The sequence below is a fragment of the Elephas maximus genome, chromosome 3 (assembly GCF_024166365.1).
Source record: "Elephas maximus indicus isolate mEleMax1 chromosome 3, mEleMax1 primary haplotype, whole genome shotgun sequence".
Lineage (NCBI taxonomy): Eukaryota > Metazoa > Chordata > Mammalia > Proboscidea > Elephantidae > Elephas > Elephas maximus.
This window is the reverse complement of record NC_064821.1, coordinates 184492943-184614838: the sequence shown is the minus strand read 5'-3', so window position 1 is coordinate 184614838 and position 121896 is coordinate 184492943. Positions and strand designations below refer to the sequence as shown.

The 121896-nt window shown below is 38.5% G+C and overlaps 1 protein-coding gene across 4 annotated transcripts; it reads right to left on the bottom strand.

Moving 5' to 3' along the window:
- Positions 1-311: 311 nt before the first annotated feature.
- Positions 312-117454, bottom strand: RPRD2 (regulation of nuclear pre-mRNA domain containing 2). 4 transcript variants are annotated; one of them, XM_049880353.1, is made up of 12 exons: positions 116651-117452; positions 61594-61723; positions 27580-27680; positions 26649-26726; positions 25306-25358; positions 24553-24679; positions 23099-23274; positions 12452-12734; positions 10950-11210; positions 9215-9415; positions 4832-6016; positions 4500-4691 (listed from the first exon to the last, which is right to left on the bottom strand). In XM_049880353.1, exons 1-12 carry the CDS (start codon positions 116853-116855, stop codon positions 4603-4605), a joined length of 2889 nt encoding a protein of 962 aa, XP_049736310.1. In that variant the 5' UTR covers positions 116856-117452; the 3' UTR covers positions 4500-4602. The 4 variants fall into 4 exon arrangements, with proteins under 4 accessions (XP_049736308.1, XP_049736309.1, XP_049736310.1 ...); XM_049880351.1 differs by having other exon boundaries at positions 312-6016; positions 116651-117454; XM_049880354.1 differs by lacking the exon at positions 26649-26726.
- Between the last annotated feature and the right edge of the window lie 4442 nt (positions 117455-121896).

The window sequence follows — 121896 nt, the reverse complement described above, 5'->3', positions numbered from 1 at the left end:
ATTTCGCATATTCACATTATCTAGATAGGTTTGCTAAACCATGTATACCACAAACCCTCCATTCTTGGGATCAGAAAGATTAAAAGTCCTACTCTCTGTTCATTTTACCCTCCCTGGAAGCAAACCAAATTCTATTCACTCTCAACTTGTGGGAGGGAAGAAGACAGGAGGGAGAGAGCTGTCATCTACGGCTGACTGAAGGGTAAATCCTGCACAACGTTTAAGAACTCTGAGACTCTATCACCGAGCTTTAAGTGGTACCCATGTATCCACACTTTCCACCAATTCTCTGTCTGTGATTTTACAGTGAGCACCAAGGACCTCAGTAACAACTTCTCATCTCTGCTTCCGTATCAATCATGTCCTTGTTAAGACACACTGAGTTCTGCTTTCTTTAAAAAATATCTTGTTTATTATTATTATTTTTTAACTCAGGTTGAAATACAAAAGTCAGTACATGGTCACAGAGTTTTAAATCACAGACACAGAAAGAATAAACCCCCTTTGTTTCATGTTACGAACACCAGAATTGTCGTCTGTTTTTCACTATATCACATATATTACATTGTCTTCATTTACTGCTGTAGACAGATTTCCTTACAGTTAATAGCTGACAGTCACATACACATCCTTACTTCCATCCTGAAACCAACGCATCAAGGATTTTGTGGCTTTAAAAAATAAGAAAAAAGAAATCACACACAAAAACAAACCCTTAAAGGTCCATTTTTTAAACTATACAGCGAAGTCTTCTTTCATGTATTAGCCATCATGCTTTTGAGGACAATTACCCTACCCCGACATTCAGGAAGCCACTTTCTTGACACCCCCATATGTTCTGATAAAACAAATGGTCAGAGAGCTTTTTCAAGTAAACACTACTTTTAGCTTACACAAGAGCAGCAGAGAATTCACATTCTTTTATTCTAGAATGAAAAACATCCCATTTAATCTCTCCACACACAAAAAGTCTATTTCAGTTCTGGAAGCCAAATGGAACTTGCCCTTCCCAACACACACACACACACACACACACACACACACACTCACTCACTCACTCACTCAGTCTCTCTCTCATTCTCTCACACTTTTCCCTAAACGAATGTCTCAGGACTCGATATAACTACACTGTTGTTTGCTACACTACATCCCCATATCCCACACACAAGCTCATGGTCTCATGCATTTTTGTGGGGAGAGCTACAGGGCAGAGAGGCTTGCGAAGGTCAAAGAAAGAACGGTTGGCTTAAGACCAGGTATGCATTAGGAAGAGGAATGACTTACAGCATCATAGCCTAAGAACACATGACGAGCCCAAGTAAATTAACATGGAATAAACAAACTCCAAAACTGTGCTGCACATCTGGCTGGAGCTGCTCTTAGGTCTGAAAAGCAAGTTTATTCTGAGACAAAGAATCATCTTCTGTCACGGCCTTCTCTCCCCCTCCCTCCAACTTTATTATTCCCCTGGAGAAATCCAAAGCAACCCCCATAATTCCTATAGTTAGTTCGATACTAACTTGGGAGAAAATATATGAAACTTGCTAGGGCTCCCTGAAAAACTTGACACATACTGCTTTACTTGTTTAGCTGGAGATTTTCAGTGTGTACCTTGGGGTAAGACATTAAATTGAAAAAAAAAAAAAAAAAAACACAGTAGTAAAGCAATACTTGCTTTTCAGTGAACCTAGACAGACAGGTATAGACTAAGTGCAGTGACTGTCTTTTACCAGAGTAAAGAGCCGGCCGTTGCCGTCGAGTCAGAGTGGCAGGAATAAAATACAAGTGAGCAGGGGGCAGCCCAGCACTTGTCTCTGATGTAAAAGGGCTAAAAGCAGAAACATTATTTCCTGTTGGGACTGAGAGGTGGGAGCAAGGCTTGAACCCTGGAATGTGTGGGGCTGCCATCTGTAGAGTGGGGTAATCTGGATTATCAGGCCCTCCTGCTTCTCTGTAAAGGTAATACCCCTCTGTCTCTAAGACACTACTGAAGAGGAATTAATATAAAAATGCTATCGAACCTCTTCATTTGCAATACCAATAGGGGTGTATACAGAGCTGGCAGAAGAGGAAAAGATAAAGACAAATACTTTTCCTTTCTCTAACCTTTGCTGAAAACCACCAACTATCACTTACACTAGGGAGGCACCATGGGAAAAATCTATCTACTTATTTTAAAAAATGAAGGTTTTGTTTTCTTTGCAAAAAAAAAAAAACAAACGTAGGGATAGTATTTCAGTTGTATCAATTCTCAACTCTAGTGACTACTTCTGGCCAAAGTAGAAGTGAAAAAGAAAATCAAGAAAGAAAAACAGGAGGCAACAGCTTGGTGCAAGATGTGTGAAACTACTTCAAAAACATCTCCTGTTTTCTCTTGTTTATAAGGATAGGCAGGTCACATCACACCATTAATGGTTCCTTTCCCTAACTGTCTATATTGTGGTAGTCACTTATTTCAACGTTTGAAATTATATTCAGCCCCCTCTTTCATGCCAAGGACAAGGAAAAAAATTATTAGGCTAGAGAGAATGAGGCTTGTATCTCCTCAGTTATCTGCCTGATAGTGATTTAAAGAGGTTGATCTAAAAAATAAGCTTTTAGGAGAAGGGTAGTGAACTCAACTTCAACATGTTTTTAAAAACAAAACAGAACACAAATAAACCTGCAAGTCCAAGGTCTCCCACATTTCCTCCCTTGCAATATCTCTTGGCTGTCAGCAGGACACAGAGCACAGAGGGAAGGGAGCCAAGCTGGTTACAGCACTTACTTAGCTGGGGAGAAAAGGGGACAGAAATCCTTCCATTGACTACTTCATAAGCCAAGCCCAAAATAACACCCCAACATTGCACATGTGTTATTGTCTGTACTGATGGAAATTTTATTTCAAATATAAGAATAATCTCCAATAAATGGGATAAAGTAAGATTTGCTTTCTCCCTCTCTCCCAACCCTCCAACCAAATGAAGTGGCTTTGGTTGTGTTTCCTTGTCTTTTTTTGTTGTTCTTCAACATGAACAACTTGGGGGAAGGTATGAAGATAAGTGCAGAGGGAGGGAGGACTGGATGAACTAATAGTGAAATGTAAGCATATATGACTTTTTAATTTGGAAGGGAGGCCCTCTGTCATAATAAAAAAAATAAATCAAGGAGAGGGAAAACAAGTAAAACAACAACAATAAACCAAACTCCTACTTCCAATGCTCTCTAGACTGTTCAAAATGCCTTTCCCTTGGTTTCCATCAGTACCTGGGAGGGAAGAATGGGCGTTTTGGTGCAAAGAACGGAGGGCCCCTAGCAAAAGGTGGCCTGGGTCTCTTTAAACTGTGGAACGGGTCTCTGCTGAGAAAAGGTTCCCTGGGCCGAAAGTCTGGCCGGGGACTCCGCAAAATCATACCACTCCGGCTGATGGCGTCTCTGTGTGAGGGACCCAAAGGGGGGCCACTGCTGCTGTTGCTGCCTCCCCCACCTCCTCCTCCATGGGCCGGGCCCAGGTGCTCCAGAGAATGGGCGGGTAGGCTCAGGCTCTCCCGTACACGGCTAAGGCCAGGGCCGTTGAGGTCCCGTTGGGTGGGGCCCCCATGGTCCCTGGGTCCTGGGAGCACACCAAAATGCTCAGCCAAGGTCCCTTGAAGGAGGGAGCTATGGTCCTTGGGAAAGACTGCCACAGCCCCTGCCACTCCGTGCTCTGCCAGTGGTGGGGTTGGGAAGGGTACAACCCCAGAGTGGTCAACAGTGGGTGGAGGAGGGGGTGGAGTAGAAAAGGGGACACCACTCCCACCACTGCTGCTGTGTTCCCCAGGGGGTGGGGGAGGGGGTGGGGTGGGGAAAGGAACTCCACTGTGCTCTCCAGGAGGAGGGGGTGGGGCAGCATGGGCCAGGGCTGCCTCCTTTGTGAAGGGGTTTGAAAGATCCAGAGAGGGTAGATGAGTGGGTGCATCTCGAGAGAAGATACCCCCATGATCCTTAGGAGGGGCAGGTGGGGCAGATGTTGGCCCCACTGGCTCTCTCTGGAAGGGTGTCCCATGCTCCAAGGGGGCTGGGGGGAGATGATGCTCAAATGTTGAGTTGAAACTGCTGGAACGAAAGCTGCCGACACTCTCCTGAAATTGGGGTGCCCGTTCCTTGTACGGTGCTGCTTTAAAGCCAGTGAGGCCTCCGCTGCCCCCACCCCCAAGGGATGCCAACTCAGAGCCAGTCGAGGGGCCATTGTCAAAAGAGCTGCCTGAGGTGCTCAGCTCAAACCAGCCCACCCTTGAAGCCTCACGCCCATGTCCTCTATTTCCCTTCCCAGGAACTCGGATGGACTCTACTGTCTGTATTGGCTCTCCTGACATTCTCCTATTGGAAGCATTATGGTAACCCAAGGTTTCTATTGGGGCCCCTTTTTCTTCTGTACTATCAGGCAAGTCTAAGCAGGAGGAGGAGACGCGGGTTTCTATACGGTAGTGCTCTTCTTGTTGCTGTTGGTCAGTGGTGGTCAAGCTGGGCTGGGCGAGGTTTGAGAGACTGACACCATCACTTGAACTGCCCTTGCTGGGGGCCTGGACAAAATGCTTATCATCTGAGGGCTTGCGTGAGGCGTTTTTAAGCATATTCTTAAACTCAATCGTCGACGTGGTGGAAATGGTGGAGGCCAGGACTTTCTCCACGCCTGATGTGGGTGGGTGGCCCGTGGGAGCAGCAAGGGGATTCTGCGGAGAGAAAAGGGAACGATGTGGGACTGGGTGAGGAGAGTCTGGGTACTGCTTCTGTGGCAAACTGAGATGCCCAGTGGTAGATTGAGACAAGCTATTGTGGTTGGAGTCAGGGGTGAAAAATGAATCATTCTTACTCGGTGATGGTGACCGGTCAGACCCAGGTTCATTCCCTCTTATGCTGAAGGCACCAAATAGCCCAGGGGAAGATGAGAGCCGGTCACAGTTTTCACTAGAGTCCAGGAGGGCCCTTACAGATGGAGGGAAGGCAGACTTGACCCCAAATTCTTGGGCCCTGTGGCTATAACTGGAAAGAATTGGCTGGTACTCGGTGGTATCAGAAAGCTTGCTTGATTTAAGGATAGACTTGGCTGGTTTCTTCTCTAGGTTCATCATGGCAGAGGGTGGAGGCCCTGAATACTCAAAATCTCGGTAATCCTCATCTTCTTGGAAAGAAGTATCTGGATAGAACTTTTCCTGTGAAGAGTCCATCAGGGAAGATGGTCTCTCCATTCCATCAGAAGGCTGTTTATAGGGAGATTCGCTGCCCAGGCCAAAGGGTCGATATGTAGGTACAGAATTGGAGAGCTCCCGGGGGTAGCTTTCATCCCTCCCAGGGGGTGGTGATCTTGTACTGCTGGGTGTTGAAGAACCAGGGCTAATGATCTTAGAAAGCAAGGACACAGTATCTACACTGCTGGATGTGGGCTTGTCCATCATCTCATCCTGGGTGGGTGTCCCACTCCGTTCATCCCGTACAGGGGTTCCATCAATATTGTCCATTGAAGTGCTAGTAGGGCCACGCTGGAAGTCTGAGGGATGGTTCTCTGCTGGGGCACTGGACCCCAAACTGCTGAGGATTGGGATGTTTAAGTTTAAGCCACTGAAACCAGGATTACCTTTTAAGAAGTTGTGGATTTTCATTTCCAGGCTTGGGGAGGTGGACTCTGACTCCAGCTTTGGCTTGGAGATCTCTGAAGATTGGCACATGGCAACTTCAGTAGGTGGGACAGCAGGGCTAGTATTGTTGTGGGCACCTGTAAACCCTAGAGAGTTGGACGGTAGCTTAAAAGTAGTGCTTGGGAGTCCTGGGCTTTGCCCAATTGAGGGCTTGCTGGCTGAAGATGAAGAGACTTCAGAAGTTGATGAATTAGGAGAATAACTGAAGCCTTTGGAAATAAATGTTTGGGTATTGGAGGGCAAACTTCGTCCTTTTACGCTGGAGACTGTGGTGTTGGCAGGGGAAGCTGAAGTGCTCTGGGATGCAGCTTCGCTGGCTGGAACTGGGTTCCCAGTGACGCTCTGAAGTAAGGATGACAGGCCTGTGGAGACAAAGATTAGAGGGATTAAAGAAGAACAACTTTGTACCATACAATAAAAACAACGGAGGCTAATAGGATATTCTCATTCATTCTGGTGGGAACAAGATAAACATTAAAATCTAAGGCCTAAGGGAATCTAGACCAAACAAGCAAGGCCTAAATGTCACAGAAAACACAGGCTCTGTTTATCAATATAAAGAGAGAAAATCACTGAAATGTTTCCCAGTCCAGTCTAAAAATGAGGCCAACATGGCACAATCAAAGGCAACAGGAAGGGGGAGATTTTAGTGTCAGAATCACTCAGAGTTTAAGCTAGGCAAAGCAGAAAAAGAAAGGAGGCAAAAATATTCTTAAAACAACACTTTAAGCCAATACTTTTTAATGTTTGATCTGTAGAATTGTTTATCAAAGTGAAAACAGATATTCTGCTCTTCCTCCTTTTCCACCTCCAGAATTATCTCTAGTAAGTTAATGTATACTGTTATTCTCGAGAGAGAGAGAATATGTAAATCTCAGAAATTCACTAGAAGATGGAATTTTTTTTTTTCAAGAATCATTTTTTGCTAGATCGGTGTTACCTTTTGGGAAACAATGCTTATAACTATCATTTTTGGTTTTAAAATGCAGCTATAATAAATACTTAAGTGTACACCATACAGATGTACAGCTAGACCAACAGAGACACTAATCCTTTCACTGGAAGACACACAATTCCCATCTCACAGCTTGGAAAATTCAAGGATTACTGATCTGGTTAGACGGACACTGATGAGAGCCAACGCTACTCAATGATAGACAAAACCGTCTCAGAGGCACTGAGAAAGAAGTTTGGGGCAAAGGTTGAAGTCCAACAAAGTAAACTGGTCCTGTAGAAAATGTTCCAGAAAAATATCTGACAAAGAGATGGTAGACAGTCTTATAAATTTTGTTTTAGAACACTTACCCCATTTCTGGTCATAAACAAAACATTTTTACACGTATTTCACCCAAATCTATAGCATTTAGTCACTGAATGTACTGAAACTATTCCTTAGTAATGATATGTAAAAGAAAATAACACTTAATCTGATACTTGAATTAATGTTTGTTTCTTCAAAGTTTCAATTTTAATTCATAAATTGGCTAAGTGATTTACTTAAGGTCTGATAAATTCCAAGGCCACTCCACCCTTACAACATTTTTAATTGTTACCTACATCTAAATAATTTGTGGTTTTTATGAGGACATCATCCACCTATGAAAATTCATGTTTTATTTCCAAAAAGTCCCCTGGCTATTTTCTTCTTCCCACCCCCCACCACCAATAGTTTCAATTCTCAGTAGTCAATGTTCTTACCAAAACCAGAAGTCCTCAAGCACAAGAACCTGATACATGATATTACTAACTGATTTTTAAAAGATATTTTAGCATACCTTTCAGATACTGTGGAATAAGTTCTTCAAAAGACTATCTTATTAACTACTCAGATTTCAGGCAGTAGGTGAAATTGCCTCTCATCACTAAATATTATTTTTCTTCAATCTGAACAAGCTATATTCTATGCTCCTTTGCCCACAGAAGTCTTTCTTTTGTGATGAAAATGTCAATACGGGCTGTGGATGAACAAGATCATAGTTCTGACAGATTTCCTTTATAATCCTTGTAAAAATGCATCTTATTTACATTGCTGGGCACAGTTCTTTCAGAAATCAAGGAGAACTCTACTTTCCATAAGGAAATGAAAAATGACGAGTTACCCCAACTATTCCACCAAGATTGTTTCCTCGGGTTACCCCCTCTCATCTTGTCAGAACACACCTAACTCTGTTCAAAATTTTGCTGGAAGTCCACATGATATTTAGCAGCAATTTGCTGAAAAGCTTCTTCATTAAGATTTAAGTAGTGTATGTATATGAGAACCTAAAATACAAGTGAATTCAAGATTTTTACTGTAACTGTAGGATGGTGACCAAAGAGGGACTACAAGGGAGAGATCATCAATCTCTCCAACTAATTATTCCTGAAATTAGCAGTATAAAATATGTGGTAGTATTATTGCCATAATTCTTTATTGTTCGTGCCAATTTATGGGGGCTGTGGACAACAACAGTATTTACTTCTACGTAACAAAAGTCTCCTGTATCTTAAGATAAAATTTACTATAATAGTGCTTAGCTGGTCTACTTAAAGAATAGTTTAGGGAACATAAAAATAACAGATACCTGTACCGGTCCTATTATAGACCGCGGTGTCTCAACCTCAGCACTATCGATATTTTGGGCCGGATAATTCTTTGTTGTCAGGGGCTGTCCTGTGCACTGTAGGGTGTTTAGCAGCATGCTTGGCCTCTACCTACTAGATGTAGTAGCATACCACCCTCCTCCAGCTGTGACAACCAAAAATGACTCCAGACACTGCCAAATGTCCCCTGGAGGCAAAATCACCCCTGGTGGAGCAATGATACAGAGTCAATCATTATATCGAATATATTGTTCTGGGTGCTTGTAGTTTATTACATAGTTACAGTAAAGTGTTTAAAAAGGGTTGTGCTGGTATCTGGAGGGTATGAGAAGGGAGAGCAGATATGCTTTATGAAAAATTTAGGAGACAGTTTCAGTCACAAAGCAGATGATTAGCAAAGCTGAACAGAGAGCTTCAAACGAGGCAGAGATTATATGTAGGCAGAAACAAAAAAGATGTACTATATATAACATTAGGACACACACGAAAAGACATATTCATGTCTCAAAAGATTTTTGATAGCAGGCTGGCCTTTCTGTCTTTAGCTTCAGTTACCATTAAAATAGGTAAACCTCAACATATACTAACGTGTACTAAGAGCTGAGATAAACGCAGCCCCTACGGGTGTCATGGTATAGGTGAAAGAATACTGGATTCCAGTCAAGAAATCTGGCTTTAAATGTTGGCTTATCACTGAATAGATAGATGTACGACCATAAGCAGGTCACGTCACCTCACTGAGCCTTAATTTGCTCACCTGGTAAGGAGGGGGTTAGACTAGATGATACTTAAAGTCTCTTTCAGATTTGACATTTTATAATTCTATGAATGCCAGCTTGTCGATGACAAACAGGAAGAGAATAATGAGTTCACTGTATTATACATTTCATGGCTTTGGATTCCTCAGAAATGGAATCCAGGATTCAGCCGGAGACAAACATTCACAATTCAAGTCCCTCTGGCACATGTCAGGTTACCTTGCAGTGCAGGGGCTGACTGTGTCTGGGTTTTGGAAAGAGCAGACAGAATGCTCTCTGGGGTGATCTCCACCTTGGAGAGGATATTTGCTAGAGGGTTGTGAGATGTTGTCGTGGCAGGAGCAGGTGTTTTCAGGCCACTGGTGAGATTGCTGGGACTTGTAGGAGTTCCTGGAGATGGTCTTGATGCAGGACTGACCCCTGGTGGCAGAAAGAGGAACTCAAGAAAATGCAATTCAAAATGACTAAATTCATGAGACTTTCCACTCACTTAAACCAGTCTGACATGCTTAACAGGAACTCTTCTGTGACTGACCCAAATGGTCCACATCATGGCTTATACAAAGAAAAAACATCTGAAAATAAGATTAAAATTTGCTCCCTTCTACTTGGAATGACCTTAGCATAAACAAGTATTATGAAGTTATTTTCATATATGTTCATTAGTTTTGGGAGTTCTAACAGACAGAAACCAGGCAACCAATCTCTTTTTTTCTCTTCCAAATGGCACCTACACCTCAGAGTCCTGGAGGGGCTCAATAAATATTGCTGGCTGATTATAGCGATCAGAGACACTGTCACTGCGTAACTCTGCCACCACACAATTCTAAGTGACCTGCAAGTTATTTGCCTTTGAAATGGCCTTTTAAATGAGATTATATAGGGAATCTCCTTTATAGTTTTACATTTTAAAACACTCGGTTGATTTCTAACACAGGAAAAAAAGGTATATAAAGATAAGAGAAAAACGAATATTTGAATATATGATCAGGTATTTTGAAGAAAAAAGTGAAAAAAAATTTAAATCGCATCTTTAATCAAAGAAATGTAAATTAAAACAAGCCTTTTTAAAGTTTAATTTGACAAAGATTAAAACAAAACAGTACTGGAGAGAGGGAGGAATAAAGGCAACTTTCATATATTTGGTACATTTTGGGGATCAACTCAGTAACAGATGTTAAGATTAAAAATCCTACTTAAATATATATTTATGTACTTATGATGAAATGATGCTTACCAGTTTCTTTAAAATAATCTGAAGTTAGGTAGGGGCAACAGATGAAATAAGATTAGTCACATTTATACTACTGAAGCTGAGTGATGGGTATATGGGTGTTCTCTTCTTTTATGTATCTTCCATAAAATATTTTTTCATTAAAATTTTGTGTAAAAATAAAAGCCATATATACTTATCAACACTTTAAGGAAGGGTTGTGAATAAAATTTTAGCTTCAAGGTTGTTCATTACAGTATTCTTTATAGCAGTGAAACAATGGAAATACACTGTCTAATAATAAAGGATTAGACAAAATATAGAGTACTATGTACCTTTTACAAATGATACAGATGAAGTATTTTATGACAGAAAAATGATAATATATGTAGTTAAACTTTAAATACCTGGTTTCAAAACAGTATAGGCAAAATGCTTCAATTTTTTAAAGAAAAATTATTACAAATATTTACACCCCTAAAACATTCACATACACAGAACGCTAAACCTAAGCAGTTTCCCCTGGGGTAGTAGGATTATGGAAATTTAAATTTTTTTGCTTACCTGTATTTTCTAATTTGTATAAAATGACCCATGTATTGGTTTCATTTTATATGTTTTAACGTATTTTTCAATTAAAAAATGTTTAATTAAGAAAAATCAATTAAAAAAAACCAGACTGATGGTTCAAATAAAAAGATGGAAATCAGCTTTTTAATCCTCTTCACTGGGCTTACTTACCGGTGGTTTTCATGACAGATGTCAGGCTGCTGAGGATGGAGCTGATCTTTGCCAAATCCACGTTAGCCAGGTTTGGCAACGCCAACGCTGGGGAAGAGGACAGAAGAGATGTATTCACAGGCTTTGGAAGAGGTGGGGTTGCTGTCATGGTCACAGGCGCTGGGGTACTTGAAGAGGCCTTGCAGATGCTTTCTGTTGGCTTTGTAGGTACAGAAGTGGATACAGCTGACTTCTCCACAGGTTTTTCCTTCCTGTCCTCCACTGTTTCCACAGAGAAAAAAGGCAAGATTGCATTTTACTACTTCCCAGGCTTTGCTTCCAATATGAAACATGTCCTAATATCTCCTAATTTAGGGATAAAAAGTACCACACTCTAGAGAAAACAGTAACTTCAAGAATTTTTTAAAAGTCGTATTTTTCATAATTTATGATTCTTCCCACCTTTGCTACATGGTTAAAATAAATTTTTCCCAAGTTCCTCTTCTATATTACTTTTTAAGGATCCCTTTGCATTTTCTTACTATTTGCGTATTAAATTTGTACATTTCTGGAAGCACGTTACTGTTTGGTACACATTTGTGTTGTCTTCGGTGAGGATATTTATGTCATAAATTGTTCTGTCTTTTCTTTTACATTAACCTGAGAGCTTTCCGAGAGAGAGAAATCTGCACACACTTTATCACAGTTTTCTCTGGCTCCCCAAATTACCCTGCTAGGAGTGCAGTATACAAAGAGCGTTCATCTGAAACTGCTTCATGTTTTAACTCTCGGTGCCTTTGCAATACATGCTCCTTTTAATACTTTAAAGGCTTTATGGATAGTGCATTAAATATAACAGAATCAAACTGCCTAGTAAGAATAATTATAAAAGCTGGAGATGTCCGAGAAACAATTCGCCCACCCAGGTTAGTTTACAAAAGTGTGGTTAACAAACTGTGGCTCTAAAGGTCAAATGAAACAGCAAATAAGGAATTCCATTCTAAGTGCCCTTCCCTCTAGAGCAGTAATGTCTTGAAATATAATTCAAGACATATATGTAAGTTTAGTTTTTTTAGTCATTATATAATAACAAAAAGAAATGGGTAAAATTAATTTTAAGGATTTATTTCAATATATCCCAAATATTTTAATTGCAACATGTAATCAATACAAAAATTATTAATGAGCTATTTTACATTCCTTTTTTGTGGGTACTAAATCTTTGGAATCCAGTGTGTACTTTATCCTTACAGTACATCTCAGTTGGGTAAGCCACTTTGAAATGCTCGATTATCCACATAGGCCAGCACCTACTATGCTGGATGGCATGGGTCTCGGCAATGATTCTCAACCCATGTGGCACACCAAATCCTGAACTACTGCTCTACAGGCCATAATGCTATCGTGGTGTTCCTACCTTATAAACGTTGAACTATTTTTTACTACCTGCCTGTGGTTGATCCATTGGTGGGAAAGCAAAACAGATAAGGAATAAGTTGTATATTAATCATATAAGGGCATACCAATGATCTTTGACCCATCATCTTCCACATCTGAGAGTTCCATGTCTTCCACATCACGGTTGTCTGTTGCGGGCTCAGGTGTGGCAGATTTCTCGCTCTCCACAGCTGGTGACTGAGATTCCTCACCTCCCATCCCCTGAAAAGGGGATTCAGAACCAGTTGGGGAGGGAGCATCCATGCTTGGGGAAGGGACTGGTGATTCTTCAGGATCAGGAAGGGTTGACTTCAATTGATCCAGCTTCTTCTTTAAATTATTCACTCGATTAGCAAAGGTTTTATATGCCTGAAAGAGAAAGAGTTTACTCTTCTAGGGAAAGAAATAAGAAGCTTCCATTTTGACTCAGATCAGACTGAACTCATCATTATTATTAGCTATATTATATCACTGGTACAAACCAAGAAAATACCATTTCTGTCACACATGGAGTAGTTTCCAGTCGCTACTTTTTGTATTCCCGAAATATTACCAGCCATGCACTTAGCCTGAGTTAGAAATTTAGAGGTTATCTAAATACTGTAGGTCTTCCTACCTATGCAAATCTAACATAACCTCTACAGCAGCAGTCCTCAAAATGTGGTCTGAAGTCAGGGTTAAGAAAGATTCATTAATTAAGCACTTACTATGTTCTAGGCCCTCTTGAAGGAGCCCTGGTGGCGCAGTGGTTAAGTGCTCTGCTGCTAACCGAAAGGTCCGCTGTTTGAACCCACCAGCTGCTCCATGGGAGAAAGATGTGGCAGCCTGCTTCCATAAAGATTACAGCCTTGGAAACCCTGTGGGGCACTTCTACTCTGTCCTATAGGATTGCTATGAGTTGGAATCAACTCGATGGTAACTGGTTTGGTTTTAAGCAAATATTACCATCCACACATTTGCTAGAATTAGAAAGTAAGAGGTTATCTGTGATTTATCCTCTCATTCTTTTCTCTATATCCAACCAACAAATATCTATCAAAAGCCTAAATGTGCTGGCTCAATGTGTAAGGTCTGGGGATACAGCAGTTAAGAAGGCAAAAATACAATCTACAAATAAATGAGAATCCCAAATAGTAGTAAGTGCTAAAAAGAAAACAAAACAGGCCAATTACGATAGAGTGACATGAGGAAAAACAACAAATGACAGCCTGGGAGGTCATATCCTACTGATTTTTTAAAAAATAAATTTATTTTAGAAGAGTTTTAGATTTACAGAATTATTATGAAGATAGTACACAGAATTCTGATATATCTCACACCCAGTTTCCCCTATTAACATCTTACATTAGTATGGTACTTATGTTACAATTAATTAACCAATATTGATACTTTTTTTTTTTAATTAACTATAGTTCACACTTTTTTTTTATAGTTCACACTTTACATCGATTTCCTCAGTTTTCACCTAATATCCCTTTTCTGTTCCAGGATTCCATTCAGGATATAACATTACATTTAGTAGTCCTGTCTCTTTAGGCTCCTCTTACTTGTGGCAGTTTCTCAGGCTTCCCTTGTTTCTGATGACCTCAACAGTTCTGAAGAATAATGGTCATGTATTTTGTAGAATGTCCTTCAGTTGAGATTTGTCTGATGTCTTCCTTATCATTAGATTGGAGTAATGTGTTTTGGAAGGAAGACCACAAAGGGTGCTCCCATGGTGTCAAGGATACACACTGTCTATCAATATGACTTATAACTGCTGATGTTAACCTTGATCATCTGGCTTAAACCCCATTGACTTTTATCTCCTGATTATCTTAACTGCCAATGCCTTAAAGCTGTGTATGTGTTTTTAATGAGTATCTTGGACCATTAAATTTTGAAATCATTTTTGCTGGTTGTTCAAGAAGTATTATTTACAAAATGGAACGCAACAGAAAACAGAAGAACAGAACCTAGCTTTTGCTTCTGGATATGACTGAGTAGCTTGTAGTACCACGATGTGTCTGTCGATTTGCCATAGTGTGGTGGTTTGCATGTTGCTGTGACACTGGAAGCTATGTTACCAGTATTTCAAATATCAACCAGGTTGCCCATGGTGGACATGTTTTAGTGAAGCCTCCAGACTAACACAGACTAGGAAGAAGGACCTGGAGGTCTACTTCTGAAAAAATGGGCCAGTGAAAACCTCATGAATAGCAGCAAAACACTGTATGTTGGAAGATGAGTGCCTCAGGTTGGAAAGCACTCAAAATGCAACTGGGGAAGAGCTGCCTCCTCAAAGTAGACTTGACCTTAATGATGTGGATGGAGGAAAGCTTCTATGACCTTCATTTACAGATGTGGCACGGCTCGAAATAAGAAGAAACAGCTGCAAACATCCATTAATAATCAGAACATGGAATGTACTAAGTATTAATCTAAGAAAATTAGAAGTCATCAAAAATGAAATGAAGCACATAAAGATCAACATTCTAGGCACCGTGAGCTAAAATGGACTGAATTTTTGAATTGCACAATCATACAGTATACTATGCTGGGAATGACAGATTGAAAAAGAATGGCATTGCATTCATCTTCAAAAAAGAACATTTCGAGGTCTGTCCTAAAGTACAACTCTGTCAGTGATAGGATAATACCCAATCACCTACACGGAAAACCAATTAAAACTACCATTATTCAAATTTACGCACCAACCACTAAGACCAAAGATGAAGGAACTAAAGATTATTTACCGACTTCTGCAGTCTGAGACTGATCAAACATGCAACCAGATGTACTGATAACTAATGGTGACTGGAATGTGAAAGTTGGAAACAGGATTGGTAGTTGGAAAATATGGCCTTGGTGACAGAAAACGATGCTGGAGATCACATCATAGAATTTTGCAAGACCAACAACTTATTCATTGCAAATACCTTTTTTCAGTAAAATAAATGGTGACTTATACACGTGGACCTCGCTGGATGGAAAACACAGGAATCAAACTGACTACATCTGTGGAAAGAGATGATGGAGAAGCTCAATATCATCAGTCAGAACAAGGCCTGGGGCAGACTGAGGGACAGACCATCAATTGCTCATATCCAAGTTTGAGTTGAAGCTGAAGAAAATGAAAACAAGTCCATGAGAGCCAAAGTATGACTTTGGGTATATCCCACCTGAATTTAGAGACTATCTCAAGAACAGGTTTGACACATTGAACAGTAATGACCAAAGGCCAGATGAGTTGTGGGACAACATCAAGGACATCATAAATGAAGAAAGCAAAAGATCAATAAATAGATAAGAAAAAAAGACCAAAATGGATGTCAGAAGAGACTCCGGAACTTGCTCTTGAATGTCAAGCAGCTAAAGCAAACAGAAGAAATGATGAAATAAAAGAGATGAACAGAAGATTTCAAAGGGTGGCTCGAGAAGACAAAATAAACTATTATAATGAAACGTGCAAAATCCTGGAATTAGAAAACCAAAAGGAAAGAATACACTCACCACTTCATAAGCTGAAAGAACTGAGGAAAAAATTTAAGCCTTGAGTTCCAATACTAAAGGATTCTATGGGCAAAATATTGAACGACGCAGAAACATCAAAAGATGGGTAAAAAGAACTGGTCGATGTTCAACCATTTCAGGAGGTAGCCTATGGTCAAGAACAGATGGTACTGAAGAAGTCCAAGCTGCACTGAAGGCAATGATGAAAAACGAGGCTCCAGGAATTGACAGAATACCAACAGAGATGTTTCAAGAAACGGATGCAGCACTGGAGTGCTCGCATATCTATGCCAAGAAATTGGGAAGACAGCTACCTGGCCAACCGACTGGAAGAGATCCATCTTTATGCCTATTGCAAAGAAACGTGATTTAACAGAATGCGGAAATTATCAAACAATATTATTAATGCCACACACAAGTAAAATTTTGCTGATGGTAATTCAAAAGCGGTTGCAGTACCACATCAACATGGAAGTACCAGAAATTCATGGTAGATTCAGAATAGGATGTGGAACGAGGGATATCATTGCTGATGTTAGATGGATCTTGGCTGAAAGCAGAGAATACGAGAAAGATATTTACCTGTGTTTTATGGACTATACAAAGACATTTGACTGTGTAGGTCATAACAAATTATGGATAATATTGCAAAGCACGGGAATTCCATAACTCTTTAATTGTGCTCATGAGGAACCTGAACCTAGATCAAGAGGCAGTGGTTCAAACATGACAAGAGGATACCACATGGTTTAAAATCAGGGAAGGTGTGTATCAGGTTGTACCCTTTCACCATACTTATTCAATATGTATGCTAAGCAAATAATCTTAGAAGCTGGACTATGAAGAAGAACGAGGCATCGGGATTGGAGGAACTCATTAATAACCTGCAATACATGGATGACACAACCTTGTTTGCTGAAAGTGAGAACGGCCTGAAGCACTTACTGATGAAGATCAAAGACTACAACCTTCAATTCAGCATGGATTACACTTCAACATAAAGAAAACAAAAATCCTCATAACTGGACCAATAAGCAACCTCATCATAAATGGAGGAAGTATTGATGTTATCAAGGATTTCATTTTAATTGGATCCACAATCAACACCCATGGAAGCAGCAGTTCAGAAATCAAATGACAGGTTTCACTGGGAAAATCTACTGCAAAAAAAACTCTTTGAAATATTAAAAAGCGAAGATGTTACTTTGAGGACTAAGGTGAGCCTGACCCAAGCGATGGTATTTTCAATCGCCTCATATGCATGCAAAAGCTGTACAATGAATGAGAAAGACCAAAGAAGGATTGATGCCTTTGAACTAATGTGCTGGTGAAGAATACTGCATATACCATGGACTGTCAGAAGAACGAACAAATCTGTCTTTGGAGAAGTACAGCCAGAATGCTCCTTAAAAGGACAGTGAGACTTCGTCACATGTACTCTGGACATGTTACCAGGAGGGGCTAGTCCCTGGAAAAGGATATCATACTTGGTAAAGTAGAGGGTCAATGAAAGAGAGTAAGACCCTCAAGGAGATGGACTGACACAGTGGCTACAACAATGGGCTCAAACACAGCAACAACTGTAAGGATGACAGATGACCAGTCAGCATTTCGTTCTGTTGTACACAGGGTCACTATGAGTCAGAACAGACTTGACAGCACCTAACAGCAACAAAGCTTGTAGTAGACCCAATGCTTCCACCAAGAATAACTAGAAAAATCAGAGTTATATATATATATTTACACACAGACACACACACCACACACAGACACACACACCACACACCCTCTCTGTTTGGATGCATCAGAGAGCGACTGAGGCAACCAGACCTAAGTGGCAAAGTTCTATAGCGGGGGAAACCACATGGAGCATTAAGATGACATTTTTGTAGCCCCCTTTTCTCTCAGGTTTTCTGCTGATTTTTGGGAGTTGGGCAAGGAGATGGCAGGACAAGGACAAAAGGTCGAGGCAGAGGACCACTACTAAAGGCATAGAAGAAAAATCAGAGCTTTCAGCAGTTTTGCTGGACTGAATGGGGAAAACTAGAGACTTGAAAGGTTAGAATCCTGGTGAAAGAAGATGGACAAAGATCTGGCTCAACAACATGCTAGTTTTTCTCCAAGATATTTGCTGAATTCTGAAGCTGCTTAATGCCAGTCTCATAGTATAAAGAGAGAGTGATTTAGAGTTCAAGTAACTCCACGGAGGAGGGCTCCAGTGATCACCCCAGGCTGCCAGTGGGAAAATCTACATCCTAGAAGCTGGGGTCAACCAGACGTAGACAGAAGCTTGCCAAAACTGCAACTCCTCAAGTTAGCTCCGTCCTAGATTTGGTTAATATGACCAGCCCTCACTCTGTCTAGCGAGGGAAAGAGTGAACCCTCTCTGGAGGATGATAAACCATCCTGAGACTCTACATTCTTTCACATACAATGTCCAGCATTCAGTAAAAAATTGGCAGGAAACAGTTCAGAAAAAGGTTAAGAATGGTTGTACGATTTGAAAAATGTCATCAATGTCACTAAATTATCCATATAGAAACTGCTGAACTGGTGTATGCTTTGCTGTGGATATTCTCAACAACAACAAAAAATCAGCGGCATGCAAAAAGACAGAATCAAATTACTAAGTGCTGACAGGTGAGCCTTGCAGCCTAGAGCGAAATACCAGGGTGAGGAAAATGTCTGCACTGGAAGGAGGCATTGTACAGAATGTTAGAGCCTAAGCAGGATAAAGAAGTCCATAAACCCAGTAAAGAAGTCCACAGACGGGGTAAAAGTGCTGGGAGATTTGTTACACACAAGGGGACTGATCAAATAATTAAATATGTTGAAGACAAGAAGAACAAAGTTTTGCATTATTAATAAAAGCAATTACAAATGTGGAAAGGGAGAAAAGCAGAACCTGTGGTCTTGGATTGGAATTAGAGGTATCAGTGTGAATTCATGGTTTGCAATACAGACAGATATTAAAAATATATAAATATAAATGTGTGTGTGTGTGTGTGTGTGTGTACAGGTTAAGTATCTATATACATACATATATTCTCTAGCTCTGTACTCTAATAGGGTCTGGCTACAGTGACATCCCAATAGCAATGAATACACACTTACTACCTAGATTTTAGTTTCTAAATACTGTTTTCCACTAAAAGGAACCAGGGCTCCCTGGAGAAATGACTGATTTCAGGGCTGGGCAGGAAAAGTACATGATGAGCCTGGGACACCTTTGATCCAAAAGTAAGGAAGTGCTCAAAAAAAAGAAAAAAGTTGAGAACCTGTCAAAAGAGCAATGAAACTAGCTTCAAAAGGAGCTCCCACTAGCCAAATCTGAAGCAATTTGACCATCAAATGGTAGTAATGAATTGAAACACTGAATAAATAGGAGTCTATATAAGTCCAACTTATTTTCAAAAGATTCAGGAATATAAAGGTCTTCAATACTAAAAGTATTTCTTTAAGTCTGAGATTGTTTCAAAAAATTTGAAAAAAGAAAACAGAGGAAAAGATTAATATATGGACAGATTTTTAACAGAAAATTGAACTCTTTCGAAAGAATCAAATGGCAATTCTAGAACTGAAAAATAAACCAACTAAAATTAATAGATAGGTTTAACAACAGATACGAGTCAGCAAAAGAGCAAATTAATGAATTAGAAGACTGGATAATAGAAAATACCTAAAGGAAGCAGAGGGTAATGGGACAGAAAATACAGACAGCAACATAAAAAAACATTTTGGAACACAGTAATGAGATCTAACATACATATAAGTATAATTCTAGAAGGAGAGGAGAAAGAATGAAACAGAAACAATATTTGAAGAGGTAAGTGCTGGAAGTTTTCCAATATTTACGGGAAGTATCAAGCCAATGATTCCAAAAGTTTTGTAAATCTCAAGCCAGATGAATACAAAGAAAACTGCAACTAGGAATGAACATCATTGTATAACCACTGAAAATCAAAGACAAAGAGAAAATATTATTAATAGCTGCCAAAGAAAAAAGATACTATATTCAAAGAACAACAATAAGACTGATGGCTTACATCTCACTGAAATCACAGAAATGCACAAGACAATAGAATAACATATTTAAAGTACTGAAAGAAAGTAACTGCCCAATCTAGAATTCCATATTCAGTGGAAAAAAGACTTTTAAAAATAAACAAACTTAAAGAGTCTGCCAGCATCAGGTCTGTACTTAAAAAATTGTAAAGGGTATCATTCAGCAGAAGAAAAATTATCCCAGATGAAAGGGTAAAGATGCAGACATTAATGCAGAGCAACAAAAATGATAAATACAAATAACCTACTCCATAGAACAATTGTAGGATACATACACACACACATACATACATATGTAAAAATGATAAATATAAATAACCTCCATAGAACAATTGTAGGATATATATACACACACACATATACATACATATATAAAAAACCTACTCCATAGAACTGTAGGATACATACACACACGCACACATATATATAAAAAACCTACTTCATAGAACAATTGTAGGATACATATACACACATACATGTAAAAATGATAAATATAAATAACCCACTCCACAGAACAATTGTAGGATATATACACACACTCATACATAGATATGTAAAAATGATAAATATAAATAACCTACTCCATAGAACAATTACAGGATACACACACATACATGTAAAACAATATACAACAATCAAATAAAGACATCAAAGTTCGGACAGTGAATGCAGCTCCTTAGGTGATACCTTTAAGGAACTCAAAAGCAGCAGCAGTAAAAAAAAAAAAAAAAAAAGCAGTAGGAGGCTAAAAAGCCAAGCAGAGATTTCAACAGCTACCCAGTGCCAGGGAGGCAGAGCTTACATAGTTTAAATCCTACCAAGTTAGAGGGGCTTAGTGAATACCTAGATATACCACTGGAAAAATTTCAGAACAAGGATAAAGCCCCTTCCTAAAAGCTTCCAGACAGAAAAAAAAATTGTTACCTAAAAAGGATCCTACAAAGACTTCGTATCAACAATGCTGAAGACCACGGAGTAATGCCTTGTAAGCTGTGGGGGAAAATAATTTTCAACCAGCCAAATGATTACAGCAAATGTGAAATGGGAATAAAGACATTTTTAGGTACGAAGGGACTCAGAAGGAGCCCTGGTGGTGCAGTGAATAAGCAGGAAACCCTATGGGGCAGTTCTACTCTGTACTTTAGGGTCGCTGAGTCAGAATCGACTCGACGGCACTGGGTTAATAACCAAAAGGTCAACAGTTCAAACCCACCAGCCACTCCATGGGATAAAGATGCAGCAGTCTGCTTCCATAAAGATTAGTCTTGGATACGCTATAGGGCATTCTACTCTGTCCTATAGGGTCACTATGTGTTGGAATCAACTCGATGGGAATGGTTTTTTTTTTTAAGACTTGGAAAATTTATCTCTCAGAAACCCTTTTTGGGAAATTATTTGAGGATGTGTGCTCCAGCAAAACAGGGGAGAAACAAGAAAAGACATGGAATCTAAGAAAACAGAGAGCCCAACTCAGAATAGTAGTAAAGTATAATCCCAGGATGACAAACCTAGAGAGCCACCTAAAACTGGAGCAGAAGGGCTGGAGTTCAAATAGGGAGGTGATATGGATTAAATTGTGTGCCCCCAAAATACATGTTGGAATTCAAACCCCTATACCCATGGATGTGATCCTGTTTGGAAATACAGTTTTCTTTGTTAATTAGACGGGTTAGGATAGGTTCTAAATCTAATCACTTCTGAGTTATAAGAAGAGCAGATCAGACACAGAGATATGCACACACCAGGAAGCCAGATGCTGTGTGAGGATCTGCAAGGAACCAAGGAGTGCCCAGGGCTACCGACAAGGAAGGAACTAAGGGGGCCAATACCCTAATTTGGACTTTTAGCCTCCAGAACTGTGAGAAAACAAATTTCTGTTCTTTAAAGGCACCCACTTGTGGTATTTCTTTTACAGCAGCACTATGTAACGAAGACAAGAGTACTCTGGGAAAAATGGGGATTCAGAAGATTTGAAGTGATATATAGAAAATTTGAAAATAAAAAACTGAGGCTATGAGAAGACAAACAATACAAGAAAAAAAAGGACAATTAGAAATACTAGGAAAAAAACAAAAACCTGTTATAATCAGTAACAAGACCTTGTAGTGAATAATATTTACATAGTTATACGTAAATATAAAGTATAAACTTTATTTTCAATCTTTAGACCAAGGAAGTAAGAAGACTTAATTATGGTATAGGATAGAATGTAAATATTATCAACTCTGCCAATGTAAAAGTATAGCTGACTGAGGCTGGGAAATTGAAGGGATAAAGGAAAACTAATGGAGAAGGATACGGAGGTTCCTATCTTCATTCTACAAAGTGAGGAGTCTAGAGTTAATGGTCAAAAAACAGTACAGGTAGTACTTCAATACACAAAAGTAATCAATAGATTGTAAATAGTTACGTAACAGTATCAGGAGAACGCAGAAGGCAGGTAAGTGCAAATCTTCATTTGCCATACCACGAAGTTAATAGATATTTCTAAAATAGGATAAATCAAGAAAGAACAATAATGGGTGTATTATTTAGAAATATGGAGGCAAATGCCAGAAAAAAAACAGATAAATGAGTTAAAAAGGATTGCTTCCAGAAATGGGACAAGAAAGAGAAAGCTTACTTTTCATTATTAGAACTACAGTACCATGTGCTTTTATGACTATATACAGTAATTAAAAAAAAAAAAAAAAGATTTAAATAAGTATAAAACAGTTTCTTTCAGAGGCCATTAGGTATCTGCCAATTATCACCCCCTCTTCCTGAAGGGAGAAGGGAAATGAGAAGGTCATTAGTTCAGTCATTTTATCATGGAATTTAGTAATAGTAACATCTAGTTTTCTGGTTTAAAAAAAGTATATACACTTCTGCCCAATTTTATATCCTGTCACAGTAATCTGGCAAACTCTCTTTGACAGGCTTAAGACATTAGGCTTCAGCAAAGCAAAATGGTTAGGGCATGCATGAGCTTTCGTGTCAGAAAGACACAAGTCTTAATCTAGACTCCACCGCTTGCTACCTATATTACCTTGAACGAGGTTACTAACCTTCAAAAGTAACTTCTACACCTGTGAAGTGGAGATAATAATGCTTATTTTCAGAGTTAGATAACATATGTAAACTGTCTCTGCCACATAGTAGGCACTCAATATACGGTAACTTTAATTATTACTTACATTGGCCACCACTTTTACTTCTTTGTATTGTGCTTCATAGAAAATTCCAGCATTTTCCAGTGCTTCAGTTAGTGAGGGCCCATTTTTCACCTGCTTATCTAATCCGTTCACAAATTCCTCCAGTTTGGAGCTTGCCTCTTCAAATTCTTTGGAGAACTTCTTCCCACCTGTTTTATCTAAAAGTTTTCATATCAAGATAAAAAAAGAAAAAGTAAAAAAAAAAAAAATCAATCTCTTGCAGATAACCTCTCTCTGGATGATCTGTGAACCTGTTCCTGCTATCTCAGTGTGTAGTATTTTTAGTCTCATAATTTTACAGCTGATATCTCAAAGATGTTTCTCAAAATCACAAAACAGGTTATTAAAATGAATCATGTGAACCTACTGGAGTAAAGCAAGAGTGCCTCATGAAGGTAAAGAAAAGAAAGTTCAACTATGAGAAAGTTTGTTGGTTGCTTCCTTTCTTCACAAATTTGATGCCATTTGGGAATAAACAAGGCTCATTCTGTTCATTACTTTTGTACTATAAAATCTAATGGCACATCTCTTAGGTGAGAAAACTAAGATCCAAAAAAGTAAAGTCACCTCTCTGTGTGTATTACACTAAAAATTCTTTCAGATCTGAAGATCCTGATAATCCAGTAACCGAAGAGTATAAACTATGAATTATTTTTTTCAACAACATTAACGTATGCGAACTGTTACTTACTCTCCTAAATATACTTCTTTGGAATATGGCTTTAGATATGGGTACAAAATTTGGCTTTGTCTCTTATTGGCTGTGTAACTTGAGCAAACTACTGAACCCCTGAGGAAGCCTCAGACTCCTCATCTATAAAACTGAAGTTTTTAATATGCTTCTGGGTTGTTGAGAGGATAAAGTTAAATAACATTTGCTAAATTTAAAACACAGTAAAAGAACAAAACAGGTACCATAATGAATAGCTAGGAGTCATTCATCCATTATTTCAAAAATATTTATCAAAAGCCCATTATGTACCAGGCATTTTCTAGGCACTGAAGCTATAAAAAAAAAATTTTTTTTTTTTGAAGCTATAGCAATGAACAAATGAGGATAATTCTTGCCTCCATGAGGCTTACATTCTAACAAATTATTAGAACGATTATTATTTGCAATTTACAATGTAAAGAAAAGAGAGCAACTAGCTACAGAGCTTTTATGGGCCATTACAGTGAACTTAAGTAACACCCCAAGCCAACAAAAACTTCACAGTATACAACAACAATAAATAACTCAATACACCAAAAAAAGCATGATAAGTGAGAAAAAGGAAATTTATATGCATCAATCACTACTTGGGAAACCAGAGGTGCTACAACTACTTTCTACAATCTGAGGTTCTCTTTATGGGGGAAGCCAGTCTGATTACTTGAAAATGACAGGTCTGAAAAGAAAATCTTAATTATTCTATTTAAGACGATATAAATATTACCTTTTAAGCATTTGAGGGTTTCCGTGCTGCACACATCCACCCTCATAGTTGACAACTGTTTTTCCTTTAGCTCTATCTGGTCTTCTGAGCGCTTGTACAGCAACAGCTCTTCAATGAGGGCCTGAGACTGAATACAGACTACAGTCATATTTCATTTATGAAGTAATTTACTTATTCTCATTCTATCTCTCTTCATTAAAAAAAAAAAAAAAGACTTAAGCCTAAATAACAAAATTCCAAGAAAGAAAAAAAAATCTTTACGTTCCTCCTCACAGTTAGGGAAATCAGTATGAATTCTCACGTCAAAACAACTTTTTCCAGTTATATAGTTAGAAAAATCCTTTTCCTTAATTTTTTAAAACCAATTTATGGTTACAGGCTTAAGAACGAAATAGCCAAGTGTCTACTATATCTTACAAAAAATTAATTATATAAACATAGTCTTACTATGTTAATTTTAAGCAAATTATAATTTAGCAGATCTTCACAGAAAGACGAACCTCCTGGTTGGTATAAATTCAATACAGAACTCAGCTGGTAATAAATACTCTCAAAGAAGGCTACTTCTCCAATAACAGATAAAACTCCAAGCAATCTAATCTCAACCTGGATTCCTTTAGAACAGTTCAAATGTGTTTAAAACATAGTTGACGTATAACTGAATAAAAACAATTCTTAATGAAGCATACAGGAAACTGTAACACAAAAGAGGTAGATAATACTCTGGCCTGTTAAACTTATTTGGTAACTTACTCGAAATTCAGCAACTATCTTAGACTTGAGAGCGGCTTTTGGATTCGAGGATGCTGTTGGAGGTAAACAAAAGGTCATTAAGAATACAGACACATACTCAGAAAAATTTCAGCTCTATAGTTAAGGGTTTACTCTTTGAACGTAAGTCAAACATGCACATTTAAATCATAATATATTTCCTAGAATAAATAAGGGAGTATGAAATTTAAATACTTCAAAGTATGGTCAATATAAAAGCATACTCTACTATTTAGATAGGCCTAATTTTTTAACCTACTTACCTCAAACAGACCTTTGCAGTTATAAAGACCTAGAATTACTGATTTGGAGAAGTTGAGATACATGAAGTACCTTTTTTTCCCTAGTCTGGCTGGGTATAAGAGGATCTCAATACCTCAAATTAAAAGTGTTCAGGAACAGAAAATCCAATTAATCCTAAGCACTGGCTGAAGAACCTTAGTTACAAATGATCAACTCTATTCCTATGTATTTTAGCTTTAGATTTCTTTTTCTGCTGACTCGATTCATAGCAAAAAATAGGCAGGGAAAGTTCTAAGTATATTACCACTGTGGTTGAACTTTGGCTGAAATGACGACTCTTGTCCCTAAGCATGCAACTTATGATCAAAAGGATGTCAAAGGTCTCCCTTATTCTGGATGAATATCAAGTGCTCGCTGGAGCAAAACCATCCCAAGCGTCTTGTTTCACCTCCCAATTCTCACTGTCTTTCACCTCGTTCCCTCCACACCTTCAAGTCTCTCTCAATACTCCTCAGTTTGGCCCACAGCAGCCTATCACATGCAGTATTCCACTCCCTTGATTTCATGCTGAGTAAATATGATAAATATAACAGGAGCTGCAGTTAGAGAATGAGCTTCTGGCCAGGATTTGAGGCCCATGTTCTAATCTGGCAGAGTGTATCCCCAAATCTGAAGGATTTCATGGCTCCCACAGAAATGCTTCTTAATGCCTAGTCTCCTCTTCAGTTTTGTGGTTTAATTGCCAGCTGCCTCTAACTTCATACATCTTTAAACCTGAGAATTAGCCTGGGCACTATCAAGTTTTTTTTTTTTTTTTCTTCTTTCAATTCCCCAACTACTCTTGTATCTTCACTCATTTAAACCCTTTTTCTGCATTTTCTTTGTTTAAGTGTTTTGTTTTTTTTTTTTTAAAGAAGTAACTCCAAGATGGCTTGTTTATTTTAAGTCACAGGGAGCCTCCCAGGCCTGGAAAACACAGGCTTGACCATGGTTTATGCCAGGTACGATGCCAAATGGTCTACATTTTCTTCTGCTCCAAAAAGAGGAGGTAATTTTATATTAGTTGAGATTTTGTTCCTTACTTTGCGATTTCTTCCACTGCTTATTCGGTTGTTTGTTCAGATTTTCTTTCAGCTGCTTCTGAGTTTTGAAAGTGGTACCTGGAAAACATTTCAGTTTTTGCAATCTGGCATTATGGGAAGCTGTTCTGTCTGTCCACTTCAGTGCCAAAGTTGTAGCATGAAAAAAGGCAATCCGAGACTGTGTGCAGTTTCTTTCCTTTTCTTTCATTTTTATAAAAAAATGAAAACACCCACCAGATCTAAGAAGCTGTCAAATAACCACAATTTCTGTAATTGATAAAATTACCAATTTTGAAAAGAAGAGGGCGAGAGGCTTATAAACACTATTTAACAGGTTAAAATAAAGAATTTAACAGCTTCTTAGAAGATGCTATTTTTAAAACAAATTTATAGTCAAATGAGGGTATCAGGTATCACTACCTTCTATTCAATGACTTCAATTACATGCATCTACTACATAGGAACTAAACGGCTTTTTTTTTTTTTTTCTTCAAAAACCAATACACACTTACTGTAATTCTAAACCAAAATGTCTGAAGACCATCAATATATGCTTACTTTACCAGATAACTTAGTGAGACTGAAACTTGTCCAAAAATTCTCCAAGAGTTAAGAGGAGAAGGTAGTATTTATTAACATAAACAATTTAAAACACTTAATTAAAGCAAATTCAGGAAAACAATCAGATCGCTATCATCATTTGATATGCTGGATTTTCTTTAGTCAATAAAAACAAAATCCAACCCACCTCCAAAATATGTTTTAATTCAAACAAATCTAGATTTTTACAAGCATTTAATTTTAAACACACACGGCCAGATCAAGGCTTTATTTTTTGTTGTTAAGCTATAGGACCAGATCTGTGAAGTACATAATTTTAAAGATTGAACACTGACTCAAATTTTACCTTTAGGAAAGAAAAGACACTTACTCAAAGCTTCTCTTAATGCCATAATCATTTCCTCTGGGTATACATTTCTATCTTCCCAGATTTTAAAGATTCGTTCTATAGACTTAGAAACAGAAGGATCCCTGAAAAGAAAAAGTGAGACAGACATATAAAAATGTTGATTGATATCCCAAACTAGAAATCTCAGAGTAAAGCTGTCAAGAAAATCATTTTCCAAATGTCTTCTGATGTTTATTTAAAAACATTTTTTTCTACAGTGCCCAGGACTAAAGAGATCTTAAATACTTTCATTCAATGCTTTTACCAATGACATAGATGAGTCTACAGATGACATATTCAACTTTTTGATGCATATAAAGTTGAGAGGGCTAGCCAATGTACTAAGTGACATAAAGGGCATCTCAAAAGACAGATCCAATCTGTTGCTGTTGTTAGGTGATGTTGAATCGGTTCCAACTCACAGCAACCCTATGTACAACAGATGGAAACACTGCCTGGTCTTGTGCCATCCTCACAATTGTTGCTGTTTGAGGTCACTGGTGCTGGCACTGTGTCAGTCTATCTCCTTGAAGGTCTTCTTCTTTTTTTGTTGACTCTCTACCAAGCGCTATGTCCTTCTCCAGGGACTTGTCCTTCCTGATAACATGTCTAAAGTATATGAAAGGAAGTCTCGCCATCCGCACTTCTAATGACCATTCTGGCTGAACTTTTTCTAAGACAGATTTATTTGTTCTTCTGGCAGTTCGTGGTATATTCAGTATTCTTTGCCAATACCGTAATTCAAATGCATCAATTCCTCTTCAGTCTTCCTTATTCATTGTCCAGCTTTTGTATACGAAGCGAATGAAAATACCATGGTTGGGTCAAGCACACCTTAGTCTTCAAAGTGACATCTTCCCTATTTAACACTTCAAAGAGGTCTTTTGCAGCAGATTTGCCCAATGCGATGCATTGATAGATTTCCTGACTGCTGTTTCCATGGGCATTGATTATGGATCCAAGTAAAATGAAATCCTTGACAATTTCAGTATTTTCTCCATTTATCATGATGTTGTTTATTAGACTAAATCTACTAAGATAAAATGTAATAAAGAAGAAACGCGTCCATAAAACTAACTGCACAAGTACAGAATGAGGAAGACAATGCTATATACATATTTTTTAAATAAAAAAGTTTGGTTGAAAATAACATGACTCAGTCATGTACTGGAGCATGTTTTCCAAAAAGCTATCACATAATACTCTAAGAATACACATCTAGAATGAAGAAGGTGAGGGTAGCAGGTTTACAGATGGGCTGCTTCTATGTTTAGGTTGGTCATCTCTCTTCAACAGAAAAATCAATAAAGTTGAAGTGCACAAAGTAGTAGTACCAGGAAATAAGAATTAAAATCATGCCTTATAAGAACTACAGAAGTAAAAAAGAGAAGAGAAAAGAAAAGAAAAGAAACAACCGAGAGAGGACACAAAGGTTATAAAGAAGAGGAATCAAACCGATTCTATTTAATCCCAGAATGCAAAATAAGAATAACGGCATGAAGTTATAGGGAAAGAAATCTGAATAAAGAAAAACATTCTAATACCACTGTTAAAGACAAAACGAGAATTTCTCCGTAAGCAAACCCACTAACCCATGATATTGAAGCGTAAGATAAAAGGAACTATATCAACTTTTGAGGAGCCCTGGTGGTGCAATGGTTAAAGGACTCAGCTGCTAACCCAAAGGTCAGCAGTGGAACCCACCAGCAGCTCTGCAGGAGGAAAGAGCTGGTGATCTGCTCTCATAAAGATCATAGCCTAGGAAATCCTATGGGACAGTTCTATTCTGCCTTCTAGGGTTTGCTATGAGTTGGAATCGTCTTGACAACACATAATCAACATACTGACTTTACAGTCCCTTTCCAACATGAGTCTATCAATTCATGTGTTCACACACAACTTTTTTGCCTAAGAATGGCATGTACAGGAGACGGACCAAAAAACCCACTGCTGTTCAGTCAATTCCAACTCATAGTGGCCCTGTAGGAGAGCGCAGAACTACCCTATACGGTTTCCGAGGCTGTAAATCCTTATAGAAGCAGACTGCTACATCTTTCTTCAGCAGAGTGGCTGGCTGGTAGGTTAGAATCACCAACCTTTCAGTTAGGAGCTTGGCATTTTAACCGCTGCACCACCAGGACTCCTGTAAACAGAAAATGGTATTACATTTTCTAGAAGATTATTGACCAGAATGGACAGACTCTATTGTCATTTCTTTCTTTTCATGCTGAGAGCCTTACTCGCATTATAAAAGCAACACTAAAAAAATTATGGAAATTACAGGAAAAAATTCACTTATGCACACCAAATGTACCATAAATAGTATACAAATAGCATAGAATATACAAATTTCAATACTACTGTCTTCTAGTCTTTTTTTCTGCATATATGTTGTATTTGAAACTAATTATTTATATATGTACACACAACCGTATTCCAGTCTTTTTAAAAACTTTTATTGTGCTAAAATGTATATAACAAAACATTTGTCATTTTAGCCACTGTAAATGTACAATTCAGTAACAATTATGCTCACCATGTTGCCCAACCATCACCATTTCCAAAAGTTTTCATCACCCTAAACAGAAACTTAATACCCCCCCTCTCCCTTCCCCCAGCTCCTGATAACCACTAACAAGCTTCTGCCTGTATGCATTTGCCTATTCTAGATATTTTATTTAAGTGGTATCATGTAATATTTGTCCTTTTCTGTCTGGCTTATTTCATTCAGCATAATGTTTTCAAGGTTCATTCATGTCTTAGCATGTACCAGAACTTCACTTCTCTTTACGGGTGAATAATATTCCATTGTAAGTATATACTATATTTTGTTCATTCACACATCTACTGATGGACACCTCAGTTGTTTCCACCTTTTGGCTACTGTGAATAATGCTGCAATGAACAGTAAGTATACAAGTATCTGAGCTCCTGTTTTCAATTTTTTTGGCTATATTCCTAGGAGTAGAATTGCTGGATCATATGGTAATCCCACCCCTCTTTTTTTATTGGTGTAAAAGTGTATCTGTTTTAGTTATCTAGTGCTGCTGTAACAGAAATACCGTTAAGTGGACGGCTTTAATAAACAGAAGTTTATGCTCTTGCAGTTTAGGAGACTAAGAAGTCCAAACTCAGGGTGTCAGCTCTCTCTGTCGGCTCTGGGGGAGGGTCTGTGTCACCAGTCTTCCCCTGGTCCAGGAGCTTCTCAGAGCAGGGACTCTGGGTCCAAAGGACACACTGCTCCTGGCTCTTCTTGCTTGTTGGTAATGAGGTCCCCCATCTCTCTGCTTGCTTCTTTCTCTCTTTTATATCTCAAAAGAGATTGACTCAAAATACAATCTAATTTTGTAGATTAAGTCCTGCTTCATTAACATAACTGCCTCTAATCTTGCCTCATTAACATCACAGAGGTAGGATTTACAATGCATAAGAAAATCACATCAGATGACAAAATGGTAGATGATCACATAATACTGTGAATCAATGGCCTAGCTAAGCTGACACACATTTTAGGGGGACAAAATTTAATCCATAACAATATCTGACAGAACCATTTGCCAATTCAACATTTTTCAGGTATACAATTATCACTGCCAAATTTCCCATCACCATAAACAAATACTTGCTTCCTAAAGGTCATATTGTAATTTTTTTTAAATAATATTTTATTGTGCTTACAGTGAAAGTTTACACATCAAATTAGGTTCCCATTAACAATTTCTACACAAATTATTCAGTGATACTGGTTACATTTTTCACCATGTGTCATTATTCTCATTCATTCTGTTCTGGCTGTACCAATTCCAGTATTCTAGTTTCCCTGCCCCCTTACCTTCTCATCTTTGCTTTGGAGTAATTTTTGACCCTTTGGTCTCCTACAGGTGATTTTTTTTAAAGGAGCCCATTACTCACAAGTGGTATTCTTTATTTTATGAGCCAATCTTTTATTCAGCTAAAAGGTGACTCAAGGGATAATTGCAGTTTAAGCTTTAAAGTGTATCTCAGGGCAACAGTCTTGGGGAGTCCTCTTGTCTCAAGTGGTCCAGTAAGTCTGGACTTATTAAACAATTTGAGTTCTGTTTCACATTTTGCTCCCGTTCTATAAGGATTCATCCATTTTGACCCTGATCAGAATGGGTTGGTAGTGGTACCCAGGCACCATCTAGTTCTTCTGGTTTCAGAATAGATGAAGCTGTAGTTTGTGTGGGCTATTAGTCCTACAGACTACCTTCTTTTCTGAGTCTTTAGTTTCCTTCCTTCTCTTTTGCTCCAGATGAGTAGAGACTAGCAGTTGTATCTCAGATGGCTGCTCACAAGCTTTTAAGACCCCAGACACTATTCACCATATTGAAATGCAGAATGTATATTTTATTAACTATACTGTGCCAATTAACTGAGTTGTCCCATGAGATTATGGTCCTAAGCTTTCAAACCCAGAAAACCAATCTCGTGAGGTATTTGGTTATGTCTAAGAAGTATCCATAACTGTGTTCCCTATGTGGCTTATCATATATATGGATATACACCCATGCACACATATACCTGTATGTACATATGCCTATAGATACTATCTGTGCATACATATATACCCATATACTCATATACTTCTATGCCTATGTACATAGTTGTGTAACCACACAAATATTTTTCAGTTGTTTTTGCAAAACTGTATTTGTCATATCCTTTACCAAAAATAGTCTTTTCTTAGAACTTCTTAGGGGCATCATTTACGTTGGTCAAGTTGTGCACTTTACCCACATTTGATGCTACCTTTCCCGTCATCAAAAATAACAAGTGTCTATTATCCTGAGAGTGCTTCCCCTCCCCCATCCCTGGTAACCACCAATGAGCGTGGTGTCTATATATATAACTATTCTTGCCATATAATTCTATGTTTAACTTTTTGAGGAAGCACCAAACACTGTTTTCCACAGTGGCTGCACCATTTTACACCTCCACTAGCAATGGTTGAGGGTTTCAATGTATTCTACTCTTTTCATTTAACATAACAAACATTTCTCAATGTTCCAAGCAACTCTTTGTAAACATCATTTTTAATGGCTGCACAATACTCTATCATATGGTTTCTCCAAAATTTACCACCTACCTACTGTTAGATACTTCAGTTGTTTCTAGATTTTTGTTACCATAATTAGTGATACAGAATGAGTTTCTTTGGGTTGAAGCCTTTTTTTTCTTAATAATGCCAAAATGTTTTCTAAGAGGGTTATACCAATTTATACTCCTACAACCAGTATGAGTAGACCGTTCACCATACCTCTGCAACAATGGCTGGTTTCACTTCAATTTGTGTTTGTAATTTCAAGGTAACCATTTCCTCCTCTTTTAAATTTTTACTATCAAAAATTTCAAGTATTCTTTAACCAGAGTCACTCAGATTCAACAAGATTTTGGGGAAAAAAAAAAATTTTTTTTCCCTGCTATATTCTTCATCTATCTCTCCTTTGTTGAAGTATTTTAAAGTAAATCCCACCTATAACAGCACTTTACCCGACTCTAAAACAATTTCCAACATTTTGTTATGTAATTATAATGCTATTACTACACCCAATAAAATTAATATTTCCCTGGTATCATCTACACTGAATCTATAATAAAATCTCCCTCAATGTTTCAAAAATGTCTTTTTAAAGTTGGCTGCTTAGTTTGTTTGAACTGGGATCCAAAAAACATCAACACATTGCATTTGGTTATATCTCTTCAGTCTCTCTTAATCTACAGGAATTAAATTGATCTATTTTTTTCTATGCCATTCATTGACTCGTTACAGTTACTGGATTACAATGTCCCACACTCTAGTTGTATGTATTTTCTTCCTTGTGTTATTTAATTTGTTCTACCAGCCCATGAAATTTCTCTAACTGGAAGTTAGATTACAGTCAATTTCAAATTCTTGGAACAATATTTCGTTAACAATGTTGTGTGCTTCATACTGCATCTCATCAGGACATAAACAATGTCTGGTTATCCCACCTTTCATGATGCTACAATCGATCAATGGACTGAGAGTATGTATTTCTTCTTGTGAACTGTACCTATCTGATCATTTATGTCACTAGTATTTTAGTGCTTTTCTAATGATTTAGGTAAGTTTCATACATAAAAATACTATTTTGCCAACATTACAAATCTTTCCCCAGATTGTCCTTTAATTTTTTAGTCACATTTCAACAAATATTTTTTTTCTCTTTATTGTGCTTTAAGGCAAAGTTTACAATTCAAGTCAGTTTCTCATACAAAAACTCATACACATATTGTTATGTGACTCTAGTTGCGCTCTCTATAACGTGACAGCACACTCCTCCTCTCCACCCTGTATTTCCCATGTCCATTCAACCAACTCCTATCCCCCACTGCCTTCTCATTTCGCCTCCAGGCAGTAGCTGCCCACACAGTCTCAAGTGTCTACTCAAGCTGAGAAGCACACTCCTCACCAGTATCATTTTATGTCTTATAGTCCAGTCTAATCTTTGTCTGAAGAGTTGGCTTCAGGAATGGTTTTAGTTTTGGGCTAACAGAGTCTGGGGGCCGTGTCCTCTGTGGTCCCTCCAGTCTCAGTCTGACCGTTAAGTCTGGTCTTTTTACTAGGATTTGAGTTCTGCATCCCACTTTTCTCCTGCTCTATCAGGGATTTTCTGTTGTGTTTCCTGTCAGGGCAGTCATTGGTAGCAGCCAAGCACCATCCAGTTTTTCTAGTCTCAAGCTGATGGAGTCTCTGGTTTATATGGCCCTTTCTGTCCCCTGGGCTCTTATTTTCCTTGTGTCTTTGGTGTTCTTTACTCTCCTTTGCTCCAGGTGGATTGAGACCAAATAATGTATCTTAGATGGTCGCCTGCTAGCTTTTAAGACCCCAGATGCCACTCACCAAAGTGGGATGCAGAACGTTTTCTTAATATACTTTGTTATGCCAATTGACCTAGATGTCCCCTGAAACCATGGTCCCCAGACCCCTGCTGCTGCTACTCTGCCCCTCAAAGTGTATGGATGTATTCAGGAAACTTCTTAGCTTTGGTTTAGTCCAGTTGTGCTGACTTCCCCTGTATTGTATATTTACTTCCCCTTCACCTAAAATAATTCTTGATTACTAATTAGTGACTACCCCCTCTCTCTAGCCACCGTCGTAACAATCAAAGAATGTCTTCTTCTGTGTTTAGACCTTTTCTTGAGTTCTTATAATAGTGGTTTCATACAACGTTTGTCCTTTTGTGACTAATTTCACTCAGCATAATGTCTTCCAGATTCATCCATGTTTCACAGATTCATCGTTCTTTATTGTTGTGTAGTATTCCACTGTGTGAATATATCACAATTTGATTATCCATTCATCCGCTGATGGGCACCTTGGTTGTTTCTATCTTTTTGCTAACGTACACAGTTTTTAAATGTAGATTTTATACTCTCTAGCACTACTTTTAAGTCTAGAAAGTCCTCCTACCAGACATTTTTAAATGATTTATTTTATTTCTCTGCATAATTTCTTTAAAATTTACTGGGATGTAGGGTGTTAGGTAGGGCTCTAATTTAAATAGATTTCCTATTAATTGTTCCAAAATCATTTAGTACATAATTCCTCTTTTCCTAACTAATTTATTGTACTTCCTCTAGCATATATTTTATTACTTATCTTTTTCTATGCTGTAAATTGTTCCACTGATCCATTTCTACATCAAACTACACTGTCTTCATAATTGTAGCTTGGCTTCCCTCACTACAATTACATTTCAAAAATGTCCTAGGTATAGTCTCACTTGTTTATCTTCCAGAATAATGTTAAGTTTCAAAAGAGGAGGAAATTTTGCATTTTTAATTTGAATTCTATTAGACTGACTTACTAATTTGGAGAAACTATTATCTGTGCACTGGCTGCACAGTGCTTAAGCACTTGCTGCTAACCAAGAGGCTGGCAGTTTGAACCCACCAGCCGTTCCATGGGAGAAAGATAATGGCAGTCTGCTTCTGTAAAGATTTACAGCCTTGGAAATCCTATAGGGCAGTTCTACTGTATCTTATAGGGTTGCTATGAATCAGAATTGACTTGACAGCAATGGTTTTTATTATTTTTATGAGTTATTAGTACATTATTTATTGCAATAAAGCATCAATATGAATTTATATTCAATATTTTCAAATATAATTTTATAAAAGACCCATGTATGTCTTGTTAGGGCTATCCCTAGATATTTCATATATTTTATTGCTAGGATAAGGCACCATCCCTTTTACTGCTAACTTCCCAGAGTAAAACTGATGCAGAAGTTTGCTGATGGTAAATTCTCTGTTTTTGTTTCTCTGAAGTTATCTAAATATGTCTGTCTGCTAGTTTTGCTTTCTATGTAAATCTATGTTGACAGCTATTTTCTATCAATGCCATAAAAATATTTTTCTTAACTGCCTTCTGGCTTCCACTATTGCTACTGAAAAGTCTGTAGTCAGTCTAATAGTAGTCCTTGTGCATGTCATCTGTCTTTTATCTTTGGCTGCTTTTAAAATCTTTTTGTTTTGCAATTTCACTACCATGACTAGGCGTGGATTTCTTTTTTATTTAGCCTACTTAGTACATGTTGTGCTTTCTATATCTGTATTCACATCTCTCATCACAGAATTCTTAGCCATTATCTCTTCAAAAGTTACTTCTCTATTCTCTCCTTCTGACATTAATTAACCCTCTCATTCTAATCTTCATTTCTCATTTCCCCACCTCTTATTCCTTTTGTTGCTTTCTAATTTCTACAAAACTATTTTCTAGTTTACTCCTTTTCCTTCCTAGAACTCCTATTCGTTCTTTTTAAAAATCTGTCAAAATATTTTTGATACTTTCTTATCCATTCTTCATTTTGTTATTCATTTAACCTTTCTCTAACATTCCAAACAGAGTTTTTTGTATTGTCTGATTATTCCAGTATCTGAAGCTCACTGTATGTGTGTGTGGAGTGGTCTAAATCTGTGATTTTCCCTGTGCTTCTCCCACGTAGGTTTGTTTTCCTGTGTGTTTGGTGATCTTCGATTATGTACATATTTGTTTGACCTTCATATATGGGATGGAGTTCCCTGGGTGGCACAGATAGTTAAGCACTCAACTACTACCTGAAAGGTTGGTGGTTCCAAACCACCCGAATTCGCACCTCAGAAGACAGGCCTGGTGATCTACTTCTGAAAGATCCCAGCCTTGAAAGTTTTATGGAGCAATTCTACTCTGCACACCTGGGATCGCTATGAATCAGAATCAACTCAATGCCAACTGTCTTACTTAACTGCTTCCAAAGTACAATGGTGGAACAGGCACAAGCTAGACATTTCCTTTACAAATGGAAGAAACTGGAGGGAAAGAAGGCATAACCGGCACCAAACAAGTAAGCAGAACACATAACATTAGCTCTCAAGGCTTGAAAATAATCCTCTGTTCTCTGAAACCATTTAGGCGATGGCCCTGCCTTCCAGACTCCAGGTATTGGCTACACTCTCCAGATTCTGAGTGGAGGCCCCTCAGCCCTGGGCTGCAGCTCTGCCTTCTAGGCCAACTTGGATAGCAGCTCTGCTCCCTCCAATGTGGGCAGTCCCATATTCCTAGTCCACCTGAGTGGTGACCCTACCCTTTGAAACCCCAGAGGTTGTGGTCCTACTCTAAGACTGAGGTAGCTCTGCCTCCTGTGTTCCTTGCCTCTTCAGCTTCTCATTCCTGGTTCCTTGGCCTCTTGGCCCCTCAGACCTCACCACCCATGTCTGCCCTGCTGGGGCAAGTGTTCCAAAGTTCTTTAGCTCCACTGATGATACATGCCTGGAGGCACTCCACTCCTCCAGTAACCTTCAGCAGGAAGGCACTCAGTTCTCTTGCTCCATGGGTTGGCAAGCATAGCTCCACTAGTAAGTGCCCGAGGGCACTGCACTCTGCCAGGAAGCCTCCTGCGCAAAGGCACTCAACTCTCTCGCTCCGTGGGTCAGCTCCAGTGACGTCTGGCAATGGTCTTCTGGTTCTGCTGTTGCTTCTCACAGTCTGTGCTGTCTCAGGTGTAACAGTTCTTCTCATTCCCTTCTGAGTCCTCACCAGAACTGTCTTTGATGTGCATAATTTCACCCACAGTCTCTTCAAGGTAATCTAGGCTTTTACTATTAGGCACTTTAAAACTCTTCCAGCCTCTAACCATTCATAGTTTCAAAACAGCTTCCACATTTTAGGTATCTGTTAGAACAGTACCCCACTCCTGGTACCAAATTTTGTCTTAGTTATCTAGTGCTACTATTACAGAAATACCATAAGTGGATGACTTTAACAAACAGAAATTTATTCTCTCACAGTCTAGGGGGCTAGAAGTTCAAATTCAGGATGCCAGCTCAAGGGGAAGGCTTTCTCTCTCTCTCTCTCTGGGGAGCTCATACCACCAAGAAAGAAGCACTGAGAGTGCCGCACATCCTTTGGACTGGCGTCCCTCCGCTGAGAAGTTCCTAGACCAGGGGAATACTGATGACAAGGACCTTACCCCAGAGCTGGAAATTTTCATCGTAATATTGGGAGGGGAGAAAAGCGTAAGTGAAGCATGAGAGACGAGTAACAACTTGCAACCAACGTCACTGACTATAAATTGTTGAATGGGAAGCTAATTTGCTCTGTAAACTTGTACCTACACAATAAAATCTTCCAAAAAAAAAAAGATGATTAACAACTCAATGCTGAAATGTTGAAAATGTCACCTCAGATATCTTGGCCAGGACAATAACACTGCTCTTGCTTGGGTGGCTTAAAATTTAGCTAAAAATCACTTGCTGTAGAGTCAATTTTGACTCATGGCACATCCCACTAAATTCTCTATCTACTAACTTGGATTTGCTTAACTCATAAATATTACTTGAAAATGCATTCTGATGGTATTTATAGCAAATGAGGAAAACCTCACTTTGCCTTATTCGAAAACTTGTGACTATAAAAGTTTCAAAGTGAATTACTAAGTACAACATGCTAAGAAAATGTACAAAAAATAAGGTTAAAAAAACACACACACCCATTGTATATAGTAAAATAGCTCTATACATGAGGAAACTAGAAGTTTTAGCCCTGGTTTTACCATGAAGATTTTTGAATGCTAGGTATCTTCATTTGTAAAATGATTTCTATTAGATAATTTCTGTCAGTCCTAAAATTCTTACATTCTAGCTAGATTTGTTCTTTATTTACATAAATGCAGAGCTCTCAAACTTGTGCAGCTCAACTATCTCTTGTATTTGGGAATTTTTCTAAAATAGAACAAAACCAAAACAAAATGCTTAACAATAGTTTTACTTATCTTATTATCCTAACCCTCTACTGCAGTCATTACTGACCACTATCTCAATTTCTACAGATTTTACAATTATTACCACATACAACACAAAAACTTAGCTATAAACTGTTCTATATTGTTTAAAATCATTTCTGAGACTTTTTTTCCCACCATGACTGTAACTTCTTCAGGATAGAAACTATGTCTTATACTTTTTGCTGTATCCCCAGAGGGCCAAATTCTCAAAAGATATTAATTAAATGTTGTTTGATTTATAAGTAACAGAAAATCAGCTGACGTTCATGAAACCAGAAGAAATGGATGGTGCTCGGCTACCATTACTGAACAATTTGATCAAAGACTCTACAGAAGAATCTTGACTGGGGTGGGGCGGGAGGTGCAGAACAGAACTTCAAAAACTTTTTTTTTGATCACTAGAAAAGGTCTTTAATGGTTATCTTGTGAAATTCATCCCCCTCATATTTTAAAACTTATCTCATTAAACAAGATGATGTACATGAAGTGCTTAGTACCGTGCTTAGCAAATAAACATTCGCTTTGAAAAGTGGAAGAGCTAAAGTAAGCAAGCTGCTCAAGGACACAGCTGGTTAGCATCAGAAGAAGGACCAAAATTCTGTTCTCTGGACTCCGGTCCACTGTTGAAGCACCGGCCCCCCGCAAAAGCCATTCTTAATTTGAAGCAATGTCTGTTCCCTGCTTTGGCACTGTCATCCCTGGAGGATCCCTGTTACCATCATGATGTTGTCAGCTCTCTGACGTTGTGCAGCTGGACAGAATGCTGACTCTTGGCTCTTCAGGCAGCTGCAGGCAACCCACGATGCGTGATTCTAACAATATGGAGGTCCCCACAATGATGTGTCTCCTGATTTCTAGAGCCACAGAGACTGGATGAAACCCTGAAACTATTACCTTGAGATAATCTTTAAACCTTAAATCAAAAATATCACCTGAAGTCTTCTTAAAATCAAACAAAAGTTCAGCTTAACTAGTAAAAAAATATCTGCCTTTAGTGTTATGCTCTTTTCAGAACTATGTGGGATCAAATCGACAACGACAACTTGGAAAGATAGGAACCTTGGTGGGCTGGGGTGGGGGGGCATGAGTTTATGTTAAGGGGGAGGAACAACTCAGAAAAGGAGGGTGAGAATGGTTACATAACTTGAAGAATGTAATCAGTGCCACTGAATTGTACATGTAGAAACTACCATATTGGTGTATTTTTTACTGCATATACTCTCAACAACAAAATAATAATAATAAAAAAAAGCTGACCTTGCAGAACTACTAGGACGTTTAATTGATATTTCTTTTGCTAACCCTCTCCCTCCTCACCTAGTCTTTAAAATGGCAAGGTATTAGCAACTTATTTTCAAAACATAAAGCTGATAAATAACATAAGAGGAGGTGCCCAGGAGTCATGGTTAAAATAAGCAGAACTACACAGCATAATCCTGTGCCTCAGTCAGGAGAATATCTTTCCTTTATTAATACCTTATTTCTGGGACCTCATTGGAATCATGTGCTTCATCTTGCAAGTACTTAGCAAATATTTGCTAAATGACTAAACAGAAGACTAAACAATGGGTTACCTAGAGAGAAAAAGTCAATATTTAATCAAAAACCTTGGCACTCAGAAATAGTAGACAAAGAAAGAGTTGATTTCATTCTAAAAACTTCCTAGCTACTCTAATCAGTGGGATTCCTATGCACTAAGAAACAGAACAACAAAAACGAAATCAGGGAAGCAATACCATTTATAAAAAACCCGTTGTGGTCGAGTCGATTCTGACTCACTACAACCCTATAGGACAGAGAAGAATTGCCCCTTTCGGTTTCCAAGGAACGCCTGGTGGAGCTGAACCGCCAACGTTTTGCTTAGCAGCTATAGCACTTAACCACTACATCACCAAGGTTTCTGATATAGTGCCCCTAAAAAGGTAAAATACTTAGAAATAAATCTAACCAGGGACAAAAAAGATCTATACAAAAAAAACTACAAAACACTACTGCAAGAAACCAAAAGAGGCCTATACAAACGAGAAAGCACACCATGCTCAAGGATAGGAAGACTCAACACTGTAAAAACGTCAATTCTACCCAAAGCCACCTACAGCTGTAATGCAATCCCAATCCAAATACCAACAGCATTCTTTAACGAGATGGAAAAACTAATCACCAACTTTATATGGAAATGAAAGAAGCCCTGGAAAAGCAATGTATTACTGAAGAAAAAGAACAAAGTAGGAACCTGATCTCAGAACCTACTATACAGCTGCTGTAGTCAAAACAGCCCGGTACTGGTACGACAGACACAGACCTACGGAACAGAATCCAGATGTAAATCCATCCACCTATGGTTAGCTGATTTTTGACAAAGGGCCAAAGCCCATTAAATGGGGAACCCAAAAACCTGTTGCCATTAAGTAGATTCCGGCTCATAGCAACCCTGTAGGACAGACAGAACTGCCCCATAGGGATTCCAAGGAGTGGCTGGTAGATTCAAACTACTGACCGTTTGTTTAGCAGCTGTAGCTCTTAATCACTGTGCTACCAAGGCTCCTAAATGGGGAAAAGACAGTGTTTTTAACAAATGGTGCTGGAAAACAGAACATCCATCTGCTAAAAAACTAAACAGGGCCCATTCCCCATACCATATACAAAACCCAACTCAAAATGGACCAAAGACCTTAATATAAAACCTAAAAGATCATGGGAGAAAAAAACAGGAATGATGTTAGGAGCCCTAATATATCGCATGAATAGAATACAAACCATAACTAATAATGTACAAACATCAAAAGATAAACTAGATAACCGGGAGCTCCTACAAATTAAACACTCCTCTCATCAAAAGACTTCACTAAAAGAGTAGAAAGAGAACCTACAGACTGGGAAAACATTTTTGGCTATGACATATCAGACAAGGGTCTAATCTCTAAAATCTACAGAACACTTCAACACCTCAACAACAAAAAGACAAATAATCCAATTAAAAAATGGGCAAAGGATATGAACAGACACTTCACATTCAGGCGACTAACAGACACATGAGGAAATGCTCACAATCATTAGCCATTAGGGAAATGCAAATCAAAACTACAATGAGATACCACCTCACACTGACACTACTGGCACTAATCAGAAAAACAAATAAATGTTGGAGAGGCTGTGGGTAGACTGGAACTCTCATGCACTGCTGGTGGGAACGTAAAATGGTACAACCACTATGGAAAATGATATGGTGCCCCCCTAAAAAACTAGAAATAGAAATACCATAAAATCCAGCAATCCTACTACTAGGAATATATCCTAGAGAAATAAGAGCTGTCATACAAATAGACATATGTACACCCATGTTCACCCCAGCATTACTCACAACAGAAGAAATATGTAACAACCTAAGTGCCCATCAGCAGATGAATGGATAAACAAATTATGGTCCACACGCACGGTAGAATACGGTGCAATAAAAAAGAACAATGAATCTGTGAAACATCTCACAACATGGATGAATCCAGAGGGCATTATGCTGAGTGAATAAGTCAATCACAAAAGGACAAATATTGTTTTTAAGTGTCTATCTCTTAAGTCTTTGGGGCCAGGATTATTTCTTTCTGCTTCTGTGACTTAATTTCTTTGTTCTTGTTGTTAGGTACTGTCAAGTCAGTACCGAGTCATAGTGATCCTATATACAACAGAATGAGACACTGCGCCGTCCTGCACCCTCCTCGCAAACATTGCTATGTTTGAGCCCATTGTTGCAGCCACTGTGTCAATCCATCTCTTCAAGGGTCTTCCTCTTTTTCGCTGACCCTCTACTTTACCAAGTATGATATCCTTGGTCAGGGACTGAGTCCTCCTGATGACACATCCACTGTATACGAGATGAAGTCTCACCATCCTTGCTTCTAAGGAGCATTCTGGCTGTACTTCTTCCAAGACAGATTTGCTCATTTTTCTGGCAGTGCACAGTACCTTCAATACTCCTCACCAACACCGTAATTCAAATGCATCGATTCAATTATTCACAGTAATAAAAGCTTTATAAAGTGCTTAGAATAAATGTGTGTGAGACCTTTATGAAGAAAATTATAAATTTTTACAAGGCTTATAGAATTAATATGTAAATTCAGTGCACTAACCAAAATACCAACTGGAAATTTTGAGGAACTTGTTACACTGATTCTAAAATTCATACAGTAGGAGTCAATGTCTAGGACTAGCCAAGACAGTTGAGAAAAAGAACAAGTAGGACTTAACCTATGAAATACCAAGACTTATGATTTGCAAATACACCTTCTCCTCGCTTATCAACTACCTCGTTATTCGACATTTCACAATTATAACAATAGTAAAAAATCTACTGTCTGACTATTTTGTGCACTAATGATGTATGTCTGGCAGTAGTGAACGCCAAGGTATGAAGTGGGAGTAACGATGGCTTTGATGGTTAAGGTTAGGTGTCAACTTGGATGAGCCATGATTTTCAGTGGGTGAGCAGTTATGTAATGACGATAACTTGGCAGTTATGTAATGATGTAGTAGTCATCCTCCATTTTGTGATCTGATCTGTGGTCATCCTGCACTTTCACATAACACCAATTTTGAATAACGACCCAATCTTTGGAACCTAGCTATATGGGGGTGGTAATTAAAAGCTTTTTACTATTGCCAAATCGTAACTCTTGATATTTCACAGGTTAAGTCCTACTTGCTCTTTTATTCAACTGTCTTGGCTACTCCTAGACATGGACTCTTCTAGATGAATTTTACAATCAGTATAACAAGTTCCTCAAAATGCCCAGTACTGTATTTACATATTAATTCTTTATATCTTGTTGTAGCAATTTATAACTTATTCCATAAAGGTTTCACAAACTTTTGTTCTAATTATAAAGTTTTTGTTATTGTGAATCTTTTTTCTATCACATATTTAAAATTTCTCATTTCTGATGTATTAAAACACTGCTGATTCCTAAATGTTGATCTTTATCCAGCAACCTTGCTAAGTCCATTTTAGCCTATAAATTCTCTTGAATTTCCTATGCAAATCATCCCCATGTCTTCATATATCTTTTTTCCCCTTATATTACTACAATGATTAAGTTTTTATAGTACTTCAACAAATATAAAACAGAATTTATACCCTTGCGGGGGGAAACTTGGCAGAGGATAGGGTGTGCTGGGGTGCCCATTTTCCACCCCATCCCCAGTTGGCAACAAAGAGGTGGGTTTCTCAGCTTCTAAAGTTGAGTCTTCAATGTTATTCATATTAAGAACATTAATTTAATAAATGATATTTTGTTGAAAAAACTACAAACAGCAATGTAAAAATAACATTGAATGTATACATTGTTTTTAATTCAGCAACATGATAATTCAATTCCTTCACTACTTTTCTGTTTGAACTACTTTTTTTCTTTTAATTTTTATTACGCTTTAAGTGAAGTTTACCAATCAAGTCAGTCTCTCATATAAAAATGTATACACACCTTGATAGACTCTCCTAACTGCTCTCCCCCTAACAAGGCAGCACACTCCTTCCCTCCATTCTCTCTCCTCGTGTCCATTCGGTCAGCTTCTGGCCCCCTCTGCCCTCTCATCTCCCCTCCAGACAGGGGATGCCAATACAGGCTCATGTGTCTACTTGATCCAAGAAGCTCGTTCTTTACCAGTATCATTTTCCATCCCATATTCCAGTCCAATCCCTGTGGGAAGAGTTGGCCCTGGGAATGGTTCCTGTTTTGGGCTAACAGAAGGTCTGGGGACCATGACCTCTGGGGTCCTTCTAGTCCCAGCTTGACCATTAAGTCTGGTCTTTTTACGAGAATTTGGGGTCTGCATCCCACTGCTCCCCTGCTCCTTCAGGGGTTCTCTGTTGTCAGGGCAGTCATCGCTTGTGGCCGGGCACCATGAACTACTTTTTGAAAGCCTTTTTCACAATGTGTAGTAAAATCATTAGTGCTTTAATTGATACATTATGCCAATCTTTAAGCTTTTCTCATTAGCCTCTGATAATTAAAGTAATACCTTATGCCAAAATACAATCATAAATATGTTAACGCAGCCAATGAAACTGAGTCAGAACTGTCGTAAGGCGATCACATAGAAACCGAGTATGCTTACAATTACTTTCAAATTGTTTTAAAACAAAAAATTTTAACAATTTACTCGTCATGGAGAACTCTTAGATCTTTTGAACTACGTCCACAGGCCCGCCCAGGAGTGCCTACATCTGTATTTCAGAAACACTGGTTTGCAGCACTCTATGGCATTTTCATCCATCCATCACCCATTTTACAAACATTTACTAACCACGTATTAAGTGCCAGGCATTGTGCCGGCTGCAGAAGCTCAATGTCTGGGGAATAGGAGTTGGTGACAAAAAGCATTTGGATCAATTACAGGACAGTGTGTTGTGTCATCACAGAAGAACAGACATGGTATAATGGCAGCAAAGAGGAAGACTTTCTCAATCCAGACTGAGAGGCGGAAGTCAGAGAGAATTTCTTGAGGGTACTAATCTTTAAGGTGGAGGTACAGAGTGAGCAGAACCCTAAGGAACTTATCACCTAAGTAGGAATACTAAAAATAGAAGACCTTTTCTGTCTCTTAGCTTTTTTGCTTTATTTTACAATTTGTTCTTCTAGGCCACTAATTAAACTTTCAAAAGGAACTAAGTTCAATTCATTTACTCAACAATTTGAAAATCATGTTTTGTCTAAGTAAGTCTTTTTTGTGCTCTATTTCAATCTCATTAAATGCTTACATTTTGAAACTATAAACTATAACAGAAAAGTAGCACAAAAGATATATTTGTGTGTGTGTATAAAGTTATTCAACAAATAATTACAAAGCTAATATTCATGAAATCACAACCCAGGTCAAGAAATAAAACAATGCTAATTCCCCAGAAGACTTCAGTGGACCCCTTTCAAGATCATACTCCCTTCTATTCATCTAGGATGGTAATTTTTGTGACAAAAAATTTTTTCCTTACTTTTCTCTGTAGTTTTAGTACCTGTTGCTGTTAGCTGCTGTTGAGTTGGCTCCGACTCATGCCAACCCCATGTATAACAGAACAAACTGCTGTCCAGTCCTATGCCATCCTCCCGATCTGTGGTTATGTTTGAACCCACTGATGCAGCCATTATGTCAATCCATCTTATGGAAGGTGTCTCTCGTTTTTGTTGATCCTCTACCAAACATGATATCGTTTTCTAGCAATTACTCTTTTCTGAGGACATGTCCAAAATAAGCAAGAGGAAGTCTTGACATCCCTTTTTTTTTTTTTTAATTGTGTTTTGGGTGAAAGTTTACAGCTCAAGTTAATTTTTCACACAAAAAATTATACACATATCGTTATGTGACATGAGTTGCAATCCCTATAACATGACAGTACACTCCCCTGTTCCACCCCAGGTTTCTTGTGTCCATCCAAACAGTTCCTGTTAACTTCCTGCCTTCTCATTCTACCTCCGGACAGGAGCCGCCCATCTGGTCTCGAGTATCTGCTTGAACTAAGAAGCACACTCTTCACTAGTATTATTTTAGATTTTACAGCCCAGTCTAATCTTTGTCTGAAGAGTGCGCTTTGAGAATGGTTTCAGTTCTGGGATGACAGAATGTCTGGGAGCCACGGCTTCAGGGGTTCCTACAGTCTCAGTCAGACCATTAAGTCTTGTCTTCAAGTGAATTTGAGTTCTGCTCCACTTTTCTCCCATTCCATCAGGGACTCTCTGTTGTGTTCCCTGTCAGGGTAGCCATTTAGCCATCCTGGTTTCTTAAGGAGCATTCTGACTGCACTCCCTTCAAGATGGATTTATCTGTTCTTTGTATTTTGAATTTTGAATGCCTTCTAATCTGAGGGGTTCATCTTCCAGTGTTATATTGGACAGTGTTCTACTGCTATCTCTACGGTTCTCACTGGCTAACCTTTGGAAGTAGATCACCAGGCCTTCCTTCCTAGTCCGTCTTAGTCTGGAAGCTCCTGTGAAATCTGTCCACCACGGGTGACCACACTGGTATTGGAAATCCTGGTGGCACAGCTTCTAGCATCATAGCAACCCCACTACAGTAGGACAAACTGACAGATGGGTGGTGGTTTAATAACTAGGATGCAATAATAGTTCTTTATTGCCAAATCTGAACTTTATATAAATGAACATATGAAACCATATATGCATAAATATTCCTTTTTCAATCAATACTTTGTGAGATTTATTTAAGTTATTGCTTGTAACTGAAACTCACTTTATTTGCAGTCTGGTATTCCATTGTATAAGTATGCCACAAAATATCCATTTTATGGCAGATAAGTATCAGGGTTGTTACCAAATATTTTTACTATAAAAATTCTCTTCCACTGATCTTGCTGCACATATACAAAGTTTCTCAGGGGTAGAAAGCATAGGGGTAGAATCACTAAATGATAGGGTGTACACACTATTTTTAAAAGTGGTTGTACCAGTCAACTCTTAAACCAACAGTAGGTGAGAACTGCTACAATGCCACGATCTTTCTAACAAGGGTATTGGTGAGCTTTAGAATTTTTGTCCAGTTGGTAGGCATGTGTACCAGCTATTAATTCATTGTCTCTCAGCTCCAAACCCACCCTTCTTTGCCTCATTTTGTAATACTAGAGCCAGACTCTGCAAACTCTATTCCCTCCTGGCTCAATGTAGACTCTGCCAGTAGAGGACTCTGGAGGGACACCACGAGGCTGAAGAGGCAGCAGGGATTCCTCTGATGTTCTGTTTTCGGGTGGATGAGTATATAGGGTTCCTGGCAGCATTTTAGCACAGCAGAGGGTCGCTTCTGGAGTTCAGCAATGGATGCCCTCCAGCCTGCTTCTTTGCCACCACAGTGCAGGTAGCACGTTCCTGTACCAATCCACTCTCTCACCAGAGGTCTGAATCTCTGGAGAAGAGGTGGCTCCTTGTTCATTTTTCCCTCAGGTACAGGGGTAATAGCTACTTTCAGTAGGTACTATCCCATCACACCTTAAGAGTTCTCTTGTATCCCTTTTAGTAGTTAGCTACCTTTTACCTATTTCACAATTTTTTTTTTTATACTTTAGATGAAGGTTTACAGAGCAAAAGAGCTTCTCGTTAAACAATTAATATACATACTGTTTTGTGACACTGGCTGCCAACCTCATGATTTGTCAACACTCTCCCCTTCTCCACCTTGGGTTCTGCATTACCAGCTTTCCTGTACCCTCCTGCCTTCTCATCCTTGCCCTGAGCTGGTATGTCCATTTTGCTTCATTTTGTTTTATACGCCTGTCTAAACTTTGGTTGAAAGGTGAACCTTAGGAATGACTTCATTACTGAGCTATTAATGGTGTCCAGGGGCCATATTTTCACGGTTTCTCCAGTCTCTATCAGACTAGTAAGTTTCTTTCTTTCTTTCTTTTTATGAGTTAGAATTTCGTTCTACATTTTTCTCCAGCCCTGTCCAGGACCTTCTATTGTGATCCCTCTCAGAGTACTCAGTGGTTGTAGCTGGGCACCATCTAGTTGTGCTGGACTCAGTCTGGTGGAGGTTTTGGTACTTGTGGTCCATTAAGTCCCTTGGACTAATCTTTCCCTTGTGTCTTTGGTTTTCTTCATTCTCCCTTGCTCCAGACAGGGTGAGACTAGTGGAGTATCTTAGTTGGCCGCTCACAAGCTTTTAAGACCCCAGATGCTACTCACCAAAGTAGAATGTACAACATTTTATTTATAAACTATGTCATGTCAACTGAGTTAGATATTCCCCGAGACCATGGTCCCCACAGCCCTCAGCTAAATAATTTGGTCCCTCAGGGAGTCTGGATGTGTCTATGCATCTTCCATGACCTTGCCCTGGACAAGTTAGGATAGCTCCCCCAGTACTGTGTACTGTCTTACCCTTTACCAAAGTTACCACTTATCTATTATCTAGTTAGTGTTTTTCCCTCCCTACCTCTCCCCTACCTCATAACCGCCAAAGATTACTTCTTTCTGAATTTCACAATTCTTTGTAATTCTTTACATTAAAATTTTCCTGTTCAAGTTCTGGCAAGAGGTTTCTGTCTCCTAACTAGGCCCTGATTTATAAAGTACACAATGATACATCTCAGCAGTTACAGGGCTATAATGACATATGACTTCACAGCAGACTGAATACAGAAGCAATTATTAAGAATTTAGCTGTTTTAAATTGTGCTGGAGGTCCTAGCCAGAGCAATTAGCCTAGATAAAGAAAGAAAGGACATCCAGATTGGTAAGGAAGAAGTAAAAGTATCTCTATTTGCAGATGACATGATCTTATACACAGAAAACCTTAACTACTGAAACTAATAGAAGAGTTCAGCAGACTATCAGGATACAAGATAAACATAGAAAAATTGGTTGGATTCCTCACACCAACAAAAAGAACATTGAAGAAGAAATCACCAGCCCCCAAGAAGATAAATACTTAGGAATAAATCTTACCAGAGACGTTAAAGACCTATACAAAAAAAACTACAGGACACTACTACAAGAAACCAAAAGAGACCTACATAAGGGGAAAAACATACCTTGCTCATGGATAGGAAGATTTAACATTGTAAAAATGTCTATTCTACCAAAAGCCATATATAGATACAACACAATTCTGATCCAAATTCCAATGACATTTTTTAATGAGATGGAGAAACAAATCACCAACTTCATATGGAAGCAAAAGAGACCCCGGACAAGTAAAGCATTAATGAAAAAGAAGAACAAAGTAGGAGGTTTCATTCAACTGGATTTTAGAACCTATTATGCCACCACAGTAGTCAAAATAGCCTGGTACTGGTACAACAACAGATACATAGACCAATGGAACAGAAGTGATAATCTAGACGTAAATCCATCCACATATGAGCAGCTGATATTTGACAAAGGCCCAAAGTCAGTTAAATGGGGGAAAAGACAGTCTTTTTAACAAATGGTGCTGGCGTAACTGGATATCCATCTGCAAAAATATGAAGTAAGACCCATACCTCACACCACACACAAAAACGAACTCAAAATGGATCAAAGACCTAAATACAAAATCTAAAACGATAAAGATCATGGAAGAAAAAATAGGGACAATGCTAGGAGCACTAATACATGGCATAAACAGTATACAAGACGTTATTAACAATGCAGAAGAGAAACTAGATTAACTGGGAGCTCCTAGAAATCAAACACCTATGCTCATCCAGAGACTTCACCGAAAGAGTAAAAACATTACCTACAGACTGGGAAGAAGTTTTTAGCTATGACATTTCTGACCAGCATCTGATCTCTAAAATCTACATGATAATGCGAAAACTCAACTACAAAAAGACAAATAACCCAATTAAAAAATGGGCAAAGAATATGAACAGGCACTTCACTAAAGAAGACATTCAGGTAGCTAACAGATACATGAGGAAATGAGCACAATCATTAGCCATCAGAGAAATGCAAATCAAAAATACAACAAGGCTAGCATTAATCCAAAGAACACAAAATAATAAATGCTGGAGAGGCTGTGGAGAGATTCGAACACTTATACACTGCTGGTGGGAATGTAAAATGGTACAACCACTTTGGAAACTGATTTGGCGCTTCCTTAAAAAGCTAGAAATAGAACTACCATATGATCCAGCAATCGCACTCCTTGGAATACATCCTCGAGAAATAAGAGCTTTTACACCAACAGATATATGCACACCGATGTTCACTGCAGTATTGTTTACAACAGCAAAAACATGGAAGCAATCAAGGTGCCCATCAATGGATGAATGGATAAATTATGGTATATGCACACAATGGAATACTATGCATTGATAAAGAATAATGACGAATCCTTGAAACATTTCATAACATGGAGGAATCTGGAAGGCATTATGCTGAGTGAAATTAGTCAGCTGCAAAAAGACAAATATCATATGAGACCACTATTATAAGAACTCGAAAAATAAATAGAGAAGAAAATATTCTTTGTTGGTTATGACAGTAGGAAGGGAGGGAGGGAGAGGGGTTTTCACTAATCAGATAGTAGATAAGAACTATTTCAGGCGAAGGGAAAGACAACACACAATACAGGAGAGGTCAGCACAACTGGACTTAACCAAAAGCAAAGAAGTTTCCTGAATAAACTGAACGCTTCGAAGGCCAGCATAGCAGGGGCAGGGGTTTGGGGACCATGGTTTTAGGGGACATCTGAGTCAGTTGGCATAATAAAATCTATTAAGAAAACATTCTGCATCCCACTTTGGAGAGTGGCGTCTGGGGCCTTAAACGCTAGCAAGCAGCCATCTAAGATGCATCAATTGGTCTCAACCCACCTGGATCAAAGGAGAATGAAGAACACCAAAGACACAAGATAATTATGAGCCCAAGAGACAGAAAAGGCCACATAAACCAGAGACTGCATCAGCCTGAGAACAGAAGAACTAGATGGTGCCCAGCTACAATTGATGACTGCCCTGACAAGGGACACAACAGAGAACCCCTGAGGGAGCAGGAGAGCAGTGGGATACAAACCCCAAATTCTTGTAAAAAGACCAGACTTAATGGTCTGACTGAGACTAGAAGGACCCCAGAGGTCATGGTCCCCAGATCTTCTGTTAGCTCAAGACAGGAACCATTCCCAAAGCCAACTCTTCAGACAGGGATTGGACTGGACTATGGGATAGAAAATGATACTGGTGAAAAGTAAGCATCTTGGATCAAGTAGACACAAGAGCCTATGTGGGCACCTTCTGTCTGGAGAAGAGATGAGATGGCAGAGGGGGTCAGAAACTGGCCAAATGGGCACGAAAACAGAGTGGCGGGAAGGAATGTGCTGTCTCATTAGAGGGAGAGGAACTAAGAGTATATAGCAAGGTATATATACGTTTTTGTATGAGACTGACTTGGTTTGCAAACTATAACTTAAAGCACAATTAAAAAAAAAAAAAAACCCAAAAAAGAATTTAGCATTTGTTTATTAAGGTATTAAACAGATTTGCAAGAATGTAAACAATACCACTCTTCTAACTACATTTTTTAATAAGAATGTTATTTATATTATTTTTAAAGTTATTAATATACAATTTCGGCTTTAATTTCTAATATGGAAGTGCCAAGTATAGCCTTCTGTTTTTTTTTTTCTTACTAATTTGTAATTTTATATATATATATATATTTATATATATATATATGAATCCTTCGTGGGCTACATTGCTAATATTTTCTGTGCTGTGGTTTGTCTCTTCGCTCTAACTCTGTTACATTTAGGTATTTAATTAACTTGGAATTAATTTCTGAACATGAGGTGAGTACAATCTAGTTTCCTTTCTACGTATTTCATCTTTTTCATTCCCCAGTATAAAGGAATAAAATGTTTTTCACTTTCTTCATTCCTGGTATATAGCTACTTTATTTTACTATACTGATTTAGGGTCCAGCAACCTTGATAAACTGTCTTAATCGACATCAATAATTACTGTAGATTCTTTTGGATTTTCCACATATACAATCATATCATCTGTAATGAATGACAGTTTTGGGTTTTATTTCCCTTTTCCAATCCTTTCATTTATAGCTTTTATTTTTCTTGCCTTCTTAATCTGAATAGAAACTTCAGCACAAAGTTGATTAGAAATGTTGAAATTGGACATCTCTTAGGTAATGTTTGCTGTAGGTTTTTATTTTTAGAAGATACTCTTTATTAGACTGAAGAACGTCCTTCGTATTCTTGGTTTGTTTTAACTTGAGTGGATCTTTCACTCACTTTTTCTGCATCTTTTGAGATCATCTTATGACTCTTCTCTTTTGACTTTTAAGCAGGGTGAACCATGTTATTTTCCAATATTAAACCATGCTTCCATTTTTGGGATAAACTACATGTAGTCATGATGTATTGTCCTCTTTACATACCACTAGATTCCATTACTGACATTCATGTTCATGAATAAGGTTGGCCTGTAATTTTCCTCATACCTAGCCAGGTTTTGGTGTCAGGGTTATACCAACCGCATTAAAATGCGCTGAGAAGCATTCCCCCCGCATTTTCTTTCCCTCTGGAAGAATGTGTGTTGTAAGATTGGGACTACTGCTTCCTTTGATATTTGGTGAATTTGCTGGTAACGCATCTATATCAGGAATTTTCTTATGGGAAGATTTCTGATTCTTGATTAAACTTCTTTAATGCTTATAGTATTATAAGGTCCTTCACTTTTTTTTCTTTGAGCTATTTTAGTTGCTTGTGTTTTTTGAGGAACTTAATCATTTGCCTAAAATTTCAAATTTATTTTCATAAAGTTGTTCATATTAGCTTATAGTCTGCAACATGTATAATAATGTCTTTTATATTCCTAATATTGTCTATTCATGCCTTCTTTTTTCTTTTCTGAATTTATTTTGTTGTTGTTGTTGAAAATATATGCAGCAAAACGTACACCAATTCAACAGTTTCTACATGTGCAATTTGGTGATACTGATTACATTGTTCGAGTTGTGCAACCAGTCTCATCCTCCTTTTCTGAGTTGTACCTCTCCCATTAACATAAACTCACTGGCCCCCAAGGTTCCTACCTCATCTTTCGAGTTGCTGTTGTCTATTTGATCTCATATAGATAGTTTTTAAAAGAGCATAATGCTCAAGGCAGACCTTTTTTACTAGTTGAGCTAAACTACTGTTTGGTTTTAAGATGACTTCAGGGGATATTTTTGTTTGAAGATTTAAAGACTATCTCAGGGCAATATTTTTAGGGGCTCATCCACCTTCCATGGCTTCAGAAAGTCTAGAGTCCATGAGATTTTGAAATTCTGTTCGGTATCTCCCCTTTTTGATCAGGATTCTTCTACAGAATCTTTTATCAAAATGTTCGGTAATGATAGCCGGGCACCATCCAGTTCTAGTCTTACGGCAAAGCGGGCAGTTGTTCATGAAAGTGCTTAGCTACATATTCCATATTCTCCTGACTCTCCTTCTTCCTCAGTTGCTGCAGGTAAAGAGAGATCTATTGTGCCCTGGATGGCCGCCTGCAAGCTTTTAAGACCCCAGGTACTACCACACAATGAACTAGGAGGTGGAGGCCAATTACCTGGGATGTCCCATGAAACCATGGCCCTAAACCTCCAAACCAAGGAACCAAATCCTATGAGGTGTTTAGTTGTATATAAGCAACCTTAGCAGCTACTCTTTTTTTTTTGGTCATTGTTGTAAATACATCTATCACATAATGTTTGCCAATTCAACTTTTTACAGGTGTAAAACTTATTGACAGTAATTATAATAATTGGCTGTGCAACCCTGCCCTTAATCAATGAGATTTTTCTATCACCATTTTCTGCCATCCCTCTTTTTCTTCTCCCTCCTGTCCCCGGTAACCACTAATAAACTTTGGTCTGTATACATTTGCCTTTTCTTGTCTTTTTATAGAACTGAGGTCACAACAATATTTGTCCTTTTGTAATTTGGCTTATTTCACCCAGCATAATGTCTTGAAGTTCCATCCATACTGTAGCTTGTGTGAAGACTTCATTTCTCTTTCTGGCTGAGTAGTATTCCATTGCATGCATGTACGACGTTTTGTTTATCCATTCATCTGTTGATGAACATTTAGGTTGTTTCCACCTTTTGGCTATTGTGAATAGTCTGCAGTGAACATTGGTGTACAAGTTTCTGAGTCTCTGCTTTCAAGTCTCCTGAGCATATACCTAGGAGTGGAACTGTAAGGTCATATGGTAGTTCTAGTTTTATTTTTTTTTTGAGGAACCACCACCCTGTTTTCCACAACGGCTGTACCATTTTGCATTCCCACCAGCAATGGATAAAGGTTCCAGTTTTTCCATATCCTCACCAACATTTGTTATTTTCTGTTTTTTAATCTTTAGCTATCCCAGTGGGAATGAAATAGCATCTGATTTTGGTCCCTTCTTTCTACTTGATCAATCTCAGTCACAGTTTACCAATTTTATTATTTGTCAAAGAACTAGTGCTTCCCTTGTTGAACCTTTCTATGGCATGTTTTTTATTTCATTAGTTTCGGCTCTTATTTTATTATATTCTTCCTTCCTTTCTTTGGTTTATTTTACTCTTCTTTTGAAATTCTTGAGATGAATACTTAACTCATTAACTTCTGGAGCACTTTTATGTTCCTGACAACTTATAAATGCTTTACATATACTAGCTCATTGAATCCTCACAGTATCCCAAAGAAACAAGTTATATTATTATTCTCATTTTACAAATGAGAATGAGAAAATTGAAGCAGAGAGACACTAAGTAACTAGTCTAACAAGTGGTAGATCAATAAGGATTTGAACATGGTTTAATCAGGCAGCCTGATTCCAAAACTTGTATTCTTAACCTCTATGCTACACCGCTTCTTAAAAAAGAAGATACTTCAGGAAGAAAAATTCACAAGCATTTATATGAACACACATAATGTGTTTGGTCAGAGCAATGAGCTCACGACTAGAACACAAGAGAGCTGGTGACAAGGATGGGAAGGAAGGCTGAGATTTTATCCCAGGGGGCTTTTAAGTGCCTTTCTAAAGAGCTTGGATATAGTATAGGGAAGTATCTTGGCTATCTGGTGCTGCTATAAAAGAATTACCACAAGTGGATGGCTTTAACAAAAAGAAATTTATTCTCTCACACTGTAGTAGGCTAGAAGTCCAAATTCAGTGTGCCAGCTCCAGGGGAAGACTTTCTCTGTCGACTCTGGGGAAGGCCTTTGTCATTAATCTTCCCTCGATATAGGAGCGTCTCTGCCCAGGAACCCTGGGTCCAAAGGACATACTCTGCTCCCGGTGCTGCTTTCTTGGTCTCCCATGTCTCTCTGCTTACTTCTCTCTTTTGTATCTCAAGAGATGGCTCAAGACACTATCTAATCTTGTAAATTGAGACCTGCCTCATTAACACAACTACCACTAATCCCATCTCATTAACATCACAGAGACAGGATTCACAACACATAGGAAAATCACATCAGATGACAAAATGGTGGACAATCACACAACTCTAGGAATCATGGCCTAGCCAAGTTGACACACATTTTTGGGGGACACAATTCAATCCATAACCAAGCTACTTGTTGCCATCGAGTCAATCCCCACTCACGGTGACCCTATAGGACAGAGCAGAACTGCCCCACGGAGTTTCCAAGTAGTTCCTGGTGGATTCGAACTGCCAACCTTTTGGTTAGCACTACGCCACCAGGGTATCCCAATCCATAACAGGCAGGCAAAAGAAGTCAATGAAGGTGACTGAGTGACATGATCTCATTTTTTTTTTTTCGGTTTCAGTTTCCTATCTTACAGTAGTTTTGTATCCCTGATTGTACTATCATCAGTATCCTCATCTGTAAGGATAAAAATCTTTGTCTCTGACTATATCATATGGTTATTTTTAGAATCAAAGAACATAATGAAGATAGAAAGCAATTAGTTAAATATAAAATAATATAAAAATATATTTTAAAGAATAATCAAGGTAGTGATTTGGTAAGTTTAACTGGTTAATGATAATGACAGTAGAAGTAATCACTGTCACTGTCATCATCATCACTGCAGTAGCTAACATTTGGTGATTGTTTAATATGCCAGTCATTGTTCTATGCTCTTTACCTGCATTTTTAACTCATGTGGTTCCCACACTGTATGGGGTAGGTAGGACCCTGGATAACACAAACAGTTTGCACTCAACTACTAACCTACAGGTTAGCAGTTCAAACCTACCAGCAGTGCTGTGGAAGCAAGGCCTGGCAATCTGCTGACATAAAGATTACAGTCAGGAAAATCCTATGCAGCAGTTCTACTCTGTAACACATGGAGTTGCCTTGAATCAGAATCAACTTGATGGCAACAGGTTCAGCATTTTTTTTGTGGGGGAGGGGGGATAGGTGCTATTATTAGCCCCATTATACAGATAAGAAAACTAAGGGTAATTTAATTTGCCTAAAGTTACAGAGTTAGGAAATGACAGGCCCAGGATTCAAACCCTGAATACTGGTTCCAGTGCGCATGTTCTTAAACTATTATACTGCTAGGCATCAGTGAGTATGTAGCTTGACGGGAATGAAAAGGACATCAACTAGTTGGGAGTCTGTTACAACTGTTGTAGATCACCAGGCCTTTCTTCTGAGGTGCCTCTGGGTAGATTCAGAGCCTTTCTGTTAACAGCTTGATGGCTGCAACACCCAGGGACTCATCAGCATAGTAGTGACAGTTAAATTCACAAGTAGATTAAGGCTCTGAGAAAGAGTACGAAGAAAGAACAAAGGAGGTCTGACAGCCTCGTCAGAAACTGACAGAACTGCCAAAATCCAAACTTTAAATGGTTTCAAGACTTTCTTCATTAATCAACAATTAGTCCTGAGTCATCAGAAAACCCTTCTTTCAGAGCACCAAAGCTCATTATTTTCCCCAAATTCTTCATGATAACCTTTTCCCGGTAAAGGTCATGCACATAATTAATTCTCTTTACATCCTCGGAATTAATCAAAATACATTAAGCTTTAATGAGAACAACTAGCAGGAATTAACTTTTCAGATCTTACAGTGGGGCCGGCCACACCTGGTAGTCATGGAGGAGGACAGGACTAACCATGCCAGAAAGACAGATCATGGGATTCGGAAAGTTCAACCAGCGGACAATCTATCAAACAATCATGATTATGTTATGGAACCCCAGTAAAAGCTCTGAACGCTGACACTTGGGCGAGCTTCCCTGATTGGCAACGCTGTTATTAGGTTATATCAAGCCAACTTCGACGTATACGATCCCCTGTGACTGAGCAGCCCTGTCCCCACAGGGTTTTCTAGGCTGGAATCATTATGGGAGCAGATCACCAGGTCTTTCTCTTGTGGAGCTTCTAGGCGGGTTCAAACTGTCAACCTTTCGGTTAATAGTTGAGCGCTTCACCACTGAGCCACCAGGGCTCCTTCTGGTGAGCAATCCTCCTAGAATATTGCTACACACAGATACAAGAAGAGTATTACATTCTGACTCCAAGGGGAGAGGACAAAAGAAATCTCACACCTGGAACCCTCTCAGACTCTGCCCTACGTGTCTCTTCCTTTGGCTCATTTTAATCTGTATATTTTCCCTGTAATTAACTGTTAAGTATAACAGTTTTCAGCAAGGTCTATGATTCCTTCTAGAGAAAAACAAAACCTGCAGGTGATTTGGGGAACCTTCCAAACCTGGTGTCCAAAGTGAGGGCGGTCATGGGAGCTAATTCTGGGTAGTGCCCTTGTCTTATTCCTGACTTTAACTGGAAAGCTTTCATTGTCTCACCATTAGGTATGATACTTACTACAGGTTTCTGAAGGTACTCTTAAGAAAATGCTCAGAGTTTAATGTTTTAATTTACAGGACTTTATGTCTTTCTCAGCTTTTTTTTTTTTTTTTTTGCAGAATAGTGGTAGTAGTTATTTTTTTAAATATTCTTACATGTTAAAATAAAAGCTGGCAGCCCTATGTTAATCCCTCCAAAAAAAAAAGTTTTACTAGGCCATGAAATTCAAAAGTCTGGGAAATACTAAGTTTTAGAGAGACTACAGTGATATTTACAGCAGAAACTCCTAGAAGAGATCACCCAGTATACTGCTTTTCTTTCTCAAAATTGTACTGGGTTTAGATATGTAAACGGGCAGTACAGATTAGTGATCAAGTGGCAAAGAACACGGGCTTTGGGGCTCACACACCCTTGGGTGGAAACTCTGGCTACCCCCCAAGTATATGTGAGAGCTTAGGCAAGCTACTTAACCGCTCTGACAATTTCTCTTCTCTTTAAAATGGGTATAATTACAGTACCCACTTTATAAAGTTGTTCTCAGCATAAAAATGCCCAAAGCATTTTATACAATATCTGGCCAATTATGAATGTTCAATAGATGGTAGTTGCTATCATTGCTGTAATTATTTTATGTACTTCTGACATGAGTATAAATCTTTATCACTTAGTACAAACAGGACCATAATTTAATCTTTTGGAATACCAGAATAGACATTTCAAGTTAATAATCCAAAGGAAGGAACAAGGACCACCCAGTTCTGACCCGGTTAATATTAACAAGTGGATCGAAGTTTACAAATAAATGTATAAGCTAAGGAAATATTTAGCTATTGTAATTATCCCAAGTATCTATTCATGTACCACATCGGTATTTCGCTGTTCCAATGTTTTAGAGCATTTAAAAAATGTAATTATAGTTACTGTGATATGTGAATGCTGTCCAGGAGAAGAATTTTCAAAGTAAGTGAAGTTTCTGCAATGCCATTAGATTTTAAAGTTCAACAACTGTTCAAAACGAAGAAAGTAAAAAACTGATTCAACAGACACATCAAAAAATAAATTATTAAAAACCCCAAACCCACTCACTGCTGTGGAGTTAATTCTGACTCATGGCGACCCCATACTCAAAAGATTCCACTATTTAATCACACGTACCTTCTAATTTCTAAATTAAAAAATTTTTTTTTTTCAAATTAACAAACATATTTGAATACCAATTACTTGTTTTTCCTAAAAGACTTAGACACACACACACCAAACATGTACACAAAACAAGGGGACAGCTGAACCAAGTTATATGGTGTCCTCATGGATATGTACTACAGTAAGTGTTAACATAAACGTCAGTGAACACCAAAGAAGTTCGGGGAAAAAAAATCTCTAAGTTTCCTTACTAGATTTTCAAACTATGGTATACAACGTGTTTGTGTGTATACACATTCACATACTGTCTTAGTTATCTAGTGCTGCTATAACAGAAATACCACAAGTGGATGGCTTTAACAAAGAAAAATTTATTCTCTCTCAGTCCAGTAGGCTAGAAGCCTTCCAGGGGAAGGCTCTGTCGGCTCTGGAGGAAGGTCCTTGTCATCAGTCTTCCCTTGGTCTGGGAACATCTCAGGGCAGGAACCTCAGGTCCAAAGGACGTGCTCTGCTCCTACCACTGCTTTATTGGTGGTATGAAGTTCCATCGTCTCTCTACTCGCTTCTCTCTTTTATATCTCAAAAGAGACTGGCTCAAGACACTATCTAATCTTGTAGATCTCATCAATTTAACTGCCACTAATCCATCTTATTACATCATACTGGTAGGGTTTACAACACATAAGGAAATCATATCAGATGACAACCACACAATACTGGGAATCATGGCCTAACCAAGTTGACACATATTTTTTGGTGGGGTGGGGGGGACACACAATTCAATCCATGACACATTTACACACACACATAAATATGGATGAAACACAAAGAAACATGGGGCACAGCATGTATGTATGTGTGTGCATGTGGATACGTACACATTCATACACACACACAAATATGAATGAAACACAAAGAAGACACTATGTAGGACAGGGCAAAAATAAGATCAAATATAAATTTGTATTACGTACACCAGAATTTCCCAAAATGTGGGGATGTTTAACAGGTATTCAAAGAGCAGGGTCTATGGTCAAAGTTTGCGAAATGTTGCTGTTAAAAGTAGCACTGCAAAAACTCCCCCAAAAACTAGAATGTTGATATTAATATGCACTATGCATCTTCAGAAGGAGTCCTAGTGGCACAGTGGTTAAGCGCTAGGCTGGTAACCGAAGGGCCAGTGGTTCAAAACCACCTGCTGTTCCACGCAAGTAAGATGTGGCAGTCTGCTTCCGTAAAGATTATAGCCTTGGAAACCCTATGGGGCTGTTCTACCCTGTCCTATATATAAAAAACAAAAAACAAACCCACTGCCGTCGAGTCGATTCCAACTCACAGCAATCCTATAGGACAGAGTAGAACTGCCCTGTAGAGTTTCCAAGGAGTGCCTGGCAGATTCGAACTGCTGACCTCTTGGTTAACAGCTGTTGCACTTAACCTACGCCACCAGGGTTTCCTATAGGGTTGCTATACATTGGAATCAACTTGACGGCAACAGGTATGCATCCTCAGGAGAGGACATGTAGTATATCCATCATTTCCCAATCTTACCTGAGTATGGAACTCTTCTTTCTCTGACCATTTCACACAACTAGTGTTGCATGAAATACACTCTGGGAAATGCTAAATACGAATTTTGCTAAGAAGCACAAAAATGAAGGAAATCAATTTGGAGCTGGGAACAAGTACCTCCATTTCTCTTTAATTACACAGATTTCATGGAGGGGGCAAGATTCAAGGAAGACTCCAAAGGAAGAAAAATAATGTGTTAAACAAAACAGAACCAATGGTCTGAAAGAAGCACAGCCAGAAAGTATGACCAGGAAATACATATAGTTAAGTTAGGATAAAAGCAGAAGAGAAGTTGGCATCTCCTGTCTGAAGGGGAGATGAGAGGGTAGAGGGAGTCAGAAGCTGGCTGAATGGACACAAAAAGAGACTGGAGGGAAGGAGTATGCTGTCTCATTAGGGAGAGAGCAATTAGGAGTATATAGCAAGGTTTTTATAAGTTTTTGTATGAGAGTCCAACTTGATTTTTAAACTTTCACTTAAAGCACAATAAAAATTTTTTTAAAAAAGTGGAAGTGAATAACAGACAAGCTTTTGATAAGGGACAAAAGGTCCTTTAAAAGAAAAATGTGTATATTAGCAGTAAAGTTACAACACACCATTTGAGCAAAACATCCTCTTATCTTCAAGCAAGTGTAAATATTACAGTTCTTAATAATGGGTAAAAATGAAAATTAAATTCTAGATTTTCTAAGCTTAGACGCCCAAAATCAGTAAGAATTTACTTACTTCACTAGAGCAGCTGCTTCAGGAAGTACATCAGCAAATGATTCCCGGAATATGATCGCATTTTTCCTCTTACAGTTCTGTATGACATCGTTGGCAAGATAAAAGAGATTCAAACGGTGGGGATAGGCAGCTAGAAACGATAAAAGACAATAAATAAAACCAAATGAGTCAATTTACACTTAATTCAACTTATTCCAAATACAGCGCTCTCAAACTATGTAAATGCTATTACCTGGATAGAAGGGTTGATAGTTGAACAGAGGAAGGAACTAATGGATTAATTTACTGAATGTGGTGCCTAAAAACCTTGACTGTTACAGGTTAGGTTTCTTCCTGCTCAAAGTACTCCTCAAGCAGAGTTCTATTTCACCTTATAGATGTACGACACTAAAATATCCATTAACTCTACAGAACCTGAAATAAAACAAAATTGTTCTCCCTAGCATTTGGGAAGACAAAAAAATTGAGTTAAACTAGTTAAAAAACACCCGAGTTAGGCAAGAGCATGGGCTTTGGAATCCAATTGGAATGGGACCTTAGGCAAATTACTTAACTTCAACTGTTTAAGAACTATTATCATTATTATTGTAGATAAACTCTTTTCATCAATCAATCCAGACACCACTCAGCACTGCCTACGTCCTTCCCACCTACTGGAAGGAAGGCTCTGCTGCTACTTTCATCACTAGGTGATGGTGTCTCATCACAGGTGATGGTCTTGGTAAATAAGTAATTTGATCACACCTAGGTTAAGATTTTTCAAAAGCCCAGGACAAGGCCGTGTAATCAATTAAGATACCTAGAAGCCTTGAGCAAAGCCACCCCAAGTTTCCTTATTATCCTGGGCCACTTCAATGTGCCACATGGATAATCCATCACAATCTCAAATCACTTGTCTTCTTGACCTCAAGTGCAGTGACCTCCAAGAACTACTCCTTTGTATATTTTAAAATCCCCTTCTCTGACTACAACCTCCATTATACCTGTTCTTCAATTTTATTAAGATCTTAGTTGTTTACTTTCTCCAGCTCTACAAGTCTCTTCCAATACTCAATTCTATCTCAATCAATTCCAGACTCTTCACTCCCACCCAATTTAACCTCTAATCACACTTATTCAACATAATCCTAAATCTGGATCAATCTAACCGAATGCCTCAACTGCATCTTTATTTTTGCCTCTGGATTCTGCTGAAGAAAACTCATACCACCAGAAGACTGAAGCCATGTAAATTTATAGACTCCTACTTCAGCTGGGTCCTCAATGCTATAGTCCTTTTACATATCGTTAATCAGTATCTTCTCCCATTAGTCATTAGAACTATTTCAAATTTTTACCACTCTTATCAAGCCCTCGGAAACCCTGGTGGCACAGTGGTTAAGTGCTATGGCTGCTAACCAAAAGGTCGGTAGTTCAAGTCCACCAGATGTCCTTGGAAACTCTATGGGGCAGTTCTACCCTGTCCTATAGGGTCGTTATGAGTCAGATTCGACTCGATGGCAACGGGTTTGGTTTTTTTTTTTTTTTTGGATCGAGCCCTCAATCTTACCACATCCCTCCCTCTCAGGAGATAAGCTTATATACATACTACTTCACAGAGAAAGCAGTAATCATTAGATGGGAATTATCTTCTCTCAAAAAAATGTGTCTACATTTAAACCCATCTGGATCAACTTGGAGACCTGGTGGCGCACTGGTTAAGAGCTCGGCTGCTAACCAAAAGGTCAGCAGTTCCAATCCACCAGCTGCTCCCTGGAACCCCTATGGGGCAGTGGGGCAGTTCTACTCTGTCCTATACAGTCACTATGAGTCCGAATTGACTCAACAGCAAAGGGTTTGGTTTTGGTTTTCGGATCAACTTACCTCATTTAAGTAAAAAGTGTTACTTCTACTATTAAAGAGTAATCCCGTACCATGAATAGACACATGCACACCCATGTTCACTGACTGCAGCATCATTCACCATAGCAAAAAAATGCAAACAACCTCAACGCCCAACAACAGAACATCTCACAACATATGAATCTGGAGGGTATTATTCTGAGTGAAATAAGTCAATCACAAAAGGGCAAATATTATATGAGATCACTATTATAAAAAGTCAAGAAAAGGTTTACATACAGAAAGAAACATCCTCCGATGGTTACCAGGGATGGGAGGGGGAGGGAGGGAAAATCACTAACTAGATAGTACACACCTGTTAACTGTGATGAACGGAAAGGCAATACACAATATGGGGGAAGTCGGCACAACATGACCAAGGCAAGGGAAGACAGTGAGAGGTACAGCAAATGCAAACGGGGAACTCAGGGTGGTGACAGGGAGAGTACTGACACATTCCAGGGGCTGTAACTAATGTCATGGAACAATCTGTGTTCAAATTATTGAATGGGAAACTAATTTTACTCTGTAAACCTTCACCTAAAGCCGAATTAAAAAAAAAAAAAAAAAGCAATCCCTCAACCTTACACTGTTTCTTAACCCATCCTCCCTCCTTGGGAGCCCAATACTCAATTAACTGCTTTTTCCTGTATTTTTAACCTCTCCTTTTCCTCTGGAGCTCTTTCTTCCAACATTTTTTTTAATGCATGTCTCTTTCATCTTAAAAAGCATTCTTGTGACCACCACAGGATCCCCTGAGCCTTATCCCTTTCCTTCTCTGCCTTCCGTTAAGGTCAGATTCAGGCTGCTGAAAGAGTGCTGTATAGAGGCAGTCCCTGGATTATGAAGGAGTTCTGTTCCTAAACCTGTCTTTAAGTCAAATTTGTACATAAGATGCAACAGTTAGGTATGGTCCGTATCTAACATCAGTCAAATGTTTGTCTTAATATACAGTATATAGCGTACCTTTCTACACGTAAAAAACATTAAAGAAACACTTCCAGGTACACTAAAATATCTTCAATATAATAATACAGTAATAATACTGTTTTGATGCATGTGGCAAAGTAGCGCTCGTTTGTTATTACAAACCACTGCATGTACATCAAAATTTTAATATAATAGGCTTTACAGGGGTTGGTTCTTACCACAGGTTGTACGTAAATTGAATGTTCATAATCCAGGGACTGCCTGTACTCACTATCTTCAATTTAACTCCCACTGACTCCATGAGACTACCTTTTTCTAGCATTTAAAAAATGCAGTTTTAGAGGACACAGTTACGAAGACTTCCTAGATATATCCAAACAATTCATGGGATTAGTTTACTGGATTAAAAGGTTTAGGTCCATAGTCTTGTGGGACAATTCAGTCAATTGGTATAACATAGTTCATAAAGATAATGTTCTACATCCTAGTTTGGTGAGTAGCATCTGGGGTCTTAAAAGCTTGCAAGAGGCCATCTAAGGAAAAACTATTGGTCTCTTCCCGTCTAGAACAAAAGAGAATGAAGGAAACCAAAGACTCAAAGAAGAAACTAGTCCACAGGACTAACAGCCCACACAAACCACGGCCTCTTCTGACCTTACACCAGAAGAACTAGATGGTACCCAGCTACCACTACTGACCATTCTGGCCAGGAACACAATAGAAAGGTCCTGGACAAAATGCGAGAAAAACGCAGAAGACAATTCAAATCCCTAAAAAATGCTGAACCTACTGGACTGACAGAGGTTAGAGGAACCCGAGACTATCACCCTAAGATACTCTTTGAACTTGGAAATGTTCAAGGTGACCTATTTCTGGAGGTCACCTTTCAGCCAAATAATAGTCTGGCTTATAAACAATATCACCCATGAGTAATGTGCTCCCTTAAACAATCAATAAATGAGACTAAACGGTCAACATCTACCCAAAAGCAAAAATGAGAAGGCAAGGAGGTGAAGAGAAGCTAGACCAATAGAAACAGACCAAACAGAATAATGAAAATGCTGACACATTGTGAAAACTGTAACTAATGTCACGGATTAATCTGCATAAAAACTGTTAAATGGGAATCTAATTTTCTGTATAAACTTTCACCTAAGACATGATAGAAAATATTTTTAAAAACATAAGCAATCTTTCCCCTTGAGAACAGGAACAAGACAAGGATGTCCTTTACCACCACTCCTATTTAACACTGTGCTGGAAGTCCTAGCTAGAGCAAAAAGGCAAGAAAAAGTAATAAAGGGCATCCAAATTGGTAAGGAAGAAGTAAAACTGTCCCTATTCGTGGATGGTATGATACTATACGTAGAAAATCCAAGACTCCGTGAGAAAACAACTGGAACTAAAAGATTCAACAGAGTGGCAGGATACAAGATAAACATACAAAAATCAGTTAGATTCCTACACACCAAAAAAAAGAGAATGATGAAAAGGAAATCAGGAAAACAATACCATTTATAATAGCCTCTAAAAAAAATAAAACACTTAGTAATAAATCTAACCAGGGAAGTAAAAGACCTATACAAAGAAAACTACAAAACACTACTGCAGGAACTCAAAAGAGATCTACATAAACGGAAAAACATATCTTGCTCATGGACAGGTATACTCAGCATTAGAAAATGTCGAATCTACAAATATAATGCAACCCCAATCCAAACACCAACACCATTCTTTAAAGAGATGGAAAAGCTAATCATTAACTTTATATGGAAAGGGAAGAGGCCCTGCATAAGTAAAATACTACTGAAGAGGACGAATAAAGTAGGAGGACTCACACTACCTGACCTCAGAACCTACTATACAGCTACAGTAGTCAAAACAGCCCGGTACTGGTACAATGACAGATACACTGACCAATGGAACAGAGTTGAGAACTCATATGTAAATCCATCCACCTATGGTCAACTGATCTTTGACAAGGGCCCGAAGTCCATCACATGGGTAAAAGACAGTCTTGTTAACACATGGTGCTTGCAAAACTGGAGGTCCATCCGCAAAAAAATGAAACAGGACCCATACCTCACACTATATACAAAAATTAATTCAAAATGGATCAAAAACCTAAATGTAAAACCAAAAACTAATATAAACATCATAGAAGAAAAAATAGGATCCATGCTACAGGCCCCAATATATGGCATTAACAGGATACAAACCATAACTAACAACACACAAACTCCAGAAGATACACTAGATAACTGGGATCTTCTAAAAATTAAACACTTACGCTCCTCAAAAGGCTTCACCAAAAGAGTAAAAAGAGAACCTACAGACGGGGAAAATTTTTTTAGTTATGACAAATCCAACAAAGGTCTAATCTCTAAAATCTACAGGAAAATCCAACACCTCTACAACGAAAAGACAAATAATCCATTTAAAAAATGGGCAAAGGAAATGCACAGGCACTTCACCAAAGACATTCAAGCGGCTAACAAAAACATAACACATGCTCATGATCGCTAGCCATTAGAAAAATGCAAATCAAAACCACAAAGAGATACCATCTCACTCCAGCATTACAGGCACAAATCAAAAAAAAAAAACAGAAAATAACAAATGCTGGAAAGGCTGTGGGGAGATCGGAACTCTTACGCACTGCTGGTGGGAATGCAAAATGGTACAACCATTCTGGAAAATGATGTGGTGCTTGCTTCCTTAGAAAGCCAGAAATAGAAATACCATATAATCTAGCAATCCCACTCCTAGGAATACATCCTAGAGAAATAAAAGCTGTCACACAAATAGATATATGCACACCCATGTTCACTGCAGCATTGTTCACAACAGCAAAAAGATGGAAAAGACCTAGATGCCCATTAACAGATGAGTGGATAAACAAACTATGGTACGTACACATAATGGAATAGTACGCAACGATAAAGAACAATGATGAATCTGCGAAGCATCTCACAACATGGATGAATCTGGAGGGCATCATACTGAGTGAAATAAGTCAATCACAAAAAGGCAAATGTTGTATAAGACCACTACTGTAAAAACTCATGAAAAGGTTTACACACACACAAAAAAAACAATCTTTGATGTTACAAAGGAGTGGAGGAATGGAGATGGAAAAATACTAAATAGACAATTTTAAGCAGTAACTTTGGTGAAGCGTATTATAAAAGAAAAAAGGTATCTACTATACTATACTAAAAAAATATATATATAAAGTAGTATAGTATACTATACTACTTTATATAAATTATGCTATATCATTTATGTTGCCATCTCACTTCATTCAAATGGCAACTGCCAAAATTACCAATAAATTCCAACTTATTAAAGAGTTTTTTTTTTTTTTGTGGTATTTGGAACACAGAATAATCCGTTACAGCAATTTCTCCTTTGGCTTCTATCGTAACAATTTCCTCCAACCTGTCTAGCTCCTGCCCCTTTGGCTCCTCCTCCACAATCATGTACAGGTGAGCAACTCTGCCTGTCATTACCCTCTTTTCAATGTTGGTGCTTTCCAGGGTTCTTTCCTAAGCACTCTTCTCTACTGACACAGCACAGTTTTAAGATTTCAGGCTACATCAAACAGTCTATTCCATTCCTGGTTCTGTCACTTACTAGCTATGGGTTCATACACATTACTTAACTCTCCTATATGTCATTTCCCTCCTTTGTAAAATGATGACCTCAAAGGATTGTTATAAGAATTAAATGAGATTAATTTAGTACAGTGTCTACCACACAGAAAATAAAATGCTACCCACATAATCATCCTGTTTCATGGCTTTAACTGCTACCACCTATGCATGAATGACTCCCTTATTCATAAACATCAAGCCTAGATTTCCTCTTACCAGTCAACGCAACACATCCACTTCAAGTTCCAGAGGCAGCACCTTGAGCTTGACTTTGCAATATTTTATTAATCATCTTTCTCCTCTTCCATCTCACTGCTCTTGTATTTCCCTAACTTAGCCAGAAATTTAACAATTTTTGACTCCTCCTTCTATTCTCATTCCCATTTAATAACTCACCAAGTCTAGCCAATTTTCTCTCCAGTAATATTTATCAAAATTATGCCCTTTTCCTCTTCCTAACTACTGCTCTTTGCTGGGCTTCATCTCTTTGATCTGGACTACTATTGTAACAGCCTCCACTTTTTTCCAATAGAAAGTACCACTTCTTCCCAATGTGAACCCTCTACCCTAGTCAGAGCACTATAGAAATTAAGTAGGAATGAGAAGTTGGCTGGTGTCATCTGGGAAGATACCTAAATGAAATGGCATTCGAGGTCATTCTTGAACGCTTTTCAAAGTCTTCTGTAACCTGGTTCTTGCTTACCTCTTTAGCCTCAACTTTAGTCACTCTATACCTTGTCTCATGTCCACGCCCATGCCCCTGCTCCTGTGTTGCTGCTCATTTCAGTAGCTTAATAATTTCTTTTCTTTCTTCAAGACTCTACTTATATATCAATCTTCCATGAAGCTTTCCCCGACCCCACAAGACTATTTCCTCAGTGCACCCTTTACTTACCTTTCACACCACTCATCACACTGTAGTGTACTTGTCTGTTCCTCTCATTAGATAATAAACTCCCTGAAGACAGGATTTTATCTTGTTTACTACCTGTCATGTCCTCAACGACTAATTCAGTATCTGGTATGTGCTAAACAAATATTACTTAAATGTTTGATAAAGTAGTTAAATTTACATAGGCACAAAAGAAGGGGAAAACATTCCAGAAAAACAAGTCATGGGCAAAGGTGCTGAGATGGACTGTGCAATGAGTGTCTTGTTTTGGAAAAGGGAGAAACGTCGGGTAGAAATTTTAATTTATTTAACAAACGCTTACATAGCACTTTCAATGTGGCAGGTACTGTTCTAAAGATGCTGTAAATACTAACTGATATACTCATAACAACCTTATGAGATTGGTACTGTTATTCTCATTTAACAGATGAAATGAGTTGCCCAAAATCACAGCTAGTACGTAGCAGAGCTGGGGTTCAAATCCAGGCCATGTGGTGCTAGAGTTCAGGCTCTTAACCACTACCTACATTACTTCTGTCTGACCAGGAAGGTTCCCATGGAACAGTGGTAGAAGAATTCACAAAAATGACAAATTCTGCTGGGACTTAAATACTGTGCTAAAAAGTTTTAATTCTTATTCTATGGCCAACAAGAAGCCATGAAAGGCTTCTACTACATAAGGGTGTTTTAGAAAAAAACAGCAAATAATTTTAGTGCCAGAAATAATAGTAAGAGCTAAGCAACAACCAGAGAAATCTAGAAGGTGGGACATTCTGCTGGACAGCTGGCCACTCTTACCAACAAATCAGTAGTATAAAATGTACTGAATAGATTGAAAGAGACTCAAAGGACATAGCAATCAGCTGTAGTTAATTTGTGCTGCTGCCCTGGATATGGGTTTGGACTAACTGGCTGTAAAGGGCACTTTTTGATCAACTGAGGAAATCTGAACATGGTCTGGGATTAGATGAAAATTTACTGAACTGAAAATGAAGGATTATCAGATGAAAGAAACACTATTTAGAGAACGATCCCATTTTAGAAAAACATTTGTACTTTTATTTGTAAAAAAAATCAGAAAAGATTGGAACTAAGTTTTAACACTACTCTTCTGTAAGAGGTGGATATATATTCTTTCCCTTTTTGCTTTTACTTTTCTACAGTACATATTTGCTACTTCCAAAATAAAAGCCTATTAAAAAAAGAAATAAATACAATCAATAATTTCTGCAGAGAAAATTTAACTGGTTTTCTTGAAGTAGTAATCTGTACCTCCAGCCTGGACCTCTTCTTTGAACTGCAAACTCAAACATCTAACTGCCCACCCCACATCTCCTCTTGGCTATCTAACAGCTCAGGCTCAACATGTCCCAAACTGACTTGATCTCCTCTTCCAAACTGTCTCCTCCTACAGTCTTCTCCATCTTAGTAAATGGCATTTCCATTCATTTGGGTGGCTCAGGCCAAAAATCTTGAGTCATCCTTGATTCTTCTCTATCTTCCAGGCTCACATCCAAACTATCAGGACAGCCCATTAATGCTACCTTCAAAATGTATACAGACTAAGGAAGTTACACATAGGGAAATAGGGAAGGCTAGAATAAACCCTGTTTTGTTGGACTGGAATTGGAGGTATTGATATGAACTCATAGTTACGTACAGAAAAGATATGGATGTGTGTATATGTGTGTCTGCATACAACTATTTCCTAGATCTTTCCATCAAGAAAGTCTAGCAGCAATGACATCCCAGTGGCAATAAGCACATCCAATGCCTAGATCTTGGTTTCTAAAGAACCAGGGCTTCTTGGAGAAATGGCTGATTCCAGGGACAGGGGAGAAAGTACAAGAGCTCAGAACACCTTGTACCAGAAAGTAAAAATGTACTCAAAGAATGATGTCAAAAGGACACAGGGACTAGCTTAAAGGGGCTCCCATTGGCCAAATTTGCTACAACTTAATTGTCAAAACAAATTACAGTAAGGGATATAACTAACCCATTGAATAAAACAAGAATCCCATGAGTGCATACTGATGTAAATAAATAAATGGGGGAAGGGAAAAGCCTTGCCATATGATCAATGCCAACTAATAAATATAGAAGGAATGATGGTATTAGAAAATCAGCATTTGACAACCATCATAGTAAAAGTGGATTTAAGCAACAATCATCAATGGATGCTAAAGCTAGTGAGCAAAAATATAATGAGGAACAGGATGTTTATATTGTCTCAAAGTATTTCCTCACAAAATTCTCACTTGTTTTACAGTGGAGAAATCTGGCAAACACCATCTTAACCAAGAAAAAGTAAACACCATCTTAACCAAGATAAAGGTAAAGTCTGTCCAGTAATGGGACAGACGGACATGTTTCTATAATTATCATTATGTCAATATAATGCATCACTTTTGTGATATTCCTGTCCCAAAATATGTAACCTGAATCTAATCATAAGAAAACATCAAACGGAAATTAGGTATATTCTTACAAGCTACTAGCCAATGCACTTCGAAAATGTCAAGCTCACGAAAGATAAAGAAAACTAAAGAGACCTGACAATTAAATGCAACATGTGATCCTGGACCTTTAAAAACCATTATAGAGACAACTGGCAAAATTCAACTAGAATCTGTGGACTCGATGGTAGTATTTTACCAGTGTTCTGATTTCGGTGGTCGTACAGTCGTTTCTGATTTGGGTGGTCAGCACTGGGTGGACTGGGACAGTGGTTATGCAACCACTGTACAGGGAAAATACCTATGTTTTTAGGAAATAGACACTGAAGTATTAAGGGCATCATGTCAGCAAACAGTTCAGAAAAAAATGTGTGCATGTACGTGTACAGAGACAGAGAAAGCAGATGCAGTAAAATGTTAATAACTGAGGAATCGGTGAAGGGTACACTGGCGGTCTTTATCATATTCTTGACACTCTTTAAGTCTGAAATTATTTCAAAATAAAAAGTTTAAAAAATAAAAATGGATTTAGACAGAGCTTACATCTTTCACAAAAATTAACTCAAAATAGATCACAGACGTAAATATAAGACACAAAACTTTACAACTTCTAGAAGATAACACAGGAGACAATCTAGATGACCTTGGGTTTAGTGATAACTTTTTAGATACCATATCAAAAACAAATCCATAAAATAAAATACTGAAAGTCTGAATTTCATTAAAATTAAAAAACTTCTGTTCTGTGAAAGACACTGTCAAGAGAATAAAAACAAATCACAGACTGGAAGAAAATATTTGAAAAACACATATCTGATATAGGACTTGTATCAAAGGTATACAAAGAACTCTTAAAAGTCAACAATAATGTATATATTTTCACCACAATTAAAAAAAAAAAAAGCTAAACAATAAGAAAATGAACAGCCCAATTACAAAATGGGCAAAATATCTGAACAGACACCTCATCAAAGAAGATAAACAGATGACAAATAAACATATGAAAAAATGTTCAGCATCTTAAGTCATTAGGGAGTTGCAATTCAAAACAAAGAGATACCACTACACACTTATTACGGAAAAAAATCCAGAGTACCACCAACATTTGTTGATGTTGCCAAGAATGTGGAACAAAGGAACTCTCTTTCATCACTGGTGGGAAAGCAAAATGGTACAGCCACTTTGAAGACAGACTGGCAGTTCCTTACAAAGCTAAACATGGGTTTGTTATAATGATCCAGCAATTGTGCTTCTAGGTATTTACCCAAGTGAGATGAAAATGTATGTCCACATAAAAACCTGCACACAAATATTCGTAGTAGATTTATTTGTAATTGCCAAAAAGTAGAAGCAACAGATATCCTTCAAATAGGAGAATGGATAAACTGTGGTATACCCATGCAATGGAGTACTAGTCAGTGATAAAAAGAAATGAATTATCAAGCCAGGAAAGGACATGGAGGGATGATAAATACATACTGCTAAGTGAAAGAAGCCAGTCTAAAAAAGCTACATACTGTATGATTCCAACTAGAAAATGCAAAACTACAGAAATGAGTGGTTGCCAGGGGTTCAGTAGGTAGGGGGATGAATGAATAGGTTGGAGAACAGGCCATTTTTAGGGCTGTAAAACTATTCTGTATAATACTGTAATGGTGGGCCTATCAACATTAAGCATTTGTCAAAATACACAGGCACAACAGTTAAGCCCTCAGCTACTAACCAAAAGGTTTGGGGTTTAAAACCAACCAGAGGCACCTTGGAAGAAAGGCCTGGAGACCTACTTCTGAAAACCAATTGCTTAGATCTAAGCATTATGCAGAATAATAACTATCATTGCACACATCATTTAATCAGCAAAATATTTTTAAAATTTTATTATACCCAAAACTACGCATGATTGAAATGTTAGTCAATCATGCATAATTTTGGTTATAATAAAATGAAATGTTAGTCAATCATGGAGGAGAGCTGTTTGCTAATAGATTAAAAAAAACCTTTTCATACTATTCCTTCCAACTAAAATGCCCTTATTCTTCTCCTTCCATTTATTTGAATTCTCATCTCAAAACCCAAATCAAATCCTTGGTTCTCAGTAATAGCTCCTGAAACCACTTCCATCTTTCTTCGCTCCAAGCACATATTGCTCTTATATTTAATATTATGCACCATTTCACACATTAAATAGAATTATATCTTTTACTTCTTTTCTATATTCCACAGAGCTAAACACAAACTAACTTTTTAAATATGTATTTGTTGACTGACTCTTCATCTGCCTCTAACTTGTGGTAAACAAAATAAACAAAAACTTTCTTTTCATTTTCAATGACTATTAGCTTGACTGGAGCCCTGGCGGCATAGTGGTTAAGAGCCTGGCTGCTAATCAAAAGGTTGCCAGTTTGAATCCACCAGCCACACCTTGGAAACCCTAACGGGCAGTTCTACTCTGCTATAGGGTCACTCTGAGCTGGAATCGACTCGACAGCAAAGGGTTTTGATTTTTACTAGCATGACTACTTAATGTGCACATCAATGAAGGGAAATACTAGTGTGGCTGATCCAAACAAAATAATTCCCAAAACACTTCCTACACATACACACACACAGTTGTCCCTCGGTATTCATGGGGGATTGGTTCCAGGACCCCCACAGACATCAAAATCCACAGATGCCCAAGTCTCTTATATAAAATGGCATACTATTTGCATATAACCTACATACATCCTCCTATATAGTTTAAGTCATTTCTAGATTAGTTATAATATCTAATATAACATAAATACTATATAAATAGCTGTTATACCATATTGTTCAGGGAATAAAGTCTGGGTTTTTTCCCCTTCAATATTTTTGATCCAAGGTTGGTTGAATCCACGGATGTGGAACCCGCAAGGCCGACTGTATGTATGTATGTTATATATATGATATATCCGTGCATATATACATGCACTCTTTGTAACAAACTGATATACAATTCTTATATACAACTGTTTTATACAATTCTTTATAACAAATTCTTGTTCATATACAATTCTTTAAAACAAATTAACCTTGGTAATTCCACTCTTAAGCTTATATCACAATAATCTATCTCACTCTCTGCCCCTTAATATTTCTCTGGCAGGTTAGCAAGACAGATGCTGCAAAGAGCAGGAGAGGGTAACTTGTGAGAAAGCAACGTTTATCAACCAGGATATCATTTGACATCCCAATACCAATGTTACCATCACCACCAACAGAGCATATATAAGACCAGAAGTTGTAAAAAAAAAGATGCATTTACAAAAAGCTTAGAAGAATGCTGTGCCCTGACTTTTTTCTCCGTCTAATGAACAATGTATAAATTTCCAAGAAGCAGTATGGCCTGGTATGCCAAATCAAAAAAAAAAAAAACCAAGCCTATTGCTCTCCAGTCAATTCTGACTCACAGCTACCCTACAGGACAGAGAAGAACTGCCCCATAGAGTTTCCAAGGAGCACCTGGTAGATTTGAACTGCTGACCTTTTGGATAGCAGCCACAGCACTTAACCACTACACTACCGGGTTTCCCATGTCCTGGTATAGTAGTTCCCATATTCTGATTTTGGCGTGTGATGAAATTTCCACTGGTCTGCAGAGAAATTGGTAAAATAAGGATCAGCAGTTTATTTTTCCTAAAGCTAAATGTATCCAAGTTAAAGGATAGTTCTTTATAATCTTCTTCCTACTTTTCGGTAATTTAAATATCCTTATGAAATGATGGTAATAATTTTAATGCCTTTAGTTGGCAATCTAGAAAAATCCTACTTCAGGGTCCTTAGTTTTTATTTTCCAAAATGATTGGCCCATGTCTAGAAACTACTAGTCCAGCGACTCAGACTCTGACTTACTGCGAGCTACCAAAGTAAATACTGGTTAAATATCTTACCTGCTTAGTCTGCTTTTTACAATAATAATTAGCCTTGTGTTTTAACTGTGCTGGGAAATTTTTTTTTTCCTTAAGATTATATGGACCACAGTCTCTGGGCAAAAAAATGTTAAGAACAAGCTAAAAATAACACAATTAAACGAAGAGTTTATGTGGTAAAATATTTTACAGTATAGTAATTTTGCTAAGACATTTAAAAATCTCACATTTTTTACCAAAAGCTGCGCTGGTTCTTTGGAATTTGGTGATTATTGCATGTGGTCCTGGAGTTCAGGGTAAATTGGCTTCCCACTGTCTCTGTAGGACTGGTAGTTACAGAGCTGAACTGTAGAAACTATAACCCTTCTAATTAAAGGCTAGAAAGCAGGTTGACAAGCAAGTAAGAGAAGGATAAAGAGATGTTAAAATAAGCTAAGTTCCGGCCGAGGGCCTGAGACAGAAACTAGCCACAATTTCTTTGTTTTTAGATGCCTTCACCCTCTGACTCTGCTAACTGTTAGTTCTGCATTTGCTCCAGATTTTTTTACAATCAACATTCTTTCCTTAAGGATTGTTCTCATTTTTACCCAGCAGCTGGGAACCATACAGATCTGTAGCAAAGCATGCAAAATCTCCCAAACTAAAAACTTCAAGCATCAATTTCTCTTCTCTATGCAGCAAAACAACCCCCAAAATATTTTTTTTAATCTATAAAATGTTGGTACTAATAGAGTAAATTTTCATATAGCACCCACTTCATGCAAAGCCCATGTTATTACGTTAGTATGATTTCAACACACTAATAGGCACTGAAATAACAATACGTCATAGTGCAGAAAAATGCATTAAAACTACAATAAGTATTAAAATAATATCTATAATGAAGGCTGAATCCTAAACAGATCTCTTAAATGTATGCGATACAGATTTTTTTTTTCCATTTGATGAGATCTGATGCAGCCTAGCAAAGACACCCATTTGAATGTGAAAACAGCCTTGTTTAAATTTTTGAACATAAATAGCCACGAGACACGTGCTAAATAAAAGCAAGGACACATACATAGCCACACAAGTGTGGCTGCTTTAACGAGAACATTAAACTAGATGGAGAATAATGGCAGCTAACTGACCAGCCAGAAAACCTATTCAAGTAACACCTGGAATAAGAAATTTCAGAAACTAAAATTTCTTTTTTATTTTGGTTTTTTTTTCCTCTTATTTTTGACAGTTTCTTCATTAGTTCCTTTTATTCCTACTAATCACTAAATGTAGTTATAACTAATGGCTCAAGTCCCTTCTCTCTTCTCTGTACCTTTTCTAAGAATTAAATTCAATTTTTATTAGAAGAGTTGTGTTAGCCCCTCAAATGAGTTACGTGTCCTCCAATCTCTTTTTATACATACTAGAATAATTGTATATGATAGAAATTATTTGTTTCCTGAAGGCCTGGAAGAACTTTCCTGTAAAACCAGCTGGGTCTGAGGCTTTTTTCAAGTACTCTATCAAATAGGGTCGCGAGGAGTCGGAATCGACTTCGTGGCAACTAACAACAACTACTTATTCTTGGGCCAATATTGTTAGTATTTTCACGGAAATTTTCTCATTTCCTGTTTTTCAAAATTATTAATGTAAAGTTGAACGTGCATTTGTTTATAGTTTTTAAAATCTAGTCTATATACGGAGCCCTGGTGGCACCGTGGTTAAAAGCTCAGCTAACCAAAAGGGCAGCAGTTCAAATCCACCGGCTGCTCCTTGGAAACCCTATGGGGCAGTTCTGCTCTGTCCTATAGGGTCATTATGAGGCGGAACTGACTCAACGGCAATGGATTAGTCTATACATAGTTATTCCTCTTTTCTTTTTGCTGGACTACATGAAGAACAACAAGGCATCAGGATTGGAGGATGGCTCATTAACAACCTGCAATACGTAGATGACACAACCTTGCTTGCTGAAAGTAAAGAAGACTTGAAGCACTTACTGACGAAGATCAAAGACCACAGCCTTCGGTATGGACTGCACCTCAACATAAAACAAAAATCCTCAAAACTGAACCAATAAGTAACATCGTGATGTACAGTGAAAATGCTGAGGTTGTCAAAGATTTCCTTTTACCTAGATCCAAAATCAACACCCATGGAACCAGCAGTTGAGAAATCAAATGATGCATCGCATTGGGCAAATCTGCTGCAAAAGACCTGTTTAAGGTGTTAAAAAGCAAAGATGTCACTTTGAGCCTGATTCAAGCCATGGCATTTTCAATAGCCTCATATGCATATGAAAGCTGGCCAAGGAATAAGGAAGACCAAAGAAGAACTGATACCTTTGAATTATGGTGTTGGCAAAGAATACTGACTATACCATGGACTGCTAGGACAACCAACAAATCTGTCTTGGAAGAAGCACACCCAGAAGTATGGAAGCAAGGATGGAGAGACTTCGTCTCCCATACTTTGGACATGTTACCAGGAGGGACCAGTCCCTGGAGGACATCATGCTTGGTAAAGTAGAGGGTCAGTGAAAAAGAGGAAGACCCTTAACAAGATGGACTGACACAGTGGCTGCAACAATGGGCTCAAGCATGACAACTGTGAGGATGGCTCAGGAGTGGGCAGTGTGTCATTCTGCCATTCTGCTGTACATAGGGTCACTATAAGTCGGAATCAACTCAACAGCACCGAACAACAATAATATTCCTCTTTTAAGAACACAGCTAGGAAGAGCAAAGACTTGGGGCAGACTGCTTGAGTTTTAATCCTAACTACACCGTTTGTTAGTTGTGTAACTTTGGGCAAATAAATTTCTTGTGCTCAACTTCTTCTGAAAAAACCCTAAAACATAAGGTTTCTTCAAAGATTACATGAGTTAATATATGTAAAATACTTAGAACAGTGTGTGGCACAAAGCAAGGGCTATATGGATGTGAGCTTTTTTTTTTTTTTTTTCCTGGTTTGTGTCTTTTCTCTTTAATTTTAAATAGTACTTGTGAAAGGTCTAGTTTATTGATCTCAAAGAACCAGGTTCTCCTTTGATTGGTCCACTCTTTTTTGTCTTCTATTTCATTCATTTTGATTACATTTTATAGTTGTTCTTTTTGGGTTTCTTTTGTAAATCTTTTTCCACCTTCTTAACTTAAAAATTTAATTCATTTATTTTCTGTTTCCTAATCAAATTTTTTTAATCAATGTATTTAAAGCTGTAAAATTACCTTAAAGTATTACTTTGACTGGATTGCACACATTACAGAATAGGTATAAAAACCCTGATGCCAATCTCACTTACCAACAATGTATGAAAAAATCAGAGATAAAATTTTAGCAAACAAAATCCAGCAGGGGATTTACCAATATACACTCAACAGGCACTGAAAATTCAACACCCATTCTTATCTAGAAGGTTATCTACCAGAAATATCTAACAAACAGGGTACATGATGATGAAACATTAGATTTCCCATTTGAAGTCAGGAACGCTGCAAGCCTGCTGCTATCACCACTACAATCCATTACTGAACTGAGGCCCTATACAATGAAGTAAAATAAAAAGAAAGAAATTTCGGAAAGGAGAACAAAAACTCATTATTTGCAGACACATGAAAATCAACACTGAAAACTGTCAGAACTACAGGAATGCTACAAAGAGGACGTATGCATAATGAGGAGCTTTCCTATTCAAAACAATAGCCAATTAGAAAATACAATGGGAAAAAAAAGGTTCCAGTCCAATTGCAACAAAATCTACACACACACACACACACACACACACACACACACACACACACACTATCACTAAAAAAGAAAAAAGAAAAAAAGTGTGTAAGGGAAAAAAATCTGAAGGTAAAGCAAACACAAAATACACTCTGCCTTTCTGAAGAACAAGAAAAATTTGCAAAATAAATAAACAGAAAAAATTATCACGATCGTGACAGGGAAAACTCCATTTTTTTTGCATATCTTTTATTTTTTTAAATTGTGCTTTAGATGGTTTACAGACCAAATTAGTTTCTCATTAAACAATTACTATATTGTTTTGTGACAATGGCTGCCAACCCCGTGACACGTCAACACTCTGCTTCTCAGCCTTTTCCATTCATCCAACTTTCCTCTCCCCTCCTGCCTTCTCATTTTTGCCCCTGAGCTGGTATGCCCATTTAGTCTTGTACACATGGTTGAGCCACGTGTGTTATTGTTTGTTTTATGGGCCTGTCTAATCTTCGGCTGAAGGGTGAACCTCAGGAGTGACTTCAAAACCCACTGCCATCGAGTCAATTCCAACTCAGAGTGACCCTAAAAGACAGAGTAGAGCTGTCCCATAGGGCTTCTAAGGAGCAGCTAGTGGATTCTAACTGCTGGCCTTTTGGTTAGCAGCTGAACGCTTAACCGATGTGCCACAGGAGTGACTTCAGTACTGAGTTAAAAGGGTGTCCATACTCTTAAAAGGGGGCCATACTCTCGGGGTTTTTCCAGTCTCTGTCAGACCAGTAAGTCTGGTCTTTGTGAGTCTGAATTTTGTTCTACATTTTTCTCCAGCTCTGTCCGGGACCCTCTATTATGATCCCTGTCAGAGCAGTCAGTGTGGTAGCTGGGCACCACCTAGCTGTATTGGACTCAGTCTGGCGGAGGCTATGGTAGTTGTGGTCCATTAGTCCTTTGGACTAATCTTTCCCTTGTGTCTTTGGTTTTCTTCATTCTCCCTTGCTCCAGATGGGGTGGGACCAGTGGGATATCTTACATGGGGAAAGACTTCATTTTGTGTGTATTCTATCCAAATTAATCCACATATTTTAATACAATCTCAATAAAAATACCAACAGGATTTACCACAGAACTTGACAAGTTGATTGTACAATTCAAACCAAAGAGAAATTGCCTAAAGAAGAGCCAAGATTTATTTGGGGGGCAGGGGCGGGCACACAACTGAACTACAATACCTGTTTCACCAGATATCAGAACATGTCATAAAGGTATATTAATTAAAACAGTATGGTATTGGCTGAGGAATACACAAGGTCAACGAAATAAAAAAAGGGCCCAGAAATGCATGTTTCAGGGGGGATATGAAAGAGAGACAATTTCATTTGTCAAAAAATATTAATCTCCCTGCACCAATAACTCTTGCTGATATTAAACAAACAAACAAAAAAAACCCAGTGCCATCGAGTCGATTCTGACTCGTAGCAACCCTATAGGACAGAATAGAACTGCCCCATAGAGTTTCCAAGGAGCGCCTCGTGGATTCCAACCGCCGACCCTTTGGTTGGCAGCTGTAGCACTTAACCGCTACGCCACCAGGGTTTCCCTGCTGATATTAACAGAGTAAATAACACTAATACAGGTAAAAAGTTAAAAGATTCAAAGACTATAGAAAGGCACAAAAATGAATAGTGAATTTCCTTTCTCTTTATCTCTTCCTCCTCCAACTGTTAACAGTAGGACTCCTTCAGAGAAATAATGCATATAGCCACGTAGATATGTATATACACACACACACACACACACACACAAACATACATATAGAGAGAGAGAGACTTAGCTCAAGGAAATGCCTCACACCATTTGTAGAGCCTAGCGAGTCCCAAGTTCGAGGGTAAAGCATCAGGCTGGCGGTTTCTCCGGACTCATATAGCTGTAGGGGCTGAAGAACCCAAGATTGGTTGATCAGACATCAGGCTCACAGACTGTGGAGGCTGATGAATCCAAGAGCAGCGGGTAAGATGGCAGGCTGCTGGCTCATAACATGAGTCCCAAGATCAGCAGGAAATATGGCAGGCCACTGGCTCAGTCCCAAGAAATGGACCTTGCATGAGGTAGAGCCGGATGCAGGATTCAGAGTGAGCAAAAGCCAGAAAGCTTTGCCAGAACGTCCATATATACTGGATGTAGGCCACAATGCCGAGGAAACTCCCCTTACAACTGACTGGCTGCTCACAGCAGATCTCATCATGGAGGTGATTATATTACAGAAGAGTAATCAGTCCAATGTCTGCCAAACTGCATGATTACATAACTGCCAAACCACTGAGAATCATGGCCCAGCCGAGATGACACATAACCTTAACCATTACACATGGTTTGTTGATTACTGTTTTTATTTATATCTTGAATATCATTCAATAATGCACAAATCTAGTTTGTCTTTTTTAATACCTATATAGTATTTCACCATACAGATATAAGGGAATTTTTTTTTAACCAGTCATCCACTCATGGACCCTCTGACTGTCTGCACTTCTTTTGCTATTATAAACAAGGTTGCAGTAAAAATTAGAGCAGAAACCAATGAAAAGAGGAAATTAACAGACAAAAATCAATGACTTCAAAAGCAGATTATTTGAAAACATCACTAAATTGATAAACCTCAGCCAGGCTACCCAAGAAGAAAAGAAGACATAAATTACAAATATGAGAAACGAAAGAAGCACCATCACACTGATCCCATGAATAAAAGGATAGCAAAGGAATACTATGAACAACTCTACGCCCACATATTTAATAAGTTAGATGAAATGGACCAATTCCTTGAAAGACAATCCACAAAAACTCACACAAAGAGAAATAATCTGAATAGGTCTAAGTCTATTAAAGAAATTAAATCAACAACTAATAAGCTTCCAAAACAGAAAACACCAGGCCCAATTGCTTCAGTGGTAAATTCTATCAAACATTTAAAGAAGAAATAATACCTGGTAAGTAGCGTCTGGGGTCTTAAAAGCCTGTGAGCGGATATCTAAGACAGAACTATTGGTCTCTACACATCCGGAGTAAAAGAGAAAGAAGGAAACCAAAGACTAAGAGAAGAAACCAGCCTACAGAACTAATAGTCTACATGAACCACGGCCTCATCTACCCTCAGACCAGACAAACTAGATGGTGCCTCGCTACCACTACTGACCATTCTGATCAGGAACACAGTATCCTTGTAAGAGTAGGAACAAAATGTGAAACAAAACTCAAATTCTTAAAAAGTACAGACTTACTGAACCAGTTGAAACTGGAAGACTCCCTGAGACTGCTGCCCTGAGGTACTCTTTAAACCTTGAACCGAAAATATTCCATGAGGTCAGCTAAAAAGCTAAATAACAGACTGGCTCATAATATAAACAATATCACTCGTGAGTACCATGTTTCTTTAAAAAATCACCTATATGAGACCAAATGGTCAACATTTAAAGCAACGATGAGAAGGTAAGGGAGCAGGGAACTAGATTACTAGAAACGGAACAACCTGAATGGAAATAATGAGAAAGCTGACATATTGTAAGAAATGTGATCAATGTCACTGAACAAATTGTGTAGAAATTGTTAAAACGGAACCTAATTTGCTGTGTAAACTATCACCAAAAATACAGTAAAATATTATTTAAAAAAGCAGAATTCACACCAATCCTTCTCAACTTCTTCCAAACATGGAATAGGAGGAATATTTCCCAACTCATTCTACATGGCCACTATTACCCTAATACCAAAAACAAACAAAGACATTACCAGGAAAGAAAACCACAGACCAATAAATAAGGTTGCAAAAAAAAAAATCTTTGTTATGTATACCCATACAGAGAGAGAGAGAGGGCAAAAAAAAATGAGAAGAATGTTTATGACTTTGGAGTGAGTAAAGCCTTCTTAAAAACATTCAAAGTTGCTCAAATTTTTTTAGTGAGAATATATGTATCGCTTGTATTAAAAATTAATAAAATTTTAAATCTCTTAGGACTGCAATTAAAATATAAATATTCACTGAACTGGCTCTCAGTTTTCTCCAGCCTTCCTAGATTAGTCACTCCAGGTTTAAATTTATTACTGCCTTGGGGCATTTTCACTTGGATGTTAACATATGAAAACTCAACACATCTAATTCTTTCCTCAAAATAGGTTCTTCTCTTAGCTTCGTCTACTTCCTTTTGGATATTAGTTAAAAAGCTTATTATATAGGGCTGCACTACCTCAATGGCCTCCTAACTTCTCTACCTTATCTTAAATTCTCTCCTACACTAATTTCTACCTTCTTCTCATACCATCCCCTCGCGCCAAATAACGTCCCTAAAATATTACAGGCATACCTCATTTTATTGCACTTTGCTTCACTGTGCTTTGCAGATACTGCATTGTTTTAAAAACTGAAGGTTTGTGGCAACCCTGAGTCTATCAGCACCATTTCTCCAAAAGCATGTGCTCATTTGGTGTCTCTGTGTCACGTTTTGTAATTCTGGCAGTATTTCAATCTTTTTCATTATTATTATTTCTGTTACAGTGATCTGTGATCAGTGATCTTCGATGTTGCTATTGTATTTGTTTGGGGCACCAAGAACCATGACCATATAAGACGGGTAACTGAATCAACAAATGTGTGTGTTCTCACTGCTCCATCGAGCAGCCATTCTCCCGTCTCTCTCCCTCTCCTCGGGCCTCCCTATTCCGAGACAGGACAATGTTGAAATTAGGCCAATTAATTACCCTACAATGACCTCTAAGTGTTCAAGTGAAAGGAAGAGTTGCACGTCTCTCACTTTAAACCAAATCTAGAAATGATTACGCTTACTGAGGAAGGCAAAGCTAAAGATGAGATTAGGCTGAAAGCTAGGTCTCTTGCGCCAAAAGGCCAAGTTGTGAATGCAAAGGGAAAGTTCTTGAAGGAAATTAAAAATGCTAGTCCAGTGAACAAACAAATGATAAGAAAACGAAACTGCCTTACTGCTGATACAGAGAAAGTTTCAGTGGTCTGTACAGAAGATCAAACCAGCCAAAACATTCCCCTAAGCCAAAGCCTAAACCAGAGCAAGGGCCTAACTCTCTTCAATTCTATGAAGCCTGAGAGAGGTAAGGAAGCTGCAGTAGAAACGTTTGAAGCTGGCAGAGGCTGGTTCATGAGGTTTAAGAAAAGAAACCATCTCCATAACACAAAAGTGCAAGGCGAGGCAGCAAGTGCTGATGGAGAAGCTGCTTCGAGTCATCGAGGAGACTAGGCTGACTGATGAAGGAGACTACTCTACACAACAGATCTGCAGACAAAATGGCCTTATAACGGAAGACGCCTCCACGGTTTTCACAGCTACAGAGAAGTCAGTGTCTGGCTTCAAAGCTTCAGAGGACAGGCTGACTCTGTTTTGGGGGGGCCAATGCAGCTGGTGACTCTAAGTTGAAGCCAGTGCTCGTTTACCATTCTGAAAATCCTAGGGCCCTTAGGATCTACTCTGCCTGTGCGCTACAAATGGAACAACAAAGCCGAGATGACAGCATATTCGTTTACTATACGGTTTACTGAATATTTTAAGCCCACTGCTGCTAACCAAAGGGTTGGCAGTTCGAATCCGCCAGGTGCTCCTTGGAAACTCTATGGGGCAGTTCTACTCTGTCCTACAGGGTCGCTATGAGTCGGAATCGACTCAACGGCACTGGATTTTTTTGGGTTGAGACCTATGGCTCAGAAAAAAAGATTTCCTTTCAAAATATTACAGCTCATTGACAATGTACCTGATCATCCAAGACCTCTGATGGAGATGTACAAGATTAATGTTGTTTTCATGTCTGCTAATACAATATCCATTCTGCAGCCCATGGATCAAGGAGTAATTTCAACTTGCTAGTCTTATAATCTAAGAAATGCATTTTGGGAGACTTCCGGTCAACATGGCACCATAGACAGAAGCACCAGGCCGTCCCTCCACAGCAAAGGCCCAAAAAACTAAGTGAAACAAACGTCAATCCTGGAACCAGAAGTGTCAAATCAAGAGAGAAAAAACTCATCCAAGCACTGAATGGAATAAGAAACTGACAGAGAACAGAGAGCAAGGAGAGATACATGCGGAGGTCCCCTATCAGCTAACGCAACACAGGTCTGCCATCTTGGGCTCCTGTAGGAATCAGCAGACAGGGAGCACAGGAAAGCAGCTTCACGGAGCTCCCAGCAGGAGACAGAGCACCCGGTAACCAGCAATACACACATTCCCATCCCTCATCCTCTCCCCACTGCTCTACCTCTACGCTTCCTGACTGACAGCAGTGGCTTGGCTGGCCAGAAAGTACAGCATCCATGCCACTTGGATTTGCTCACATCAGAGATCAACGGACAGGGAGTACGGGAAAGCAGCTTCACAAAGTTCCCAGCGGGAGACAGAGCAGCCGGTAACCAGCGATATACGCTTTCCTAACTCCACCCTTTCTTCCCCCTCCCCCTTGCCTGACCTCCCCTGCTTCCTGCTGGCCATAGTCTCTTGGCTGGGAGGCAACTGCTTCAGCCCTGGGCCACTTGGATTCAACCTGCCCACACAGGTAGTCTCCTTGAGTGCCATTTGTCTGTTGCTCGTGTTGCTTTCTTCCATTTCTTTTGGTTTCTTTCGTGCCTCCAACCACCTCCCCTTCTTTTCTCTTGAACACCTGGCTCCATGTGCCGTCTTTGCTTCCTCTTGAAAGGCTCTGAAGCACCGCTCTGAAGCACCGCTCGAATGGGGAACCACTCCCCCGGCCTGCAACACCATGCTGGTGGGATTCCCAGAGCTTGTTTTTTCGCTTTGTCTTGTTCTGTTTTGTTTGTGTTTTCTTTTGGGGCTTGGAAGTCCCTTCTAGCTGGGCTGTGCTGCAGCCCACTTCCCCAGTCTGTACAGTCGCATAAATGGAATCCCAGGGGGGCATTTCTTTTTTTCCTTCCTGTCTTTCTTCATTTCTCAGTTCTTATCTTTCTGTATTACCATCTTCCCCTGTCTCCTGAATACCTGGCACTGTGTGACATCGATACTCTCCTCTAGCAAGGCTATACTCCACAGCCTGGGAGCCACTTCTCCAGTTTTTGCAGCCACACTGATGGGACCCCTGGGGCTTTTCTTTTCTTAATTTTCTTTCCAAGTTTTTATCTAGTTATTTTTTTTCTTTTTGTTTTCTCTATTTCTGTTCCTCATCTCTCCACTCCAACAGCGAGCTTGCTTGGCACTCTTTTTGTTTGTTTGTTTTGGGCTCCTGTTTCTCTCTCCTCTTTCCTATACCCATGTTAGCTCCACAGATCACAACCTCCCCCCTCCTGCCTGCCTACCTTCACCGTGTGCTGAACATCCCACCCCGAGCAGCACGGGCATGGCCTACCAGCACTGATTCCAAGCCTGCCCTGTCGGCCCTCGTACATGCCACAAACAACTCATCCCAGCCCCTCCCCTTCTGCTGGACTTGCTCTGCTGCACCACAGCTGAGTGACTGGCCCTGCCTGCCCATTGGACAAGGAGGTGAAAAGTCTCATGACTACAGACAAGTAAAAAAACAAAGAAAGCACAGCCCACTTGCTCAAACATAACCAAATAAAACAAAAAAAGCAGGATGAACAAACAGATCTACAATCAATAAGTGAGAAAATAACCTCTGAATGTCTCCAAGACAGCAGACAATATCAAAACATATTTTAAAAAAAAGGACAGGATGGGTCCGTAGGCGTCCAAAATAAAACACTGAATGACTTTCCAGTAGAAGAAAAGGCATTAGAACTACCTGATAGGTAATTCAAATCTCTAATGTTCAGAGCAATTCAAGAGTTGATGCAAAAAGCAGACAAAAAATGAGGAAAAATTAGACAAATTTTTGGAAAAGGCAGAAAAAAATTATGGAAAATACAGACAAAAAAATGGAACAATTCAGAAACAAAATGCCAAAATAAATTCACAACTAGAAATCATACAAAAACAACAATTAGAAATCCAAACGATAAACAACAAGATTTCAGAAATGGACAGTGTCATAGAAGGGCTGAGGAGCAGGTTTGGAACGATGGAAGAATCAGAAAAATTGAAGACAAACACTTGGACACAACTCTGAGGAAAAACAGAAAAAAAGAATGAAGAAAACCTGAGAATCATGTGGGACACAATCAAAAGCAAAAATCTGTGAGTCATCAGAGTTCCAAAAGAGGGAGAGAAAACGAAAAACACAGAGAGGATCACTGAAGAATTGCTGACAGAAAACTTCCCTAATATCATGAATGATGAAAAGCTGACCATCCAAGAAGCCCAATGAACCCCATATAGGATAGACCCCAAAGAAAAACACCAAGGCATATCATAATCACACTCGCTAAAACCAAAGACAAAGAAAAAATCCTGTGAGCAGCTCAAGAAAAACAAAAAGTCACATACGGAGAAACAAGAAGACTAAGCTCTGCTTATTCAGCAGAAACCATGCAGGCAAGAAGGCAATGGGATGACATATATAAAACCTTGAAAGAAAAAAATTGCCGACCAAGAATAACATATCCTGCAAAACTTTCATTCAAATATGATGGTGAAATTAGGACATTTCCAGATAAACAGACATTAAGGGAATATGTAAAAACCAAACCAATCTTACAAGAATTATTAAAGGGAGTCCTTCACAGTCTCAGAACAAACAACATCAGACCACAGCCTGAATCTAGGACGCAAGAGTGTACCAGCCAGATACCAATCCAGAACGTGAACTCTCAAGGACTATCCAAAACCAAAAGAATTACAACAGGGAACCAGAAAAGTTAGTCTGTAAATGACAACGACACCGGAACAACAATACAGGGAATAAACGGTGTCGGTATAGAACTTTCTAATGGAAAGGAAGGCAAGGTGATACCAAGTAATAATAGACTGGTTCAACCCTAAGAAGATAAGGGTAAATTTCAAGGTAACCACAAAGAAAGTTAACAAACCAACTCATCAAAATAAAGAAGAAAAACCAAGTCTCAATAACAAAATCTACCAAAAAAAAAAAAGAAATGAAAAAAATGCACAAACAAAAGGAATTCAGCACAGGAGAGTAAGAGGAACAAAGAAAATGTCAGCACCACAAAAAAAAAAAAGGCACTAAAATATGACAGCAATAAACTCACACCTATCAATAATTACACTGAATGTAAACGGCCTAAATGCACCCACAGAGAGACAGTTAAAGAATGCATTAAAAAAAAAAAAAAAACAGGATCCATCAATATGCTGCCTAAAAGAGACATACCTTATAAACAAAGATGTAAATTTATTAAAAATCAAAGGATGTAAAAAAAATATCAAGTAAATAACCACCAAAAAAGAGCAGGAGTGCAATACTAAGATAAAATAGACTTTAAAACAAAATCAACCATAAAAGACAAAGAAAGGCACTATATAATAATTAAAGGGACAATTTATCACGAGGACTTAACCATAATAAACATCTATGCATCCAATGACAGGGCTCCAAAATACATAAAACCAACTCTAAAAGCACTGAAAAGATAAATTGACACTTCTACAATAATAGTAGGAGACTTCAACATACCAGTCTCGGTAAAGGACAGAACATCTAGAAACTCAACAAAGATACAGAAGATCTAAAGGGAACAATCAGCCAACTTGACCTCACAGACATACACAGAACACTCCATCCAACAGCTGCAAAGTACACATTCTTTTCCAATGCACATGGAACATTCTCCAAAATAAACCACACCTTTGGCCACAGAGCAACTCTCAACAAAATCCAAAACACTGAAATAATACAAAGTATCTTTTCTGACCACAACACTCTCAAAGTAGAAATTAACATAGAAAGAGGAAAGAAAAAAAAAATCCATCAAATGGAAACCGAATAACACTCTGCTTAAAAACCACTGGGTAACAGAAGAAATCAGATGGAATAAAAAAATTCCTAGAATCAAACAAGAATGAAAACACATCATACCAAAACCTCTGGGAAACTGCAAAGGCAGTCCTCAGAGGTCAATTTATAGCAATAGATGCACACATCAAAAAAGGTACAAAATCAAAACATTAGCTGCACAACTTGAACAAATGGAAAGAAAACAGCAAAAGAAGTCCACAGCCACCCAGAAGAAAGGATATAATAAAGATCAGAGCAGAAATAAATGAAATACCAAAGAAAAAACCAAACCCACAGCTGTCGAGTCCATTCCGGCTCATAGTGACCCTACAGGGCAGAGTAGAACTGCCCTGTAGAGCTTCCAAGGAGCACCTGGCAGATTCGAACTGCCAACCTTTTGGTTAGCAGCCGTAGCACTTAACCACTATGTCACCAGGGTTTCCATAAATGAAATAGAGATCAGAAAAACAACGAAAGAATCAACAAAACCAAAACTTGGTTCTTTAAAAGGATCAACAAAATCGGCAAACCACTGGCAAAACTGACAAAAGGAAAACACTAAAAAATGATATGGGGGGGACATTACAACAGCTCCAACTGAAATAAAAAGGATCATAACAGTGTATTATGAAAAACTATATTCCAAAAAATTATGAAAAACTATACTCCAACAAATCTGAAAACCTAGAGAAAATGGACAAATTTCTAGAAACACCCTACCTACCCTAAACAACACCAAATGATGCTGAAAATCTGAACAGACCCATAACAAGAGATTGGAGTGATACTTCCGAACTCACTCAATGAACCCAGCATAACCCTGATTACCAAAACCAGGCAAAGACACCACAAAAAAAGGAAATTACGGGCCAGTATCTCTCATCAGTATAGATGTAAAAATTCTCAACAAAATTCTAGCCAACAGAATCCAGCATCATCTCAAAAAAATAATACAACACGATCAAGTACAATTCATACCAGGTATGCAAGGATGGTTCAACATTAGAAAATGAATCCACATAATCCACCAGATAAATAAAAGGAAAAAAAAAAGAATCACATGATCATCTCAATCGATGCAGAAAAGGCATTTGCCAAAGTCCAACACCCATTCCTGATAAAATCTCTCAATAAAATAGGTATAGAAGGGCAATTTCTCAACATAATAAAGGACGTCTATGCAAAACCAACAACCAACAGCATTCTTAACGGAGAGAGGCTGAAAACATTCCCCCTGAGAACTGGAACAAGACAAGGATACCCTTTATCACCACTCCCACTTAACATTATGTTGCAAGTCCTAGCTAGAGCAATAAGAAAAAGAAATAAAGGGCATTCTACCTGGTAATAATGAAGAAGTTAAACTGTCCCTATTCGCAAATGATATTATACATAGAAGACCCAAAAGACTCCACGAGAAAGTTACTGGAACTAATAGGAAGATTCAGCAGAGTCGCAAGATACAAGACAAACATACAAAAATCAATTGGATTCCTATACACTGATAAAGAGAACGATGAAAAGAAAATCATGAAAACAGTACCATTTATAATAGCCTCTAAAAAAATGAAATACTTAAGAATAAATCTAACCAGGGATGTAAAGGACCTATAAAAAGAAAACTACACAATGCTACTGCAAGAAACCAAAAGAGAGCTACATAAATAGAAAAATATACCATGCTCATGGATAGGGAGATGCAACATTGTGAAAATGACAATTCTACCCAAAGCAATTTACAATGCAATCCCAATCCAAATACCAACAATATTCTTTAAATGGATGGAAAAACTTAACTTTATATGCAAAGGGAAGAAGCTCTGCATGAGTAAAGCACTACTGAAGAAGGAGGACTCGCACTACCTGTCCTCAGAACCTACTATACAGCTACAGTAATCAAAACAGTCTGGTACTGGTATAACAACAGATACACTGACCAAGAGAACTGAATTGAGAAGGCAGACGTAAATTCATCCACCTATGGTTACCTGATCTTCAACAAGGGCCCAAAGTCCATCAAATGGAGAAAACACAATCTTTTTAACAAAAGGTGCTGGCAAAACTGGATGTCTGTCTGCAAAAAAATAAAACAGGACCATACCTCACACCCTACACAAAAACTAATTCAAAATGGATCAAAGGCCTAAATATAAAGCCAAAAATTATGAAGTTCATAATATAAACCACAACGAACAACACACAAACTCTAGCAGATAAGCTAGATAACTGGAATCTTCTAAAAATTAAACACTTACGCTCATCAAAAGACTTCACAAAAGAGTAAAAAGACAACCTATAGACTGGGAAAAAATGTTTGGCTATTACAGATCAGGCAAAGGTCTAATCTCTAAAATATACAAGAAAATCCAACACCTCTAATAACCCAATTAAAAAATGGGCAAAGGAAATGGACACTTCACCAAAGAAGATATTCGAGTGGCTAACAGACACACGAGGAAACGCTCGTGATCACTAGCTCTTAGAAAAATGCAAATCAAAACCACAATGAGATACCATTTCACCACCCCCCCCCCATTACTGGCACAAATTAAAAAAAAAGGAAATAACAACAGTTAGAGAAGACACGGGGAGATCAGAACACTTATGTACTGTTGACGGGAATGCAAAATGATACGACCATTTTGGAAAACGATATGGCGCTTCCTTAGAAAGCTAGAAATACAAATACCATATGATCCAGCAATCCCACTCCTAGGAACATATCCTAGGTACATAAGGGTTGTCGCATGATTAGACATATGCACACCCATGTTCACTGCAGTACTGTTCACAATAGCAAAAAGATGGAAACAACCTAGATACCCATCAACAGATGAATGGATAAAGAAACTGTAGTACATACACACAATGGAGTATTATGCAATCGTGAACCTGTGAAGCATCTCATAACATGGATGAATCTGTAGGGCATTATGCTGAATGAAATAAGTCAATCACAAAAGAACAAATATTGTATAACACCACTACTGTAAAAACTCATGAAAAGGTTCACACCCAAAAAGAAACAATCTTTGATGGTTATGAGAGAGGGGAGGGGTGGGGATGAAAAACACTAAATAGACAATAGGTAAGTGATAATGTTGGTGAAGGTTAAGGCTGTACACAATACTGGGGAAGCCAGCACAGCTTGTCCAAGGCAAGGTCATGGAAGCTCCGCAGACACATCCAAACTCCCTGAGGGACTGAATTGCTGGGCTGAGGGCTGTGGGGACCACGGTCTCAGGGAACATCTTGCTCAGCTGGCATAACATAGTTTATAAAGGAAATGTTCTACATTCTACTCTGGTGAGTAACGTCTGGGGTCTTAAAAGCCTGTGAGTGGCCATCTAGGATACTGCACTGGTCTCACCCCTTCGGGAGCAAGAAAGAACGAAGAAAACTAGATACAAGGGAAAGATTAGTGCAAAGGACTAATGGACCACATCTACCACAGCCTCCACCAGACAGAGTCCAGTAAAACTAGATGGTGCCTGGCTACTGCCACTGACTGTCTGACAGGGATCATGACAGAGGGTCCTGGACAGAGCCAGAGAAAAATGTAGAACAAAATTCTAACTCACAAAGAAAGACCAGACTTGCTGGGCCTGACAGAAACTGAAGAAACCCTAAGACTTTGGCCCCCAGACACCCTCTCAGCTCAGTAATGAAGTTGCTTCTGAAGTCCACCTGTCAGCCAAAGAATGGACAGGCCCATAAAAGAAGAGACTAAAGGGGCATACCAGCCCAGGGGCAAGGACTAGAAGGCAGGAGGGACAGGAAGGCTGATAATAGGGACCCAAGGTTGAGAAGGGAAAGTGTTCACGTGTCATGGGGTTGTTAACCAATGTCATAAAACAGTATATGTACTATCTGTTTAATGAGAAACTAGTTTGCTTTGTAAACCTTCATTTAAAGTACAATAAAAGAAATTCATTTCGTAAGGCTACAGCTGCCATAGATAGTGATTCCTCTGATGGATCTGGGCTAAGTAAATTGAAAACCTTCTGGAAAGGATTCACCATTCTAGATGCCAATAAGAACATTCGTGATTTATGGGAGGAGGTCAAAATATCAACATTAACAGGAGTTTGGAAGAAGTTGATTTCAACCCTTATGGATGACTTTGAGAGGTTCAAAACTTCACTGGAGGAAGTAACTGTGGATGAGGTAGAAACAGCAAGAGAACTAGAAGTGGAACCTGAAGATGTGAGTGAATTGCTACAATCTCATGATAAAACTTTACTGAATGAGGAGTTGCTTCTTATGGATGAGCAAAGAAAGTGGTTTCTTGAGATGGTATCTACTCCTGGCGAAGATGCTGTGAAAATTGTTGAAAATAACAAAGGATTTAAAATATTACATAAAGTTATTTGATAGAGCAGTGTCAGGGTTTGAGAGAACCAACTTTAATTTTTAAAGAAGTTCTACTGTGGTTAAAATGCTATCAAACAACATTGCATACTACAGAGAAATCTTTTGTGAAAGACTCAACCAATGTGGCAAACTTCACCGTTGTCTTATTTTAAGAAACAGCCACCACCACCCCAGCCCTCAGCAACCATCACCCTGATCAGTCAGCAGCCATCAACACAAAGCCAAGTTCCTCTGCCAGCAGAAAAATTACATCTCGCTGAAGGCTCAGATGATGGCTAGCATGTTTTAGCAATAAAGTATTTTTTAAATTAATGTATGTACATTGTTTTTTTAAAGACAAAATGCTATTGCACAGTTAACAGACTACAGTATAGTGTAAACATAACTTTTATATGAAACAAAAAATTTACATGCCTTGCTTTATTGCAATATTTGCTTTACTGTGGTCATCTGGAAGCGAGCCCGCAATACCTCCAAGGTACGGTTGTATTTCATCATCTGAAAAACTTGCTAAGAGTGCCCCTCTAGAGACAAGAGGCATTCTTTTACAGTGTAGATGGGAGTATAAATATATGCAGCCTCTTTGGAGAGCAATTTGGTATTACTGATATCAAAATTATAAATACATATCCTCTATTTCAAGCGTCCTGTTCTTACATATATAAACTAAAAACCTATTGCCGTTGAGTAGATTGTGACTCATGGTGACCCAATAGGACAGAGTAAAACTACCCCATACAGTTTCCAAGGAGCACCTGGTGGATTCGAACTGCCGACCTTTTGGTTAGCAGCCATTGCTCTTAACCACTATGCTACCAGGGTTTCCATATATAAACTATATAGTTCTAATATATATGTGCATATGTGTATATGCACATATATATGTGTATGTGTGTGTTTCCCCCAAAACTACACAAAGTCTTATACACAAGGGTGTTCACTACAGAACTTCTTGTATGGAAACATCATAATCTTCCATCAGTAGTCAAAATAGTTAAATAAATTATGGGAAGTTGCTTAATATATCATGAAGCCATAAAAGAGAACACAGAAAGGTCTCCAGGATATATTATTAAGTGAACAAAAATTTAGAAAAGTCTCACTTATTTTTAAAAAAATGGATATACATTTGTGTGGCCAAGTATAAAGTATTTCTGTGAGAATATACAAGAAATTGTTAATAATGGCACAGAGTATATACAGGAAGAAGACTGGGGGTCATTTTTCATTTCCTACCACATGAATTGTTTAATTTTCTTTACCATGTACTTTTATAAAAAAAAAAAAAAAAAAAAACCCAGTGCTGTCGAGTCGATTCCGACTCATAGCGACCCTATATAATAAAAAAATATTGTAGTTTAAAAACCAAACTAGTTAATGGTTCCCTAATATACTGTAAGTATCCCTCACTTGAAAGTAACCCTCTGTCAACTACAAAATCCATACCAGATACCTTCTCATTTCTTACCTTCCCTTCTCATTCCAATATTTGAAATTAACAGTCTACTACAACACCTGATACCTCCACTTCCTTACCTACCATTTACTATTAAAAAAAAAAACTCTTAGTTATTTAATACCAAATACACACAAAAAATATGTGTAATAAAAATGTAGGTTATAAAGCAAAGCAAACTTAGGTACTAGAACATTACTAATGCTACTGACGCTACTAATATAAGTCATTCCCTTCTCCTGCTCCCTTCTAGAGACAGGTACATTTAGGTATATCCTAAACTTTATTTTTATATTTTCCTTCTTAAAAAATTATGCATGTACATATCCCCAAATTAGTATTTTTTTTGTTTTGCCTGTTTTCAAGATTCATAAAATGGTCTCATAGTGTTTATGTAAATTTTCTTTTTCCCATTCAACACTGTTGCTAAACAACATTCATATCGTTGTGTGCAGATTTGTACACTGATTTTCACTACAGTAAGATATTCCATTGTGTGAATATATCACAATTTTATCCACTCTAAATGGGCATCTAGGTTGTTTCCCACATTTTTCTATGATCAATATTGCTGCTATGGATAGTTTTGTACCTCTGTTTCAGAGTACATGCAGAAGAGTTGAAACGCTACATTAAAGTGTATGCAAACATTCAATTTTACAAGATACTGCCAATTCATTTCTCATTTAAAATCCCACCAAAAGGTCTTTGAAAGGGTCATGAAATTGATAAATCTTTAGCCATGCTGAATTAGGAGAAAAAAAAGAGAAGATACAAATTACCAGCATCAGGAATGAAAAAGGTACAAAACCACAGATCCTATAAACATTAAAAGGATAAGAAGAGAATATTCTGAACAACCTTTGCCTAAAATTTGACAACTCAGATGAGATAGAAAAATCTCTTGAAATACACAAACTACAAAAGCTCACTGAAGAATAACCCTACATCAATTAAAGAAACTGAATGAAATTGAATTCATAGTTTGAAACTTCCCAATAAAAGAAATTACAGACCCAGAAGGAAACAGTCTTCAACTCATTTTATGAAGCCAGCATTATTTTGACACCAAAACTAGTCAAAAAGATTACAAGGGGAAAAAACTATAGATCAATATCCCTCATGGACAAAGACCTAAAAATTCTCAACAAAATATTAAATAGAAAGTTTGTGAGCAGCCATCTAGGATACTCACTGGTCCCACCCCCTCAGGAGCAAGGGAGAATGAAGAAAACCAAAGACATAACGGAAGGATTAGTCCAAAGGACTAATGGACCACAACTATCAGCCTTCACCAGACCGAGGCCAGCACAAGATGGTGCCTGGCTACCACCACCAACTGCTCTGACAGAGATCACAATAGAGGGTCCCAGACAGAGCTAGAGATAATTGTAGAACAAAACACTAACTCACAAAAAAAGACCAGATTTAACTGGTCTGACAGAGCCTGGGTCACCCTTTTAACTCAGTACTGAAGTCACTCCTGAGGTTCATTCACCCTTCAGGCAAAGATTAGACAGGCCCATAAAACAAAATGAGAGTAAATGGGCACACCAACCCAGGGGCAAGGATAAGAAGGCAGGAGGGGACAGGAAAGCTGGTAATGTGAACGCCAAGGTCGAGAAGAGGAGAGTGCTGACACATCACGGGGCTGGCAACCAATGTCACAAGACAATATATGTACTAATTGCTTAATAAGAAACTAATTTTCTCTGTAAACCCTTATCTAAAGCAAACACACAAAAAAAATTTTAACAAACAAAATTGAGAAATGTAGAAAAGATGTTAATATATCACGACCAAAGCTGGTACAGCATTAAAAACATCAACATAATTTACATGATAATAATCAATATCAACAAATAAAAAAACCATACGATCTCCACAGGTGCAGAAAAAGCACATGACAAAACTCAACATTCTTTCATGACAGAAAAACTCTAACCAATTTGATGTATAGATCCAATGCGGCCCCAATCAAAATGCCACCCAGCAAATTTTTTGTAGAAATCGACAAGCTGATTCTAAAATTTATACAGAAAGGTAAAGGACCTAGAATACCCAAAAACAATTTTAAAATTTTGTGGGAGGTCTCACACTATCTGATTTCAAGAAAAGCTACAGTAATCAAGACACTGTGGTATTGGCAAGAGGATGGATACACAGAAAAACTAGACAAAAAAAAAAAAGTCCAAAAATAGACCCACATATATGGTCTATTGATTTTTTTTTTTTAATTGTATTTCAGGTCAAAGTTTACAGAGTAAATTAGTTTCTCATTCAAAATTTTATACACAAATGGTTTCATGACAATTGGTTGCAATCCCTGCAGTGTGTCAGCACTCTTCCGCTTTCCACCCTGGGTTCCCTGTTTCCATTCATGTAGTTTTCCTGTCCCTTCTTGCTTTCTCATCTTTGCTTTTGGGCAGGTGTTGCCCATTTGGTCTCGTATATTTGACTGATCTAAGAAGTACCTTCCTCACGTGTGTTGTTTGTTTTATAGGCCTGTCTCATCTTTGGTTTAAAGGTGAACTTCTAGTCAACAGTTGCTTCTCTCTGCGCTTAGAGTATTTTATTCCAAACTGAACTTTATCAAAATTAAGAAATTCTGTTCTTTTAAATACACTATTGGAGCTCTGGTGCCATTACGGTTAAGAGTTCAGCTGCTAAGCAAAAGGACAGCAGTTCAAATCTACCAGCCACTCCTTGGGAACCTCATGCGGGCAGTTCTACTTTGTGCTATAGAGTCACCATGAATCAGAATCAACTGGATAGGCAAGAAGGGGGCTTCGAACTGATTTGTTCCAGTTCAACCTCCTGCTGAGAATTTACATTTCTACCCCAGATATTCTGAACCAGAATCTACATTTTAACAAGATTCCCAGATGATTCTTATGTAAAACAAATTTTGAGAACCACTGTTCTACTAGTGGGGCCCTGGTGGCACAGTGGTTAAGAGCTCAGCTGCTAACCAAAAGGTCAGCAGTTCAGATCTACAGACCACTCCTTGGAAACCTTATGGGGCAGTTCTTATAGGGTCACCATGAGTGGCAATGGGTTTGGCCCTACCGGTGATTCTCAGAGCTGGTCCCTAACCAGCCACATTAGCAGCGCCTGGGAACTTGTCAGAAATGCAAATTCTCAGCAGGGGTTCAAACAGGAATGAATCAGTTCAAAGCTCTGTGTGGTGGTGGTTACTTGACTGTATAAACTAATCAAAATGTATGCAAGTGTATGTACATCTTAATAAACCTGCATTTAAAAAAAGCTAAAACACCAACTGTAAATAAGATTTCCTGTTTCTCCATATGTTCACCAAAATTAAGTTCTCTTAATCTTTTGCCAATATATCTTAAAGTGGGTTGCAAGACACCTGATCCTAAATATTTCAGCATGCATATCTCAAGAACAGGAATAGCTTCTACATAATCACAGTACCATTACCACACCTAAGAAAACCAACATTAATTTAGTAACACCAGCCAGTTTTCTCAACGGTCCCCACAATGTTCGAGTCATTTTTTATTGTCTTGTTGTTTCTGTATTTTTTTCTATCCAAGAACTAAAGTTCTTGTGTTGTGGTTGGTTTTTATGTCTCTTTAGTCTCTCCCAATCTAGAAAAGTCCCTTCACCTCTCACTATTAAATCCTTTAAGAGTCCAAGTCAATTGTCCTGCACAATGTCTCACATAGTAGGAATCATCCCTTTCTTCAAGAGTAGATTCAGGTTAAAATTTCTGGCATTGTATACCGCCCACTGCATCGCATCAAGAGATACATAATTTTCAGGCTATTCCACTATTATTAATGCCAAACTCCACGTCCATGGTAAAGGCGTATTTCTCTCCTTGTAATAAATTAATTAATCTATAATCATCAGTTTGTGATTAACAATCCATGGAGTACTACTTTTGATTACGAGAACATCCTTTTCCTCAAGAATCAACCAATGGTTTTTAACGTTCATTGGCTATCCTTGCCTGAATCAATTATATTACGTTAGGGGTTACAAAGTGGTGTTTTCTATCATTCTTTCTATACTTAGATGACATTCTTCTCTTTTTCACCCCCTCCCTGTTCTCTGTCCCTCTTTTCTTTTAATGAATATAACTATGGACTCATGGATTTTTTTCTTCATTCTTTACTGTCACTCTTTTCCATGCTCAAATTTTTCCACATTCAGCCAGTAAAACCGCCTTCCAGCCAGTTCTTAAGTCCCTTTGATATGACGCCATTCATCTTTAAGATGTGCCATTGGCCTGGTACTTTCTTCATAGAAATATTTTATAAATTACTGATTCAACTTGGTTAGTACTTACAAAACTATTTGGATTTTCTAATTGCTCTTGTGTCATTATTAATTAATATTTTATAGCAATTTACCCATTTCATCTGGGTTTTCAAATTTATTGGTATAAAGTTGTTCATACCATCTTTTCAGCTCCTACTTTATTTGTATGCATGACCCCTTTTTCATTCTTAATATTGTTTGTTTAGGCCTTCTCTTTTTTCTCCCCCTTGATCAATCTTGATAGACGTTTACCTTTTATTAGGCGTCTTAGTTTTCTAGCGTTGCTATAACAGAAATACCACAAGTGAGTGGCTTTAACAAAAACTCATTTTCTCACAGTTTAGGAGGCTAGAAGTCCAAATTCAGGGCACTGGCTCTATGGGAAGGCTTTCTCTGTCTGCTATATGGAGGAAGGTCCTTGTCTCTTCAGCTTCTGTTCCTTGGTTCCTCGGAGATCTTCCTATGGCATGGCACCTATCTTCTCCCATCTGTGCTGCTTTCTTGTGTGCCTGATCTGCTCTTTCACATCTCAAAAAGTGACTGGCTTAAGACATACCTGTGTGGCATGGCCTCATTAACGTAACAAAAATCCCTTTTCCCAAATGGAATTGATTACATCCAGAGATATCAGGGTAAGGATGTACAACATGTAATTTTTGGGTGTACAACACGTAATTCAATCCATAACACTAGGCATGTTGAAGAATCACATTTTGACATGGCTGATTTTCTCTATAGGGTCACTATGGGTTGGAATCGACTCAATGGCAGCAGGTTTGGTGTTCTGGGAAATTTTCTCTATTTTTCTTTTATATTCATTAATTCTTTGATCTTAATTTTATCTCTTCTTTCCTTGTATTTTCCTTGGATTTACTCTGTTTTTGCCTAATTTTTTTTTTTTTTTTTTTTACAAAAGATGCTTAGCTCATTAATTTTCAGCCTCTTCTTTTGTTTTATAAATTTCCCTCATGTATAACTTTACTGCATCTCAGCCCAGACCTCTTCCCTTAACTCAAGGTCCTTATCTGTCTACTCTATGTCTCCACTTGAATATGTAATAAACATCTCAAAATTACATGGTAAAAACTAAACTCTTCATCTACCCAGAGCCTTTGCCACACAGTTAATGGCAATACCATCCTTCCATCAACTCAGGCCACATACCTTAGGATATCTTTGATTCCTCTCTTTTTTCTCACACCATATCCAATCTATCAGAAATTTGTTCTACCTTCAAAATGTATCCAGAAACCATTTACTTGTCATCTCTATTCCTATCGCTGCAGTCTAAACCACCATCATTTCTCACCTAGATTATTACGTTACTCTTCTAATAGGTCTCTCTGCTTCTATCCTTTCCTCCTTATAATTTAATCTTACCACAACGGTGGGTGATCCTTTTAAAACTTAAATAGCTTTAATAGCTTTGCTCGGTATACAATTCTAGATCAACAGCTGTTTTCTCTCTGTACTCAGAATACTTTATTCCAATGTCTTTCAGCTTCCATTTTTACTGTTAAAGTCTACTATCAGTCTAATTGTCATTCTTTTGCAGGCTAACTGTTCTCTCTAGTAGTTTTTAAGAGCTTCTCTTGGTCTTTCGTATTTCAATTTTACTATGAAGTGTGCAGGTGTATATTTCTTTTTATTTAACCTACTTCATATATATTATGCTTCCTGTATCTGTATATTCATGTGTTTCGTTATTAAAATTTCTCAGCCATTACCCTTCAAAAATTGCCTGACATCCATTCTCTCCTTCCAGGGTTTCAATCTCAATCATACATACTTTAACCTTATTATATCCTTCCCATCAACTTATCTTTCTGTGTTATGTTCTGGGAAATCACTTCATGATTTATCTTCTAGTTTACTAATCTCCCTTTGTAGTTTATCTATTCTGCTTTTTAACCCATGCACTTGAGTTTTAATTTCAACAATTAAATGTTTCATTTCCAACACTTTTCTTTGATTATTTTTCAAGTCTGTATAACCATTTCTGAAAGTCATTCATTTCTTGTTTATATTTTAGATTCTATTTTTATTAATTTAAGCATGTCATACATGGTTATTTTATATTTTGTATCTTATCATTCCAATAGCTTAAGTCTCTGAGGATTTATTTCCACCTAATTTTACTCACAGCGGCTTATTCCTTTGTGGGTTTTTTAAAAATTGTAATCTGATATCTTGCTTAATTTTATCTATGGGAATTCTGAGATCCCAGTAAGAGAACACTCTCTCTCAAAGTGTGTTTGTACTTGCTTTTGCCAGAGTGGTCAGAGGTGATACTGACCATGCTCCAATTTAGCATCCTTCTTAGAAGGCTCTTCCATTTTGTTGTGGGCCCAAGGCTTATTTTCCCATTAGTTCCACACTTGCCCTAAGGGCAACCCTGTCTGTCCTGTTTGCTCACAGCTCATTCTTCCTGTTTCAACTGACTCTTCATCAACTATTGTCTGAGGGTAAACCCTTGGTGAGCTCCCTTATGTCTTAGCATTCCCAGTAATGCATTAAAAATTTTGTTTGTGATATCCATTAAAGAAGAATTCCAAATATTTTATGTAGATACTGCTCCTTCAAGGAGGTGAAAAATAACTCTCTACCCCTTAAGTGTTGGCTGTGCATAGTGACTTCTTCTCAAAAATACAGTATGGTAAAGGGGGAAAAAGAGTAACTTTACAGTAGAGAAACCTGACAAACTACCTAAGCCAGGTGATCAAGTTAGTATCTTCAGTTAAAAGTCATACTGACAGCAAATCCTTGATATGATGTGATAAGAACTGCATTTTACTTCTGTGGTCTTCCTCCCACAAAGCTAATCATAAGAAAAACAACAAACAAGCCCATACTGAGGGATATTCTACAAATTATCTGATCAGTACTCCTCACAACTGTCAAAGTCTAGAAGAACTTTAAGGGACATGATTAAGTGTAATGTGAAATTCTCGACGGCATCCTGAGATGAAAAAAAGATATCAAGCAAAAACTAAGGAAATCCACATATAAAAGAATGGACTCTAGTTAGTAATTATGTATCAATATTGGTTCATTAATTATAACAAATACACCATAGTAATGTAAGGTGTTAACAATAGGAGAAACTGGGTCCAGGGTATAGAAAAACTGTACTATCTCTGCAACTCTTCTGTAAATCTAAAACTATTCTAAAATAAAAGGTTTATTTATTTTTTAATCTTGCAATTTCTTCAGAATTCAGTTGTATTTTTAGTGGATCCTACAAAACATCTAGTCTGTCATATCACCAAAAACAGAAGTACCATTCACCCTTCAGCACAGTACAATCATGCTCTTTCCCAGAACCATGCTCCACTGAAACTCCTCTGGCAAACGTCCTCCTCCTTTAGTTTCGTCCTCCTCCCTTAGTTTCGGAGAAACCGCTTCATTCGGATCATCTCCTCTCCCTAGGATACCTTTTGTTCTGCTAACCCATGAAACTCTGGTGTTTCCCAGGTTCTTTCATTGCCTCTATTCTCTTCTTTGGATCCTTAGGTGGCACAAATGGTTAAGAGCTCCACTACTAGCCAAAAGGTTGGCAATTCAAACACACCCAGAGGTACCCTGGAAGACAGGCTTGGGGATCTGCTTTCAAAAGGTCACAGTCTTGAAAATCCTATGGAGCAGTCCTGCTCCGCACACATGGAGTCACCATGAGTAGGAATCCACTCAACAGCAACTAACAACAATAACAATTCTCTTCTCATTTAACACACCAGGGCCATTAAGTACTCACCCATTAACTACCATCCACATGCTAACAACAATTCCCATCTACATCTTTACTCCAAACCTCTCTCTCAAATACAATATAAGCCAAGCCAAGCCTGTTGCCCTCGAATCAATTCCGACTCATACTGACCCTACAGTGGTCATGAATTTATCTCTTAAATTAGACAGACCTACTTTCAAAGCCCAGCTTCTATTTCCAACAGCATGACCCTTTCTAAATATTCTTTCCTCATCTATACAATGGAATAATGACAGCATCAACCCCTTCAAGGGTTGCTGTCAGGATTATACGGCATAACGCATGTAAAATTACTAATACAGCATCAAGTAGACGTTGTTGTTAGATGCCGTTAAGAGTCCGTTTCGACTCACAGCAACCCTACATACAACAGAACAAAACACTGCCCGGTCCTACACATCCTCACAATCCTTGTTATGTTTGAGCCCACTGTTGCAGTTACTGTGTGAATCCATCTCATTGAGGGTCTTCCTCTTTTTTAGCTGACCCTCCACTTTACCAAGCGTGATGTCCTTCTCCAGGGACTGATCCTTCCTGATAACATGTCCAAAGTACATGAGATGAAGTCCTGTTTGTCAACAGCCAATGGTAGGATTATCAAGGCTAAACCTAATTACCTACCAAGCAATTCTTTTCAGATGCTGTACAAACACTCCAATTCCATATATTCAAACCTGTTCTCATCTACCTCTTCTTCCCAAATTCCCTATCACCTAAGACAGAATCCTTCTTCCAAGTTTTCCTCTAACGTCACCCCCAACATCCATTTGATCAGCAAGTTTTGTCAAATTCTACTTTCAAAACACCTCTGGGATCTTTTCTGCCCTCTCCAATACCACTGCTGGCACTGTTGTTAGGTGCTGTCGAGTCAGTTCCAACTCATAGCAACCTTATATACAAGAGAATGAAACACTGCCTGGTCCTGTTTCAATCATTCAAGCCACTGTATCAATCCATTGCATTGAGGGTCTGTCTTTTTTTTTGTTGTTGATCCTCTATCAAGCTCTTTGTCCTTCTCTAGGGACTGGTCCCTCCCGATAACATGTCCAAAGGGCGTGAGGTAAAGACTCGCCATCCTGGCTTCTAAGCAGCATTCTGGCTGCACTTTTTCCAAGACATATTTGTTTGCTCTTCTGGTAGTCCATGATGCAGTCAATATTCTTAGCCACCACCATAATTCAAAGGCACCAATTCTTCTTCGGTCTTCCTTATTCATTGTCCAGCTTTCACACGCATATAATATGATTGCAAATATAATGGCTTGGGTCAGGCACACCTTAGTCCTCAAACTGACACCTCTGCTTTTCAACACTTTATAAAGGTCTTTTGCGACAGATTTGCCTGATGCAATACGTCATTTGATTTCCCGACTGCTGTTTCCACGGGTGTTGATTGTGGATCCAGGTAAAATGAAATCCCTGACAATTTCAATATTTTCTCCATTTATCATGATGTTGCTTATCGGTCCACTTGTGAGGATTTATTTGTTTTCTTTATGTTGAGGTGTAATCCATATCGATCTTCATCAGTAAGTGCTTTAAGTCCTCGTCGCTTTCAGCAAGCAAGGTTGTGTCAGCTGCATACTGCAGGTTGTCAAATGAGTCTTCCTCAAATCCTAATGCTCTGTTCATCTTCATATAGTCCAGCCTCTTGGATTATTTACTCCACATACAAATTAAATAAGTATGGTGAAAGGATACAACCCTGATGCACACCTTTCCTGATTTTAAACCATGCAGTAACCCCTCGTTCTGTCTGAACAACTGGCTCTTGGTCTATGTACAGACCACTAAACCACTACACTAATTCAAATCTTCACCATTTGGTTGTGTTATTATAATGGTTCATAACATTTCCCCCAAATATGTTACTGTTTATTTTTACTGACTGTAATACCAGCTTCAGGTACTGCAGTTTATTGTGCTATTTTAAACACCAAAATACAATATTTTTGTTGGCATAACATCAAAGCAGTTTGTTCATTCTTCTTATCTTCAATCTCTTCCTCACCTACTCACCTGCCCCATCCCTCACACTTTCACCAAAAACTCCCACCAGTCAGTCCTCATTTACTACTCACCTGGGGGAAACTCCCCTGATGCACTCCCCTCTACCCCTGGCACCTCCCCCTTAAAGGCTCAGAGTATGGACTAGACTGATAGAACTCTCCATAACAAAGGATCTCTCCTTGGAGGGGGAAAAAAAAAAAAGATTAGACCTCCATTAGAGTAATCTTTCCCATGCTGGCTAAGAAAAAAAATGAAAAGTTCAGCAATTTTGAATGACTGAACAGAGGCAGATGGTTCTGAAAGCACTACTCAGGGGAGTTATATATGGCAGGAGGATACTGAAGCCCAACTCAACCAGCTACACACGCGGCATCTGTAAGGACGCCTGAGGCAACAAGGTCAAAATTAAAGGAAGCAGCAAAGCCAGTAGCAGCTATTGATTTATATTAGAATGACACCTACACTTAATATTTGTTTTATAAAAATATATTTTACTTAATATTCTAGAATATGATAATTTTAAAATAGGAAATGTATTAAATATTTGACCTCACTGATTTATTTTCAATTTTATGAAATTTAAAAATTTGCATAAAATGCTAATACTACATTAATATCAGTATTACAAAAAAAAATTTTGGCCCAGTATTAAAACCACTACTTATTGTAGCTTTTTGTGCCTCTACAAAGTTACTTTATTTAAAATATACTACTCCTTCCTTATGTTTTAAAATTCATGCGTTTTACTCCTTTTCTTTGTCTTTTCCATCCTCATTTTGCTATGTGTACCTTCTGGTTGCCACTATTTACTTCTGATTCTTTCACATCTCTCCTTACATCTGAGATGCCTTCTGTCACATGCTTCACACTGTTTCCTCCATGAAGCCCTTCTTATGGTACACAAATATGAACTGGTACTCTGTGCTCCATAACTGAACTACAACTCCAATTGAGGGTATCCTAGAAAAAGCTGCAAAAAAAAAATACCCCAAAGAGTATTCCATGCAACACTAGTCACATGCAATGGACAGAAAGAAAATGATTTCATGGTCAAATAACCAAAACCAAAATGTTGACTATCTAGCCCTCTTGGAAATTCATGAAGCATTTTAGTAAAGGTACTAAAGTCCAGCAGCATGAAATCTGGTTTAACTTTAATTTGGTAGTTCCTTTTACCCTTTGATGGTGAAACCCTAAACTGAACATCAAGACTTTTTGGGAAATCCTGCTGTAAAGAACACAAACTCACACTATGTCATTTTTGTTCAATTCTACATTATAGTTTCTCTACAGCTTATCCACTCTTGTCAGTTATGCAGAGGTACTGCATATGGCAATCTACGAAAACTAAGAGGATAGAAATTTCCAAGTTATGCATTCTTTGGGCATTCACTAATTTTAACATGAAAGGACTAAAAAATCCATGCTCATTCCTATGGATTATTAAACTTAAAATTTCACAGCATGCAGAACAAACTAGAAGAACTTGAGCAGACAGGCCTAGATGAAACATGACGTAATAATAAATACATATAACGAGATAGATTTAATAACTGCATTTTAAAGTAACAATAAAAACCCATTGCCATTGAGTCATTTTCAACTCATAGGGACCCTAAAGGACAGAGCAGAGCTGCCTCATAGGGCTTCCAAGGAGCAGCTGGTGGATTCAAACTGCAAATCTTTTGGTTAGCAGCCTGAGCTCTTAACCACTGTGCCACCATTTATCAAGCTTTCTAAATGTCAGGTAATTAAAAAGCACTTTATATAGAATTATTTAATCCCACCAACAATCATGTACGGTGGGATGTATTACTATTATCCCCATTTAAACGCTTTGAGAGGTTAAACAGCAACCATAAGGTCTGACTCCACGTTCTTTGCCAGTTAACCACTATCAACACTGTATGACTCCCTACATATGTAAATCTAACATACACCTCTGTAGCAGTAGTCCTCAAGATGTGCTCTGGAGTCAGAGTTAGGAAAGATTCATTAATTAAGCGTTTACTATGTTCTAGGCCCTCTTCTAGGTACTGAGGATGTAGTGATGAACAAAAGAAATTCCCTGTCGTTATAGGCTTATGTTCAAGGTTTGTGGTGAGGGGGTGTGTGTCTCACTAAAGGAGCAAATAAATAAATACACAAGGTAGTGTCTCATGATAGGTAGAAAGGTCTGGCAATCTACTTCCAAAGATCAACCAGTGAAAACCCTATGGATCACAACAATCTGATCTGCATCTGATCATGAATCCCCAGAGAGAGACCAGGCAGCATTTCCTTTCATTATGCACGGGCCCGCCTGGGGGGTGCTGGCTCAACAAAGCAGCTAACAATGACATCTTATGATGAGAAAAGCTACAAAGAAAATAAAATAGGGCAATGTGATAAGAGACTGAAGGGCAGGGAGAAAAAGAGCGGGCTCTTTGGCTAGGGAGGTTAGGGGTCCAGCCTCTAAGGACAAAACATTTGAGCTGAGACCTGAAAGACAAGGACATCAAGGTAAATTTAAATATAATTTAAAATAGAAAATTTAAATTTAATATAAATGGTAGTGTATTTTTATGTTTGTATTTGATAAAATAAAAGGTTGCAAATATAATCTCATAAATAAAAAAAATTAACTGGTTGACAGAATAAAGTCTGGAAACCACTGAGCAATATGCAGTATCAAGATGAGAGACAATGGATGTGTATATTATAGAAACTTGGCAAAGATCATTCTATATGCGATAAAGCAGTAGTTCTCAAACCTTTTGGATTCAAGATCTCTTTACACTCTTAAGAATTATTAAAAACCCCAAAGAGCTTTGTTTATGACGGTTATATATATGGCTATTTACTCTATTAGAAATTAAAACTAAGGATTTTTAAAAGTATCTTCTTATTAATCATTAAAAATAAAACAAACCCATTACATGTTAAAGGAGCCCTGGCAATGCAGTGGTTAAAGCACTCAGCTGCTAACCGAAAGTTCAGCAGTACGAACCCACCAGCCATTGCTTGAGAGAATGATGTGGCAACCTGCTTCCGTAATATGATATTTTTATTAAAAATAACTACATTTTGCAAAACGAAAAAATCTAGTGAGGAGAGTAGCACAGTTTTGTATTTTCTACATGTAAATTAACAAACCATTTTCAATTCTGCGGTCCAGTGAAATTATCATCATAGACAGGCATGAGGCTGCTTGGGAACCATTCTACTATATAAACCACACTGCCTACCAGCACTATAAAACACCAATATGCTTTTGAGAGGAGTGGAAAGCAGTCTAGCATAATGGCAAAGTGTAGACTATGGAGTCAAAAACCGCTGAGATATGAATTCTGGTTCTATTCTTACTAGCTGTGTGCCTTAAACAAGTTATTTAACCTCACTGAGCCTTCAAGTACTTCATTTATTATTACTTACAATGTTTTCTTTATTATTTTGCCTGTCACCAGTGCAGTTAATTTTACATGTATATTACTAATAGAGGAGCCCTGGTGGCACAGTGAGTAAAGCGCCTGGCTGCTAATCAAAAGGTTGGCAGTTCGAACCTACCAGCCGCTCCATGGGAGAAAGATGTGACTCCATGGAAAAAAGATGTGACAGTCTACTTCCATGAAGATTTGCAGTCTTTGAAACCACATGGGGCAGTTCTACTCTGTCCTGTAGGATCAGCATGAGTTGGAGTCGACTCAAAGGCAATGGGTTTTTACTACAATCTGTAATAAAAATTATATAGTGCTTACCTCATAAATTGTTATATTAAATGAGATCACATTATATTGTTTAGTATTACAGCTATTTTATTACTAAGTCTATCAGTGACATATTGTGAAGTTAACTACATTAATGACTGGAAAATTAATAAAGACATTATTAAATAATAACAAAGCACTTGTAAACCACTCGGGCATTCAACCTACCACAGCTCTTTTTTTCTCCCACTCACCCTCACCCTCTGCCTACATAAAACAAATACAAAATTAAGCTTATGCTTACTACAGATAAGCTATGTATGATATCTAATAAGTGTGCTCAGAAAATGATACCTACTGTAATTGTAAACACTACAACAAGCAAAAAGTCATACCTCTTCCTAAACTATTACAGCATATAAGAACTCATACTATCACACTTCCCAGAACCAGTTTTTGTTCAATTCTTATCTTAGTTACCAAATGTTAAGTTCCTTATAATTCCAGCTCTTTCAGCACTCAGTACAGGATTTTGCATAGAGCAAGCAGTCAGTATTTTGAAATTCGTTATCTGAATTCTGTACCTTTAGACATGAAAACACACTATAAGAGAACTGTTAATCACTGAGGTAACACTGACTGCCTCCTGGCCACAGAGATCATTATTTTAAAATAATGCATCATGCTACATCTAAAAAACTATCATGTTGGTAAAGGAATGCAAAAATCACTCACAACCCATTTGGTCTTTTTTAACTTAAAAATAGTTAAGTCATAATTCCTAACATTAAAATATCTATTTTCTTCTAACAGTGCAAATTTTACTAAAGGGTAATAAACAAACGCTACATATTTCAGGTTTAAAAAAAAAAACCTAAACTCATTGCCATGGAGTGGATTCTGACTCATAGCGACCCCACAGAACAGAGCAGAGCTGCCCCATAGGGTTTTCAGGAAGGTGCTGGTGGATTCGAACTGCTGACCTTTTGGTTAGCAGCTGTAGCTCACTGCAGCTCTTAAGCACTGCACCATCAAGGCTCCGAATCTCATGTAGTCGGTACCAAAGAACTAGAAAGTGAAAGTGACTGAAATTAATCACTGGAGTGTGAAGGAGGAGGAAAAGAGATAGGGGAGAAATAAAAGGCACAACTAAACCTGCTAGTAAAATTTAAACCCAGCATATTAAACATTTTATTTCTTATATCAAAGAGCCTCTATTTTAAGGTTTCTCTAAAAATGACGGGAGAATGAGGTATTTTTAAAATAATCTTTACCTTAGCCAGAAAAACTTTAATATTCCAAAGCACATATGAAATCATCGCCTTCTCACAGAAGGAGCTAACTAGGTGCTACTACTTCCTCCACATAATGTGCAAATGTGCGATTCTCCAGCGTTCTATACGTAAAATTGGTGGAGTGTGGAGACAGAATTGGAAAGCTCTACAAATCACCAACTACTTTCCGTTTCTTTGACAAACAGGTAAGAATTCAGTCAAGCTGGTTTGTACAACAGTGTTAAATTCTTGGGTAATTTTTACCAGCCTTCTGAGCTCCTTAGGAGTCCCGCTGGCGCAGCATTTAAGCACTCAGCTGCCAATCAAAAAGTCTGCAGTTAAACAGGAGAAAGAAGTAGCAGTCTGCTTCCACAAAGACTGTCCCATTGCGTTGACTCCGACTCCTAGAAAGCCTATAGGACACAGTAGAACTGCCCCATAGGGTTTCTAAGGAGCAACTGGTGTACTCGAACTGCCAACCTTTTGGCTAGCCGCCATAGCTCTGAACCACTATGCCACCTGGGCTTCCTCTGTAAAGATCACAGCTTTGGAAAACCTGTGGGACAGGTCTACTCTGTCGTAATGGGTCGTTATAAGTTGGAAACGACTGGACGGCGATGGGTTTGGTTGGTTGTTTCCACATATTAAACCTCAGGTATCCTTACTTGTCAGTTTAAATTTTAAAACAACTAACCCAAATCTCCCCTTTGACTTTTTAAAGTACTGCTGTAGAACAGTAAACACTTTGGGAAAGTTAAAAAGTGATCATAACTGGTTGACAAAAGCCAAGAAGGAAAAGGAGTTTGGATTCATCTATTATTTATTCGTTTACCAAAGGCATAAAGCCAGATCACTAAGAATAAAATCAATAAGCCTGCACTCCCCCCAAAATTACACAATATACTCACCCCTCCACTAGAGGCAAAAGTGATATTTAATTTGGGGGTGGCCCCTTTGAGCAAATTTTAATATTAGAATTTTTCCACTACCATTGAAAATTTCCTTTTAAGATATTATTATAAGATAGAATCATGCAAAATTTGCCAACACCGTTTCACACTTTGAGTTATGGGAGTGTTATTTGCTACATTTAGCTTACTATGGGATATCGTATACCAAAAATTATTTTTTACATATTGCTTCAAACAACACAACTGAATGAACCACAATGGCTTTCTTGTAAAGTCTCATAATACAGGTAAAAAGGTTTAGCATTTATCATTACAATAATTACGGCCTTATAATTAAGGTAGTTCCGATGTTTTGAAACACTCTCAGTAACCATGATAAATATTACATCTCTAAAAAACCAAGGGCAATGAAATGAAGAAAAAGTGACCTAAGCATCCTAAGGGGGAGGCAGAGGACATATAACACAGTATTAATTTTATAACTGTGAAATTATAACAGAGCTACCGGTCAACTAATCCAGGAGTGCCATTAAGCCTAAATGAAGACTAGAAATAGGCAAAAGATCAAAACAGATGTATGACTTCTTTGGTAAGCTGAGATAAGGTTTAGCTTGGACTTCAAAAAGAACCTAAGCCAAGAACATGCTAGATCACGTAAGCAGAAAAAGGTCTCTAAAAATACCAAAAGGCCCCAGAGCCTTCTCTCTGGACCTCTTCTCTATCTACACCTACTACTCAATCTTACTACACTTCTTTAACTACACTCACTCCCTAGCTAGAAACCCTGAAGGCATAGTGGTTAAGAGCTGCAGCTGGTAACCAAAAGGTCAGCAATTAGAATCCACCAGGCTCCTTGGAAACCCTACCGGGCAGTTCTACTTTGTCTTTTAGGGCTGCTGTAAGTCGGAATCCACCTGACGGCAATGGTTTTGGTTTTCTGGTTTTACTCCCTAGTTGATCTCCTTCAGCCTCATGGCTCTAAACACAATCTATACACTAAACAGACACTCTGTGGTGACTGCTGCAAAACTCTGTGAATGCACTAAAAACAACTGAATTGTACATTTTAAATGGGTTAAAATTTATATTTGTGGATTTTATCTCATTAAAGCTACCTAATTTTAAGTTCTCTGCACTGTAGAAAATATTTTATGAGTAGGAGAAGCTGTACAGTGTCGTGGCTAGGAATGCACACACTCTAGATCCAGAATGCACGGGTTTGAATCCTAGCTCCACCACTGCAACCATGAGTAAGTTACTTAGCCGCCTGGTGCCTCTGTTTTCTTATCTGTAAAATGGGGGTCATAATAGTACTTCAGCGAGTTGTTGTGAAGATTAAATGAATTAATACATGTAAAATTACTAGACTAGCGCCTGGCACACAGTAAGCTCTCAACAAAAATTAGCTGTAAAATTATTACCACCTTCATGGTCCACCTAAGGATCCTGAGATCCAAACTGAGAAGCCATTGTCATAGGTCAAAAATGGTAACTGCACTTTGCAAATTCTCTGCAACAAATAAATCTTGTATGAAGAACTTTTTTTCTAGTCCAGGTTCACATAACAGTCTCTCTTATGGAAAAAATACCAGATTGTACTTAGATTTGCTTCAAAGTAATGTGGTGGGGAGAGAATATATGGGACAGATGAAAAATGTTTGTCCATGAAGTTGATAACTATTGAAGTGATATGATCGGTAGAAGAGGGGGTGTCATTACTTTTTGATTTTTGTACATATTTGAAGTTTGTACCAAAAAGAGGTGGAGGGAAATTTTAACAGATTTTCTGCTCTTTAACTGATATGCAATTACTCTTCCACTTTCCTTTGTGCCCTGGTGGCGCATATGGTTAAGTGCTCAGCTGCTAACTGAAAGGCTGGCAGTTTGAACCCACCCAGCGGCTCTACGGGAGAAAGACCTGAGGATCTGTTCCATAAGATTACAGCCAAGAAAGCCCTATAGGGCCGTTCTACTCTGTTGCGTGGCTCACTATGAGTTGAAATCGACTCTACAGCACCCAACAACAATTTTTCCTTACTTCCCTCTTCCTTTCCTTCAAATTTAGAAGAAGGGCCTGGTTATCTACTTCTGAAAAACCACCCACTGAAAACTCTATGGAACACAGTTCTACTCTGACACACATGGGTCATCATGGGTTGGAATCAACTCGACATTAACTGCTTCCCCCCCTGAAAAAACTCACTTAAATTCTCATATAATCTTCTAAAACAGACCAACCCATTCAATGGTTAGAAACAAGACAAAATGGAGGTGTTACGAACATGTTATTTTCCATTTTATCCTACTAGCTCTTCCGAGCACTTGCTGATTCATAACAGAGATATCAGTCCAACTCAACTGCTACTGACTGGGAACATAATTTCCAGCACTTCCCAAACAGAAGCCCTGGTGGCACAGTGGTTAAGAGCTCAGCTGCGAACCAAAAGGTCGGCAGTTTGAATCTACCAGACACTCCTTGGAACCTCTTATGAGGCAGTCTACTCTGTCCTATAGGGCCACTGTGAAATGGAATCCACAAGACAGCAACAGGTACGGGTACCCAAAACAAAGTTCTTCTACAATTATTTTAAATACTCAGGATCTTACGACTACTTGTATCCACATCATCATCACTGTCACTATAAACAATCTGAACGCTTTCCATGTGCCCTATGCTAAAATATATACACTACCTTCTTTAATCTAGAAAGTAATCCTACAAGATATAATTACTATCTTTACTCACAAATGAGGCTTACATAAATCAGATGTAGTGTCACCTAGGTATTAAGTGATAGAGTTAAGATCCGAACCTAGGTCTTAAGTGTAAAATCTGTGTATTTCCACTTTTCCATAACGATTCCCATTGTACACTAAAAACGAGAGAAAGGAATAAAGTATAGAAATGATAACCTTGCCAAATTAAACATCATGTCCATATAAGAGCCATATCCTGAACCTGCTGACAACCATGCCAATCATTTCTTCCACTAAGTTATAAATGTCTCCTTCCAATAAGCAGAAATCAAAACAATTCTGTTCTTCAAGTTCTTGATTAACTATTTTAACAAAATAACATTGGCAAATATTTACCGATTGCATACCGTGTGACTAGCACTATTCTAGTTGCTTGAGGATACAGCAGTGAACAAGACAGTCGAGAAAGACAAACGATAAAAATGTAAACAAAAAAATGAGGTAATTCCACATACTAAAACTGAGGTGATACATAAAAGAGTAATTAAACCAACCACTTGAAATAAGGTGATTACGGAAGGCCTCTCTGAGGAGGTGTTATCTGAACTCAGACCTGAATGAAAAGGCAGGAGATGAAGTCTGAAGTGTACAATCTTGCAGACTCTGATAAAAGAAGTTTAGATTTGAACCCTGTTGCAATGAGACATCACTGGAGAGTTTTAAAGCATAGGAATGACATCTGTTTATGCTACTGAAAGATCTTTGTAGAAAATAACGGTAATGAATGCTTCACCTAAGCAAATTAAAAGAATAATATCAGTAGAACCCACCCATCAAGTATAAGTTCAGGGAGACTACTGGCCTTCTCTAAATTATTTCCTTCAAAGTGAACAAAGATCTCTTATTACACATTATGAAATAAAGGTTAAATGAAAATACCTCCCGAAGAGTTAACACAGTTACTTAAATTCACACTGAGGTCTAAATATAAGTTACTAAATAATGGATGTCAGAAGGAAAAAAAGAGAAGACAAAGTGGCACCAGAAAAACGGACAGAAAGGCTGGGAATGCCCAAGATACTTATTTCACAATTTTCCCTAAAGTTAACTTAGAAACCAGACTCAAACTAAAATAAATCCAACTGTAAATGAAATATAAACTTAAATGAAAATGAGGCCCAATGCATAAATTATTTTCTCTCTGCCCTTTTGCCACTCCCCAGAATACTTCTCTCAAAAGGCTTTATATACAATGAGGCAGATAATGTTCATTAAATGGAAATACAAACCACTATAAATTACCCTTTAAAATAACGATTTTAGGAAGTTAAATTCCACCCTACCAGGAAAACACAGAATTTTAGAAAGCCAAAAGCATGTAACTATAGAAACTATACAGAATGCACTTCAAATGAATGACTGCCTTCCTAGATCAATCATTTTTCACTCTTAAGATATCAACAAGGGAAATAAGCTCAAGCACAATATCAACAACAGCACAAGGGGGAAAATTGGCTTCAGTGTATCTCACTATTATTTCTAACCAGCAAAAAATTACTGTAATTGTCACTGGTGATCCCACTAAAGAGATGGGGACCAAATCATTCTTGCAAATACTGTAACCACATAGTTAATGCACCAGAGACCAAAGGTAAGAAATGTTAAACGTTTGTATAATTTAGTAAAGATGTTTTAAAACAGGATGGAGAATATGTTCTCAGGCTCACATCAGCACTACCTGCTACCATTAGAAAACCAAGTATATTAACGTACTAAGATTATTAAAAAATAATGGTGAAAACACTGTTTTACAAAGGTAAATGTGACCACTGTCATCTAATTGATGGAGTCAAATTCTGATCCCACCATTTTATGGTGTAACCTTAAGCAACTTAACATTTCTGAGCCTTAGTTTCCTCATCTTTCAATTGGTGATTAAAAAATCTACTTCTCACGGTTATTTTACGGAATAATGAGATAGATGTATATGTTAAATGACAATAAAGGACTCGGCACATGGCAGATAATATGTGAGTCTTTGATGATGATTGTGATTAGGACTATCTTTATTTGATATCGCATGTTCTAATTTTACCTATTACCAAGAAAGTATATACGTGCTATATTGATAAAAACAGGTAGTTCTGTCTTGGCTCTACTAATTGTTCAGCATTATTAGTCCAAGAACTACAAAATCTCTCTCCCAACAATAACCTTAAACACAAATCAAAGGGGGGCCTACAGTTTTGCGAGCTTTATCCATCTGTTCCTTGAAAGGTAAACACAAATCAAAACACTACAGGGGCAAGAATAAGTGGATGATGTGCCTCACTGGTGACAAGCCATAGACAGGAAGCAGTTAAAGATATCAAATTCAAATAGATATATATGGAGTTAGGGTTAATGCTCTCTTCTCAGCAGGAAGCACAGTGACTTCTCCACACTTCCCTCCTGTAAGATCTGAAATCTTCTGCAAACGATCCATGTTTCCTGACAGCTTAATAGACCTCTTTTCTGTAGTAAAGCAGCAAAGGGGAAAAAAATTCCACGATGAAGACAAAAAAAGTGTTAACTGGAAAAAAAAAAAAAGTACTATATACTCTAAAAGCACATATCCTGTTTTACCTATGAAATTAATTTCAATGTCTAAAAAAGGAATTTAAGATTAATAAAAAGTAGCTGATACGGTTTACACTAAAATGTAAAAGTATTAGTAATGATAGTGACTATAGTATTGCAGTTGTTTCTGGTCAGTTATGAAAAACCTGTATTTAACTTCCTAGGTGGTCACCTCAGCCCTATTTGGAGCTCGTGTTGGTTTTTCTTAACATTCAAGCAGGTAAGGCCTTCCTTATCACACATCACAAGTTTTAGACCAGAGGAAAATAGAGTGGTAGGTGAATTTACTACCGCTTAAACCATAGCTTTTCTCTCATCAAAAAACTCAGAAATTATTAACACGTCAAGGCCTTCAAGAAATAAACGGACGCGACAATTTCCGTGAAGGTTCAGTAAAGTCAACGGCACACCTTACAAAGATCTCAAAGAATACGGAAATCGCTATGGATCTGGGCCCAAGTGCCCAAGGTCACACCAAGCCAGAAGCTAAAAAATTCAAGAAACGAGCCTCCTGCAGTTTAGGAAAACCCTGACTAGGAATGGAGTCTGGGCTTGGGAACACTCGGGTCCAAGCTTGAATGTGAACCACCCCAACCGAATGCAGCGGCTCCGTGGGAAAAGCCCAAGCGTTTCGGACAGTAGTATCTCCTTCCATTTCCCCAGTCTTCCCTTCCCAGTCACCCCCCAACACTCACATCTCCGAAGCCACTTCATCCAATGGTAGACGATAGTACTGTGGTGTTTCTTGTTCTCTATACACCAAGACGACAAGCCTTGAATGGATTCCATAGTGTTGGTTACCGACTGGAATTTTCGATCCAACGAGGACTCCAGAGCCCCTGCCGAAGAGGCCGACGAGGAGGAGGCCTTACTGCTGCCTCCGCCGCCGCCGGCCGCCATCTTCCCGGTTTGCACAAGCGCTGCTGCTCCTCCGGCGGCGGCGGCGGCGGAGGCGGCGGCGGCGACGGCGGCAGCGGCGGGAGCGGGCAAAACAATCACTGCGAGTGCGTGAAAGCCGTAGGTGGGGAGGGAGGCCAGGGGGTGGGGACGGTGCACGCGCTAGGTTCTTCCGGAGGTGCGGACCGGAGGACCAGCTGCTGGGCACGCTGGCGGCTCCTACACGCTGCAAGGAGGGGCTGCAGGTTTCGAAGGTTTATCAATATTGTTCAAGGGGTCGTGTTTAAACCAGTCAGTAATCACGGAAGAATTACGCAGAAAACAGGTCCTGCAAAGCCTTTCCAAACGCCTGGCCTCGAAACTAATGGTTTTATATTCTTCGACTCTCAACATTAAGGACCTTCCCCACCCCTATCCCCATAATCCTGTGAGTAGGGGCGGGCGTTAGTATCTCAAATTCAATACTACCCGAGTGGCCCCTCTCAGCTAGAGAAATCTTTCTCCTTTAGATCCCCAAGCACAGAAAAGGCCCAAGGCTACCTAGTCAGGATTTTTTTTGCAACGCAACAGCCGCAAAAGGACAGCAACAGTATAGCGCACGCGCTGCTTGGCCCCACCTCTACACCCCCGCTTCCTTCTCAACCTAGAAAACAGAAGACGTGATGGCGGGGCAATCTGACCAATCAAAGAAGAAGAAGGAGAAGCGCGCGCAGTAGCCCGCAAACACCAAAGGCAAAGGTGGCGCTGCGAGTATTTGTGCGCCTGCGCAGCAGCTCAGTGAGTAGCAAGCGGGCAGGGAGAAAAAGCCGGGAGGGAAGGGTAAAGGGAGTTGGTCAAGTTGAGGAGCGGCTTCGGGGAGGGGCTCCACCACTCCTCCCCGTCTTTTGCTCCCTGGCGGGATCACTTTCTCGAGGCTGTTCAGCTCACGGGACAGGGCCCCCACTGTTTAGCAGCTACTGTTATTGTCCGGCAGCTGCAGGCCCCGCCTCTGCTAACTCCACGGAGCAACGACACAGGGCAAAGCGACTGCCAGCCATCTTGCGGCGCCTCAGATGATGCGCATGCGCCACTTCATCGCGCATTCATTACGCCGTCTCCTAGACCAAACGATATTTCGCACTCCCCTTTGGACTATACCATTCACAGTCACTTGACCGTTTGGATTGTAGGAAGAATAAAGTGAAACATTTCCCCTAAAGTTTTTGAAACGAGGAAAGGATAAAAGACAAGATGTGACCTCGCTTTTTGCCAATTATAATACAGTCTCATAATTGCATGATACATTATAGTTTTCAAGAATCTTAGTCTGATACCGTTTAGAACAACTTCAGAATAAGCTTCCCTTGTATCTGCATATGTAAACTTCTCTGAGCAGAATTGGTGCTCTTGTGTTTCCACTGGAGTCCGCGTCTGTTGCAAATAGTCAATGAGCTCAAATTCTCATAAGACCAGACTTAATGGAAGGACCCCGGTGGTCATGGCCACCAGACCTTCTGTTGCCCCAGGACAGGAACCATTCCCGAAGCCATGGACTGGACTGGACAATGGGTTGGAGAGGGATGCTGGTGAGGAGTGAGCTTCTTGGATCAGGTGGACACTTGAGACTAGGTTGGCATCTCCTGCCTGGAAGGGAGATGAGAGGGTGGAGGGAGTTAGAAGCTGGCGAAATGGACACTAAAAGAGAGAGTGGAGGGAGAGAGCGGGCTGTCTCATTAGGGGGAGAGTAATTGGGAGTGTGTAGCAAGGTGTATATGGGTTTTTGTATGAGAGACTGACTTGATTTGTAAACTTTCACTTAAAGCACACTAAAAATTATAAAAAATAAAAAAGAAAGGCCTGGCAATCTACTTCTGAAAAATCAGACATTGAAAACCCTATGGCACACAGTTCTACTCGGACACACATGGGGTCGCCATGAGTCAGAATTGACGGCAACTGGTTTTTTACTTTACTACTGAACTGAACTGTCTAAGATACATGTGCCAACAATTCCCTTTCATGGTTTGAACTAAAGTTGGATTTTTCTATTACTTGTTTCAAAAACGTTCTAACGAATACACTCATATAAGCTCATATGAGCTCATACTACACTTGCTGAAAAGCTATCAGTAGAATATGCAGATTTAAAAGCCTTCACAAGTTATATTGGGAAAAGGTCAAATCAACATTAAAATCATGAACTTAAAACAACTGATTTTTTTTTAATGGATTAAAATATTCCCCAAATTTTTGTATGTAATTTTTTTATTCCCAATTTGGTTTTGTGCAACCAGAAACTAGAATTTGCTTCTGAGTCACAAAGAGAATCTGTGACTGACCTGGAATTTTTAACGAATCAGGAACAGTTAAAATTCATAACTCACATGGTTTAAGTCATTAATAATGCTTTATGTAAACACCACCTAATTATAGCAAAGAAACTTAGAGGGCATCCCTACAAAGGGTTAAGAACCTAGTCTTGGGAGCTACATCTTGGCACTGATCCTGAAGACCTATGTGGCTTTAGATCTCTTATTCAGCCTTCTAAATGCTAGTTTCCTCAGTTTTCCCCTACTAAATCTGTAAAATGGAATCGATAAGATAATAACTAACCCACTGGTATTATGAGAAGAAAAGCTCACCTAATGTAAGTGCTGAATAAATGCTGGCTGTTGTTAAAAAAAAAAAAAAAAGTCAATGAGCTCAGCCTCTAACTAATAGGTTGAAGGTTTGAGTCCACCCAGAGGCACAGTCTAAGAAAGGCTTGGAGATCTACTTCTGAAAAATGAGCTATTGAAAACCAAATGGAACACATGAGTGAGTAGGAGTTGATTAAGGGGCACTGGTTTTCTTATGTTCCCACTGAACATCTGCAATTATTGTGTTTTAATTTTTTGTATGTCTCCACACTAGACTCTCATGTTTCTTTAGGCAGGGAATCTGTTAAATTCATATTTAAGCCCCCCCCCGCAAAAAAACCCATTGACATCCAGTGGATTCCAACTCATAGCGACCATATAGGCTAGAGTAGAGCTGCCCCATAGGGTTTCTAAGCCCGTAAATCTTTACAGAAACTGTCACATTTTCTGCCATGGAGCAGGCTAGTGGATTTAAACCAGGCAGTTAGCAGCTCAGCACTTAAACCACTCAGCGACCAGGGCTCCTCCAATTCGTATCTTAAAAAAAAAAAAACGTTGCCCTCTAGTGGATTCCAACTCATATCTAACCAAAGAAAAATACCAAACCCACTGCCGTCGAGTCGATTCCAACTCATAGTGACCCTATAGGACAGAATAGAACTGCCCCGTAGAGTTTCCAAGGAGCACCTGGCGGATTTGAACTGCCGACCTTTTGGTTAGCAGCCATAGCACTTAATCACTACGCCACCAGGGTTTCCTCATCATATCTAGTATTCACTAATTCGGAGCCCTGGTGGCATAACCAAAACAAAAAAACTGGTTGCTGTCAAGTTAATTCCAACTCAGAGTGAGGCTATAGGACAGAATGTAACTGTCCAGTATGGTTTCCGAGGAGCACCTGGTAGATTCGAACTGCCAACTTTTTGGTTAGCAACTGTAACTCTTAACCACTACACCACTAGGGTTTCCCCTAGTAATAAGCAAAAAGGTCAGCAGTTTGAATTCATCAGCCACTTCTTGAAAACCCTATGGGACAGTTTCCGCTCCTGTAGGTTCACTTTGAGTCAGAATCAACTCAACAGCAGGGGATTTTTTAACAGGTCATTCACTAATTCAACAAAAAGTTGTTGCACATCTTTGTGCCAAGTACTGTTCTAGATGCAGAGAGCAAACCAGACAAAATCCCTTCCCTCTGGGACTTAGTGAAGAGAAAGAAAAAAATTAACAATAGACATCTTACTTTGATTTTAAAAGGTTTCTCCTACCCACTAGTCCAAAAATTAACCACAACAGGCTCATCCAAACTGCAAAAGTATGGACTTTTTTTTCACCAGGAACTTTTCTGCAACATTGTACATTCGTCTTTTTGAGGTAAAAAAGGGTAGTCAATAGCTAACCCATTACCTCGTAATTTAATGAAAAAGCCCGGGTTCTTCCTTGATTTTGGTTTCAAGAGGTCTCAAAGCTACAAATGGGTAAAGAGCCAAATTCTCAGGAGTTACTTTTTTAATGCTAATACCAAACCACCAAACCCGTTGCCACTGAGTCAATTAAATGCTAACACCCATGAGCCCGTTGCTGTCCAGTTGATTTCAACTTACGGTGACCCTATAGGACAGAGTAGAACTGCCCCATAGAGTTTCCAAGGACCACCTGGTGGATTTGAACTGCCGATCTTTTGGTTAGCAGCCCTAACACTAAACCACTATGCCACCAGGGTTTTCTAACACCAAAAAACCAAACCCTGCGCTGTCTAGTCAATTCCGACTCATAGTGACCCTATAGGACAGAGTAGAACTGCCCTGTAGAGTTTCCAAGGAGCACGTAACGCTATAGCACTTAACCACTAAGCCACCAGGGTCTCCTAGCACGGTAACCATATAAATATTTCTTCACCATCAGGGCCCGATTAAGGCACTAAACGCTGATAATCTGTGGTACCCCTCCTCTGCTTACTTACGTTTGAATGGGATATATAAGTTATATATACACATATTTTATATATAACATGTATGCGTGGGTGTCTTAGCTATCCATGATGTAACGTCTTTTTAAATGTGACTATGGCACTGGGTTTTTGTTTTTTTTTTTAATAATATTAAAGATTTGAGGCAAAAGTTGCATATGCCATTTCAGCAGAATGAGGTGAACTCCATTATAACATTTTTAGTGGATGTGGGGTACTGTCGTGGATTGAATTGTGTCCCCCCCAAAAATGTGTGTCTACTTGGCTAGGCCGTGATTCCCAGTATTGTGTGATTGTCAACCATTTTGTCATCTGATGTGATTTTCCTATGTGTTGTAAATCCTACCTCTATGATATTAATGAAGCAGTTATGTTAATTAGGCAGGACTCAATTTACAAGATTAGGTTGTGTCTTAAATCAATGTCTTCTGAGATATAAGTGAAGAAAACCAGCAGAGAG

Excerpts from the sequence above, each read along its gene's own strand:
- RPRD2 (XM_049880351.1), bottom strand. The coding sequence starts at position 116,855 with ATGGCGGCCGGCGGCGGCGGAGGCAGCAGTAAGGCCTCCTCCTCGTCG. Across the intron at positions 25,359-26,648 it reads GCAGTGGAAGAAATCGCAAA|CATCCTCGAATCCAAAAGCC; the intron begins GTAAGGAACAAA and ends TACCTCCAACAG. Across the intron at positions 6,017-9,214 it reads GTCAGCCCCTGCACTGCAAG|GCCTGTCATCCTTACTTCAG; the intron begins GTAACCTGACAT and ends TTGTCTCCACAG.